The 131,331-nt window shown below is 42.6% G+C and overlaps 2 protein-coding genes across 3 annotated transcripts; one reads left to right on the top strand and one right to left on the bottom strand.

Annotated features, from left to right (window-relative positions):
- Positions 1–43,758: 43,758 nt before the first annotated feature.
- On the top strand, positions 43,759–114,561 carry USP7 (ubiquitin specific peptidase 7). 2 transcript variants are annotated; one of them, XM_053991780.1, is made up of 32 exons: positions 43,759–44,273; positions 74,306–74,410; positions 74,801–74,833; positions 80,091–80,289; positions 81,678–81,816; positions 82,513–82,601; positions 83,315–83,423; positions 89,132–89,262; positions 91,700–91,754; positions 92,319–92,399; positions 92,494–92,584; positions 93,368–93,450; positions 94,387–94,496; positions 95,343–95,499; positions 96,375–96,519; positions 97,101–97,231; positions 98,319–98,453; positions 98,655–98,756; positions 99,427–99,532; positions 99,874–99,966; positions 100,754–100,821; positions 101,742–101,842; positions 103,203–103,356; positions 104,688–104,755; positions 105,812–105,920; positions 106,013–106,090; positions 106,430–106,530; positions 107,068–107,167; positions 108,023–108,142; positions 109,368–109,439; positions 110,378–110,468; positions 113,178–114,561. In XM_053991780.1, the coding sequence occupies exons 1-32, from the start codon at positions 44,192–44,194 to the stop codon at positions 113,282–113,284; spliced, it is 3,345 nt and encodes a 1,114-aa protein (XP_053847755.1). In that variant the 5' UTR covers positions 43,759–44,191; the 3' UTR covers positions 113,285–114,561. The 2 variants fall into 2 exon arrangements, with proteins under 2 accessions (XP_053847755.1, XP_053847756.1); XM_053991781.1 differs by lacking the exon at positions 74,801–74,833.
- A 4,799-nt stretch (positions 114,562–119,360) lies between these two features.
- LITAFD (LITAF domain containing) lies at positions 119,361–130,223 on the bottom strand. The gene is made up of 5 exons (XM_053992361.1): positions 130,147–130,223; positions 123,914–124,029; positions 121,785–121,850; positions 120,503–120,662; positions 119,361–120,039 (listed from the first exon to the last, which is right to left on the bottom strand). The coding sequence occupies exons 2-5, from the start codon at positions 124,014–124,016 to the stop codon at positions 119,931–119,933; spliced, it is 438 nt and encodes a 145-aa protein (XP_053848336.1). The 5' UTR covers positions 124,017–124,029; positions 130,147–130,223; the 3' UTR covers positions 119,361–119,930.
- Positions 130,224–131,331: the final 1,108 nt, after the last annotated feature.

Genomic DNA, 131,331 nt, shown 5'->3' with positions numbered 1-131,331 from the left:
CCGCCCGGGAGGCACTTCCCTTCCCGGCCCCGGGGGAAGATGGCGGCCGCACAGGGCCCGAGGGCCGAGCCCTGTGACACGGCCGGGCCCGGGTCCAGCGTCCGGCGGAAACGGCTGAGGGGTTTGGCCCGAGAGTTCAGACCCGCCGCATCACTTTTCTGCCTGTTTTACACATTATTTACCGTTTCTTGATTCTGCGCTGTAGCAGGCAGAGTCCCAACAAGCAGACTGAAGCCACAGCTGCTTTGCTCACGTTTAAGAGCGCTCGTTTACCTCGCGATCTCGTCACCTCGCTGCTGTGGAAATGCACTTCCCAGCTGCTCCAGCCGCACTTCCAGTCACAGCGAATGTCCCCTGCTCGGAGCGAGGCCCGGCACACCTCCCTCCACACCTGGGTTTGCACCCGCGGTCCCCAGGCTGCGCTGCCAGCCGGCTCCAGCTGTGCCACCACATCGCTAAACCCAGTACACACGCTGGCAGGCTGCTGTGCCCATCCCACCCCGCGGGAGAAGCACTCACCGCTTCATGGGCTGTTCCCCCTCCGACAGGCTGTATGATCCAGTCCGTGCTTGTTCCCTTTTTCAACTTGGATGTTCTTACAACTTCGTAAAACATCCAGGAATTCAAGCCTAAATCATATATAGTGGGGAAAGAGGTGGTATGAGGATATAATTGGAACTGTTGGGTTGGGGTTTTTAATCTCTGAGGACAACTGAAAACTAAAGCTGCAGCTACTGCATTTCCCAAACCATTGAGACTAATTACTAAGGACCTCCTACTTGTGGCACTCCATGGGAGTAGAAGGGGTAAGAGCAGCCATAACTTTGTGCATGTCTCCTGAAACTGAAATTGTGGCACTGGCTTTTAATATAAGTATCTCAGATCTATGACACAAATGCACAAAGCATGGATATTCCCTTCCTTTCTAGGTAAGGCTCTGTCCAATTCTTGTTTAAGATTATGAACTTCAGCCAAATTGGTTTTGTAAATCATCCATTGATCAGAAGGGCAGTAAGTACATATTGTGGTGCAATGTGGATTTTTCTCCTGTGCAACTGGTTTAAAAAAAGCAAAGAACAGAAGAGGAGATCTTCTCTATTGAATAGGATTTCTTATAAAGTACCTATAACTTGGAAATACTCATTCCTTATACCCTTAAATTGTTGAAATATTGTAAAGCATCACACAAGAATGTGTGATGGGATTGTGTTCTAGTATTTTCCAATAAATCAAGTACTGAAATTCATCTCCCTCATCAGAAACACAGCAGAATTTCCTGTCACCTTTCATGGATTTTGCAGATGCTCTCTGAGATCAGAAGTTAGGGCAGGGAGCTTGATGGAAGAGGAGGAGACATGGCTTTTTTGTACTTTGTGTACCACACATCTGTTTTTCTGACTATTTCTAAAGAGCTGCATAATGTTGGCAACTGTGAAATAAACAGTTCATTCCTGCAATACAATGTAGTGTCAGTTGTGATTTATCAGGCAGACTGTCCTGAAATTTGGCTATGCCTGATGCCCATTCAGTGCAAATCAAACAGGGAGCAGTAATGCATCTCTGGGCAATCCTGGGTAAAAGCTTAGCACCCGAATTTCCTGCTTTAATTTAGACAAACCTGGCTACACACTGTTCTCAGGAGTAGCTATGGCTGATAGAAACTGCTGGGATTCTGAGGGTTGTTTTCCTTTTACACGTTACACCAGGTGGGGTGGATAATGTTGGAGTTGCTGTATGAATTGTTTTTATAGTTTTGTGAAGTGGCCATTGGTGATTTCTGGGATAGTAATGGAGAGAGGCTTAGCTGAGAACATAGGGATACTGTATTTTGAAATTAGAAAATGTTGTTTTTTGGTAGAATAAAGAAATTTAACTTGGTCTACAGACTTCTTTATGCCACCTGAAGATAAAAAGGGTGTTAGGGCCTTGGGAAAGGAGCCAAGCACTTTCTGGGACTAGAAGAATAATGTACTCAATGAGTCTTGCTGGTAGAGAAGGAGAATTAAATGGAGAAGGAAGACAATATTGACTGACTTTTTGAGGTTATTTGCGGAGGAGGCAGCAAAGGAGAGAAGAAAAAGGAACAAAAGCACTGTGCGAAAACCCCTTAACATACCCAAACACTCTTCTTTCTTCCCTACACCTCCTAAGCAGCTCTGAGCAACGCTGATTCACTAAAAAATCTTTTCTCCCTAGAAATAAAGAACAAGTTTTGTGCTTTTGACCTGCTGTCAGTGGCCTGGCACAAACACAGCTGTGCTGGTTTTGGTTGCTGGTTTTGGTTTGTTGGCCAGAGTCAGGTGCACAAAGACCATGAGGGCACTGATGTGCACATGGCAAATGTGGAATCTGAGTAATCTTAGTGTTTTGCCTCTTAATTTCCCCCATGGGAATGCTGTAGTGATGAGAGCAGTGTGGCATCCCAACTGAAGTATCAAGGGAGATAATTACTGGAGCATGATGAGAATATGCTAATTGTGGAAGGCTCTGAAGACTTGTTTTATTCCCTTATGCAGACTCTTACTGGGAGTTGAATTTAATGATAAATAAGGGAAAGTGTTTTTTTTTTTATATGAAAATATGGAATGGGGGAAGAGAAAGGTTTCTTGATAATACAATCTATCCAAAGTGAACACTAAAATTTTAAATTATATAAAGGTGTAGATGGCTGAATATAAACATGGGAATGTTTTCACAGTGCAGCAGCCAAACTTGGACACTTGTATAAGAGAACTTTCATGATATTTTAAGAGGAGGAACTGAAGGGAGTGGGTATTCATTTCACCAAAGGAAAAAAAACATCTGAGTGACAATATTTTCATTTCTCTTCACCATTTGTCCTTTGGGATCAGGCTCTCAGTATGCTGTCATCCAGAAAAGCAGGTCAGCAGGGAAGGCAGATACTCAACTGCAAATTGTAATGTTTCTCAGACAAAATTATTCATCCTCGGGAAGTCCAGCATAGTGTGGCTGAGCAGGCAAGCAGCAGGTATTTATGAGAAGTCTGGCTCACAGAGAACAGCCGTGCACTGGCTGGTGTATATCACATAATCAAGACAGTTTAAGCTGCTCCTGATGTGCTCAGATGAGTTTTTATGTCTGCTGGCTGTTACTGCTGTTCCCAACTGAAAAATGTGATGATAGAGCACCCTTAGTGCAAACACTCCATCAGTCTGAAACAGAAACCAATTGACAAAGGTTGAGACCATCAAAGTATGAGGGTTCCTTATGGTTGCAAGAGCCTCATATTCTCCTGGTTTTGAGTCTGGGAACTAGAAAAGTAAGGAAATTGGGTTAAAGGATTTCTTTTCTAATATGTGCTCCTAGGTAATGGTTTGCTCTGAAAAAATAAAACACTGCAAAAAGGTTACTTGTATGCTGTTTTGGATTTTAAAATGTTGATAACTTTAAATAAAAGATGTATCAACAGTGTCTGCATCATTCCTGCAATTTCCTGGGAGCACTTTAGTAACAGCACTTCTAAGACTATGATCAAAATGGTGTCACATAAAAGCAACTTGAGTAACACTTGGTCAATTTGGTTTTGCCTAAAATAGTGATCCAAAGACTTTGCCCAAAAGCTGTTCTCAGTTTGAGAAGGAAAGCAGTTTGACTCTGCAAGAACAAGAGTCTCCAAACCCCATGTCAGGACTCTGATATCAAAATCATTAAACAATCCAGACAAGGAGCAAAATTCTCCTTTTGTGGGAAAGACCACATGACTCCTATGAGATACAGATCATTTATGTGTGAATTCAAACTCTACCAAAAAGAGTAGGAGACACAGTTTTCAGTTTTGCTGGGTAGTACCTCATTACATATTTGGTTCCACTGAAATGAAAGGTATTTCTTGCATAACAGGGTAAAACATGAGGTGAATGTGCAGTTGTCCTCCTGCTCAGTACTTCAGAGCAGCCTAATCTTTCTTCATGCCTTAAGAACTGCTCTGAAAGGAGAACTTTACTTGTCTATAAAACTTTTCTAAACAGTTTGTTTGTTTTTCTCGAAATTCGAATCTCTAGTACATCATCAAAAATAGAAACAGTTTCTACATAGCACACCAATCAAGATTTGCCAACAAGGTCCTGTTGCTGAGGGTTGTATACAAATGAAGGAGATGGTCTTTGCTGTGAAGGACCAGCAAATAACATTTTGATGTTATACAATGAATGAGCAGATGACTTCTAATAACACCACCCTATTTGTCTGTGCACAAGCTGGCAGTCCTTAGTGTTGTCAGCACTAAGACAGGTCTCCAAGCTGAATTCAGTTTGGGAGCTTGTGCTATGGTTATGGTTAGCTGGCCCAATATGCAAATTTTTACCCAAAATTGAATCCCAAAGCCATGTCCAAGGCTGCAGGAGAAACAATATCCCATAATCTCCAACTGCTACAGGTCACATTATAACTGTAAAACTTTCTTAATTGCTCACTGCCAATACATGACTGTATTAAAAAAAAAGTCAGTCTTGGGAAAAAAACAATGTGGAGCTCATCTAAGTGTCTCCTTTGCTAGTAGAGTAGATTATTTGTGTAATATAGTATAGTACCTTTGTGAGACAGGAAACCAGGGGGTTTTAAAAAATCTTAATGAAAGCAGAATTTCTCCATGTGAGCTTGTGGTGGGATGTTGGGACATTTGTCACTGTGCAAATTACTGCAGCTGGCAGGTGTTTCAGCACTTTCTGTCATGTGTTAGTTGGAGGAGGAGCAGGATGCCAGAGGTCTCCAGCAGGTTGCCTGCATGCTCCCAAAGGCAGTTCTGAGTCACTGCAACATTTAGTTGCTCTCTTTTTATAGAGCATCACAGACTATGAAATAAAGCATCGTTTGCTGTATCACTCTTTGCAGAATGTTTTGGAATTGCAGATTGTAAGAGTGTCTCTAAAGCTAACCCTGTGCTGAGGTGGGTTTGTTTGTTTCTAGGCAGAAAATCTCCATCGAATGGCTTTCTCTCTGAGCTGTCAGCAAACCTCCACACAGCCAGTAATGTCACATAACCCACCACTTCTGAAACCAAGAAATGGGGTCATAGGCAGAGCACGAGTTTATTACTTGCTTTGGTTGGTGCAGTCATGCAAACACTCATTTTGTGCTGCTGGAGTTGGCTTTGGACAGCAGCATCTTCTCATAGCTGATATCGTTGCAAATGAGAAAAAACTCCCTTTCTGGTACCCACACCAGTGCTAGAGCAGAGCCTGCCTCAGCCTGCCCGACTAACTCACACTGGCCTGTCATAGTTGAGATGGTCATGGTTGAGACAGAGACAATACAAAGCAACACACCCCATTTTCAGAAGGCTTCAAAACCTGTTTTTATTCTAGCATGCATGCTTTTTATACATTCTTACAAAGCTCACAAGTTTACACTTTACTCATTGGTCAGAAGAGACAAAAAAGTGCTTACTGGAATAGACAGTTGCAGGTTTCTCTTATTTATCCTTCTCTTTTTCTTGGTTTCTCTTTCAATGACCTTGGTGGGAAATTCTTTCAGAGGTAAACATGGATCATCTTATCAAACCTCTCTCTAGGTCAGAGAAGTTGCTGTGAAACCTTTTCCACACTGGCCTGGACACACACCAGCAGGAGTGCTGCAGGCTGATTCACTTGTACCCCTGGAGCTCTGTAGGGAGTGATTTTAGCAGGATTAGATGGCTGAGTAAGCCGTGACAGCCAGCTCCCTGATCCAGCCTCTGAGACTCAGCAGAACCCCCACTGAAGCTACCAAACTTTTTGCTTGCTCAAGGACAAATGAATATGAAGGTTTTCTTTCAAAGAGCGAGTGAATATATTGTGCATAGTTGTGGGCAGACAATGAACAGAGGTTAGACATTGGATTTTGGATACCAACTTCAATGTCCTTTCAGTTCTTCACTAAATTATTTCTTTCAAAAAGTGCATCTCTCCCCACACTCTTCTAATCAATTGAATAGGAAAAATCCAAACCACATACTCCCGTGTTGTTATGTATGTAATGACTGACTGCTCAAGTTTAAAGAATTTCATGTGCTAAATATATTATTTGCAGTCCTGCAGCTCAGCTATTGGAGGATTCAAGAGCAGTTGGAATACCAGTAATATCTTGGGACCTTGGCCAGGGAAGACTTCATTTAGTTTGTATGGGAGTAGGATGCATAAAACTTCCCAAAATGGGTCCTCTTGCTTCTCTGCTCAATTCTCCACCTATATAGAGGACATAATACACTTCTATGCCATCAGAAGAATGGAATAATACCTGCACTTCAGGGATCCCCATAGTGTCAGTTCTTTAAAATCTTCTTAACAATTTGTCCTGAGCAAGCAGAACGTGAGCTGGGGAAGGTAGTGGAGTCATTCAGTCTCACTGGATAATGTATGTGATTTCTCTTCTGCAGTGACTGGTTTTCTAGCTGAGGGAAGTTATGTCCTTCTGACTCCAGAAGTGCTTAATGAAATACCTTGTCTCGCCAGGCAGACTGCATAAGAGTTTTGCCATGAGGTGTTAATAAAATGTTTCAAATGAAACAGAATGAAAATACTAAAGAACACAAAGTTTAACAGACAAATTCTGGTTTGTAGATGTAATGTGACATTATCACCTCTAGCTGCCTGGCTGGCGTTTGCCAGAAGCCTCAGCCAGGACAGCAGGGGTGGCAGGGCTGTGGCAGGGGTGGCAGGAGGTAGCAGGAACCCCAGCACCAGCTCCCCCAGAGCAGTCTAAAATCACTTCCCCCAGTGCTCAGGCTATGTTCTGCGCTCCCTTCTTCATAGTGAGGTAGTGGTAGGGTGGCAGAGGGCAATGCTGGGAGGAACCCAACCAAAACTTCAGCTCAGGTCATTAAACCTCTCCAATACTCTCTATAAAGAGTGAGTGCTGGGCCCCAAAAGGTTGCTGTGTATTGAAGAAATTGAAAATACTCTTTCCCAGGTTTGACCCCATTTTTCAATAGCTCTCTGCAGCATGAGAGAGCTGCCGCTCCTGTTCCCAGTGGCTGCTGTTGGATGGAGTGCAGGAGACTTTAAGTGCCACTGGAGCTGGGGCTCGGGCTTCAAGTGCTACTTCAAGTCCTGAATGCATCAGGCTCCTTTGAGAAGCAGGGGCAGGGAGAGATGGGTGTTGCAGAGTGCAAGCCTTCTGTGATGGGGCAGTTTTCTGGGTTGCCATGGTGAGAGCAACCACCATGCTGTGCTCTGTTGTAACAGCCTCCAAAATACAATGGCCAGAGTCTATTCCAGTGCAGATTTATGAGGATGCTGAAGCACTTACTCTAAAGCACATTTTTCTCCCCCCATTGCTATAGTCAGTTGTTGTCAACAAATGTTCTGTAACTCTTCCTGTATTTTACTCCTGGGAACAGACAGAAACAAACTCTAAAATCTAATATACATGGAAATGGGGTATGCTTTCTCTAAAAATCAGGGTTTTTTTTCCCTATATTCTCTTTGCCTTTTATTCCAGATCTGAAATTCTTGCTGTGGCCTTGCAGATCAAAGCATTTTGGGTCATCTCTGCCTACTTTTGCTGCTCCAGCTCACCCCATGTCATTGTGGGCAGCATCAGCCAAACAGGGACAAAGTACAGGCACTCACCAAAAGGTCCTCAGCCAGAAGTTTCCCTCCCTTTCTTTAATGTCAGCATTCCAAATTGTCCATCACATGCCAAAATAGATCAGATTGAAGGCATTTTTTTCATCTTACTGTGTTTGTAACAGTATTGCTTTTTAGTCAGATTAGTTCCTCAAGCTGGTCATTGGCTTTGTGCAGTGTGGAGGTGCTGGGATACATTACAGTGACAGAGCAGACATGAATCAATATAATGTCATCAAGCAGCAGCAGCTAAATACTGTGTTCTAAGTCATTCTTCTCTTCCGCAGGTAAAATATTAGCTGCCAAATTCCTTCACCTTTAGCTTGTCTTTTGGGAGGAAAGAAGAAAGAATAAGCTAAGGGAAGGAGAGTTTTTTAAACATTGGCCTTCCCTGAGGTAAAAATGTCTGCTGAAATGGTGAGGAAAAATCATAAATAACCCCAGTACAACTTGTAGAACAAATAAGGCATTCTAAAACTCAGCTGAAATTTGTTTCAAATTCCCTGTGCCCCCACTGGCACACACTGGCTTTAGCAGGCTGTGTCAGCTGGAGCCCTGCCAGCCCAGGGGTGCTCACTGCCATCCATCCAGTGGTTTATCTGGAATAAAGTACGCTCGTGCCAGCTAGACGGTGCTGTCTGTGGTTGGTGCTGGGTGCCAGGTGGACAAGAGCCTGTGGGATCTGCTCAGGCTGGGAATGCCTGGGCTGAATCATCATTTGGAGCACTGGGTTGGTTTCCTGTGCTGCCTCAAGTCTGCCACAGGTCTGAAGAGACTGAACTTGCCCATTCAGAGCAGAGCAGTTTTGGTACCTTTGCAATGAGTGCAGTGAGTTCTACCTGGCTGCAAGGTACCTATGATGTGTTTTCAGGGGCAGCAGATGGGTCTTGTTGGATATTTTATAAAGTGTTTTTAGGTCTGGGGTTTTCCTGTACCCAAAACCCAACAGTTGTCACAGAACACAGCAATGAGATCAGCTATTTGATACATTTCACTTCTTCCCAGGAATTCTTACTATTCTTCCTCTGAAGTCATGCTTTCCTGCTGCCACCTCTCTTGTTGTTTTGTTAGTTTTTTTTCAAAACTGAATTGTTCTAGTCCACATGGCACATCATGTTTTCTACATCATGTTTTCTCCATTTTGGAGGGAGCAACCATCATATATCATCATATATGCCTTTCATAAACTTCATTTGTATTTATTTCTGTCAACTTAAGGTCAGTGTGCCAGGTCCTTCCCTCTGAATCAGTGGAAACAGATTGTAAAAATACATATGGGATATGTATTAACATTTTCTTCTCTGGAGCAGACTCGGTGTCTTGGCTCATGCTGTGCCACAGCTGGCAGTTCAAGGGATATTGGGGATGAGGATGGAGAAGAAGGTGTGTGTCAGTGCACAGATGTTCAAATATTTGGGAGAAAAAGATAATTATTCTATTTTAAAAAGCAATATGTTTCTCTAAATAGCCTAGAAACCTCACATTGAGTTAGACTTGGGAAGGGATGCACTGCTGGTTTTCATTTGGGGAGCTTAATACTGCACATATGCTTTTTACAACTGCTTTATCTGAATTCATGACAGTTAGATTATCCCTTGGCTTTATATTAGTGTCTAATATATTTAATATTCATAGATCCATAATTCAGCATGTGTAATCAAATAATTACAGATGCCATTAGCTGAGTTATCACACTAATCTGGGTGTATTTCTATGGATAATAATTTAATGAAATTATCACTTAATTTCTGGAGCCCTCTGCACAGAAATGAAAATGAAATGAAAGTGCCGCTCTTTTTCCTTCATTAAGAAACTCCAGCCTTGATTAACAGGATCTGAACATCCAAACATTTAAAACTTGGTTTCCTGAATTTCTACTCCCAGTGGCATTCACAGGAGGACACCAGATTAAAAAAATAGAACAGAAACTCCCCATTTACACAAAGGCTGTGTGGGAGGGAGAAGGGAGCAGTGGTGCCTCCTCCTCCTGTGCTGCACTCCTGGAGCAGGGAGCACTCCAAGCCTTTGCATGGCAGGAGCAGGCATGGCAGGAGAAGCTACAAGGGGGAGGATCTCTGTGGTAGGTGGGTGCCTTCCACCCTAAAGCCTATCTGTGAAAGATGTTGCTCATCAGAAAGGCCAGGAAGGCAAGAGCGTTGGGAAAGGACACCTGAGGAGGAGAAGGGAATGGGTGGCAGAGAGGCTGTTCCTGCAGAGCCTCAGCACTGACAGAAGGCTCAGCCCTGGGTGGGATGGGGCCTCACCTCTGCTCTGTGCAGGGCTGTGTCCCTGCTTTACATGGTGCAAGTCACACAGTGACAATAAATGGCTCCTCACTGTCACTGACAGCAGGGGTTGTTTCTGCACTGCTTTTGAGCCAGCTTTGAACTCACATTCTCTTTCTCAAATAGATTTGAGAACTATGATATGAGCTCTGTGCTAGGCCAGCAGCTGCAGAGCAGTTGGATCTCCAGGCATTCCCTCCAGATGTTCTCTCTCACCTTACCTGATCCTCCCATCACCTCAGTGTCCATACCCTTTACCCCTACACACCCTACAAGGGCAGGGCTGGGATTCCCTGGCATGCACAGGGGACAGCAGCTGGGGCAGTGAGCCTGGCACCAGCAGGGCAGCAGCACCAGCTCCTGGATAACCCAGCCCGTGGGGCTGCCCTGCCCTGTGGAGCCACAGCTCCCCTTGGACTGGGAATGCTGCACTGGGAAAAGCTGCACCTACCCAGTCAGGGGAGATGGAAACTGCCAGGGGTCTCATCAGGAATACAAGAGAAACAAAATAAAGGGATTAAAGAAATTACTGGATTCATTATGAGCATCACAGTGGTCTGGGTGCTTCTGACTTAGGAGTTCCTCAAGTTCCCACTACAAAGCCTGCAAGAATCTGGCAACCATCTTCAGCAGTGAGGCAAGTACAGAGCAGCTCTTCCCTGGTGCACACCCCCACAGCAATGGTTTATGGACTTCCTGAGTCCATGGCTGTATCCATTTCCAATAATAATAATGCTGATCTTCCCCTTTATAAATAAAAACAAAGTTGTTGGGAAGTTATACGCTATGGGACCATTTTCAGCAAACCAGACTGTAAGCAGCCCTTTTTCCTTCTGTTTGACCTGGGAGTGAGTGCAATCTGATGATGCAGAAGGATCCTGTGGTACCAAGGTGTGAGTATGGGGACCCTGCCCTTCAGCACATGTGACACCCCCTGGTCTGAAACTTTGTGGCTGAGATCCTCTACTCTGTCATATGCAGAAAATCAGATTTTCATAACAGAGTTTCTGGTAAGCAGGGAAAATAAATTGGAATTCTAGATCAAGGTTTTTGTTGAAGCACTACCTTATTTCTGGGTTTAAATCCCTCCTCATTTTCAGCCCTACCCTTGGAAGTGGTTCTTCACTTTCTATGCTGGGTATTGCTGTGTGCTATTAAGGGAATGTTATGTTCCACTTGAGAGGTGGTAAAGTGAAAATCACATAAATACTCAGGAAGAGCTCTTTAAGATGCTTCAGGACTTAAAGAGCTATGAATTTGCAAGCTCTACTAGCATGATCTCCTTTTATGGCATATGTTTGTTTCAAAATATGGTATTTTTACACTCAGATTTGACACATGGATTCCTTCCAACAGGAATAGGAAGAAGGCCTCAGTCATCTGTATTTAAAACCAAATGGAGGATGTTGCATGTAAGAACTGGCACTGGGTAATGAGAGGGAAGTCACCAGTGACTTCTATTGATCCTCAAAGTGTGACCCTGAGCAAGTCCTTGAATCTTCTGTGCCTCAGCCTGTGATGCTCAGGCATGATTAGTGTGTGTACTTTATCAGCAAGGTTGTTGTGCAAGTTATTTAATGAGTGCTTGCAAAATGATTTGCGGCATTTGAATGGCAGAGGCTGCGTAATTGCACAGCACTGCTCTGGTGTATAATTGCAGAGGCTGCAGGGAGCCTATGGCGAGCCACTGGCTGCCTCCCTGCTGAATAACCCACGGGCAAATGAGCATCTTAGTGCTGGGAGGAAAATCCAGGTACCCTGGAGCATAAGTGTGGATCCTCTGCATTTCTGGGCAGTTCATGCTTCCTTGTGTAAAACTCGGGGGTAGAAGTCTGCTGATGAGCGCTAAGCAGATCTTCCTAGTGCTGTCTTCTGACTTGAAGATATTATTTAAGCAGAGAAAAATCTGTCCAAGTCAGCAACAATCTCAACAGCAGGGAGAAAATACCAAACTTTGAGTGTGTCTCCATCAGGATGAAGATCTTGCCACTCGAGGTATCTGTGTCCCAGAGAAGGAGTGCAGTCCTTGCATGTATTTTGTCAGGCCTCTCTCTAGCCCTGTGTTCCTCACATGTCCAGCTGGAAGGTCAGCCTGTGGATGACTCTTAGCTGTCAGATAATACTAAACCCTGCCAAACAAAGATGCCCAGCAGTGAGGAAATTAGGCACTGGATCTCACACAAGAGCCAGGATCCTGCTGTGCTTACCTCTCCCTCTGCCACCTCTGCCTTCAGGGCTGATGTCCTCCCTGATGTCCTGCCCCTGAGGACAGCAGACACGGCTCCAGCCAGGGCTTTGGCCTTCTGTCTGTGTAAATAGAACAGCTTTTTTCCAATGTTTGCACTAGAATTCCCGAGCTGCAGCAGTGCAGAGAGGGACTGATTCAGCTGTCACTTTTGCCACTCTTTTTTCTCCTGAGCAGGTGCCTTTACAGAGAGTTTTTCTAGTTTAAACTTCCCAGCTGTGTTAGGAGGCTTTGACATGCACCAAAAGACATAAAATATTTACTGTTAAAAAACACCTGTAGGACCGGCTCCAAGGACCAGCCTGTGCTGAGGAGATGAATTCCTACTGATTTAGCCTTTTGCCCCATACCATACCAGTTTTATTAAAACTTCCTCCTCACCTTTTGAATTGTGCTTTCCTCTGCAGAGCCAGGGCTGTGTGTGTGTCTCACCCCATGTATGCAAAGCCCTCAGGCTTTAACCCTTAACTCAGGGTTAAAAACTAGCATGTGGATCATTTTGTTCCGTGTAAAGGTACATGTCCATTAATTTGAATGTGAGTATAAAGTCCATGGATTCAATGTAATCTGCTTCATTCCTCAGTAGGGATTTCACTGGGATGGAAGGAATAAAGCTGCTGCCCACCCTTGGACACAAGCTGACTTTGGAGGGGATTTCCTAGTGTTTAAGCTTTAAGGTAGCACTAAGACAAGAAGTTTGGACTGTTGTAGCTATCTTACTTGGTTTTATTTTTAGTTCATTTCCTTCAGGAACTACTTGTGAGCATAATTTGAATAAGCAGCCTTTAGTGATAAGCCCAAATGTGCTTCTAATCATAGGTGATCTGTTTCTACAGTGGATGTTGAGTTACTCTTTGTGATTTGGGAAGAAAAAAACTCCTGAAAGGGATTTTTAAACAAATAAGCCCATTTCTTAGGCAGATGCCAATTTAGGTTATAATCTAGAAGTAATTATTCTTTCTACCACTGCAATTTAAAACAGCTATGGAATGACATTGTGAGCTGTGCTTTGGACAATGTTGTTGAAAACCATGCCCAAAGTCACTAAAGGCCAGAAGGCTTGTTAAATGGAAAAATCATGGGCAAAACTCTCAACATCTTCTAGAAGGAAAGAAATCTTTGAGAGCACTTCAGGTTTCTTCATTCTGAGCGCAGATCTAATTTTTTAGGCCAGCTGAACAAAATGTCTGTCTAGAGAGCTCCAGAAAGAGCAACAAAAGTAAACTATAAATATTCAGCTCTTGATTTCAGATTTTAATAAATTATGAGCTCTGGGAGAAGCAATTTTTCTTTCAAGTAACAACTGGCTTGATTCGTTTGATAATTTGGTTGTATAGTGCTTGTCACCTTCTATCTGGATACAATCCACAAATATCTGGCAACACTTTAAGATGACACATCCCAGAGGAAATTGGGTCCAAGGGTCTAACGAGGAACAGCCACCCCGGTGGAAGGCGCAGTCTGTCTCTGTTCCCGTGTCTCCAGCTATAAATGAAGTCTCCTGCACGGGCAGGTCTGATGTGACACGCTCGAAGATTACCCGACCTATACAACCATCAGGGAGTGCTCCGGTGCCAGCCCCGGGCTGGGGGCGGCCGAGGCTCCCCGGGCTGTGTCCCCGCAGCCCGGCCACGGGCAGGGCGCTGCTGCCAGCCCGGCCAGCGCTCCGTGTTCCGGGAGCACAGCTGGCACACCTGGGGCTGGGCACACCGGGCACCCTGCCCGCCTGTACCGCTGCCTTGGGCTGACAGTGTGGGCGCGGGGACTCTCTCAGCTCTCAGGGAGGTGAAGCCAAAGCAGACATGGGAATCGTTAAGTTGCCCCTTGTTGGTGTTCCCCAGGTCACAGCCGTGGCCGCGGCCAGCGTGGCACTCCCCGGGCCCCCCTGTCGCCGGGAGGCCGAGCAGCGGCGATGCTGCTGGCTCCCTCCGGGCCCCGCAGCGCTCCGGGGGAACCGGCAATAAATTATTATTGCGCCAGTTTAGAAATTGCCCACTGATTTTCAGTGCTCAGAGGCGGATTTCTGGGTGGGTAAAACCAGGCGCGAGCTGAGCTCTCCCGGCGCCCGGAGCACTCAGCGGGAGGAGGGAAGGAGAGGCTGGGAATGCCAAGTGCTGCACACGCAACCCACGGAAAGACATCTGGGAAGGTGAATGACAGGGCACTGGCTGCCCTCTGCTGTCCCCTGCTGCCCGCCGCTGTCCCCTGCTGTCCCCTGCCCGTCACTGCTGTCCCGGTTGTCCCCTGCAGCCCGCTGCTGTCCCCTGCTGTCCCCTGCCCATCACTGCTGTCCCCTACCGCCCCGTTGTCCCCTTCCGCTGCTGCCAGGTCCTGCTGTCGCTGCTGTCCCCTGCCGTCCCCTGCCCGCGGCCAGCCCCGTGTCCCAGCCCGGCTCACAGCCCTGCCCAGCGCTTCCCCAGCTCCCAGGGGTGTCTGCAGGGAGCTCGTGTCCCCGAAGCCACACGCTGCCTGTGAGAGGAGAGTTTCTCTGGTGACTTCGAAATTATTTCATGTAACTTCAGGCTAAGCAACATTTCCTCCTTTCTTTAGCTTAACGCCCGCCTCCAGGGCAGGAGAAGGGTGGCCACGCTTCCCCGCGGGCTTCCACCTACTGACCTTCCAGGGCGGGTTAATTATTTTAAGATCTACCCCAAATATATTTAGAAATTCCAACAAATAACTTCTCCTCCAAAATAAACACTTCCCAGCGCTGCGGGGTTTACCACAGCATCACCCTACACTTCAAAGTGAAAACATGAATAACTAACCATAAATGTGACTCTCGCGCTCCACTGAACGCATCGGCAAAATTTCACAGGGAACCTTTTCCTTTAATAGAAACCATCAGATTAAAGTCTCCCTGCTGCTTTAAGAGGGGGAATTCAATTTACCCTCAAAGATTATTAAACACTAACGCAGCTCTAACTTCGGGAACCTGTTTAAGAGTGTTTGTTTCCAGGAAAGAAAAGCCTTTTGGAGTTAAAATAACGAGTTGTGTAAGGAGTGACTTAGAGAAATACTACGGAGAGAAATCCCGGAGTATCAATCACTGCTCCAGGTTACTTGCAGGGCCATCCAGCCCCTCTTAGGTGTTAATGAGGGAAGGTCAGCGGCTTTTGTGTGGGGCACAGAACGGATGGGCTGCACGTTAGCACTTGCCTGGCGTCGTCAGTGCTCGTGGCGGGTGAGGCAGAGGCAGAGTCGCTCACGGTCCCGCAGGCATCAACAGCAATCCCTCGTTCCCTGGGATCTGCAGCTGGGAGCAGACCTTTAGCACAGGTTCTGGCCCACACTTGTTTTGCATCTTATTTCAAGCTGCTGCATCCACTTCTCTCGTTCCGGTCGGTGCTGCGGCACCTTTGGCTCGTCAGGCTGGAAGATGTGCTGGCAGCGCCTTTTCTATGGGATGGTGCCAAAAATGTTTTTCCTTCCTCTGGATGGAAGGAAGATTGCACTCCTACCACCACACTCACTCCGGACATGACAAAATAACCGGGCTGCTGCCCTTCCACGGGGGACACGTTTTGCTCGGGAGTGCCCAGGAGCCGCTGGCCGCCTGCACAGCCCGGGCTGGCTCCCCATCCTCGCCCGGCTCAGCCTCCCCATCCTCCATCCCACCCTCCTGCAGGGGAAGCAGCAGGTCTTTTTCCCTCTTGTCCCTGCCAGACGCCGTGCTCTGTCTGCCCACCTCATCCCCCAGATTCCCGGGTTTTAGGGAAGTTGCTCTTCGGGTTGATGGGGCTGATCCCGAGCTCAGGCCGTGATTAGGAGCACTTTTGTCGGGCACTGCCTCTAAAAGCACAAAGCTTCCCAAATTACCTTGTCTACCTCTGAAAGAGCAAGATACGGGTTGTGAAAGAATATTAACTAAAACCTGGGCTGAAATTCTCACGTTTACACAATACCAGTGTGTAAAGCTTAGGGGAAAAAAAAAAAAAGGCAATCAATTACACAAAATATTGTGAAATGCCTCATATAATAATTGAGAATTAGCAACGCCGCAGGAACCTGTGTACCTGAAAGGCCTTTTCTGTCCCCTGCCAGCCCACTTTAGGGACAAATAGGTGGTTGTTATTAAAATCGGGAGATTAGGGGGAGCTGCCAGAGGCCAGGAATGTGGTCTGTTAAGCAGACATCTCCCATCCATCCTGGCTGGGGGTTGGGCCAGCAGCTGCCCACACAAAATTCACCTTTTCAGCCCCAAAGCTCCTCTCGGATTTGCAGCTTTTACAGAGCTTTAGCTCTGCATTGTTTTTAGCTTCCACCGAGATGGATCATTGTTCACTCGCTCCTGAGATTGCGTCCATGTGCCTGCGCTGTGCCTTATCCTTCTGCTCGGGCTGGCAGCATCCACTCGCTTGATATAAAGGGACATGTTTTTTTTGGCTAAAAATCTCCTGCAGCAAGGGGGACTCGCATACAATACCTGGCAGGAGCTCCTTGCAGGCTGACTCTTAACTGTCAGAAATTCTTGTTAAGGCAAGGCTGCAAAGTTTTAAATACAATCTTCTGTCCTTCCCATTCCTGCTGAGCGCTCAGATGTGCTTAAATCCCTCTTGGTGACTCTTGAAGTATGCATGTGCTCAGATACAGAGTATTTGTCATTGTGCACACTCAATGTTTGTGTCAGTGCCATCGCCTGTGGGCAAAACAATGAAATTTCCTTTTCTCCAGAAGTGGGAGCAGAGATGCCCCTCTGTGAGCTCGTCTCTATCTAACATCAGAGAGCGATCCGCAGATTTAAGATGCATTCAGCAGGTCTGAGGAGGTCCCCTTCCTGCATCACTCTTCTCACCTTGGAAATATCTCTGCAGAATTGAAGTTTTTTGGGTGGGGCTCTCGGGAGGGCAGCCGTGGCAGCCACGGGGGCAGAGATAGGCCGTGCCTGGGCTTGGCAGTGAGCCCTGGCCCAGCGGCGGGGTCAGGAGGGAGCTGCTCCCGTCCCGCGCGCAGAGGAAGAGGAGAGCACTGGCACCGGGAGCAGCTCACTGTGACACGGCGGCTGATACCCACATTCATTGGGAGCACGTTGAAGGTAGCAGGGTTAATGTGGTGTTTCGATAAAAGCCAGTTCCTCATGGGCACAGCAGCCCAGAAAATCCCTTCAGCTGATGCCAGCGAGGTGTGTGCATGGCAGGCTGTGGCAGCCAGCAGGGAGCTGGGTCTGTGCCGGGAATGCTGCGCGGCTGCTGGAGTCCAGCGGCACCGCGGAGAGGCCGAGCACAGGCTGGTTTGAGCACTTTGTCTTTAGAGCACTTTGTCTTTAGAGAAGCGTGAAAGGTCTAAACAGGCACCTTCGCACCAGAAACACTCTCCTGTGTGTTTGCCTTTAGGCGCTGCATGATCTCTGTGTCTTTGGTGGCTCTGTCCCTGTGCAGTCTATCTAAAGCAACATTCCAAATTCAAATGGAGCACCTTATGGTCCTAATTGGGTTTGGTTTGTTTTTTTTTTTTTTTCATTGTGCAGCTTTACAGCTATGTCTTTCTAAAGAAACAAGAAAACCAAACCGGATCCTGAATGACCAATGTCATTGCAAATGCTTCAAGAGCAGACGCTCCCGGGATAACCAGTGGGTGTGTTGCTTCCTGGGAAGAAATAATTTTCAGGGACCTTCATGCTGATATTTAACATAAACCTCTGTCTAACACCTGTTAAGGGGAACAGAATCTCCGCTGAGGCGGGGAGGAGGTCAGGGTGCCGGGAGAGCGGAGGGGATGGATGAGCTGGCCCGGCTGCGCTCCTGCTCCTGGTCCTTGTCCAGCCTCCTGAGCACTGCCTGCCGCTCCAGGGGCGGCGGGGTTAGCTGGGAGCCAATGCAAACCGCAGCCTGCGGCTTGAGCGACGGGAGAAGATTGAAAAGGTGTGCACAATAGCCTGAGTGCTTCGGAAATCACGGCCATCAGCTCAAATTAGCATTAAATCGCCGCCCTGAGCAGCGCCCGGAGCTCAGAGCGGGGCGGGGAGGTATCTGCGCCCAGCTCCCTGCCCCCAGAGCCCAGCATCCAGCTCCAGTATCCAGCTCCCAACATCCAGCTCCCTGCCCCCAGAGCCCAGCATCCAGCTCCAGTATCCAGCTCCCAACATCCAGCTCCCTGCCCCCAGAGCCCAGCATCCAGCTCCCTGCTGCCTGTGCCCTGGGCTCCTCTTGGAGCCTTCAGCAGCCACAGAGGTCCTGGCTCTGTGCTTGGAACACTCACACCTGCCCTCAGCTTCCCATCCAGGTACTAAACTTTCACGAAATAAATAAATAAATGAATATTGGCCACCGGGAGCTGAGACATGAAACATCAAGTTACACAATTTGTAATGTCCATTTATCTTTTGGCATTTTTTAATAGTTACAGTCCCTAAAGGAGAGCAGTGATCTCAGAAATTCCCTAACCCACACGGTCAGTGCCGTGCTTAGCAAGGCAAGAAGAGTCTTCCAGAGGAGTTACATCACCCCCCTCTGTCATCCCGTCATCAGCCTCAACATGTGGCTAAACCAAAGCCAGCCCAAGCACGGTACTCGCCCCTCATCTCTCCCACGGACCTACACGGGGTCCTGCACTCTTAGCTTTCAGGTATTCCCAAAGCTTTATCAGGTGTGTGTAATTTATTGCAGAATCCTGCTGGATGGGCCCGGGGGCAGTGAGTGCACGTTGTGCCCTCCCCTCGGGTGGGTGCAGGGCACCCCAGGCTCCCCACGGAGCCACCCAAAAAGAGGGTGCTGCTGGGGGGTCAGCAGCTCTGCCTGCACCCAGGGAGGGGCTGTGAGCAGGACCAGGCTGGCCAGCCCTGCACTCAGGGCTCAGAACAGCCTGAGCTGCAGCTGACCCACGGCCCTCTCAGAGACGGATTAAGGTCACCTGGAGGGGACTCTGCTCTAATCTCAGCAATTGTCTGGTGCCCGAGCCCTGGCTTGGAGCAGCAGCACTCAGACCGTTCACTTCAAGCTTTTTAGAAGTCAGATCTCCAGAGTGGAGGAATGGCTACTCTCTACAGGGGGGAAACGGCAAAAGAGATTAATCTTCTCCAAGGCAAGTAAGCATTCAAATAAAATTCATCACTTAGTGAAATGGCTGCCATTAAAGCAATACCCTCTAAACCTCATGAGAGTGGTTTTGCTTTAAGCACAGCCTGAACTGACAATTAGGAGACCTGTGGCTGATGTAGCTGAGACCCCAAGGGGTAACACAGACCACAGGGAACTCAGTCAAACACAAGGACAGGAATTCCAGGACTGGAATCCCCATGAAACCAAGACAATCCTATTAGACTTCCCTACTTATTTCCCAGTAAATCCATGGCAGTCCTACCGCATCATTTTTGGAAGTGGGAATCACTCAGGAGCCTCAGTAAAAGTGCGTGAGATGTTTTCCTGTTGGACAAGGAGATAGCAGAAATCACCAGTGCTGCCCTGCTAATCCTTAGTGCCAAGACTGTGCTGACCTGCAGTGCTCACCACCAGGGCTCTGCTCTTCCCCCCTCTGCTGGGAGTTACACAGGAAAGGCAGTGAGGCCAAGGATGGAGTGCATCCCTCTGCTTCGTAGCACAACTCCATATGCTGGGACAGGTTGCAGAAAAACACTGAACTTTATCTTATAGCTATAGTTGGAACAAGGTTTAGGAAACACAAGTAGCTCCACTTCAGAAAATTGGAAAAGTGCCTCCTTGGGAATAGGGCTGCATTAGCAGGGCGTTTTGGCTGATTAAGTGAATTTGCATGCAGATTTTGCTGTTTCAACAAAGAAAAAAGAAAAGATTTTTCATCCTTCTTGGCTGTTAATTTTTCCAGAATTTGCCTGCCAGGGTAATTGTTCAGGATGGCGAGTGATTAAGATCTGTTTTGCAAACAGAAGTATAATGAGGTTTTAATATCTGGCATTTCCACAGCAATACCCTCAAATCCCCATAAGATAAAATACAGTCAGGAAGAACAGCAGACATCTCCTGGGTTGTCACCAAGAAGTTTCTGCCTTCGGTGCTTTTGTGTGGTTTTCTAAAAAAAAAAAGAAATGAGATGTAAGATTATAATTATCCACGATGGCAACACAATGCTCATAATGAGAAAACAATGCTCTTTGGACTTCCACCCAGGGCAGCACCCACCTCTTCCTCTCTGCATCCCTCTGAGTAGCTGAATTAAAACTAAAATATGAGCTGGAGGAGGAGGCACGGTGCCCATGGGCAGGGGGAGCAGCCCCAGCCCCGTGGCCCTGCTCGTGCTCGTGAGCGTTCTGGGCCCGTGCCAGCCCGGGCGGGAGGATATTGGATCATTTTTTGCTCTGACAACAGGAAGCCCGAGACAAGGCATTTCCCATTCTTGTTCCAGCATTAAATAAATGGCCTTTAAAAAAAGGAATGTCCCACAAAGGGGTGGTTTTAACAATGCCCCTGCTCTCTGTGCACTCAGCTGCAGGGCCGGCTGAGCGCTCCTCACAAGTCAGAGCAAAGCTGCCCGTCAGCGCTTCCTCGGGCCCTCCTCTTCATGGCACTGACCATGAGACCCCCTGCACTGTAAAAACGGCCCTTTATCTGGGGCTCTAGCCCTTACCTGGCACGTTTCCAACAGGATATTGGAGTTTAGATCCAGGTGCTGCCCAGACCAAGTGTTTAAGGCTCACTGCAGTTACAGAGGAGGGAGAGGAGGGAACATCCCAGCTGTGCTGGGGTCTCACTTCTGAGGTCCCACCACCTCCTAGGCATGGCTGAAGAGATTTCTGCTGTCCTGGATGCCCAGGGAGAGCCTCTACCAACTCTGACCCTGCTGTCTGACTCTTACTGTCTCCTTTCCCTTTTCTCCCACCTTATCCTCTCCTGCAAACCCCTTTTCTTTCCAAATCCCTCTCCCTACCTTAACCCTTCTGACACTGTGTCTCATGAATAAGGTCTCATGTTCAGTACCACAATTTACAGAACAGCTTAGACTTCTCCCAGTCCTGTGTCAACAGCTTGACCTATGAAAAGATAAACTGATGCTTTCACTACTGCCCATTCCCTCTTTCCCTGTAGACATGGATCCTGGCTGCCTCCAGACACACTGTCCATTAATCAATGCTTAGCTAAGTCATAAATAATCCCTTTAAACTCTTTTTGCAAGTCTTCCAGCCTTTGAACTGCTCTGTAAACTTTGCTCCAGTGCATCGTGGAAAGAACCTTTAAATGATTCAAATATTGCCTGAATTTTTCATGGGTCCTCTGCAGAGAGGTGACATTCATTTGAACAATCAGCTTTCATTCACACCACGTGGGAAATGGGACAAGGAAAAGTTAGATGTTCCCCTCAGGTTCATGCAACAGCCTAGACAGAGATGTAGTTCCTTGACCCTAGTCCCAGTCCTGCCCCCAAACCACGTGGCAAGTGGATATCTATCTCTTTAGGAGGATTGCCATGCTGATCTCATCACTGGCATCTCACCCGCCTGCTTTTTTATCTCTAATTATGTACTGACACAATTATCCTTCATTACAGAGAGTGCCCGCTGTGCACACACAGGCAGGGAAACAAGCTCTGCACTGCAGCTGGGCCATGCTTTATTCTGTCTGCAGCAAGATTTACCCACCAGCATCATTTTTTAACTGTTGAGTGTAACAGAAACCAGCGAGGGGGGTGGGTTTTTGTTCTCTGGATAGAACTGCCGTGGTGTTGTAGTTTACAGTTCATCCACAAAGATACAAATTGTCTTCATTTCTTTTCCCTTTTAGCATTTTTTGCAATATTAAGTTTATCATTACACATGATAAAACTGCTATCACTAAAGCTTTCTTCTTGGTTCAGGGCACTTTCCCATGTCATCTACCTGTATTTATTTCTCCTTTGCAAGGATATAAATAACAAAATGTATGACCTGAGGCAATCTGGGTATGGCAACCACTTTTGAAATCACCAGATGGAAATCAATCAGATTCTAACTGCATAGGCATGAATAAGGATCCCTGGCCTGATGACTGCCATGCACTGGGTCATCCATGAGTGAGATTTTGGAGGGAGAGGGGACTGCAAGTGAGGCTGAGGTGGAGCCCCACCCCTCCCACCCTCGGTGCTGTTCAGAACTCCAGCCTGGTTTCCCCCAGTGAGGTGTGGCTGGTGGGGATGGCACCAGTCCCTGGCTGACCCTACTGCCCCAGGCTCCTGCAGAGTCCTCACTGCACAGTGAGTGCCTGTGCCAGCCTGTCCTGCCAGGCTGCACTCACTCAGGGATATTCCCTGGCAGTGAGAACAGCTCCCTCCTGCCCACAGTGTCCCCCTGGCACCTGCAGGAGGGGCCAAGGGCTCTGGTTTACAGGTGCCCAGGGTCTCTTGGGTGGCTTCTTGTGCCTCTGGTTACAAACAGCTCCAGCCCAAAGCCAGTGGCCTTTCACTGGCACAAGGCACCTTCAAACAACAAGGACATTTGGTGACAGGAGTTTATTTGTCCAAATCAGTCACCGGTCAGTGCTTAAATAACTCTATTTGTATCTTGGTTCCTATTTTGTTTCATCTTCACTTTTGGAGTCAACCTGAGAAAGTTCCTGGTGTAGTATAAACCTGTTTTATCAGCTGAGGATGTGAGCTTTATGTCTCATACAGAAGGGAACTTCTCTGCTGTCAAGAGCTGGCTCTCCCATTTAATTCAGTCCTCTGTACTGCTGCCAAGGGAATGGGTTTCAAATTCCTCTGAATTTTCTTGGATGGATGGCTAGACCATGCTGGTTTGCAAACTTACTAAAAAAAGGAGGCAGGGCTGTGTTTTCATTTGCTTGTATTGTTTTAAGCAAGTTGATACATTCCACAAATAAAGATATTCTTTGTTTTATTCTTTGCATAACAGTAAAATAAGTTTGAAGCTCCAGATGAAGCTCCAGAAAATCCATCAGGAATTCCCCAGCCTGGTTTTTAATCTGTGTCACCTCACCATGAGTGAGGTGCTTCGTGACTGATTCATATTTTGATAGTGCTGCATTTTATGGGCCATTTATCAGGTTTTGGCACAATTAGGAAAGTTCCAGTGAAACATTTTTGTGGAGGACAGAATGGGAGGAGGACTGAATGGGAGGTGGACAGGGAGATGATTCTCCCGTGACTTGGTGGAAGAAATGAAAGCTATCTCCCATAAAAAAGAAGTGAATCTGTGAGTTCACAGGGATGTAATGCAGTCTGCCATGTGCTGTGCTCAGAAACCCTAAAAACCCTTTTTTTTTTTTTTTCTTTTCTTTTAGAATTGAGAGAAGCTGTATAATATTTACACCCTTCTTGAACAGAGCAGAGGAGTGAGTCATCACGCTTATCTCACCCAGTCCCTGACAGCAGGCTCTGAGGCACTGGGCAGCACCACTGATCCAAGCAGGGAGAGGCAGCACAGGGGCAGCCTCTGGAGGAGCAGTCCCACATCTGGCTGCTGGGCAGCAGTGACACACACAAGAAATCCTGCTACAGCAGAGCCTGTATCAGTCTGTACACTTTCTTAATTTGGGGCACACTATTAAAGGACACACTATTGAGGACTCTTCAAGCTGTTTTTGTTTTTAAAGGAGCTTTTGAGTGAAGCCCAAACAGCTTCGGCTTAGTGAGTCAATGTTTCTTTCAAGCTTTTCACCTCATTTGCCACTTGATTGGTAGCAAACTGTACTTAAAGGACTATTTTCATATGATCCTTGATGTTATTCCACCAGATCAGTGTAACATTAGTCACCACGCAGAGCAGAACCAGCTGGAAAACAGCACAGAAGCCATGTGTTGCTCTTGTTCAGAGTTCAGAGAAACACTTCAGCATCCAGCTCTGTCAATGCACCTCCAATCAATCTTTTGTTCCTAATCCTGCCTTCTCTGGAGATAAGGTCCAGTGAAATTGCTCTAACCTTATTTGTGTAGGTCTAATGCTGATCAAAGATCAGGATACTTTCACATACAGAACATTATGAGATAAAGACCAATCTAAGAACCAGAGAGGGTACAGAGCATGCCATGTCCTCTCATAATGAGCTGTGACAGGGAAATAAAATTACTTGCCTAATACTTCTGAATCTGGGAGTACTGAAGAGAGGTTCCAAAAAGGTCCCTATGTTATTTTGTTCAATGAAAATTACATTATTTTATCATGTTTTCATACTAAGAGATTGGTTTATATCCTTTTGCATACCAATAGCAACATTTCTAGTTCAGCATTCACAACCTTTTGTCTCCCCTGCCATTCCACTCCACATATCCATTTCCCCACTGAGAAGCTTCCTCCACTGAGCTGTGTTATCACTGTCAAGCAACCACCTCGATATTTGAGTGTTGTTTCACAGCTGCCTGTAACACAGACTGAGCTGCTCAGCACAGCCCTGCAACACACATTTAGAGAGTGATTTGCCTAAAACAAGGGAGAAGAGATGGGCTCTGGTCTCTGTTATTGAGCCTTCCCACAAACTCCTACCAGCCCTTCCACCCTCCTTCACTGCTGAGCTTTGCCTCTCATTTTTTCCCCTGGAGCACTGTGGATCCCAACAGTCTCCTTATAAAGCAGCACATTTTGTTCTTCCTCCTGCAAGATGTCTCACAGTTTGGGATTTAGGAGCCCAGGCAAGAGGTAAGCAGGCTGGTTTTGAATGGTCTTACAGTTTGCCACTATGCCAGAGCTAATGGAAGGTTAAACCAAAATGAGAAGCAAATAGCACTAAGCAAACTGGAGGTGATGATGGGAGGGGGAGATGAACACTTTGGGGGCTGCCAGATCTTTTTTGAGCCACTGTCAACCTACAAGCTTTGCTTTCCATTGATTTATCACCTTATTGCTCTTGGTATCAAGATGACAAAGACTCTCTCAAGCCTCTGATAATGAGGGAGAGTCTTCCATGGTCTCCTACGCACTGCACAGCTCACACTGGAGGCCCTGCAGGCTGTGACAATGTCCTCCTGCATGTCTCCAAGGAGAAATGACAACTGAATGTCGCACAGAAACTTTGGTGACATCTCTGAGCGTTGCTGAGAGGTTTGTGACATTTGGCATGCCAGGGGCTTGTCCCTGCGATACTCTGGGCTTTGATTCTGGGTCTGTCTGAGTTCCTTGTGCTTGGGCAGTGCATCTCAAAGTTTGCCTTTCTATCCCCCACCTGGCTGTGGCTTGGGCTGCAGTGCAGAATAGAAGCCTTTCTCTTAAGGAACAGGATAACCACGCACTGGAGACTGGTTCTCAGGTTCGGGCTGTACCTGGCATCCACATTTGCTCTGCTGTACCAGTTCTGAGTATGCCCCTCTCATGGGAAGGGTCACATGTAAAGAAACAAGCTTCCTCTAATTAGCCAAATTCAAACTGTAGAATTGAGTGGTTTTTCCACAATGCCTCATTTACATTTACCCAGGAGCAGAACCCAGGGTACTTGGAAGCTGCCAAAAAGGTTCTCACCTTCACTCTGGGAAGAGATCAAGTGGACAGTTAATATAAAATTTCCTTTTATCCTTTTATATTTGCTTATTGCCTCTCTCTTTTCAGCCCATTAGGAAATAAGGTCAGCATCACCTCAGAGAGTACCTGTCATGCTGTTTTGCTGTACCCTATTTCTTTTTGTTCACCAAAAGCCATCCTGATCTTGTCTGAGCTTTACCTCAGCCCTCACATCTGGCCGGTTCAAGTAGTGAAGAGCCAGGAAGACTGCATAAAGAAAAGGCACATTCACAAAACAGGAAAGGTTATTCCCCTTAAAATTCTTCCTGTTATTTTATTTTCAGTGAAGATTTGAAAATTCTCTTACAGAAAGACCCTGGCCACGAGGCAGTGAAGTATTTTCCCAAGTCTCTTCCCAAGCTCTTGTAGAATATTGCGTCCTTCTGCTGTAAGGGCTCCATTTTCCCTGATGCAATCAGTGGTCTTTCAGATAAGTTATCAGTTTGATGCTCCCAAATTCTCACTGCTCCCTAGGCTCTGCAAGCTTGGTAATAATGTCCAGTGAAAAGTTTTTCAACCTGCAGAGCTGCTCTCTGGTGTGAACTTATAGGTCCTGCTGCCTCTCTGGTACCGAGTCCAGGCTTGTCAGTAAGTGACTCTTCTTTCAGGAGTCCTACATGCTGGAAGCAGATTTAGTTTCATGATTGTTTCCCATGAAACCCGGATGACTCTTAGTCCTGGGAAGAAGTAGGTCGTATTAGCGAGGCTAACAGGATTAAGCACAGTTCAGTAGGACACTCAGATGGCCACGGATTTCTGCTCTGCTGACAAGCACCGTGCAGCACATCAGGAGTGCCAAACGTCCCTGACAAAGGAAAATCTTAAATACTCCTTCCTTTGGTACATACCTACTTCTACCTTGAATGAAGAACAAAACCAGGCGACCTCACGATGGGGTCCCGGGAGCCCTCGGACAAAGGATGTAAAACGACTCCCATTTTACCCTTGACTTGTCTCTTTCTGCATTACTGCTCGAAACACCCACCAGCAGAGCGGGAGCTGTGAGCGGGTGGGGGATGCGGGCCGGGCACATCCCACAGCCCCCACTCCCAGTCTCCATCAGCTCCCAGAACAGCAGCGATTACATCCTCGCCACTGCCCCTAGAGGGTAGAGCAATCATGAGTCTCCACAGGGGCAGGCAGGCTGAACAGTGCCATTTCAGGCTCCTAAAAGCTTTAAAATTTCCTTAGCAACCCTGCACAAAAACTGCCAGTCAGTGCAGCCAGCCGGCAGAGCCGAGACTGGTGATGCAGCAGTTTCGCAGCGCGCTGCCAGATCCATCCCGCTCCAAACATATTCATAGCAGTCTCATGGACGTCCCAGGACTGCTTTGGCAGCAATTGTGCGGGATAAATAAAGCTCCCATTGTTGCAGATGACTCTGCTTTCAATTGCAGGGGAATCCAGGCCAGCGGGGACTTCTGCCTGATAAAGGCTCGCCCATTTCGCACATTTGCGCTGCTCTGGTAATGCAGGGCTCAGCTGCAGCGCTGCGCTGCACCTTCCCGAGTTTATTTTGGGACAGCTGTTTCCTAGTCACTTGCAGCACTTTTCTAAGCAGCTACCCCTCCACTATAATGTTAAATTCCTGTGTCCCCAGCCTCACTGCACTGCCATTTGAACGGGCAGGAGTTGATATATTCTCGGCCATAGGTAGGTCTGGCTCTGCACAAAAAAACCAGAGGGAGTCTTTGCCTCAGAAGTCTTTACGGGGAAGAGGGGTTTATATCATGGGGTATAAGTCCATAATCAAGGGCATTTGTGATTTCTGAACTATTGAGTGGAAGGGTGTTCCATGCCTTAACAGAAAGTCTTTTTGTAGCAGAGTTTGAACTGTGCATGCTCACTTACAGCAGTCCCGATCATGACCTCTGAACAAACTCCTGAAAACTCCTTGGATTTCACTAGCTCTAAATATTCCTTTCATAGAATAAATTAAAAGGGCCTGATGCAGATGTTTGCATTCTACCTTAACTTTACAACGCATTTATTTGCCCCTCCAGCGATCTATAGAACAATTCCTGCTCCTGACTCCTGTACAGCCTGAAGAGCACAGAGATACAGCCTCCTCAGAGAGAAATACCAGTCCATCTTCATTTGCTTAACTACCTTCCTCCTAAAACACTTCAGAAACTGCATGCAACTTCCCTGGAACAGAAATTTCTCACTAGTAGGCACCTGAATAATTAGAAGTCTCATTGAAAATTTTATTCCTGCAATCTGCTCTGCCTATACAGCACGTGTGTTTGAAGCTAATCAGAGCTCAGAAGGCAGTTTATATAAATCAGCCTGGGGATGGTAATATGATAGCAGCCATGCTTGTTTATAACACAGCCTTCTACATGGTGCAAAGTCTGAGTTTGATTGTTTATAGCAGCAATGAAAAGCCATGCCTCTGCCTTGCCCTTTGATTGCTCGTCTCATCTGAAACACTGAAAGCTGCAAAAAATTCCAACAGCACTTTTTTGTGGATGTTTAATTCACTATGCTGCAGCCTGTAGAACAGGAAAAAATAAAAAGCAGTAAAGTTAAGGTAGGCAGTTTTTCAGGAGTCTAAGCTCTCTCACAGGGGCCAGAATGAGTGTCAAAGCACGTGTCTCTCACAGGAGCACTGGGACAAAGCTCCCCATGGCCCTGCAGGGCTGGCTGGCTGCAGCAGCTCATGGCCTGTGCACAGCCAGCACACAGAGCCCAGCTGGGCTCACAGGGAGCAGAATGGAAACTGTGAGAGAGTCGTTTGTTTTCCCACTTCTCTGGATGCCAGACGTCTCAATCTGCTTGCAATTTGGGGAGGGAGAGATCCCCAGGGGAGCAGGAGGGAAAGGAATGGAGGAGGCTGCTTCCTATGCTCTCAGCATGGCAACCCATTGAGAAACAAGGGAAGACAGACAAGAAACTTGATAAAATACAGTCAATTATGTCTAAAGACTCTACAAAAGGGAGAAATGTAGCTTATAAACAATGCTCTAGGAACAACAGAAATGATGAGACATGGTTTCTGCACATTGTCCCGTGCAGACCGGATTCTCTGATGCCTGATAGCACAGTAGTGCTCTCCTTGCAGCTTTTATCACTGGGGAGGCATGGTGGGTATCTCCCCTGGACAACACACTATTGGAGTGACACATGGAGCACTCTGGATGTATCCATTTGGGAGCTAATCTCCTTGCTGCTTTTGGAAAAAATGGCAGATGTGTAGGGCACAGCCCGACCCCTCACAGACACGCTGAGGACCAGCACAGAGGACACTTCCTCGCTGCTGGAAGGAGGGGGCACACCTGACCTTGGTCCCAGGCAATAACAAGTAACACCACGTGCCAAACATGGGGCTCACCTTTGCTTTTATAAGGCAAACAGGAAGCTTTTCCCTTACAGGTTTCCCATGGCCCTTCTCCAACCACGCAGAGCACACGTGGCTGGCCAGGGAAGCAGGGAGCCCTTCCCAGCACTCCTGGTTCATCCCACACTGAGAACACCCAGACCTCAGGTCACCAAAGGAGCACCCCAGCACTTACCCTTGTAAAGCTCCGAGTGAGCAGATCACTGCTGAGTGTATAAATGAATGCCCGATGGGCAGGGCTGGCCCTGCAGGGAAGGTGGCTGTGTCCCCACAGGGTCCCCACAGCAGGGTGGGTGACACAGGCCTGGTTTATGGCTGTTGTAAAGGCTACGTGAAAAGCCATCTGAGGCTGGTGGCTGAACATGACCATGGTTTATGGCATATTGTTTTCCCCTTTACTGTGATTCTCCAGGAATGTGGTGTCACCTGAGATTTGCAAGATGCACCCAGGGGTGTAACAGCCCCAGAGCCTCCAGCACACTGAATTCATGGATTGGCTGTGCTGAACTGCTCCTGTTACAGAACTTGAGGATGTCTCTTGCAAAGCCTTCAGCATGTTAGCTATGTGAGCTTTGCATTTATTTTGTTATCAGTCTCCTGTAGCTCCTGGGAGCAGGACTGTGCCCACCCATGGCTGTCCTGGGCTCTTCCTGCAGGATGAGCTGCTGCTGGAAGGTGAGCTGCTGTGTGATCCTCTGCTCTGCTGCTCCAGCCTGTGCCCTCTGTGAAAGACCAGCATATTCAGAGGACATGCTCTAGTAATTTTATTAGTTCCCTTTACCAGTTTTCAGCATCCATCTTGAACCTTAATTATATATTTATATTTCTGGTGACTGTAGCAAATGCCTTTCCTTCTCTCAGTATCACTGACAGTAATAGTGTAGATACACAGATGTATTTGCCTCCTTGGTGTACAACAATGAGTTTAAGTCCATAAAGAAAAATTAGACTTACAACTCCTATTTTGGTGTTGGCTTTTTTCATTAGAGTGATATACAAATCACAGAAGTCTTAGTTTTCTTTACACTGCTGTCCAGTCCCCTCTGTTCACGAATTAGCTGGCATTTCTCCTAGCTCACCATCAGTGTGCTGAGATGATGATAAACCTTACAGCAAATTAATTTGGGAGTGGGTGTAGGTAGTCTGAATTTGTGAATTTTTAATTCCAGATATATCTCAGAACCATTTTGCCTTTCTGTGACAATATTCCTCTGGGACAAACTGAGATTGCCTGCAGGTTACTGCTACCATTTTGTGCTTCTTTCACTTATTTAACCTATTTTTCTGCTTCCTGGTTTCAATCATTAAGTAGCCAGTCCTTCAAGGAATGATTCAAACTTCCTGACAGGGAAGTCATTGATATTCAAAGACCTGTATTTCTTAGGAGCAGCTGTTCTACAGGGTCTCTGCAGTACCTATATGTGTTTATTTATTTCCAGTGTAAGGGTTAAGGAAGTGTCCCAAGCAGCAGAGGCCACATTGGCTCTGCTGGCTGCAAGCCACCACACAAACACCTCCCATTTGTAACATCCCCATTCAAGTGTCTTTTGCACACTAAAAACATTTAGTAATGAACACAGGGCACAAGGAGTTTTTGTGAGTCACTGTCCGACAAAGTAAATGTCAAATGTGAGCATATGTTAAACTGCAGGGGGTTTAAAATGTCACCAAAAGTGTTTTTGGAGAAAGAATCTCCATGAGTGCTACAGTAAAGCAAGGTGATAGGTCTGTATGGGAGGATGTGGTCGACACTCTTCTTGCTCTAACAGACAGTCTTCCTCCTTTTCATTGACATGAGCCTGATTCATGTAATTTCCATGGTGAGTTTTCTGTATGCAAACACAAAATTACTACAATATGTCTGTAATTGGTTATTCTGTTAGTTAATCATGTGGCTAAATCATCTCTCCATAAATAAAGCAGGAAGAATCACACACCATCAATCTAGGAAAACAAATGAAAATAAGATTCTCTCCACAAAGTTTTGTAAAAAGACTTAATTCCTTCAGTCTCAAGAGGAGACTGAGAGCTCTGTCAGCCTTGCTGCTGCTGAGTCTGGTCATCTCCTGCTCCCCTCTGGTGCCAGCTGGTGCTCCCAAAGGGACCCTCCAGTCATGGCCATTGTCAGATGGGCTCTGGCAGTATTTGCTTGGTGTTAGGAAACCTGAGATTTGTTATTTTTTAATTGATCCACTTCACATGCTGTCTTTTGGAAATGGAAAGAAGTGGATTGAAAAATAATCGGGAAAAAAAGGAGGAAGCTCCTCTGGGCAGAAACAGTCAGAGAGCAGATGGAGCCAGAAGAACAGGAAGAACAATAGGCCTTTGTCCTTCTCACAGGTTATTGCTATTTTGTTTTCCTTGAAGTCCAATATCCCAAGAAATGACTCCCAAACCAGTCTTGGTTCCCTCCAGTTGCCTCATATGATGATTTCTGGTGGGAATTTCCAAAGTGCTCTGAAGAGTTAAGCTTTGAAAAGTTTCAGCTTCCCTGACAGTTACAAAATGTTGCATTTTTTTTTTTACCAAAAATGTGATTTTTAACCAAAATAACAGGGAAAGAAAAGTAATGAGCCTGAATTTTATGTAACAGAGAAAGAGGAGAAGGTGACTGTGGGAACATAGGCAGTGCACAAAGCACATGTGTTGGCACAGGTCCCCCTGTGGAGATGCAGCTCCCTGGCAGTGCCCAGACCCACCAGAGGCAGAGAGCCAAGGCTGGGCACACACTACCCAATGGCCAAAAGAGGGACATGCCAGATGCACAGATCCCTCCTGGAGCTGCACCCTGGCACAGCCCCTGGGCACTGCCCGGGCTGCCTGGCTCTCAGGAGCCCATCCACACCAGGACCTCAGCCTAACCTTGGAGATTCTCTTCCCCTCAGGCCTCGCTTCCACTCTGCTCTCCTTCCACCTCCACACCAAGATGTAGCTCCCCCTGCTCAGCCACCAATTCCCAAAATCACAGCTGTTCCTACAGGTCCTCAAGAGTCAGCTGGAGTCCTTCCAGCTGTGACTCCTCCACGTTTCCTTGCTGCCCTGCTGCTGTGTGTATCTACTTCACTCTTCTGACTCTCCAGTGGGGCAGAAGACTGAGGGTGTCCCATGGATTTCTAGTCCTCTAGCTTTTGCCTGGCAGGATTCAAAAATGGCTTATCACCATGTACAAGCTCTCCACAACCAGCCAAACAGACCAACAATCTACCTGGCCTCTAGTCCCTGCCACGTTGCTCAGAACCTCTCCATCACTGCCACTATCTGATGCTGAACCAGGCTCCAGCATGCTTGGGCCAGCAGATTAAATCAGCAGTCTGAGGTTACACCACCCTCAGCCTTGCTCCTCTCCAAGGTAGAGACATCTGATCCTCTGGGGAACCAGGTCCTAGATTGCCACTGTCAGCCCAATACACTGAAGGAAAATAACTCCAGCCTGGATTGGCCTTAATACAGAATTGCAGCAGCCCCTGTGCTGACTCACAAATAGTTGTCCTTGTTTTGAGGGCAGTGACACCTGCCAAGAGGATGGGAAAGGTGAGCACAGTGGTGACATCTTTAAACATACTGACCTTGGCAACGTAATATTTCTGGGATTGTGTGACACTGCTATAAATTATTATTCAGACACACAGGAAATGAGGACATTGGACTGGAAAAAGTGTCCTACTCCCTTGAAACCAGTGCCGAGCTATTGGACTGAGAGATGATCAGCAGCAAGTTGGAAGAATCTTTGAAAAACAACCTATTTAAACATCAAGTTGCTCTTACATTTAGACAGCACTCCCTCTACTATAAGTAATTTTCAGCTCTCAAATGATAGGCTATAGAGAGGAAGAAATCAATTGCAGTAGATTTGCAGGTCTGCAAATGGCCATGTGTGAAGTTATGCACAGGAATATCCCCTTTGGAAAGCTGTGTGAGCCTGAGGGCATCAGGGCTCATCCTCTTCCATCTGTACCTGTGCTGGCTGAGGCATTGTCTGCCTTCCTCAGGTCCTGAGTGTCTGTGTAGCTTGTGCAGGACTGCTTCCTACTATTTTAAACCCCTTTAGGCACGGGCTTCCCCGTGGAAAGGTATGTCCTGGAAAGGTATGTCCATGATTTAATGCCTAGCACTAATAAGGCATTTTTCATATACTCAGTCTAAAGTTTTTGAAAATATTCTTCCTCTTCTCTTACATTTATTCAAATTCCCAGAACAAATAATAACTCTTTTTTTATTTTGTACCTGTGTAAATCTGAAATATTCCATAGAATAACCCATTTTTGAATTAATGTATGCATGGTTTTTCCTAATTGTTGGTTTGTTCTTTAATTCTGGTTAAGTGTTAGTGCTGTGAATGCCTGGTGAGATCTTATAGTGCACTAGCAACACCCAAACAGTATTGACTGTGGAATATCAACTCCTTAAAACATGGTTACTGTTGGAGGAGAACATTCAGATCCTCATTTCAGTGAAGATTCTCAGTTCCATATCTTGACTTCTCAGAATGAGATAAACACAAGCCTTTACAACCCAGAGAGGTGGTGGCTGGGTACAAGTGCCAAGCACAAACAGGTGGCCTCCACAACTGGATCAGCTGCTCCATGCAGCTCCCAGTTTGAGCAGGAGTCAATGTTTTACCAGAGAAATAAATCACAGGGCAAAAAATAAAAGAGGATGAGAGTGGGAAGGAAGCCTGACAGAACAATACAGAAGTTACAAAATCAGTATCTTATCAGACTCTACTGTTGTTAAAGGACAGGAGTGAAGAGTCTCTTCAGGGAACTCAGCTCTAGTGAGTGGCTGCCCTTTCCAGAGGGCTCTCTGGACTCTTACCCTTTGAGTATCAGGAGGTGACAAAAAAGAAGCTACAACTATGAGAAAAACCATGTCAGGATGGAATTATTGGGAGAAAGGGATGGATACAGAAGCCAAGTCATATTTGAAACAAAAGGTTTAGCTCAGAGAGATTTCCATCATAGCACTGCATTCTCTGAAAGATGTATGCAAGGTTACAGCAAAAGCAACTCAGAGCTAAGGAATGTTATCCTGAAACAGACAAAGTTCCTACTAGCTTGAAAAGCTTGATTTCTATAATATCAGAAACAATTTCCACAGCACTGGATGACTAAAATAGGAATTCTTGCTGTAGACCAAATATAAAGCATAATGGTTTTGTAGAGGCATGGAGAAAGTCCACATAGCTCACCTTCAGTGGCCTTTACAACTTTACTTCTGGTTGTTAAAAATTTAGAAGAGGGCTTCACTATAAGATTCAGGGTAAAAATGGCAAAGTGTCTCAAGTCTCCTCTTTGCAGGGACTCTCAGATGAGTTCTCTGCAGCATTCTACCATTTAAAATCTAAAAGATGATAAAGAAGTGACTGATGCATGAAACTCACTTACTGTCAGCAAAAAACTCTTTGAGAGATCAGACATTGATTGGATCCAAGGAAGTCAGCAATAGAAGACCCTCATAAAGACCCTAGAATAGAACTTTTTGTAGCAGGTTTCAAAAATACCCATTGCCATATAAACTCACAACGAAGTCTTAAGATTCTACCTTGGAGTAATTCAGTTCAGGTAAAAGTTTTTGGCATTTTTACATCAAGGAGCCAGACTGCCTGGATGTGCTGCTTCCCACATGCATTGGGGAAGGTCAGTGCCTTAACTTTGTGCTATGATGGGCTAAATTACCTAGGAATCATCAAATGAAAGCACCAGTTCTTCTTCACTCGCAGCTGTAGTCTTCCCAAGTCTGAAACCCAGATGATCACCACTCAAAAATCTTCTTGTTCTGATTGTAGGGCAGAAGCAAAAGATTTGTCTTTGATAGAAAGCTCCTGACAAGAACTTCAAATACTCCAACCTCCTGGGTCTTGGGCTGTGCTGAAAGATGGTGTTTGCTCCTTCAGCTTCTGCTGTGGAGGATCCCTGAGACTGATTTCCTTGCAGTTACTCAGAAGCATAAAATCCTATTAATAAATAAGAACCCCTGTCCCTGATCATTCAGATGACTCTGTGAGTAAACCCCTTGGCAGAAACATCCAGTTTGATGGTGAGAGTTTATTGGGCCTATGGACCAAAACATGAAAAACTGTGCTACTGAGCCTTTAGAAGCACCAAATTAAGGCTTTTGTAGAAGATTCTGATTGTTAAGATATTAAAGAAAAGCTTTTTGAAGTATCAATGCACTCTGAGCATTGAGGCAAGAAGTATAATGAGCACCACCAGTCTGCCAAAACACTGGAATAGCCTCCAGAGCAGCCAGGGAAATCAAGTTCCAAGCAGGTTCCTACATGCATCACAACACTCCAGGCAGCAGCCTTCACCACTGGCAAAGCTGTGGTGATTCAGTGAGCCCTTCCTTGCCAGGCACAGTCAGGAAGAAATTATGAGGGACATGAAATTTTCATATACATGTACACATATGCTTGCTGAAAAGAGTACAGGAATCATAGGAATACTGCTTTTTGTTTAATGCAGCAACTGCAGGATCAAGCCAAAAAGTTATTGAAAAAGTATCTTGTCTTAAACATCCCAGAATACGAAGTGACTTATACTGAAAAAATCACAATTCGTTTTCTGTGCATAGCAAGTCTGAAAAATAAAAGTGACAATTCTCTTTCCTTCCCATGCCCTTCTACTACTGATCACACCATGCATCAGAAGTGTTTCAAATACGATATATCTAAAACTGCTCCAAATATCTTCCTCTGACCCTCCTCACAAGCTTTCTCAATAGAATAAAATGATTTTTTATTGTTAAAACCCAAGCTCAACCAAAATGTAGCCTGAATGAAAGGCCACTTCATTCCCTCCCCATAGGAGGGGTTGCCCAGAAAGCAGGGTGTGCTGAATCTGTGCAGCCAGCTGTAAGCCCCGATGTCAGCACCAGCTGAATGTCTCCTAGACAGATAACAAACCAGCTGGATTAAATACAATTCATATTCATGGCTAAATATCGAGCACAAATAAAGGTAGTCAGATGCCATACTTGGCTTTGACTTCACCACCGTGGAAATGTTAATTCATGCTTAATTCTTGCTTCCCACACTATTGTCAGTTCTCCTTCTTTGTTCTTGAAAGTCCAGCTTCCCAAACTCCTCTGAATGTAAACTGCCACTGACTATAGGAAGAAGTACAATTACGTGACTCCACCAGCAAACAACTCCAGTTTCAGTTCCATTTCAGAATCCCAGTTAAATGAATCCCTCCTATTTTCAAGTCTTCAAATGCAATTGCCTGAAGGAGCTCTCCAGATGTTTATCTCTGTGCTCCAAGCCCTGCTCTCTCTATTACTCTAATTGGTATCTTCCTCCTCTCTGCAACATGCTGCAAAACCCAGGCATTGCTGGGTTGAGAAACTCCTCCTCCTCCTCCTCCTCAAAAAACAGTCAGGAGCACTTTTCTAGGAATTAGTACTCAATTCCTGCTCAAATGTCTGCAGCATTTACCTCTGAAAATTACCTTAAGGAGGAGGTGGCAAAAAAAAAAAAAAATCTCATTTGTTTCTCAAGGCCTTTATGACAAAAGACTAAAGATACCATTTTTTATTCTGTCCTGGGTTTTTGGCTGGCTTGCACTTTGACCTTTCCAGCTTTGCTGGCTGGCAGATAGCATAGGAAAAACAGGAGGGTGACAATGTCAATAAGGCTGATATCTCAACAATAAGAGGGCAATCAAACAATCAAAGTACTTCTTTCTCCTACTGAACTCTTATTCTTAATAATAGGAGAACTTACTCTGGGCTAAATTAAGCAGTCACATCTTTATCAAAAGTAAAAAGGCTTTTACTTCATGAGTTTCATCTAGGAATTATGAAGCTTCATAACTCTGATTAAAAAAAAAAAAAAAAAAGAAAAGGGAAAATACTTTTGTTCATTTTACTGTGAATTTCTGACCTGAAATAAAAACTTGAGACTCTGAAGGACACTGCATTGATTCTTGGATCTTCCTGCCCAGAGCTCCCTGCAGGATCATGGCTCTCATTTGAAAGTGATAGAAAGAGAGTTCTGTCTTCTAGGACCTAGTTTTATTCACTTCAAAGCAAAAGGTGTGTCTTCCCAAGCTTATCTTTTAAAAGTTTCTCTCTGTAACTAGTTTCACTTCTTCTGTTTTATTCTCTCTAGGGTCTTTTCTCTGCCATTTAAAAATGGATCAATTCAGCCAATGCTGTGACACTCATGTGAAGTAAAAATGCCAACTACAGATGTCACTTGCCTTGTTTATTTAGTCATTCTGTGACTACAGATTTTGTGAGGTTTGCTTGTTAAACAATTTACAAGAATATTCTTCAATACTGGAATCCGATCCATCCGTGCAGACTCCACTGACTTCATTGGGTCTGCTGGGGCTGATCAAATTGCAGGATCAGTTCCTACATTTGTACTGAACTCTGCCAGATTGTAAATAACACATTGGAAAAGAAATCAAATCTACCTCTCATTATACAACAGATTATTCTAATATGACAGATACAGATTGGATGTAGCCATGGCATCCCCTGGTTATGCTGTCCTTGGCCTGCATTGGTTTGTTAAAGTGTGGACATGAAGTGAAGACCAGGGTGAAGAAGAACCAGCATCAGAAAGAAGGTCATCATTAATGTGGAGCCTTGAAAGTAGGAAGGGATTTGTGAAGGCAGGTTTTTCTTCTGAGGAAGGAGAAAAGGAAATTGCTGGAGTTAGATGGCAGGGTGAGTCTCAGGCTGATGCCTGGGCTGTCAGCTTCACAGTACACAAAAGCTAAACTCAGCATCCAGGTTGGGATGTCATGTGCAGTCAGGCAAAAGAAGCTGATTTCTGACCTGAAAAGGCTCAAAAGGAGAAAAGGCTCAAATTTTAAAAACTCAGATTTTTCATGTTTTATTTTATATTCATTTTTATTTTAACACAGTAGTTTCCTTTACAGTTTGTTTGCAGAGCAGCACTAACACCTGGCAGAAAAAAAAGCATTTTGTTTAGCAGAGACAGTACCTGCTTATGTCTGTGTCCATTTCCTGCAATCAAAGCAGAGAAATAGATTTGTGGACACACAATTAATGCCTCTAGATGGCAAGATCAACTTAAAGGTGTGCTGTGGTCTTCTGGGTCAGCCATTTGGTGCTTTGCAGAGCAGGTGTCACAGGTGTGACACAGGTGTGACACAGGTGTGACAAAGACAAGAGCTGAAGTACCATCTCTTAACTCTCAGTGTGGTACCTTAACTGGAAAGTTTTTGTTCTTGTTGTGTTCAAGAACTCTCTGGGAAAATGCACAGAAATTCTTTGGTATTCTCAGTTGAATAGAAAAGTGGGCAAATGCCATTACAGGTGATCCTTGCTTTTAATGTCAAAAATCCAGAAAATTAAAAATTAAAAAAAAATTTAGCAGCAGGTGATCAATTGCTATACTAAATGAAGAATTCACTTCATTTTGATCCCACTACTCTGTTGGAGTGTGCGATACAGGGATGGACAGAACACACAAACCATTATTTTTTCAAAAAAGCCACTAACTCACTTTAATATACCCACAGCTCACATTCTGGACTGGTAAAGTACCTTCCATTCCCCTTTTACTTTGGATGTCTATCGCTGTAATACTTGACTTTATACTTTACAGTGTCCAATAAAATATGATGAGAAAAAAGAATCATTGGACTTTTCAAAGATGGTAAACAGAGACTGATCACCATCTACCAGCTTAGGTGTAAACATTCAAGTTTTCAACAAAACAGTCCTGGTTTTATTGTGAGAATTAAAGTTTATCCATTCTTTTTTTTTTTTAATAGTTGTGACATTAGATGTCTCGATTGCCTGTGAAAGCCATATAAAAATTTTGGCTTTGAAAAACTACTATGAAATAGTCTTCAAATCATGTAAATATTTGAATGACAGTGTATTCAGTTGTAATGGGTTCACCACTAAGGAATTTTATTACTAAGGAATAAGGATTTATATATTCCCTTAAAATATGTTAGTGTGATCAAAGAGAAATCATCAAACCAAAGATCTCTGTATTGTGAACATCCCTGAAAATGTTGTAATTATGTATTTTACCCTAGTTTTCTGAGGAAACAAAGCTTAGATTATTGCATGGTCTGCCTGTCCATCAGTCTCAAAAAAACCACCAACCAGTAAAGGGATAAAAAAACTGAAGTGGCAAATACCTGCATACTTTGTGGAAATTGCTGGCACATTAAAGAACCATGGAATTATTGCAGCTTGGAGCAACTTTCAGAGGTCACTGAGTCCAGCCCTTGCTCAGAGAAAGACTGGGGTTATTCGGTGCCATTTGCCACTGGAAAGAAAAGCCATAAAAGACTGAGGTTATTGCAGGATATTGAGTTACAAAACGTAGAAAATATATTTACAGGGCATGAAACTTCATCCATCCCACCACTTGTGCAACAAGTTGCTATAGTTAAATCCATACACTGCAGTCAAACAAATAACCTAGTTTTCCCAGCTCATTTTGAACCTTTAACAGCATTTTATGGCTTTTGCCTGTTGGCTTCCTGTCTCTTGCTGTAGGAGGCTTGTGATTGTTTCTTTCCCCACACTCAGCTTGAAGGGGTTTGAGCCACTGATCACCTGCTTCAGCTGAAAGGTCTCTGGTTTGCAATTATGTTCAACTAGAGCACCTGGAACAATGGATATGATTCTTTGGGTCCCTAAATAAAGATTCCTTTCACTCTTTCCAGGTACAAAGCAACCTGGGTGGCACAGGCAATGGGGCAAAGCATTGGAAGGAACATGAACAATGGGATAGGGGGCTTCTGGCCACCATGAGATAATTCAAACAACTTTTATCACTGTGGCAGCAAGTGTCTGATTGTGCATATGTGAGATGGAGAAGAAAAACTATGAGAGACCAGAAGAGGCTGCCTGAGTGGGGCACACTCAGTGGCTTGAGTGTGTGTCAGTGCCTGCTGGCACAGAGGCACGTCTGCATTAATGGATATTCATCCACAAACATAGCAGAATAAGCTGCACAAGCAGCAACCCCAGTTCTGCTGGTTTAGTGCATCTGTATTAAGGGTGTGTGCTGGTGTAATTGCCCTTCTGTCATTAAATGGCTATACATCTTCTTAATTATAGACACGGCCACCTGCACACATTATGGAACACCATCCGTGGTGCTGGAAATGAGTTCTGGCCAGGAGAGGCCATCTCTAGGCTGAAGCCAGGGCAGCAAATGGAGCCAAGTGGGAAGCAAGATTTCCTGCAGCCGAGAGGAAACAAGCAGGCTGGCAGAAACACGCCTGGTCTGGCTGATTCTGCAACAGGGCACAGGATGGGCTGAGCACCCTCCTCCTTTCCTTCACTTTTCCACAGTTCCCTCCCACAGTTTTCCAAGCTGTGGCCATCAGGCCCTGCTGAAGATGGGGGTAGCCCAGACCAGGACAGGATGAACCTCTCTGGCTCTGCCACGGTCAGGATCTCTCTCCTGGAGGGCAGAAGCACAGGGAGACACGGGGCTCTCTCTGGGTCCTGGAGGCTCAGCCTGGTGCACAAACACGAGCTTGTGAGCGTTTTAAAAATAAACAGCCTGACTTGGATTTATTTTTACATTTCAGGGAGGCTGGGGAGCAGGTCAGCCTCACAAAACAAAGCCCATCTCTTCAATGGCATTTTAAAGGCCCTAGCACCTCTAACTCCGTCTCATTAGGATGACTAATGTGGAGGGAATGTGGCGAGGCTGCAGCCAGTCCCAGCCCTACTGACCCGGCACACACGGGAGCCCCTTTGCCTGCTGACCCACGGCCTGGACCTGGGAGATGAAATCCCGTGCTCAGGTGCAGCTTCACCAGTTGGCCCAGCGCTCTGCGGGGACCAGGGCCAAGAGGGACTGGGCTGGAGACAGGACAGAGGCCAAACTTTAGAGAAGATTCTCTTAGTGGGTGTAAGAAATGAAAGGAAGGAGTGAAAAATCAAGGACAAGAATGAAAGGAGTGGATACCTATACTCTATTCACAATGTTCCTGCTAATGGTATTTACTTTAGTTTCTTGTAAATATCAGTAACCTATGCCAGAGATTTGCCCAACTTTCCAGCACAAGGAATATGCCATCAGAACTACAGTGGACAGGAGTCACTGGAGGATGTGGTGTGCAGTGCACAAACAGATTTGTAAGAAAATAGGAGGCATTTATGGATCAGCTGGATGAGTAAGTGATTTGGAATCAGTGCTGGAATGGAGGCAGTGTGAAGTGCTGGCAGCAGCGACATGGTCAGGTGGTTATACAAAGGTGACCATCCTTTTCTTCAAAGGACAGAGCCCTCATGTCCTGTGCTGGAGAGCAGAAAATTTCAGGAGGGAGTGCTAAAGGGTCAGGAAAATTCAGCAGATGTATTATTCATGTATTTAGGATAAAGTGTTAGCATATGTTGAGATCTAGACTTCACCTTAGGCTCAACAGTTAATAAGATTTCTATTTCCTGCTTAGAAACAATCAAATCACACTGCTACAATCAGTGGCTGATGGTATAAAATGCCTGCTATTTAATGATTTCATAAATGCATTTAACATTATTATATACCCATACTTAAAATTTATTCCCTCTTCAATGTAAATACTTGAATAAATTCTTAATAGAGTTTTGCTATTTTTGCACAATATAAATGACACATTTTCATATGTCTTTTCAAAACATTTTAAGGTACTTTAGACCTTATTGTAGCTGGACTCTCAAAAAATAAAGTTGACTTAAATTAGGAATATACAGTCAAGTGCTGGATTTTGATATGTTGCCTTCACAAACTGATGATGCATTGCTCCCACACACAATTAATGACAGGAAAATTCCTGCCTCTCTTTCAATACTACGCTTTACACTCTTCCACAGTATAGGATTTGTACAGATGAATTTTGCACACTTTTTACTCACCTACAACACCAGGAATTTTGGAATATTATTTCAACAATTTTGGAAAATAATCTACTTTAAAATGAACTGAAGCTCAGAGAAGTTCTTGCATACAAAACAATGTTTTTAAGGCTTATGATAACACCAGCCTACAGTTAGTTCCAGGGACTTGTTCTTTGCAGTAGTGAAATTGTTTTCCTCAGTTGCTCCTTGCCCACAAGTGCAGTGTCCATGGCTGAAGAATCAGGCAATAACCTGTAGCCACCTTCCTGCTGTGACATACTGGTTCATCCTGTATTGGGGATCACTTGGAAGGGAGGATGGAGGGATGAGTTTAAACCTGTGTATGATTTAGGAGGTTGGAATGGAAGTCATTAGGAAAGAGTAATTGTTCTGGGAGGTAATTATAGGAAAAGATTGGCAGTGGGGAATTCAAAGTTTAGGACATGAGGAGACTAAAGATACGTGCATCAATCTCTGTCTGAACATCTGTCCTAATCTCCCTCTTTTGCTGAGACACTTAAACCCAGATTTGGCAGATTTGTCATGTTTTTTTGCCTGGGTCAATCCTAACAAATAATTTCCAGTTCTGTAATTTATTTTCCTTTAAAAAGCTTTTTGAAACTTCAGAGGACCAACAGGGAAAGTCAGAATATACTTTTGGAGAAGCAAATTATCAAATTAAGTGCTTGTAAAACCTGAACCTCCCACTACTATCCTCATCTTCGCTTATTTTTCTATTTTCTAGACCTGGAATTTACTTCTTAAGGCAGGGTTTCACATGCCACAGTTGGAAATTATTTTCCTCCCCTGCCCACCGTGTAGACTCCTGGGCTGCTGAGAAGCCAGACAACATTGAATTTTCCCCTCAAATTGATTTTGCTTTGCTCATTTTATAGATTAGAAAAATAATTTTAAAAAATTCATTTATCTACTTGCAGGCAGACCAGCACTGCCTGCTTAGGTACATTTTCAGTCCCTTCAGGAGGCCAAATTTTGCATGTTCTGAGTCCTTCCCTTTGGAGACTATCCCGCTGTTTCCCAGGATCCTGAAGTAAACACTGGACTGTTTAATGGAACTCTGCACGGCCTTCCAACTACTTTCATCCTTAAATGAAGTTGCTTCCTTCATTGCTCTAACGGCAGCCTGGACCAACCAGATATTATTTATTCACCCGCACCCCTGCCTTCTCCATCCATCCTGGGCAAACAGGTCCCTTCCCTGAGAGCGACTACATTCTCCAGACAAGGCCCATGAAAAAACAGCGGCATGCAGGCGAGGAACAGTCTTGTTTACGGCAGATTTTTTTCCCTTTTCACACATCACGCTAACACGTCCTTCACCCGCCTGCCCATGCCGCACAAGCAGCAGAGGGTGCCTGCCGCGGACGGGCCGAGCCCCGCGCAAGGCCCACCCCGGCCAAGAGCCCCCGGCGCGGCCAGCCCCGGCTCCGGCTGCAGCCCCGTGCGGGAGAGGGTCCGCCATGAGCCCCCGCACGGCCACACACCCGCGGGCCGAGCGCAAGAGGCAACCGAGCCCACCGGAGCCGGGCCGGAGCCCCGTGGGTCCCGCGCGAGGCGGCCGGTGTCGGTGCGCGGCCGTGCGGGGCTCCCTCCGCTCCCGGCCGGGCCCGCACGGCGAGCACGGGGCGCGGCCCCCACCAGCCAGAGCCGGGCCGAGCAGCGGGGTCTCCGCCGCAGCGGCCGCGAAGGGCCCGGCGGGCAGCGCAGAGCCGCGGCCGCGGCGCTCCCCGCGCAGGTGGCGGCGGCCCTGCAGGGAGGCCGCGGCGGCAGCGCCGGCCAGCCCCTGTCCCCGCCCCTCTCGGCCTCCTGGGGCGGCGGCGGCGGCCGCGGCGCTGTTCCCCTCCCTCCCTCGCTCGCTCGCTCGCTCCCTCCCTCCCCGGCTGCGGGGCTGTTCCCCCTCATGCGGATGTGACATTTCACGGCGTTACCGCAGCCGCCATTTTGAGGCACAGAGCGCTGGCGGCGGCGGAGCGGCAGCAGCGCGCCGGGGCTCGGGCGACGGGGGCGGCCCGCGGGCCGGGAGCGGCGAGCCGGGCGTCGGCCAGCGGCGGTGCCGGGACGCCGGGGGGGGCGGGAGGGCACGGCAGGGGCCCCGCGGCGCCTCCCCGACTTCGCAGCGCCGCGGACACCTCGCCGGGGGAAGGGGAAGCGCCGGGCGCCGCCGGGCCCTGACTCCGGGTCTCCCGTCCCCCCCTCCCGGTCCCCTCCCCTCCGGCCCCCGGGGAAGCCGCCGCCCCCGGCCGGACCCTCCTCCCAGCCCCTTTTCCCCGACCGGGTGCCGCCGCCGAGATTGGGCGAATAGCGAGTAAATACGTGCGCGTCTCGCTGCCTCCGCCGGCGCCTCGCTCCCTACTCGCCGGAGCCCCGCCGCAGCCCCCCGAGCCGGGCGCCCAGTCCCGGCCGCTGCCGAGGCCCCGCCGCTCCTCCGCCCCTTCTCCTCCCGACACAGGCCCGCAGCCCCCCGCGGGAAAGGCCCAGCCCGCCGCCGCCGAGCCCCAGCCCCAGCCCGACATGAACCACCATCAGCAGCAGCAGCAGCACCAGAAGCCCGGGGAGCAGCAGCTGAGCGAGCCCGAGGACATGGAGATGGAAGGTAAAGCCGGGCAGGGCCCGCGCCCTCAACTCCGCGGAGAGTTTCCCCCTCGCCCCTCTGCCCCGCTCCCGGGGCTTCCCCCACCGCCGCGTCCCCTCGGGGATCCTGGGCCGCTCTCCGCGGTAAACACGCTCTGCCCGGGCCGCTCCTGCTGGCCCCGGCACCTCCGGGGCGCGGGGAGCGCTGCTCGGCGGGGCTGCGGGGAAACGCCGGGGAAAGTTGCGGTGCGGGGCCGGGGGAGACGGCCCGGGGGGCTCCGCAGGAATTTGCACCGCGGGAGGGGGAGGGCGCGGGGGAAGCGCCGCTACAAAAGGAGCCCCGCGCCCCCGGACCCTCGGAGCTTCCCGCCGGGCGTGGGGCGAGCCAGGGAGGGGGTACGGGGGTCCGGTCAAAGTAGTTGCCGTGATTCTGGGGCAGGGTTTTGCCTGGGGCGGGCGAAGGGGACGCGGCTGTCGCGGGGCTCCCCGGCGGGGCGGGTGGGGGGCTGCAGCCCTGCCCTGCCCGGCCGCTCATTGTATGCAGGCAGCTACGCTGCTCGCCATTTTTAATTAACCCTCCTCCGAGGGTTATTTACAGAACCCGCTGCCGGCCGGGCCTGCGCGGGTCGGCGGGCAGCGCTGGCCATGTGTAGCGCCTGCACAGCCCGCGGCCCGCATCCTGCACCGTCATGCAGTTGCGCTGGCTCCATAAAGGAGGCACTACGTTTGCATGTTCCCTACCCCCGTCCGGTGTAGTCTCCGGTGGTGCCTTTTGCGGGGCCTTTTTTTTTTTTTTTTTTTTCCCTTTCTCTTTTTTTGCATTGTGGTGTTGTTTTTGCACGCCCTCCCCTCCTCTGGACAACACCTTCCATCTGAATTCAATGCTGTAAAATTATTTTGGGCAAATGTGCGGCGGGGTTTCATTCCCAAAGGAAGGACGGCCACAGTGAGCTAGCTACTCGTACCGATTGACTTGGAGGTCAAAACCACCAACTACCTAAATATCCTTTAGAACGCCTGGCTGTGAAGATGACAATTCTCATTCAGCCGTTTTAGTCAAGAATGACATAAATACTCGCTAGCACAAGATATTTTGCTTGAAAACGGGACAATCGACTTAGTACATGCATCTTTCTGCTAAATAATAGCCATTGAAATTGGGAGGAGTGAAGGTGTTTCAGTGGAAGTTTGTCACAGTGACTGTGAGATTACATTTCAGTATTAGAAGGTCATTACATAAAACCTGGCTTTTTAAAACATAGGTGTCTATTTCATACAATAATGGCTAGAACTTATTAGCTATCTAAGTTACTCTTCAGTTCTATTTTAGTAAAATCTCCAGAGTGATGTTTCTATACAATGGGACAAATAAGTAAAGAGTCAAAACATACCTCCTATTTGTATACATACAAGTATTACCATCTTTTGGGTTACAGTTTCCAGCAGATTGTTTGACAGTCATTAGTAATCTGCATTTTCTCAGTGTTTTCTCCTTTTTAAGTCCTTTAGAATATTGACTGCATTTACTGTGTTTATTTTGAATTTTGTGGGCTGGATGCTCTACTATGCTGGGCTCGCTGTGACATGCTGGACATTTTAATGCAGTTTAAGGGCGTCCTGAACTTCTCTGGATTGCACCCCCTCTGCCACTGGGAATACAGGAGTCCAGAATACTTGCAGAAATCACTGATGGTTGTGAAAATCATGCTGGTGGCCACCTCCTTTGGAGGAAAGAGTCTTTGCACATGTCAACATAGTGACACTGAGAATACATCATTGTCTCAGAAATCTATTTGAAATCTATTAGACCACACACAGCTGATTCCAACTGATATGACATATTTGGCAATTTTTGAGACTTTACAGAACTGTCCATTTATGTAAAAACAAAACCAGAAAAGTTTAGCCTGTGGAGATTTTTTCTCATACTTTATTTTTCTTAGAGAAACGTGTTAATTTCACTGGACTGCAGAGATCAGATTATTGCTAACTTTTATTAAAAGTTGACATCATGGGTAGATACTAATTTAATGTGTAAAACAATGTTTGTCATCTTAATATATGGGTGTTAGTGCTTTCTTTAGAGGTGTTTTCAAGCAGTGAGGAAAAGGCTTAATAACATGTAGTTAGCTTAATTTTAACATGCACAGAGCAATATTGGATGCCATTCTTCAGTGAGTGATCACGTTAGATTTAGGAGGCATGTGAAGAATGCACAGTGGAAAATTGCACATCTTGATTTGAAATTACTTGAAGGTTTGCTTAGTCTTTGTACTGCTACACCAGATGAACGATTTTTAAAGAGTGACATAGCAATTTCAGACGTAGTCAAAGTGGAATTAAACTCTTTGGGGTTGAATCAGATATGGTATTTTGAGTGTTTGCTCTCATGTCCCTATTTTTTCCCCTCCCCTTTCCCTTATGACTAATTTACTCTTCCTTGATGACCTTATGGGCACTCTGTAAATGAAAGTACTACTGGACAGGGCTTTAGGACTTCATAAGGGATGAAGACATTTGCTTTAGAGAGAAAAACTTAATCTCTGCATGACGGAGGAAAGCAGCAGTCCCAGCTGCGGTAAGGGCCAGGCACACGCTCAGCAGCACCAGGGTGGTGCAGCCTCACCTGCTTGCAGCACTCGCTGCAATGCTGTCACCCCCTGTGTATTTAGTCCTGTTACCCGTGGGTGTTAGTAATCAGCTTTAGCCTTACTTGGGCTTGGCAGTAGTGAAATGTGGACAGAGAAACTTTAAATTGCAGAGCACAGTAGGGGTTGTGTTTCTGTAGCTGCAGGCAGCTACTTCCAAAGCCAAGGGGACACTTGGACATCACAGTGTTTGCTGCTTCTGGTTGTCTCCTCATGTACCACACCAGTGGTTGGGCTACTGCACCTCCCTGCGACTATTACAAACAGAATGTGGGGGGTTAAGATGCAGTTCAGGTTGTTAATTGGGTTCACCTTGCAGTCCCATTTAACATGGTGTGAATGTGGTGAGGGCATTGGGGCGGGAAGGAGCAAGAAGAGCAGCTTGAGGTAGCACAGATGCCAACAGTTACCTGGCCAAATTCTGTCACTGCTCCTGGATTCTGTGTGCACCCCTCATTTATTCACTGCTGCAGAAGAGCATGTGATTCTGGCTGCCTTGGCTGCCTTTGGGCCGAAACAGAGTGGGAGTGTGCAGATGAGCCGTTGGTGCCTGGGTGTTAGATAAATTAACAGTTTGGGGTGGTGATTAGTAAATTATCCTGTGGAAATTTTGAGTTTATTTGTATGCTAAATAAATTTAGTGGAAGAAATAAATAATAGGTTTTTTGTACTGAAAGTAGGGTGTGTAGTTTGTTTTATCATACAAAGAATTAGGGCTGTAGCATTGCTAGTGAGTTGCTCTATAAAGTGTAATTGAATCCAAGTCTGATACTTTATATATGCTTCCTCTGTAACATCTTTTCACAAATGCGTGAGCTTCAAAGAACTCGGCTTAATACAAATCTACAGTTACATGTTGCATAGAGTTCTTTCATGAAAAGTCTCATTTGCAGCTTAATAACTGTAGGTTTCTCTTGTTTATAATTTGAATCTATTTTTTTTGTAGGTTCAGCTTCTGCCCGTAGTTCCATAGGTACGTGTGTTTCTCATTAGGGAAGTTTCTTTCCTGAAGTAGCCAGCACAGGCTTAGCAACACAGTGTCACAGGCAGGGAACATGCAGTGACTGGCAGTTCAGGTTGCACACTTGTGTTCTGTCTTTGTGTCAGTTCTGCAGCCTCTCAGGCAATGCCATCTTTTAAGTTTTCCCTTAGTTTGGGCAATTTAAAATAGAGACTTGAATTGCAGGTGAAATGATGCAACATATGTACAAAAAAAAAAAACCAGGAAAAACCTGACATGTCTGTGTGTATGTGAAAATTTTAAAATCACACTATTTTCCTGTTTCCATGCAGCTGAAAGTTTGTGCTCCTTGCTCATTCCTGTTTTGCTCATTACTGACAGAATTTGCTACATTTCAGACCCACTGTGGAATACTGATCTCAAATACTTAACTTATTTTTCTGACTTCTGAATGCTTGCTTCCCTCTCATATTTTGTCCTCATTAGCATTCTAAATTCCTGGCAATTTAATATCATTTGCATATATAAACCCGTGTTCACTTTTTCTGCTTGTTTCTATGCCTTCCTCCTGAAGGCCTGTATCCCACTTTTACCCTGCGCTCCTTTGCTGTCTTCAATGTTGCTTTTAGCCAGGTGGTGATAAAATGGGGCTGTGTGTTTGAGAGGAGGATATGCAGACTAATTTCATGATACAGCTGTGGGTATCTGCTTGTTTATGTGTTCTTCCTGCCCCTTCCCCTCTCCAGCATTTTCCATGAAATAGATGATGGTCAGGTGAGGGAATATAAAAATGCTGATGGAGTGGACAATGAGCAAAATTAAGTTAAATTTGGGGTTATACCTACAGCAAAGAACCAGGCCTGACCTCTTACTCACAATAATGATCATGCTTGGTAGCTCTGGAAACAGCTTGCTTAGCCTTGGGAGAAGATGTGCTTTGGATCATTCTCAAGTAGGCACTTCATGCCAACCACGAAAATGGCCTTGGTGGCTTCTGAGGAGTGCAAGCTATGTCTGGAGTTCCTTCTGTGCATTCTCCATAAACTGGGTTCTCAGTAAGTTGTCAGATTTAGTAAACTCTGCGAAGAAGTGGAATAGTGGAAAATGTGTGCAAGCTTCAGAGGGAAGTGCAGATCCCACACTCCTCAGGATGAGCTCTGTATCTCAGACTTCCTTAAAGCACTCCAGTTGTTCCATGCTGTTGGCTGAATTCGGAAGTGGTAAAAACTGCTCCCTGTTGTTCCTAGGGAGTTAAACAAAGTAATGTAGCAAGCTGTCAAGTTGTGTGAGGAGAAGCAATAAGAGCCCAAACTACTGTAAAAAAGCAGGTGGAGATAGTTGTTTAAAACTAACTGAATCAGTTTCATTGCTGCAAAGTAATTTATCACAAGAAAATCTAAACAGTGCATCCAGCCTGTAGCAGTTAAACCAGTTTAGCCAGTACATCTTGCATGACATCATCTGATATTTGGGGTAAGGGTGAAAATGAACTGGTTTACAGCTTGTGAAGCATCCAATTCTTCTTGAATGATAATAAATTTAAAATAGGACATTGTTTGTGTTAGTTTGTGCCTTTGAGGTTGCTTTAGTTTGACTTTGTATCTTGGGGCTGTAGGGCTTAGGGCTGTTGATTGTGAAGGAGTAAAATACTGAGTGGCTTGCAATACAAATTATTAGTAATCCATAGCAAGTATGCTTTTTCTCCTGAAATACATATGTGTATTAATATATTCAAAATCTGCTACATACTGATTTGACATTACCAGAAACAAGGTTAACAGTTATTAAAAAGCATTCTGATAAGTAGAAGGGGGGCTGGAGATGGGCTATCTTATTTGTCAAGTTATTAAATATATAGTGTTGTTTTCTGAAACATTTCCATTGGCCTCTCTAATGTATTTTGCTGCAGTGGTTATAGCATTTTAATTTCATATAATAGCAAAAAGAGTGAAAGTGCACCTAATAAGTGGCGATGGCTGTAGCATAATCTGTGTAACATTTTAATATTTCTGCTAATCCATTTATTTTTCATCTTGCCTTGCTGATTGTAGTAAAACTATTTCTGTAAGTTTAGAAACATTGAATAGGGTTTGAATGACTAGCCAGCAAAATGAAGAATGGTTAGCTTGGAAATAGTGTCTTATTCTGACTTTGATTTGCCTAGATTCCCTAGAAGGCTGAGATTTTGTCCACTAGAAATAATTAGGCTTCTAGAAATCAGTAGATGGATTTTGAAAATACTGTACTATTTCCAGGTTGGGGAAGACTGTGTTAATCTTACTGTAGTGTGTAAGAATCTTGGGGATTCTCTTCAGAATTTAAAAATACATTTGAAAACTGTTTTATATTGGATTTGATATGATCTAGAATATCACAATTTGTTTGTTCAGTGTAACAGCATGGGCATATTTGTTAGGCAAAATGTGTTAAAAATATGGAGATTAAGTAATAAATTTTGAGAAAATTTAAATTCCTTGCTGTAATCAATAGAGCATAGCTCAGTTAGTGTTTTTAATTGCTGTTTGGCAGCTGTTTGAAACATTACCAAAATAAGTCATTCCTGACCCATATAATAGTGAAGATTTAAACAAAACCATCATGCTCTGTAGCATCAAATGTCTTAGGAGAACAGGATGTTCACTGTCTGCAAACCTGAGTTCTCCCTGACTGCAGCTGTAAAGTGAGCTTCAGAGTGATGCCACTCAGAGAAGGTGTGCCAGGAGCACCCTGCTTAACTTGGGGAAGAAAAAACACTGTTCCCTCAGCCTGTTCTTGCATATGTGCTGGTCTATGGATCTAGACAGTCTTCCAGGAGTCCTGAACACCATCAGCTTTTCTGCAGCAGAACCAGCCCCTCGGCTGGCACTCCAAAGCATATTGCAAGCCAGAGGAAGATGATGTGGATAGTGAGCTGGGATGTCGTATGAGGAGAAAGTTCAAAATAGATTTTTTTTTTTTTTTAGCAGTACTGCAGTATTTTGAAACCTAGGAGAGGTGATGAGGTTTTTTTTTTTTTAATATAGTCACATCTCCTTGATATGAAACATAAAATTGCTGGGAAACAGAACTTGGAGCTTTATATGTTGTGTGTTAAGTGGTTTAATGCACTTCAGTAGAACTTGATTTAAATGCAGAAATCTGTGAAGATTATTAAGGTAATTTTTCATAATTCCCCTTTTCCTAGTGTAAATAGCAAAGGATGTGTAGGAGTGTCATTGGTGTTCACTGAACTCTTATCTTGATCATCTGATGATTTCACAAGGCGCAGCGTAAGGATGTTTTTTAAGAATATGGCATCTCCAGCTGTGCATGTGTGTTTTGGTAAAGGTTTAAGGACAGTTCTGGTTTAGTGTTCTAAATGTGATGTTACCCTACTACAACAATTGGATGAATTTCTGCCATGTTTGAAAAAATGAATGGTTGTGTATTCCCACAACAGAGATTTTCCTCCCCATGCATTTCAGTGAGTTTTCTGATATTCCTGATACTGCTCAGCAGAACTTTGGTGGAGATTTTGATGAAGTGTGAGAGTACCTATTAAAACTTGGTGATGGCTTTAAACTCCAAATACAACTTAGGAGGTTAATAGTCCTTCTGATAAATAGATCAATCATTAGTGGTGTGAATTGGTTTCATAAAATACGCAGACAGTGAATTAAAAAGGTACAGACATTACATCTATCTTTAGTAGATAAGGTAAAAAATAATGTTATTTATTTTAATACATGACATTTAAGAAGGGAGAAATTACATTTCTAAGAAGAGAAACAGACTTCCCAGTATACAACCAACACATTGTTGTGGGAGGAAGCCACCCTGTCCAGGCACTGGGGTGGCTGTGCCACCCCCTCTTGTTGCTCCCATGTGCAGCTGAGCCTGTATCCCTCAGCAGAGGAGGAGGATTTTTGGGTGGGTGCTTTGAATTTGCCAGTGTTCTGCAGTTCTCCCACTGTGCTGGACATGATTGTGGCAATGGCATAGGCTTGTATACCAGCATTCCAGCGTGCAGGTATTAGGGTCTAAAGGTTGGCCACCCTGTGCCTGGGATCTGTATTTCTGTGCATTGCTATTTTGCTCATCAGCTGTGATAAGGGACCATTATGGATCTGGTCCTACCAGGCTGCCTCAGCCCCCCTGTATGACTGTGCTCTTTAGCCCCCTGTATGGACAGTAACCTGTTGCATTTTTTAGTCTTGGCAGTTTCTGATTGTTGGAAAAGAATGAAGAGATTAAGAAATATTTGGGGAGTGAACATTTTCTTTTATTTTTATTATTTTTTCCTTCCCCTCCCATCTAAAAATGCATATTGTCTTAGAGTGGAATTCTGAATCCTAGTACAGGGCCAAGGTGATTTCTGCATCATCTTTGTTTTTTTCCAAGACCTGAAATCACTTCATTTGGAGGTGGGGCAGAACTTGGATCCTCCCTTCCTGCTCACAAATCCAGACAGTGCTCTTGATGCAGCTGCCTCTTTGCTGCTCAGTAGTAGTGCCTCAGTTACTTATAACCAGGTATTTCTGGTACCTGCAATCAGGTAACAATTTTTAGGCACAAGTTTTCTTTCAGAGCATATCTTACTTCTTCCAGTTAGATAAATGGTTACTTTGCTTCTGTTACAGATGGAGCTGACTGGACACTCACATGCTGCTGTGTGGGTATACAGGCTTCAGGTCCTAAGACAATGTGAGGTGTACTTGCTGTAAAAGGAAATTTGCTTAAGCAGAGTCTCTGTGAACCTTTTATTGTTCATTGAAACAAGCTAAGGATTAGTTAGGTTTCCTTCTCCCTTGGGAATAGCAAGGAACTGACCTCTTCTAAAGAATTCTTCACCTGGTTAAGTGTTAGTTGCTTAATAATATCAAGGCCTGAACCTAATTCTAGAGAACAGGAGAAACTATTAGAAGTTGAACACAGAGATAACTCAAATATGTCTGTATATTATATGGATTAAATAGTGGGTCACAAGGCACATGCAAAACTCTCCCTGCTAATAGCAATTAGAGTAGTGGTATTTCATGGTTTTCATCTGCTTTCCTCTCTTTCTCATTCTTCCTGTGTGGCTTTCACCTCCTCTATTTCAATCTGACTGCTTTAAATATTTCTTGCACTCTGCATCAAAAACCAGTCCCCTTAAAAAACGAATATAACACTTTGTAGTATTTTTGTTATGCCACAAAGGTAACCATAAGCTTAAGTGTTGGGTTTTTTCTCTTTTTTTTCTTCTTCTTCTTCTTCTTCCTAAAAGTGTCCTTATGGCTGAAGAACTAAAAATAACCAACAGTAAAATCAACCCCAGATCTGCCAGAACTAAAAACTGACTAATAATTTCTTTAAAAGTAGTTAGTTCTGAAAGCTTAACCACAGAATTTTATAATAATTGTTTTTTTTCCTTCAAATATACTGCTTCAGATCCATATTGATTTAAAATATTTCCTTATCCTCAGCAGATTTGTACTGTTTTTTCAACTTCTTTTGTTCATCAGGCTCATGCTTTGACCTAATACCTGTGCCCTGGAGTGTATTACCCAACGTAGGAGAGAGGGCTGGTGTGGGAAGGATGTGGTCCTTACTGGAAAGGATTCTTGTGGTTTCCCTCTGAAGGAGGGAAAGCTGTGCAGCTCCTTTGCTTATCAGCAGAGCTCTGCTGGGGAAACCCTCTTGATTTTGATAATAGCACAGATTAATGGGAAAGTAATTAGGAAGTTGCACAAGAATGGATCTCGTTGTGTCAGTTGCCTGTTGATAAGCCATGGCTGCTGTGTCCCCTGTGCTGGGCTGGAGATCAAGGGTCAGGCCCAGGGGCTCTTCAGTCCCTGCAGCTGAGCTGGCTCTGGGGCAGGTTGGGGTGTGGAGGTGGGACTGACCATGTTGGCATTGCCACTGAAGGAAAGGTGTGTGGAACCTCGGCATCTGTCTTCAGGCTTTTCTACTCGGGATAAAAACACTTCAGCTTTATTGGTCAGTGACCTCTCTTGCTGGATTAAGAAAACATCCCAACTAATTCTATAAGACCTTTTAGCATCCTGCAGTTACAATGAACTGAGTGCAGTGAGAGCCCATGCCTCAAGTGGTTCTCCTCAGTGTGTTTATCTGTTTCTTGTCTTTCAGATCATACATACCCCAGAAGTGTTTGTGTAAATCTGTATTTCAACTAATAATTAAGATTAATAAAAATTTAGGTACTTTATGCCACCTTTGAAGAACAAAACTGAGGTCAAATCCAAGAATATTGGTGATTGCTTGAAATAAAGCTTACTCAACATCTGAACATGAGCCATGGGAGCCTCACTTATGTGTAAACACTTGCTTTTGCTGGTGAAGTTGTACCAGTAGCACTGAATTCAGCACAGCCTGCATCTTGAAGGCCCATTTTGTTCAAGTTTATTATTATTGTCACCTCTCTTTTGTTTAAATTAGTCCAGCAGAAGCCCACTTAGCAGCTGTGTGTGCTTGACCTCTCTGGAGCTAGAGGCATCAAAGGTCTCCCACATCCAAGGAGTCTCTTGGCTGGTACAGTGTCAGGTGGCTATGCAGCAGTCCAGCTGAGAATAAGGCCTGCAAGAAAGAGGAACTTAACCCAAAATTGAGCACAAACTGCATGGAAGGTCCTTGATTCTGGTCTGGGCACCAGACTTCATGATATCAGATGACTTTTACATGCTGCTGAGAGCCAGGAGAAGAGTTGTGTCTAGTTCACTTCAATGTTGCTACAGAGAAGAGGTTGTCTTCTAGAGCAGGGTTTTTTGACCTCTGTGCTTCCCTTTTGCCTCCTTGCTCATAAGGAGATGAATGAAGAGATCTGAATTTAAAATAACTTCCTTATTTTGTGTTTATTTTTAACCTAGCTCAGTTCACTTGTTTGGCCCTACAGACAAGTGGGTCAACTGTACTGAGGAGGCAGGAGGATGAGAAAATTCTTAAGCCGTTAATGGCGTCTCTAACTTGTTTTTAAAACATACCCAAGACCCTTTATTGGGCACCTGGGCCTGTCTCCCCCAGGAAATGCCTTGCAGGCCTGTAACAAAGTTCCAAAGGTATAAAATCCAAGTTTACAGAGCTCTTGTGCAGACACATGGTTTTACCATTATAAAAATTGAATGTTGTTCAGATGCAAACCACTTCTGGGGATGAAGTTGTTCCTATTATATGTCTGCTTCTGCATGTCTTCATTTCTTTTACTTATTTTTTTCTTTTCTTCCCACAAGGGTATTCCTTGTAGCTTAATATAGCTTCTTGCATTTTCTAGCTTGGAGATGTATCTGAAGGGTTTCACCTGTACAAAGTGGGTTACTATTTTCTGTTTCAAGTACATATTAAAAAGTCAAACAGTTACCTAATTTAAATTAATAAATTTAAATAATAATATAAAATATAAAATTAAATAATAATTTAAATTAAATTATTATCTAAATTTATTTGTGGGTGTTTTAGTCTCCTGTCCAAGTTGTCTTTTTGTGTGGGATGAAAATTTCCAGCTTGCATTCAGACCTGGAGTTAGTATTTACTGCAGCTGTTTGATCAGCCATGGTTTCTGGCCAGTGTAATGGTACTAATTTATACAGGAGACACTGATTTCTGGAAGATGGTTGGATCATAAAGGTTTTTAGCAGTGTGTTAGAAGCAGAGAGTTTCAGAGTTAACCTGCTTCCTGATCTGGAAAGTTTGCAGAAGAAGATGCATGAAATTTGTCATTTTGAATTCACCTTAAAGTGTGCTTATTGCTATTAGCATCACATTCATAGGTTAGACCTAAGAAGGTAAAACTGGCTTAGAACTGATGAGCTTAATGCTAGACAGGGTCTAGTTAGCATAGCTGGAGCAAAATGTTGGCAGAGATTACCTGGGCTAATGCTAATTTTTGATCTCTCATTTTTAATATACCTTGAAATGCACATTAACCACCTCAGATGCATGCTTTATTAAATCAAAGGATGGGTGTACAATAGAAGTATTTAAAATGTTGGCAGCATACAGCTTTGTAAATAGATATTTGTGTTTTCTGCAGTAAGAAATTTTTAAAGTGGAGTTGTTGAGCAATTATGGTTGATTTCTACCCTAAATATGGACCGTTGCTTTCTGTGAGAAGCTAGTGTTGTAAACCCACTGGTGTTGTAAACCCACTGCTGGTAGTGTGCAATTTTGATTTCTACATCATGCTCAGAAATTTGGGGAGGGGTTATTCATTTGGTAACTTGCTTCTCCAGAGGGGATGTACTGCAGCCCGTAGCAGTCCTGTTCCTGACAGCACTTCCAGCTGGGTGACCTGTTGGGATGCCAGGACACTGCTCTGTGCTCCTGTGTTTCCCAGGTGAGGGTGCACCAAAGGTAGAGGAAGGGCTGCCTTGGGAGGAGAAGCTTTGAAAATATGTAGCTGCTTCCAAAAGAAAAACTGTGCCCTATCTCCTGGACCAGTTCAGAAGGGCACCTGGAGAAGTGGGCAGCTGGGAAGAATGCCTTGTTTTGGCTGCAGCCTTGTCTAGGGGCTCCTTGGGCCTGAGCAGAGGAGAGGCTGGAGGGATACCTGCTGCTTTTTCCTGCTGCCACCGAGAAAGAAGATGGTGTGTTAACTGCCTGCCAGGCAGGGAGTGGTGCCAGCACTCGGCTCACATGGAATTTTAAGTGGTATATGTTCACTTCAGAAGTTCAGCTTATATTCAAAAGATAGCTGTATACTTGGCTGTGTTGAGTGGCCTTGAATTTTCTGGGAGCTGGAATGCTTTCCTCACCATACTGTTTTTCTTTCCCATGTTGATTCACTCACCAAGATCTGTAACTAAGTTCTGTAGTGGTTGAATGCATGCAGCTGCCTCCTTGATCTGCAGAGAAATTTCGGCTGTCTCTGTAATCTTCAGCAGCAGCAGAAGCTATTTTAAGATGCTATTTTAATGATAGTCCAGCACCTGAATATACCTGAATAATTTGATTTATGGCCTACTCAGATTGCTTAAACGCTTTGTGTTGTAAGATTTGGAAGAAAATACAAATTGCTGTAGATATGCCACTTGCAGTGGTGAGAAATACAGTCTCCTTTCCACAGAGTTCTACCAGCTCTTTGAGATGTGTTCTTTCAAGCAACAATAAATACAAGGATTGGAGTTAAGTTGTTGGAGCTATATTGAAGTGCATGTTACCAGTTTAAAGAGTTAATAGAGCACCAGTGAGAGAGCAGGAGCCAGCAGTGGCAGGAACGGCTCTTGTGTGCACATCATGTACCTGCTGAGGTTTTCACTCATCCTCTCTGTATTTCTGAACAAAACTGAAAAATTGAAAACCCTTAATGCCCTAGAAGTCCTGCTTTTCTTTCTGTTTCCCCCGAAGATAAAGTATCATGAAGTTTATGGACCTGTGAGAGCACAGATTCTGATTGTTGGATGTTGAGAAACTGCATTGCTGGCACTTGGATTGCTGATCCTGTTCAAGATCTGGCCAGACCAAGTATATGAAATAAAATGTAGGGTCATTTCTTTGATATCAGATAAGGTATTTATGTAAATCAAGTATTACAATAATAGTGTCAGTAATACTAAAATATTCTAAATTCTATAAATGATACCAATACTACTGTTTCCGATTTAGTCCTCACAGAACAGAAAGTGTGGAAGCTGTATCTTGTTGACCAATCTGATTGCATAGTTGTTAAAACTGATAACAAAAATCTCATGGAAACTCTGCACGTCCAGCAGACTTTTTTTCCTAAAAAAAAGTCATAATTGTCCCTAGAACAGCAGTTGTAGCTTGCAGTTAATGCAGTGCAGGCAGTGCTGTTGTGTAGCAGGAGTTTGTCAGTCCATGCTGGTTCTTAACCTCAGCTGCAGAGGGATGCCAGGATTCTGCTGGAGTGCTTGGGACCAGTGTCTTGAGTTTGTCTGTATGTGTGCAAATGCATGGGGGTGCATTTATTGGTAGATGTGGAATAATCTTTCCTCTTCCCCAGTAGCTGGAGCTCAGCTTTCAAGTGAAAGTTCCCTGTACAGCTCATCAGGCTGAGTTCAGAACTGTGCCTGAGAAGGAAGCTTGCAGGGATTGGGAGTGTGCTCAGACTTCAGGATTGTATTAGGGCAAGGAATAAGCACTTTTGGCATGGAAATCTTTACATTTGTAGCCTTTCTGTTTGCTTGAGAAATTTGTGGAGTTGATTGCTAATAGGATTTGCAGAAAATAACGAAAATATCCTTCCCCCCAATTATAAACCCAAATTTGGCTGTGAACACTGTATGTGTTTAGGTATAATGGTAATAGCAAAAGCTAAAGCCAGATGCCTGTAAGTTAATTGAAAGGTGTTTCTCTTTGTTCTGGGGTCATTTATTCTGTGTCAGCTCTTTGAAGTAAATATTTTCATTTTCAAAGAGAGAGAGTGGCATTTGCAGTGTTTTGAGCACTGAAGGAGCACCTTTTTGTCTTGCATTGTGCAACCCAGCAGTGGTGGATGTGGTATTTTTCCTGTGTGTGCAGCCTGGTCCTTGGGGTGCATTGCCTCTCTCCTGCAATTCAGCTGCAAGTGGCTTAAATCCCAGGGCCCTGCCTTGAAAGAGCAGGATGGGGAGATCCTACAGCTTGATAGAAGTTTTCTGATAAAATCTCAGAGGTCTCTAGAATCCCACAGATTATCATCTAGATGTTTAGTGAAATATCTTGTTTACCCAGATTGTCCAAGTCAAAGTGAGACAAAGATGTACTCAGCCTGTCCCCTTGTCTGTGTTTCTCTCTTTTTGGTCTTGTGGGGTTTCTTTGATCTTAAAGCTTGCTGAAAATGCATCAATAATAACACATCCACAAGGGACATTAAAATACCTGAGCGTGGCCATATGAATTAACAGTGTATGTTTATTTTAACATTTTTATGGTCAAAGGATGTAATAGGGGAAAAAGGTACGTCTGCTAGGTAAAAATCTAGACAGTGTGTTGTGTCTGATGGGGTTTGTGAACAAGCTTAAACAGGTAAAGACTCTCCTGTTACATGTGCAGCGATAAATTTCCTGTTGTGTAGCTTAGCTGTTTGAAGTATGCCAGTGTTGTGTTACCACCCAGATAAACACAGCACTGCCACTTGTAGCCACCTGGCTTCCGTAGGTAAAATAAGTGAATATTCTTTGAAAGGGGCGCTTTGGTTCTTTTGCTGGTCTGAGAGCTGTGCCCCAGAGAGCAGCTTCTCCTCCCCGATAACCTCCAGCAAAATAACCACTAAAGTAACCATTCTCTTTTCAGTCCCTGTCTATTTTATCTTCTCCTTTTTTAAAATTGTCTTTTATATCTCTTCTTATCCTTTATTGCAAAGGCACAGTGTGTCTCTTCCTTTCTTTCAGAGAAAAAGTTTCCCGCTCCGGAAGGGATAACAGTTGCAGTTAAATTATCACTGTCTCTAGTAATTCTTAAATCCTGCTCTAATTCTGATTTTGACCAGTAACATCTGGAGCTTGTTTGAGGTTTGGGTCAGACCTGACTGTAATGGCATTTAAATTGGAACTCTCTGCTTCATTTCAGTTAGTTTAATGAATAAAAAAAAAAAAAAATAGTCACTTTTCAGTGGAAAAACCTGCAAATAATGCACATTAATTACAGATACTTTTTTTTTTTGCATTTACTTCTATTTCTTCAGCAAGATCTCTTAAATCAAGTCCTCTCTGCTTCTGAAAGAAGGAACATCCTTATGGCTTCTTAATTGATTTTTTTTTTATGAAAAAGGTCTGGAGCTAAGGAAGTGCCAGGAATTACATACTAGACAGTTTGTGGTGTACCTCTGTGTTTGGTTTATTTTTCTCTTCTCCCCTGTGATCCACTGCCATGCACTATCCCATGCTCACACCCTTTCAAAGAAAACTGTTATCAGTTCCAAAGTCATGGAAAAGTAGTCCAGGAAAAAGAGAGGCAATGAGGATCCAGAAGTGGGGAGGACTGACCAAAAAAATCTGCTCTTGTATGCTCCAAAGATATACTCCAAATAGTGAAAAGATATACTCCAAATAGTGAGAGCATTTGTGGGGTAAAAGTCGTAGCAGGAAATGTGAATGGACTAACTGGAGCAAAAGAAGTGGGAGTAGTGAGGGTTTCCGTCCCAGCTGTGTGTGAGGTTGTAGTGGCTGATGATGACACAGACCACAAAATGCTGCATTATTAAGAGAGAAAAATACAGGGTGTGGAGTAAACTTAAGGGACTTTGATTCTTCCTTTGTCTCAGGACAACACATTCATCATCAATAGAATAAGGAATTTGAGATACAGCTCAATTTGGTGATGGTGTTTATACCAGCTTCTAGCCAGAGGCAAAGCAGGAAGGCAGTAATTAATTTTGGAAGTCCTCAAAGTTTGCTTCAGATGAGTGGCACTAGCAGTGGAGTGAAAGTAGAAGCAGTTGGGAAGATTTGCCAGAAAGAACAGAGTATTGAGATTGGGAATGTGTTTCTGGAGTTAGGGTGTTCTGCAAAGCATAAGAAAGATGTAATTCACTGAGTGACACGCAGTAGCCAACTGTCCTACAATGTGTTTTCAAGTCTGTTTTGTTGCCTTTATGTTCTAAGAATAGTTGACCAGAAAGCTATTGAAATACTGTCCGAGGATTTGGCTCATGAAACAAAAAATAAATGTAATATGTAGTAAGAGAGTAAATATGCAACAAACATGTGAGCAGTGAAATACAATTTCCTCTTCAGAATTTCTGATGAAAAATGTGTTAATTATAATTGCTGCCACATGTGAAGTAACTTGGTTTTCCACAGAAAGAGAAGAATTTTGACCAACTTGTTTTGTCTCCCTTTACAAGGGAAAACTAATCTGGGTAATTATTTGGGATGGTGACACATCAGGACATTACTGAGAGCACTGAAATATCCAAGAGCCCCACCATATACAATAAACTCCATCAGAAGCATCATTATCCCTCCACTTCTGCCATTTGGTTGCTCTTTAAAATGAAATGAAAATAAAATTACATACGTGTGAGGTCTTCCTTCTTGAAGACATCTTTCAAATTTCTGTTTCTGAAATAGTTGTTTGCATAAACCATGTAGTTTTGAAGTTTGCAGCTGCAGATGTTCCTGTATGAGGTACAGGGGTCAAGAAGCTCTGTCTGTGATGAGGTTCTAAGATTGCTGGTTTAGAGGTGTTCCAGTGTGTATCAGTAGGTTCTTCTTTATTCTTGTTTGTATTGCAAGTTGCTCAGGTTTGCAGATCTGAATTTGGCTGTTCACAGCTAATGTGCCTGTGGAGTACACAGCAGTTTCTTTGCCTCTTGGATTTCAGTGTGTTTGTGTTAGGATTTGGAAAAGCAAGTTAGCCTCAAAATCTGTATATGGCTGGGTCTGTATGCTGTTTTCTCTAGAATACAGAGAATATAACTTCATTCCTGATTGTGATTGCTTAACTAATAGGCCTGGGGAAGCAGGGACTTGGTTCCTTGGTCCCATGGCAGCCTGTTTGGCACCAGAACAGCTGGTTGGCTATTTAACACTGAATAGTTAAACAGGAAAAGCTTTCTCAGTCACTTAAAAGTTTCCTTTTGTTTTCAGTAAGAAAAGAATGTGACTTAAAATTGCTGACAAAGAAAAAGTGATAAAATTGTCAGTGGAGTGCTTAACTGAGGATTACAAAGTTCCTGTTCTGCATTCTTTTAAGAATTCCCTGGTAAATAGTGGAGACTGACACCCGAGATTCCATACAAAACAGTCTTTCAGCTGCGTTATTTGTTTGAAGAAAGTTGTTCTCCGTGTAGGTAGTATTAAATAATTAACACTGTTTAGTGCTAATTTTGGTGTCTGCTAACGTTTGGATGTTTTCAGTACAGTAACTTTCATCTTCAAAGCAGTGAAGTGAAGCTGATCTTTTTACAACAATAATCAGCTCTTTCTTAGAGCCTAAGTAATAATTTTCTTCCACTAACACTTGGGGGTAGAAAGGTTGCTGTCAGAATGGAAAGGGAAAATAAAGGTTAAATCTTAGTTAAAACGAATGATAAAGAAAGTGTAAACTGCTTTGGGATTTAATGGTTCTGTTTTAGAGACTGAGGAAAACTCTTGAATCAATGCTCTGTTAAGGCTTCCAAAATTGTTTTAATGGTTGCTAGTGTTCATGCTACAAAGTAGAAGAAAACAGCCACCTGGCAGATGATTCAGTAGATTAAGGCTGGCCAGAAATTTAATGGTTGGGGTTTCTTGGGAGTGTCTAGACCCCAGAAATCTTCATGGAGACTCCAGTTTAAATGGGGACACGGATGGAGGGATTTCCAAATGGGAGCAGGATGGGGTAAATCACCCCACAGTCTCTGCTCCCTGGGGCACCAGCCCTGAGCCTTTTTCAAGGCAGGGACATCACCAAATCTCCCATCCCAGCTTGGCACGGTCATTCTGTGTTCGTCCTCTTTGGTCAGGGAAGCCTTTGTAGGACATGGCACAGCACTAACAGGCAAGGCTGGAAAATTGGGCTTATTAAGGAGCAACCTCAAAAGCTCTTGAGAACCATGTCTTTTAGGAATTTGGGAAACTAGTGGAGAATAGAACTCTGAAATCTATGTCTTCGAGAACAAGAAAGCAACTTCTTTTCCAGATCATCCCATTTGAAAAAGGAACATTTTTTTGTTTTGCGTATTTTGCAGTTGTTAGTTTTAGATGAGAGCGTAATTACTTCTTGTTAATTACATCAAAAACAAACGTTAAAATTACCCCATAGTGTAGATTTTTTTTTTGTAGTAGGAATCTCTTAAAATGGTTTGCTATTATACTTGAAATGTATCTGTTACTAAACACAGTGAAAACTGAATTTCAGTAGAAAAGAATGATTTTGTCAGCAGTGCTCCCTGTATGGCTGGCAGGAAGCAGTAAATGTTCCTGTGTTACCAGGCTGTGCACGTGTATCAGTTCACATAAAGGACTTAACAGAGCAACCTCAAACCTCAAGCCTTGAATGGTTTAATTGTTGTTGTCATTTCCCCCACGGTTAATCTACACTTGTAAAAGCGACCCTGATGTGAGGTTAGGATTTATCAGCACCGGGCACCCCACACTAATTGGTTCAGCTCTGCACTTCACAGGTGCTTCTTCAGAGCAGAGGCTGCTTGGAGCAGTTCCCTGCTCAAACCAGAAGGAAACACACCTGGGTGTGTGGGGCTGATCCTACTCCCAGCCCCACACTGCCTGGATGCTTCTCCACAACTGGGAATGGTTTTCCTGAAGTGAAAGAGAAGTATGACTTGGGCCTGCTCTTTATTTTGAATGAAGAGTGCCAAACACTTCAGCCATAGGCAGTTCTTCTCTACAGTAAAGTTTTATAGGTTCTGCAAAACTGTTCTCAGTCAAGCATTTTCAGTTTTTTTAAAATACTTTAGGCTAGTAACAGGTTTTTTGTATGAATGTTCAAAAGTTCCTTATGGAAACCCTGAATATTTGCATAAGATTAGCCAGCCTGGACTGAGCAAAAATTGTTTAACCTGGTGTGTTGAGGTCTGTGAGTGGCAAATGCTGATGTTAACCATGAGTGCAGGGGAGGGATGGCAAGTTCCCTTTGCTGCTGTGCACACCCCGAGGGTGTCTGAGCCTGGCCACGCTGCCTCTACCTTTTCACTGCTCCTCAGAATCTTCTTCCATTCACTGCATCGCCTTTGGAAGTGAACTGGGAATAATAAAAGCTTTGTGTAAGCTCACTGTGCTGCTGCATTTCGAGCACTGCGTGCACCCTAGTTAACAGCCTTGCTCCCCTCCTCCATCTTGAAGAGGTATAGGAGAAATAAAGTTACAACAAGGAAAATAAAGATGGTACAAGGTATCAAATGGCTGTTTAGAGGTATTGGTCTGAGTAGACTGGGGAGGGTCCTGGATAACTTAGGAAAGATGTGCTAAAAGTCTGGAGAGCAGATTTTGTTTCTTTAAACTTGCATTCTGGTAATTTAGTATGAAGTCCCTTGTATATTATAAGTAGTGGAAAATCCCGTATCCCCCTCTATTCATGAAGAATCCAAACCAGCACACACGACAGTCTTGATTTACAGTTTTTCTGTATAAACAATACCTTTCCGCTTCCATATTGCATTTCAGTTTGCTCTAGTACTCAGTGCACTGTGCTAATTAGAGCCTGTAGTGGTTCTTGGTTGCAGAAGCTACCACCTCAAGGAAAATGTAATCAGATACTGTGCTACTGAGATCTTCCAGTTATGCATCCCAACTGGGCAGTGTATGCATCCAGGGGCATGGCAGACATCACCACTCCTTGTGTCCTCAGGGACACAGTTTTTGCATTTTTCTAGATTTGCCATGAGACTAACAGATGAACTTCGGAGATGCTTTGGCCTGGGATTTCGGGCTGCTTTGCTGTAACAGCCACCTCTGAAACACATTCCAGAGTTATCCTCAAAGGAGTTCTTTCTTGTAAGCGTATTTGATGTTGACTCCTTTACTATGCAGCAAAGAAGTCTGGATTTAAGCTTGTTTGTGTTGTCAGGTGAGAAGGAAATACAATTAACTGTGCTTGCCTGCTTTTTCACAGTTTTATATAATTTTTAATGTTATTTTCCTGAATATTATTTATTTGCCTTTCCCTCTTCTCTCCTAGTCTAGAACTACCAGCTGCCTGCAACCACTGAGTCAGATTCTGTGAACCTGGAATACCTTATGTATCTATCCATTTCTCTGCACAGCTGGGAGCATGAGGAAGAAGAGGGAAAACAAGATCAGTGTTAGCAAATCTCCAATAATAAAGGAAGACCTTTAAAAGCATTACTGAAAATAACAGTACTGTTGTGTTAAGTATTTTAAGTGCTGGAGATGTTAGATCCCTCATTGTGAGGGTTTGGGCACATTGCACAGTTTCTGTGGCTTGGAGTGATCTTTTCTGTTAAAAGATAAATTAGAAGATGGGACTAAAGTAGGTGATTTATATTTTTTGCTCCTAGTGCCTATAAAATTAATTCCAGTGCAAATCCATATTGCATTTTCCAGTGTTATTCTCTACTAGGAAATTAATTTTGCTTTTAAACTCCAACATGGACAGATCAAGAGTGTTTCAACAGTTTAAAAATAACGTCACTATAAGGAAAATACATTCAAGCTACTTTTCTGTGCTACTGCTAATGTGAGCAAAACTCAACGTGCTTCAAGGCTGAGTACAGGCGTGAGCAGTGCAATTAGCATTTGCTGTAAGGATGAACCTGGTCTCAAAACAGAGTTACAGAATCTGAAATAGTGATGAATAATACTTTGACTCTGTAGCAAAGTTACTGCGCAGAAGCAGTGTACCTTCAGAGCTGGTTTGGGCAAGTGGTGTGTGTGATCATACCCATGTAAGGCAATGTTTTATGCTACTGGTAAATGTGCAAAACCTTTTTGCTGCTTAAGCATGTGGTGAGTGTTCAGTTATTGTATTTAGTTAAATAGATGTACCCCAAGACTCTCTGAGAATGTGTGTTGCACTCATCCAAAATTATAGAGAAGTGAGTTCTGAAAAATTTATGTATTTGAGTAATAAAAGCTGTGCTGGTCCAGGTGGTGGAGGTATGTGCTTTTCTGCACTTCCACTAGGAAAGAGGGAGGTGCTAAAGGGAGCAGAATCACTAATTACATAATGTGCTTATATTATTATCCAAATATACTCATTTTAATTGCTTTTTAATTGTCTGTCTTAAACACACCAAGAACATGACCACAGTGTTGTAGCATGCTGGGTATAGTGTCACACAAATGTAAATACTCTGTGGCCCTTGGACTGCTCTGGCTCCAGCTGAGGGTGCATCCTTTTCTTCTCTCTTTCAGAACTTCATTTTTTCTGTGAGTAATTTTGCAGCCTCTCCAGTGATGCCACAGATGGTAGCCTTTGTTGTTGCAGTAGAGAAGGTTATTACTTAGTAGAGCAGTAAAACATAAAGAGGGGTGTGATACTGGAAAAACATATTGTTCAGGGTGTGTTCTGTAGGTTGGGACCGAGTGCCCGACCTGCAGCAAGAGATGTAATCACACTGCCATCTCTGGAATGTGCAGAGACAGGACGTGACAAGTTGGGGTAGTTGCTTCTGTAGCCTTGCTGCTCTAGATACAGCAAGGAGAAGATAGTGCAAGTCCAGGAGCTGCTGCCATAATAGGTCATGACACTTCTGATGTTTTGGCCTTTCCTGATCATGGAAGAAAATAATTTATCTTGTCAACTGTTCTAGTTACTGTTTTTTGAGTATTACAGGGTAGCCAGAAGCAGTCTTCCTGCCTTTCTTCCTGATCTGATAGTGTTCTAGAAGCATAGCCTGAGCTAAAAAGCTCTTCAGACTAAGAAAAGGAACTACGGAAGATTTTTCAGCAGACCTTCTCTTATCCTGATGACTGCCAAGAGGTTGTGACACTGTACAATGCATAAAGCCAGGACAATGAGACAGGCAGGTTGGTATCTTCTGCTAAATAATTTGACTGTACTGAAGAAAAACTCATGCCAATGCTGCTGTCTACCCCAGTTATTAAACACCTGGGGCTTAAAAAGATTGTGAAAGATCCCTTGAAATGTGAACGCTGCCTATACACACTCTTCACCAAGAGCATAGAGTTGTAATTTTGCTCAGTAATTATGGGTGTGTTGTTAGTGTCCAAACTGAACACTGGTTCACACAGTCTTTCATCTGACACTGAATTATTCATAAAGCAAAGGGTTAAACTGCTGAAAGCAGGTAATTTAATCACTCTTGGTATCAGTAAATTTTTGGGGTGACTTCTTCAATGGCAGCCTGAAGTCCACTGAGTAGTTGTATTGATAATACCCTAAATGCTTTTTATGTGTCAGTAGGAAGTTAATAACATTTTTAAACATTTTAAGAGTTTCATTTTGTAAAGTGCCATCAGACTGCTCCTGTCTTTGAAGATCAGCAGATAAATGAGTTGCTATAGCAAACTTCTTAGTTATAGAGCAGGTTCTGGGTAGGCTATTTGTTCTCAGCTATTTTTCTGTCCACAAAGTTACATTGTACCTCCCATTTATTTTCCCATATAACTGTATCATTGGGATGACACTACTGATACTATTTACCTTACAGACTGGTATTGTTTTTGCATGTTGTTCAGGGGCTTCTCAGAGTCTAACTGCTTTATCTGAGAATAGAACAATCCTGTAATCTATTAATACAGTTTTGTTCCCATTCACTAGTTACATTGGCACAGTTAGAAACCAGTCTGGCCATCCTGGGCTTTGTCAAAATGTCCTCTTTGGCCAGGCAGACCCAGTGATGGGAATGCGAGGCAGCAGCAACATAATGATTGATCAGTGTAATAATGAGTGGTGGCTGCAGTGTTGTTACTGTCTGTCTAGTCATTGCTACATATTCTGTGGGCATGGCAGAGATGAGTCTGCTTCCAGGAAGTTGTCCCATCCCAGTTCTTCATTTGCTGTCTTGTGTAACATCATCTTCTGTGGGAGAATTGCAATTCCCAGTCAATAATGCAATAATTACTTGTTTCAGATGACAATTAGAGAGCAAGAGACTTCCATATAATATTGCTTCTTTTTTTTTTTTTTTTTTTTTAAGATTTAACATTGGCTAGCTCTTTAGAAAATAAATGTCTTTCTCCTTTCTTTCTAAATGTAAAAAATCAAATTTTGAAAGGACTGAAGATCTTTAAACCTTGTTTCCCTAGCTGGAAGTCCCCTCATTTCCTATGCCCCTAATACCTTTTTCCCTTAGTCTGTAAGCTTGGCTCTGCCTCCTGATACTTCTCTAGAAGCTTTTCCCCCTTAAGACTTAGTCATTGTCCTTCATCACTTTCTTGTTAAGGTACATGCATTTCTAGATACACCTTTTGGCACTGGATCAAGTAATGAACCATGAAAAAAGAAAAATAATAAATGAAACCAAAGCAAATTTTCCCCACTTTTGCTAATGGGAGAATTAACTTTTAACTAAGACAAATGACATAATATTTACAAGTAATGGAAACTTTCATGTCAGCAGTTATCTACATCTTGATCCATAGGATCATGGGGGTTTGTGTACTTCCCTTTTCCCTCCTTCCATTCTTCTGGCCAAACTAAGCTCAATCTCTGTTACTGTTTGATGCGTTTGAAATGTTTTAGGTGAATTGCTTTATTTTTGGATACCTTTTCAAAGGCAGTCACAGTACAGAAATTGCTTGATTCCTCTTCAGATTTTTCGTTGTAGCAACTTAGGACTGTCTTGTAAAAATGAAACTGTGTGGAATGCTTTTCATTTAATTCCCTTTCTCTTGAGTCCCTTTGTGCAGTAAGTGGTGTTTGTATTCTAACTGCAGGTAGGGATTAGGGGCCAAATAGTTTCTCTTACTTTGGGAAAGCTGAGTTCTTTCAGAGTAAGTGAGGGGAAATTTTAGCTCTGAACACTTCTAGTAGTTCAAAGATTGACTTCTGAAAATTAATTCCATTCAGATCATGGAGTTGGGAGCTTGTTTGGCTAATTTTGGCATTTGTGGTTGTTTTGGTTTTATTTTTTGGTCTGGCTATTTGGTATTTTGTTTGTTTGGATTTTGATTGTTCTTTTTAAACCCTGCCCTCCTGGGAGCCACTCTATTCATCTGGCTTTCAGAGCAATGGTTTCCAGACTTCGGGAGAAGCAAACTACTGGAGCCCAAAGTTTTCCTGTGAGCTGTTACAGCCATATAAAGAACAGTTCCATGGGAGTGCCTGCAGCCCCCTTACAGGCATGGTCCGGGCAGTCTGTGCTCCAGAGTTGTGAAGTAATCTGTTGGCATTGTTACTTCCAACTTAAGGCAGGCATTTGTTCATCATCTTCTTCACATTTTTCAAACTTTCTTGTTTGCTTTCAAAAAGCAATTTTCTTGCTTTCTATTTGAGTCTTTTGAGTGTCCTCTTTGGACCACCACAGTTCGGTAGCTGCTTTGGAAAGTGTGGCATTTACTGCGTGCTTTAGGAATGTCTCAATTATGTATTTTGATATGCTGCCCAATAGCAAGGATCAATTTGGTGGTTGAAGAGGTGGTATTTATTATAGCACTTGAAATCACAGAATGTTTATTTATTATGATTTCTAGTAGAGATGATTTCTTAATTTTTTTTTTTATTTGTGTGCTGTTATCCATGTTCGGCTGGTATTTTAAACTATGCACTGAAATAAACTTTTAGATGTTGATTTATTTAAAATATTGATATATTTTAAAATAATAATTTAAAAAATGTTTGAAGAGATTATGGTTTGTTCCACAATAGAAGTGATGTTCTGTAGTGAGTGCAGAGGACCATGGCTGTGCTGGGGTGCCCTGAGGGGGTGTGACATCTTTGAGTCGTGACACTGAGATGCAAAGCTAGACCTGGACTGTGTGTTAGGCATGCAGTGGGTATCCTTGATGCTGATGTAGGATGACTGCTATAGCATGGATTTTGCTCATTTGCATTCTCTGAGTTTATTCTTATCTCCTGCCACCTGATAATTTTGCTCAGTAAGTCCTTTTCCCAGTGTTTACTGCAGGTTCACTCATTCACTGGAATTCACACACACCCCTTTATCATATCTGTATATAGTGTGGTATTTATATTTTAAAAGAAAAATGCCCTTTAAAAACTTTATGAAGGCTTTAATTCTGGAATGTCCATTTAGTCCAGCAGAAGAGGAGAAAGTAGTGTTGTTTTCTGCTTTTCCCCACTAAAAGCAAGACCCTGGATGTGAAAGTTCATGGTATTCTTCAAGCTGCTGCTAGCAGTGAATGACGGACTCCCTTCAGGCTGCTGATGCTGCCCTTGGTACAACTGCCTGCACATTTTGGGATTGCTGTGGCACTGCTGCTTGGGGAGCTGTGCAAGCTGTGCACAGGGACTGTAAAAGCCCTCAGTCCCAGTGATTTCCAGCGTGAGGCGGATGTGTGTGATAACTGTAACCAAGTTTTTAGTATCACTATTACTCCACTGTGGTCTCCTTAACCTCAAAAGGAAACAAATGTTTCATAACCTGCTACTGAGACTGCTTCAGTTTCTCCTCTGTGGCTGCCAGCTCCAAAAGCTAATGACAAACATTATGGATAAGCTTTCAGACTTTGACTATGGCTGTGATGTGAGTCATGACTGAAAGCTTAGTTAAAGTTAGAGCTTGCTGTCATCATTGTTAAATAGAGGCAGTTTCTGCTGTAGTGGAATTGCTGCGCTTGTGGAGTCATTCTGTAGCTTTTGGCCACATGTGACTGCAAACACGTGTTTATACTGAGCAACGTGTCCTGCAGCTTAGGGACAGAGCACTCTGCACTGCTCCTGTCTTAGAACTGCATTTAAGTTATGCCAGAAGCCACATGAACTTGACAAAAGTTTTTCCACTTTCTCATCAGTAGGAAAAAAGTATGGCAAACTGAGATTCCTTCCTTGTAAATTTGAATTGCTGTGAACAGTAGAACAACAGAGCAATGTATCTTACTGTGATGTTTGAGTTCATATTATTAAAAAGGCTGAATCCATCAGAAAAGCTTCTTTTGTTTTTGAATACAGTTAAAAAAATCAGTGATGCTGTTTTAATTCTGATTGCTTAATAGTGTGAGTATTTCAATATGATAATACTGAGCTCATAGTCCATAACAAGCAGGGTTTTTTTCATATATATACTTTCTGTAGGGTCTGTCATTATATGACAATTTTATAGTTTCAGAGAACTTAGTTGGGTTTTTTTCCTTCTCTCTCCCTCTTTCCCCTGCAGCAATTGCCACAACCATTTTGCTTTCAGGCTTTCATCTCAGCACTTCAGTGACAGACTTAGTCAATGAGTGATGAGAAGTGTGCACCTGCAGAGTCACTTATATATGATCCAGTAATTTGTTTGTGTAAGATGACTGACACTTCTTACCAGCTTCCCAAACTGTGGAGTCACACTTCAGTTTTGTTCCAGTTGCATATCTCAGTGTTTAGACTTATTTCAGCATTCATGATCTTTCAGTAACTAAGTGAAAGCTCTTTTTTGTGCACAAACTCACTAATACCTGAAATGTCTCTTCTTGGAAGTTGTCTTAGCCTCCAAACTCAGAGACCCCCTGTAAACTCTTCAAGATATATTTTTCATTTGTAACACAGTTCCATGGGCAGAGAGAAAAAGGTCTGTGATGTTAAATGTTGCAGAAGAAATTGTCATCACTGTTTTTCGTGTTGCCTTGCATTCCTTTTTGTAACAAAAGATTATTTACAGAGGTTTATGTGTTGCATTTTGAGGAGGTGAAAAAGAATTGCATACCAAACAGTCTTTTACAATGTCTACAATTTTGCTGCTGAAAGCTGTATGCATTGAATATTGCAGTAATGTATTTAAAGAGTTAAAAACATTTCCTATTCTTAAAGCCACTTTGTTGTGATACTTCCTTAATTAATGTGGTTTATATTAACTTTCAGTTGATTCATAGACTGCATCTCAAATTTATTCCAGGGATATTAAAACTAGGTATTCTGATGTGGAATTGGACGGTGACATGACTGGAGTGATGTTGACACACTGTGGTTTAAGCTGCATTAAAGACAGCAGTGTATTAAGTAGTATGTTTGGTAGGAAGGTTTTCCTGGCCAGTGTGGACAGGTATTTTTTCTTTTTCCTAATCCTGTAATGTATAATTTGAATAAGTCTTTGGCATTGCTTCTGCTTGAGGCAAGGGAAAACATGTTTCTTAATTAAACCTTGGTATGATTTTACAATTCTTTCCTATGAGCTCTTAAGAGAGAAAAACACAAATTACTTGTTTTCAGTGCTCTACCAGAAAATGTATTTTGTTATGCTGCTTGGTAGTACATCTGTTGAAGAGGGATTGCATTTTGTTTGTGTAAAGGATTATTTGACTTTTATTAGCAGTTAAAAAGTTTCCTTTGTTCACAGCAGCAAAAAACATTGACTGGTGTTATCTCGTTTCCATATCTGAAAGCTGTATCACAAACTTTGTGTCCATCTATGTCAGAAGAAGCAGCAGGGACATTCATCATGGTTCATTTGTCTTATCACTAAACAGTATCTCTCAGAAGCTGTCTCTGTTTAAGTTGATTGCCGTTGCTATGATCTCTAACTCATACTTTTGGAGAATGTAGAGCAGTGTCTCATAAAAATCATTTTATTTTCTTAGTTAAGGACAGTTCTTTCCCTATGAAACATGGGGTCAATATTTTTATTCCCTGTTTAAAAGTAACATCGGATATGCTTTTAGTGAAGAATAGAACTATTCCTCAGGTGTTTGCTTCAGTTTCTTTCCAGATACTAAGTTGCACTGATGATAACTTTAGGAAGAAAAATATTTTTAAAATATTTTTAAAAATAGTACTATAATAGTACTATTTTAAAAATTAGTATTAATTTAGTGTAAACAATTGTTGCATTTTGAGAATGTGCTGTATGCTTCTTGAATGCAGTGGCCCAGAGGACAGCTTTCTGTTTAGACCAGCACGTGCTGTTAAAAGGTTAAAAAAGCTGGGGGGAAGGCAGGATGTTGAAATGAAATTTGAGATCTTTCCTTCTCACTCTTGATTTTTGTCATTTTTCCTGCTCTTAAGTTGCAGGAGTTCAAACCTGACCCCCATAATTTTGTTGTAGTAAATCTTTAACTTGCTGTTCTACTGCAGCATTGCCAGTGCCAATTGCTGCTGAGGGGGCCCCTGAGGCTCCACCACACCCAAGCCAATTTTCTGTAAACCTTTTTCTTACAAAGCCAACATTTCAAGTCATACTTGATTTTGCTTTTGTTCTAAAGCTGAGAATTTAGAAAAGTACATGTGTTAACTGCTGCAGTGTGTGTTTCACAGCACCCCTTTCACTGGTACCTCAGTGAGATCTGCTGCACCCTAACAAGTGTCCAAAAGCCGTGGGTGAGCATTAAGTTTGTGATCTAGCATAGCTCTAATCCAGGAGCAAATCTCTAACCTGAGCTGTTTCTGTCGTGCCGAGGGCAGAGCTTACTACTTGTGTGGATTTACTAGGAGAGTAAACAATCAGAATAGAAGTGCCGGGTGTGAAAGTATCTTCCTGTGTGCTGGGAATTGGAATGAGGCTGCAGAAGCATGGTGTGCTCTGAGGAGAGGGAGCGCTCCGAAGCTCCCGGTGACTGATGCTGCTGCACTTCTCCCGTGGCTTAGCCTGCCTTTGGTGGGAGCTCGCTGGCTTTTAAAAGACTTGGGAGACGATCACACAGAGATTCCTGTTGTCGCTTGTGTTTGTCTCTTTTGCCCTCTTTTGTGTTTGTCTCTTCTACTCGGTCTGGTAAGAAGGCAAGTGTCCAGGCTGGTTGGCAGTTGTTGCAAACAGCCTGGCACCCCGGTCCGTGGGCACCCCGTCCCTAGGCATCCCTGCGTGCCCGTGTGGAGCACGGAGCCGCCTGGGAGCTCGGCAGGGCCGGTGGCGAGGGCAGCTCTGTCCAGGGTGCTGACGGGCGAGGGCACGGCCAGGCTGCTGTGCTGGAGCTGGGATCGTGCTGTGTCCCTTGGGAACGGTTTCCATCCTGTGGCAGAGGTTACCTGCATCCCCAGCAGTGCTGGCGGTCAGTAACTTGTGTGTAGCTTTTGGGTATAAAACTGCTCCTGGTTACACAAATCAGTGACCTTGGGGCTTTTGAGGGGTAATAGATATGTAAGTTAATAGCATGACTTATACAGCAATGGGAAACTCATCAGACCTTTTAAATTAGAGTGTCTTTTAAGTGGTGCTTGTCCTTGAGATGGTTGCAAGGGCTTACAGGTTTTACAGTTTGATAATACAAGCCAGTTTCGTTTATCCAAGAATATATCCACTTTTCTGGAATCATGCTGAAACTGTCCACTGGCTTTTGGTGTGGAAGCAATGGAAGGATGTGTTGTTCAGTTGTTGGAGGAATCAGGAAGGTTCTTGTTCAGTCAAGGCAGTGCAACTTAGAAATAGTGGGATTTCAGTTTGTCAAGTTGTCTCATATCTCTTAGTTTAGTGGCATTTACATATATAATGGTCACTGGAGCAAAACTTAATGGCAGTGATGGCAAGAAACTGGAAAATGTTATATCTAAAATGTTCCTTAATCCTATAAGATTTCTTTTCCAATTTTCCCCAAGATTTAAATCTTACCATTACATTTGATTAGAGGTTCAGGTTTTTTCTTAAAAAAACAGTAACACTGAAGAAGTCTTAAAGTAACTTGTTAGTTTAGAAAGTCTGCTATTAGAAACTTGAACTTGTGTAAAAATTTATTGCATTCTAAGAATGCAAGAAAAATTAAAGAAAAAGTTCTTATATAATGCGATTTGATTATGAAATACAGATTTCAAGGCAATCTGTAAACTTAAAAGTCAGTTTATGTTCTTTGTATCTGTATTCCACATTAATGTGGACTTTTTTTTTGTCCATAAATATTCACCTATATGGGGAATTTTTGTTAGACACATACCAGTACAACTGTTGAGCAATAACTTAATTAAATACTGTTCTGTGCAAGTGTGCACTATTCATCTGTCTCATAAACACTACCTGAGACAAAAAAAGTAAATTTCTGATTATTAATTACATGTTTAATTTTTGTATATTTTTTTCTGTCTTAGCTGGAGATACAGATGATCCTCCAAGAATTACTCAAAATCCTGTCATTAATGGGAATGTAGCAATGGCTGACGGACATAACAACACTGAGGAAGACATGGAAGATGGTAAGTAAATATTTGATAAACACACGGTTGGTTTGGCTTCTTTAGTTTTATGATTTTGAGGAGAAAATAGTCCATCTCTTACCTATGTCCTGTGATCTGCAGCTCATTAAAAAAATGAATCCCTGTGTAGTTATGGCTGCTGGTTTTCTGTGTAGGAATCCTATTGACATAGCTGTACAATAGGATTAGACTTCTGAAGGCTTGCGATTTTTTTCTTGTGCTTTCTAGATACTCATTTAAAAATTGCTGAAAGTGCTACTGTCCATTGTTATGTTTTGTGATACAGCCCTTTAAAGGTGCTGCAGCTGGGCTTTGCTGAATAGTAATTTTATCAGTTATGCAATTCCTTCAGGGTGTTTAGAATCCTTATCTGTCCTGCTCTTTTGTCAGGTGGCAGCTGTGATCTGGTTTTGTCTTTGTGTGGTAAGTCAGTGGTAACTATTCTGTTGATGAACATCTTTTGTTGTCAGTTCTGACACCTAATTTTACTTGCAAAAGCAAAGGAAAAATTATGTACTAATGTCCTGTTAATAAAAGGGGACATGTGTTTTTGAAATCTTTTTCTTGGTCCATTAAATTAAAATAAAGGTGAACAGTTTGTTGCAGAAGATCAAATAATTATAACTCTGGGTATATTTAAAAAAAGGTAACAAGTTTCTAAATCTGTTATGTTTAGTGAGGAAAATGTGCAGTGATACTACTTTTCCTAGGAAAGGATATGGGCAGGGATTGCTCATTTTGAAGAATGGAGTAAAATTGAGTTGGGAGAAAGGAACATCATATGAGTGGGATTTGTTCCATATTCCATGATACCTTGTGAGAGTACATTTAGGACTAGGCTTAAACATTTAGTTAGATTTGTGCAAAAATTTTGAGTGACTTTTTTTTTCCCAGAAAAATGAGAGTTCGAGATTAAAGGTCAAAAAGTGCTTACTTTCATGTGTTCAAGGAACATAAAATATTGATAAAAAATAGTGAAGAAGAATAGGGTTTAAATTCATAACAAAAGCATCTTATGGTTGAATCACCTCTCTATCATTAGCAAAGATAAAGTTTTCTATGACCAGATTCTTGCAATGTAAGAAAAATGTAGTCTGCTTAGCCTATGAATTTTATTTGTGTGATTACCTAATCTCATTCAGAGGGTTTTGATTTATTGCTCAGAGTCTTTTTTTATGAAAAGCTGTTATAAAATATGTTAAATGTCTGTGAGGCCATGGTATTTAGAGGATGGCAAGAGAAGACCACAAGGGTTGACACCAACTGGCTAGAACAGATCTGTTTAAGCTCTGTTTTTGGTAGGGATATAGAAAGACAGATAGTGTTTGCTGTTGATACAACCAGTACATAACACATTGGTGAATTAGAAAAATAATTTGTCCCCTAGTTGGTCTGTATATACTTGCACAAATTAGCCAAAATAGGGACTTAAACTGCAGGAATAGCTGATGAAAGCCAGGCTATATCAGGGCTGGCAAGTAAACAGATATTCACCTCTTTGTTCAGAATAACATTGACCCTTTAGCCAAAAAATGCTGTGAACCTGTTTGTGTGAATTCCCAGCTGTTTGACTCCTCTCAGAACTGGGTATTGAAGGTGTTGCACTAGGGAGAAGTATCTGAAGGCATTTGACAGAAGGTTTATGAAAGCTTCTCATGCCTTTATAGACTTCCAGCATGGTCAGGAGCTTGGGCTCAGGGTGTAGTTGGACATCCTTCAGGGATCAAGTGTGATTATTAAGCAATACTCTTAATAGTTCCTCATTATCATATTTGAATAAGGAGTGTCTGGCTACATGTTGGTGCTGCTACAGCTGTGCATTGACACAGATAGAGAAGAGTGTTATTGCAAAATGTTAGAGTTGCAAAAACATTCCTGAAGACTTGCATCATGTAAGTGGATGATGCCTCGTTTCCAAGTCTTGTAAATCAGATTAATTGCTTGCTGTTGCATTATTTACACATCAGTGCAATTGTTCTCTTGCTGTTTGTCTCTTGCTAACCTGGTTTGCAGTATGATGTGCATGGGTAATGGACAGCTCAGAGATTCCAAAGAAAGGGAAAATGGGAGATATGGCCTTCTTTGATAAACATGCAGTTTTCTTTGCTGTTACCCATAGAAAGGGGCATCAATCTGAGCTGATACAGAATGCATGAGGAGAATTTAGATACCTCTTAAGCGAAATTAATGAGTTTAATGGTTCCTGTGAGAGAGGTGAACAGTAAGATGAAAGGTTGATGCTTCCAGCTGGGTCATAGAAATCGGCTTTCTGGTGTTTTTCTGAGTTCAAGAAACTTTTGAGCTGATTTTGTTCTTCCTGCTTACCACATAAAGAAATGACTGATAAGATTGGGGAAAAAAAAGTGCAGCTCTCATCCCCTTTGCTAGGCAACAGGCTGCAGGCATTGTGAGGCACAGGGAACGGGAGCAGCAGTGGACCACCAGCAGGACTTTCAGATAAGGCTGTGTTCTCTCAAGCGCTGTGACCAGTACCTGTTGCTGCTCTGTGTGAAGTCTTAGCAAGTAAAAAGAACCAGCTGAAGGGTTGTGCTGTACTTTGTATGGAGAAGGACTTAAATGAACCAGACTTAAAAAGCCGGAATAGCAGCCTTTGCAAATAAAATAAAAAGTAATAAAAACAAGGCTCTGATCAAAACTTGTTTGCAAGTGCATCAGTATTCAAAGCAACACATAGAGTAAATTCTCTTAGAAGTTAAAGTTCAAACAGAAGGTCCCTAGCTGAACATAAAATCATAGCTTTGCCATTACCTCCTGAAGTCTCATTTTTGTGAAGAATTGCAGAGGCAAGAAGGCTTTCAGAAGCATCGGTCTTAGCCATATGCTGGTATTGCATGCTGTATTTGGATCATTATTAAAATATTCATAGAATATTCAGCCAGTTTTTCCATTAATAATTCAAGTTCAGAATATTTTAATAACTCCAGTGCACTTTCAAGGTAGCAACACTTACTAAGAGAATAAAGAAAACTGCTTTTCCCAAAGGTAACAACATTTAAATATGTGTTTCAGCCTTAAAATGGATCCTATTCAGTATTTGGATCTCTGATTTGAAGGATCTTTCTTCTGTGAAGATGCTGAATGTGACATTCATCACATCAATGAAAAAATGTTTTCCACATAGCAAAGACAGTCCATTGCATGTAATTTCTCCAAGTATTGTCAGCTGGATCAGTCCTTTTAACCTTGTGTTCAATTTGTAGTTCTGGGATTTATAAAAGTCTCACTTGCCAGTCACTACTAAATTATCCTGCTGCCAGTTGCAGTCTTTAACTGGCATCTGGAGGACATGTTCATGATGGCAAAAAAAGGCTTTATTTATTGATGTACTCAAAATAATTTTCACGTTTGCTATGTAAACTTCTTTTTCTAATAAAATTCGTCCTTTAATCCATTATACTTCCTAAGAAAAAATAGGCTTACTGGAAGGAAAGGAAGATTGTTATTTTTAAAGAAACTTCTATTTTAGGTTTGACCTATGTTACAAGACTACATTTTTATGGAGCAGTTACTAGTGCTTGCTCAAATATTTTACAGAGAAGAGTTCCCATTCCCTGGTGAGCTCTCATGCACAGGCTTTCCTGAAAAGAAATCAAGAAATACAGGCAAACTTTCTCCAAAGCATCTGCAGATGCTGCGTGGGCTGCATTTTTTAGCTGACACTGTAGCAGCACTGCTGCATCCTTGTGCTGAAGTGCTTTGAAAGCTGCATCAAAGGAGGCAGAAAGCAAACTTGGCTCGTTTTTTGGAAGCTCAAACTGAGCCCAGAAGCACAGCTATCATGATTGTGAGTAGGGAGGTGGCCTCAAGTTGGTTTGAGATACACGTGTGATACAAGACTGATTTTAAATTGTTAAGTGTGTTACAGATTTGTTTTATCCTGGCTGCAAATGAAGTTAGAGCTCCTCTGTCTGCAGCCTGTCAGGTTCTTGGGTGTAGAAGATCAGCTCTTCACTCTGTCAACGGGCAGTGAGTAGTGAAACTGGGAAGAGAGCATTTTTAAAGTAGGTGACAGACTGCTAGTTAGCTGCACTTCCAGGCAAGGAAAAAGGAGAAAGTAATCCTTTGAACTCTTGTGTTACTGAGGAAGCTGACAGCACAGGGCAACACGAAGGTCTTTGCAGGAGTGGAGGGGACAGGAAGCAGATTTGGGCTGTAGTACCGTCATGAGATAATTGGAATGCTTAGGGCTGTCAGACCATATACAAAAAAATATTCTGTGTTGCCGTTCAGGAGTAGGACAACTGCTTGAAAACTGATTCACAAGGGAGAAGAATGAAATCTGTCATAGCTCTCTGGCAGTTGTGGCTAAAACTTGGTAATTTTCTGTATGAAATGTATAATTTTTACCCTGTTGCATGTTGTAATCAAGTGTTCCATTTTTTAAGTAAGGTAGCAATCAGGATTCACCTGTATTTTGGAAAAATGATTCAGTGCTGTGTCTGGTGCTCTGCCAAGCTGAGTAAATGACTGCTGTCTGTGTATGGCAGGAACACATTTGTTGTACCGTGTGCCTTGTCACAGTTCACACTCTGACTTCTGGCTCAGTGGTGTTGTCCTTCAGTGCTCTTTGATTTGGTGCACATGTGACACACCTTCAGTTGTGCATCCCCCGTGGGTGCAGTGAGAGCAGCAGGGTGACCATGGGTGCTGCCTGCTGCCCTGTGTGCTAGTCCAACCTCCTTAGAGCCAGGAGGATTCCACGTTACACCGGTGTCAGACTGGGACCATGGAGTGGGAGTGTCGTGTGCATTCCGGGGGAGTGTCTTGTGCATCCCTGCCGAGTTGTTGGGATAAGTTGCAGGCTTCCTCTCCCTGAGTGCAATATGAGGCGTGTCACAGTAAAGAGAGCCTGGCCTTGCGCCTTGCTGAAGCGGTCGCAGTCTCCAGCACCCTGTTAAAGCTGTGTACTGCAGAAGCAGAACAGATTGTGGTAGGTGAAGAACTGGGTATGTGGGAAGAAGGCAAAATTACTTCAATTGTGTGTGTCAAAATAAGCTCTTTGAAAAAAAATATTCTCATTTAATTGAGTCCTAGACCACTAAAAATCTCTGAAGTCTTTGCGCAGCACAAAACAGGATCCTACTCTTGAGCCGATTTTCAGCAAACTTAATACAATTTTATAAAAATCCAACAACCAACCTATGGCATTAATCTGTTTTAAAATATACTATTGCAAGCCAAAACCAACTAAGTGGTGACATGACATCAACAGGGCTTTTGAACAGATTGTGAAATTCCATTTTGCATATGGGTTCACGCAGGGAAGTGACTTAAACTGGGCTGTGGAGATGCTACACAACAAGAAGAGTTAGAGTGGGCTGTGATTTAGTTGTATAGCATTTGATGTGTCTGTCTTACTGCACCTGCTGCTTTAGAAGAAGCTGGAGCGGTAACAAATCCTAAAGAAGCATTTAAGGAAATGATGTACAAAAGGAATGTGTCTTGCAGTGCCTTGTTTGCCTGAATGGAGTTGTGGTGTTTTTCAAAATGAAAAAATTGAGACGTCAGTAATTAAGTAATTCACTGTCCCTCTGGGATGGGAATGTTTTTGTTGCTTCCAGTATTCCACTACATGAAATAATGCTCATGTTACATGATGTTGGTAATTTTGGAGTGAAGAATGTGAGGTGTTTCAAGCAGTGGTATGTGTGTGTTACAGATACAAGTTGGCGATCAGAAGCAACATTTCAGTTTACAGTGGAACGCTTCAACAGGTTGAGTGAGTCAGTGCTCAGCCCTCCCTGCTTCGTTCGGAATTTGCCATGGAAGATCATGGTAATGCCACGACTCTACCCGGACAGACCACACCAAAAAAGCGTAGGATTCTTCCTTCAGTGCAATGCTGAATCTGATTCCACGTAAGACCCTTTTAATTATTGTACAAGTCCTCACTTGTTACTGGTTAATCTGTTGCAAGAAGTACAAACATCTATAAAAAAATCCCTCACTTTCTGCAAGAAGAAAGAATTCTTGCAGGGTTTGAGTGCCCTTTACCCCCCCACCTTTCTAAATCTCAAAGCATAAGAATAATCCCCTCTTTAGGATGAGCTAAAATCAACTTGTGTGACTAGAAGTTTGTGGTAGAATTTAGATGTATGCTTGCTGCAGGAGAAGCCCTTAACTGACAGTTTTCTTGGCATGGAAAACGTTCTGGGTTTATTTCAAATGAAAATGGAGCTTCTCTAACCATGCCAAGCTATAAATGCTGCCCTGTGAAGCGTGTGAACAGGTAACTGCTACCAGTGCAGGCAGAGCAGGGCATGAGTCCTCTCCTTAAGTGGAGTTCATCACTCATCCAGAAGGATCTGAACACGTGTGTGTTCTTGGCATCCTGCATGCAAATCAACGTTGACTACCTTTGACCACTTTTGTAAGTAAAAGAAAAATTTTAAAATATAACTACAGATTTCTGGGGCATTCCTGTAGCTTATCTAGGAAGAGTGCAGACCTCTCAGGTGTCCTTTCCAATAGGGTAACTCCATTCTGGCACTGAATCTCACAAAACTTGTTGTTTACTCTGGATAATAAATTGCCCTTCTTCATCGTTTTTAGAATTTAGAGGCGAGTGCTCAGGGCAGAATGTAAAGGAAAGGTTGTAAGTGTATTAACAGGTCACAAGACATGTGATTCACCTCCAAGCATATACAGAAAAAGGGTGATCTTCAGAAGTACCAACCAAGGTGCAGCTGGTGGAGCTGAGCAAGCAGTGCCACTGCATGAGGCAGTGACAGGACCTTGTCCGAGCTGTGTCCGGACTGATTGCCTTGCACAAGTAGGGCGGTTTTGAACACCAGTGGTCGTGAAGAAGTGCTGCTGAGACAATTAGTGCTGGGGAGTTTATCTTGTGGAAGGGAGAGTAGAAGCTCCTCATCCTTTGCTTACCAAAGGCTGAGACCTCCTACCCTGTAGACACCAAGAGCGCTTGGAGCTGGCCTGTCCATGTGCAGTGAGGCAGATCACAGCTAACTCACCTGGGGGAGCCGTCAGCTTCTTAAACCAACCTGCAAGTCACCGACACACTTTCTTGTCAACACTGTGGCCATAAGAAAATCTCTGATCCAGGTTCATAATGTGGCTTCAGAAAGCCCCAGAGGTTCATGCCCTCAATAACAATTAACATCTAACAAGGAAAGAAAGTCGGATATGTGAAAGTAATGTACCAAAAATTCCTAACAAAAAAAATTATGTAACGACTATAAAAAGCTTGGTTTCGAAAGAGTTTCAAGTGTTTCTTCTGTATTTGTAGGTCATGGTCCTGTCATGCACAAGCAGTTCTCAAGATAATAAACTACAAGGATGATGAAAAATCATTCAGCCGTCGTATTAGTCACTTGTTCTTTCATAAGGAGAATGACTGGGGCTTTTCTAACTTCATGGCCTGGAGTGTAAGTAATTGGACATGTATTAATCTATTACTAGGTAGGAGCAGTTTTATACCTGCATACTGAGATGCTGATGGCAAAGGGGTTTTTTCCTCAAGCTGTTATTTTTTTCTATCTTTGTTGTAGATTTCTTTTCAATTTCTTACTCTATTAATTTGATTTTTGCAGAGTGCTTTTACTTATGTTGTAATTTAAATATTCCCTCATTATTATTTTCTGCCTGAGTGCTTGTGTTTTGTTATCAATAAGTGATAGTCACTGACATTCTGAAGCAACATAAATTTGCTTGCATTTCAGCATGTTCTTTGTGTATATGTACATGTATATTTAATGCCCTAATAATACTACTAAGGTTTCTCTTGAATTGTGGGAGCTTTTTAAGCATTTGCAAAGGTTTTGGAATATTGTCCAGAAGAAGCAGAACATTTGATTACCAACTCTTACATCACTGAAAACTGAAAAACTACTGTAAAATCTTATAAGGCAGGAACAAGTTTCCTGCATTGAGACACTAAAAAAGAATTAAAATCTAGTAAGCTGAAAAACAACTGCTTTGGTGTTCTTCAGTTTTTCTTCTTCAGTTTATTATTACTGATAGCTCAGGCTTGGAAATTAAATAGAGATGTCTAAGTGGATGCTTCACTGCAGTCATGTTGCATGTTCTACTTCTCATGTTCCTGTGTCATTCGTGTCTTACAGGAAGTTACTGATCCTGAAAAAGGCTTTATAGAAGAAGACAAAGTTACTTTTGAAGTCTATGTTCAAGCAGATGCTCCACACGGAGTAGCGTAAGTATCTGATTAAAAATAAAGCAATATTAAAAATTCTTAATTCTAGTATTATTATGTTGCTTGTGATCATTCAAGTATTCTGTGTTATTGCCATTTGTAGCTCACATCAGGCATTCTCACTCTGTCACCTACTAGTTGAAGAATTCTCACATGGCAATATTTCATAGTCACATAGAGATTTTGTATAGCTTAAATTTCTGTTTGCATCAGTCAGCTAAATGCTGTGGAGCCTCAGCTTCTGTGTGAGCTGGTTTGTGATTGAACACCTCTGCAGTTCTGGCCTGAGCATTTGTGGTGTGGGAGCTGATGGGGTTTCAGGTGCAGCCAAGTGGCTCTGCTGTCTGACTTGCCTTGGTTTACAGTTGTTGTCAAACTGCTTCGTCTCCATTGTTCTCCTTCATGGCACTTGTAAACAATGGGGTTGTACAGAGGTGCAGACTTGCCCTTAAAAGTACAGCTCTGAGCTCCAGGACACTCTAACAGGACATCATTTTTCTGCGATATAGAACATATTTTAAAGAAAGAAGTACTAAAATCACTAAGCATCTAATTGCAAAGACTGTTGTTACTGGCAGCAGTAGTGGAGTTTATTAGAACCTTCAGTAGCAGCGGAGAGTAGCTGATGCCTACCAGCAGCACTACCTTAGAACAAACACTCTTTATTATTGGAATACAGAACGTCCTTGTTTTAACCATGAACTATTTTCTAGGTGGGATTCAAAGAAGCACACAGGATATGTTGGCTTAAAGAACCAGGGAGCAACTTGTTACATGAACAGTTTGTTACAGACTTTATTTTTCACAAATCAGCTACGAAAGGTAAGTAATACATGAAAGAACATGAGATTATAACATTGGTTGTTTTAATTAGCATTTATAAATGCTTCAAAACAGACATGTGAGATCCTTTTGCCTCCTTTATCCTTTCAGAGGAGTTGTGACTTACATGGTGATGCATGTCTTACTGCAGGCAGAGTACAGGAAGGTCCCTTTTGTAGTTTGTGGGACACAAGCTTTTGTCTCTGTGGAAGCAGGCAGAGCACCTGAAGAAGACCTGAGCTTAGTGCGTGTTTCTTTGACTGTATTATATGTTAATATTTCTAGGAATTGCTGGGAGCAAGGAAAGCAGTTTAATCTTGCAGATAAAATATGGAAGCAATTTCCCTTTTCTTAAATCGTTAAAATAGGGAATTATGGCTTCTCAGCCCATAAACAATGCACAAAGATACACATTTGCTCCATCTTGAAATTGCTATTATGCAGCAGAATTTTTTTGTTACTATGGCTGCCATTCTGTAGTGATGGAAAGCATTGTATTTTCAGTATTTTCAACAATAGTTTTATATTTACTTTAGTAGTATTTTTTGTTTACTGTAGAGGTTAATTCTTTGCTGGAAAGAACTTCTTTAAATACCTTTCTAATAAATATCTCATCTAAAGCCAGGATAAAATACACTAGATAATGTATAATTTTAAAACGAAGCAGTACCCTTACTGGGATTAAAACCAGAAGGGATGACTAGATATTTGAGGTGGCTATTTAGAAGAGGGGATGTACTTGGGGAAAAAAACAACTTGGCAGTATTCAGTGTATTGGAGTTTCCTATTGATCCTAATTCATCCTTCTGTGCATTTCTACACTTACTGTCTGTCTCTTAGTGAAAATGAACTGTTCTAACGTGGACTTTCTCTTACATAGGCTAGTTGCAGTTCAGTTAAGCTTTTTTTTCTTTTTTTGATGTACCTGCTTTCCGCTGTTTCTAATTTCCTACCATCTTATTTTTTATATCCCTGTGGCCTGTAAGTGTCCCAGTTGGTATTTCTTTTTTTCTCTTTGCAATGCTGTTTACTCTGAAGCGCTGCAAAAAGAAAAAAATAACACCTCAAACTCCAATAGAATGTAACTGAGGTCTTCCCAATGCCATGGACAACAGATAAATACTGGATTTGATTTAAATGATGCACCTGTTCCTTTTTTGCAGGAGGTATAATTTACTCATTCAGTTTATCATTCATTATAATGCATCTTTTTTTTTTGGTCAGCACTCAATGTTTGTGCATTTTACTCTTTTGGACAACTCACTTTGCTCTTGAGAGGAAAAAAGTGGTTTTGTAATAGCTCCATCTAATGCAGTAGAGTAGTTTGTTCAAGACTGTCTTATAGTCGCTAAACCAGTATGTACCATGAAGTAGTGAAGAAAAAATTCTTTTTGTAATACAGATTGGTTTCAACTGAACTAATTTTACCAGGCATTCCCCTGCACTTCTTCCCCAGCCCCAAAATAAAAGCAACTTTTAGCATCTCTTAATATCTGGCTAGTCACCATGTGAGAAAACTTCATTTACTAGAGTTGGTAGCTGCAGCTTCCTTTATTCCTAAGTGTTCCAGGAAATCAGCTGGAATGTTCAATTCCTTGCTCATTCCTCAGGTTTTCAGAGTCCCTCCAAACAGAACAGATGACAGTGGCAGTTTTAAACAGCTTTAGCACTTATCTGCCATTGGTACAGATCAGGAAGAATCAGTTGTTGCTTTGTCTGAAAAAAGTATTCTTTACAATTTTGTTTTCACTTTGACGGAACTTGTTCCTCTTAAACCAAAGTAAAATAAAATGTGCAGTATCCTTGGTTTGCTTTTCACCATTTCCATAATTTCAGTGAATCCTCCTTCCTTGGAAGAAATAATGATTTCTGTTGCTGTTACTTTGAGCTTTGTTCACGGAGCAGCTGCTGTCAGGAGCAGAGCTGGGGAAGCAATGAACAATAGCAAAGGCAGGCACGTACCCTAGGCAAATCAGGCCCTGGGGAAGCGTGGGTGAGGATTGATGGAGAGGTCCTTTCTTCTCTGCTCTGCTTCCACATAGCACATGGGAGGCTCTGGGGTGTTTGAAATGAGACCTCCCTTTTAAGCAACAAGAGGTGGCTTCAGTGGTAGGGAATAAAGAAAGGAACTTTCACATTAGAGTATATTTGTTATTTGTTGTTTGGGACTGATAAATATGTGCTTAACCACTGTCCAGTGGGCAAGGGGCAGTGGTGACTTCCCAGAGGGGTCCAGGTCTGAGCCTGGGCTCTGTCACCTGAGTTGTCCCTTCAGTGCCTCCAGCCTGTCAGTGCTTGTGCTGCATTCAGTCCATTTTGGAAGTGTTTGCTGGTTCCCTTGTACAAGTCCCTACAACTCATGAGAACATTACAGAATGTTTATATAAATACATTAAAATAGTAAATGCTGGTCCATTTCTCCCTGATCTGGCTCTTCTCAAGTTATCCAGTATATTTTACCTAACCTTGGAATTCCATGCACAGTATTTATTTCCTTTCTTTAAGTAATTCCTGTTTTTAAGCAATGTGTTCAAAGTTACCTGTAGCATTCTATTATTATATAAATATCTAAAATTTTTCTCATCTCTCAATATGCCTTTACATGTCTCTATCCCTCTTTAGTGTTCATTTCCTGAGGGAATTTCTCAGGTGTTAAATAAGAGACCTTGCTTTTTTATGTGGATCAGAATGCCTCACTCCTTTATCATGAGGTCAAGCTTTCAGAATCTGGGAGGGTAAGGCAAAAAAATAAAGGTTTGAAGAGGGTAATATTTAAAAAGTGGTAGCGTGGAGAAACACTTAAACTTAGAGAAAGCTCCAATATTACCTAAATACAGAAACAGAATGAGGAGCCAAGAAAGGCTGTGTTAAATGTCTGCTTTGTCATAACACATGTAGAATTTCCAAAGAAATAAAACTGGTGTTTTTATTCAATGACAACTGGAATGTAGTAATTTTAAGTAAATTGTAAATTATTATTTGAGTATTACTTGAGAGTTATAGGAAGGAAATTAATTGTCCAGATGGTATATGAGAAAAACATTTTAAAAAATGAGAACTAAAGGTAAAGGATTTGATTTTGATTAATTATCAAGGTATTCTGAATTCTAGTTTATGCATTTTTGAAGGAAGAGTCAATCACAAGATTTTTAGCCTGCTGTAGGTTTAGCATTTTAGTATTTCTTTTTTTAATATATCAGCACTGACTATATTTGTGTTTTTTCATGACTTGATTTTCATGCCTTGTTTCTATTTACTTAAACATAGCAAGTATCTATATATTCGGTTTTTTAAAAAAGCCTTTATAAGATGTTAAAAAAAGTTAATAGAGGCTGATGATAGAGTTTTGGAACATCTGAGACCTGGTCATTCAACTACTTCTGTTTCTACCTTAAGCTAGTGACACCCACTCTTAAAAAGGTTCATGAACCAGGTACAGGAAGAGGTTTAAAGTTGACTCTTCAAGGTGCTGACTTGTTCAGCTGTTGATATTTTAAAGCAAGAAATAATTTTGCTTGTGAAATCAAAGGTCTAACTAATACCTAGTGATATTGGGGGTTTGCCCAGATCGATCTGGTTAACTGGGGTTCTGCATTTGGATGATAAAAATAAAGCAGATGGAAACTGTTTACTTTATTAGCTTATTTGAATTGTTCTGAAATTGAATGTCCTGATTTTAGGAAGGAAATTTTCATAATCAGGGTGGTACAGCTTTACATTAGGGTGTATGGAGAGGTGGTGGGGTTTCCATTCCTGGAGATGCTCAGAACTTAACTGGATCTGATCCTGAGCAACTGGCCCCAGTCTGAACTTGGCACCTGTAGGCAGAAACAGATCAGAACCTAGAGAGTTCTCTTCTAGACTGCATCACTAGAAACTCCTGAAGCAGTGCTTAACACATTAAAAAAGTTGAAAGTTTGAGTTTCAGCAGTTAAAACCTGTTGCCAGTGATAAAATTTAAGATGCAATTTTCTTCAGTTTATAAAATTTGTAAAAGCAGTTTAAGTAAATCTCAAAATGGAGCAAAAAGAAAACTTTTTTTTGTTGTTATTAGGGTGAGGTTGGGCTATTGTTCTTGAAATTACCCTAGCAAAGACTTCTGTTGACTGTCCTTCAGAAGGAAGTTGATGATAAATTTCAGTGAATTTTTATTAATGCTTCCTTTTAATATGTGTAAGTACTACTAACGGTTTAGTATGCAACTGAGGAGAAATAAAATTTGGAAGTTACTTGTGTTTATGATTCTGTTTTAGGTCATCTCTATTAACTGGTAACTTCTGAAAATTAAATTAAAAATCTTAAAGATACAGTCATGTGAATTATCATATTCATTTACAATTGCATAATTAGCCATTGCTTTTCTCTCAGAAGGGATTTGCTTTCTTAATGAAATTGTTTCTCTTATTTCATCTTACTGTAGCTGTTCTGATTATATTCTTTATTCTTTGAAGTATTTCTGTTGCTGTACTTCTGGAAAATGTAGTGGATCCTCAGAACTGGAATAGAAAACTGGCCTGTCAACATTTTAGGCACATTTTTTTTGTTGTTTTTCTTTCTTATTTTCTCTTTTGCCACATGCTTGTATTGTTTTTGTGCAGTGTTGCCTTAACCTGGTGCGTTGGCAGCCCTGTGTGCTGAGCTGTCCTGCAGTGCTGAGCTGAGCAGTGCCTGGCTTTGCCCAGAGTCCCCAGCTGCCTGCAGGCAGCGCTGCCCTGGCTGTGTGTGGGGAGCTGGAGTCCAGGGTGAGCCAGATGTGCTGCACACCTCAGGCGTTCTGGCTGATGCACAGACTGAGGGAGCGGCACTGAGGCCCAGTTCAGCACTTCACTCACAGAAGTGGATCGTTCCCTGTTGTTTCATAGGCAAAAATTCAGATGGCAATTTCTCTGGTTTTAGCAGGTTATTTTCTCATATGCTACTTAATACTGGAGTCTTTTTTACTTTCATTTGGTGCCTAATCTCCTTCCAGGGCTGTCTGTTCCTTTTTATATTTACGCTTCTCAAATTAGTATCTCCCTTTGTTTGCTCTTCCTTTCCCCTAGATGTATTGATGTACACTTTTTAAAAAGTAAATCTCATCTCGGTGACTATTGAACTCTCCTAATCCCTGTTTGGTCTATTTGTGTAATTTCTTTGTTCCCAATCCTTCCCAGATCAGTATAATCAGTGAATTGAATTGTTAAGCTGTTTATTTGCTGGACAGCGATGACATTAAGTAGGAATGAATGAATCGGAGACTCTCAGAGCTTCCTCTGACTTCTTTCTCCATGTGGACTGTTTCTGGTTTTGTTCACTTGTTGCTCTTTATGGTTTCATGTGGTTGCTTTTTCACAAAACCAGTTATTTTCAAGTCTGTAGTATTGACTGCTGTATCTGGTCTTACTGTGATGATTGCAGAGACATACCAGGCATGAGAAGGTATTTGAAGGTGTTAAATGCTTTAGTGCATTTACTATTCTAGGCTGGTATAAGGGAACTATTTAGATTAAAAAAAACATGAATGGAATCTGTTGTTCACATTTTTCTAACCACTGTGCTCTAAGGAGAATTGTTCCAGACAATTAATGTTTTTACACTACAGTGCAAGACTTTTTTGAAGTGTTGATTAAATTGAGTTCTATGAAGGAAGTCACTGAAGAGGAAAGAATGCATTAAACAGGATGAGCAATAAACTTTTCTGATACTAATTGAACTAAATGCTTTTTCAGGCTGTGTACATGATGCCCACAGAAGGAGATGATTCATCCAAAAGTGTTCCTTTAGCATTGCAAAGAGTGTTTTATGAGCTGCAGCATAGTGACAAGCCAGTTGGAACTAAAAAGTTAACAAAATCATTTGGGTAAGTTTAAGAAACTTGGACTGTTCATTGGACTAAGGCTTCATAAAGCTTTTCTTTAAAAAGATTCTATTTTAATAAGGTTACTTATAGAGAGGTGCAGAGAAGTGTTAATGTAACATGGTGTTAATTGTTAACTTTCTGTAGTCTATTGCATAGGTTTTTGTTTGTAGCCAGTACTAAAGACAGCTGATCCAAAAGTCAGATTTTTTGGGAAGAGGAATGGTACAGAAACAGAGCTGTTAAAAGCAGGGTTATCATTTACCTGAACATTGTGTGATGCATTTGACTTAAGTAAAATTCAGAACAAAATAGTCATTGAAACATTGCAGTTCATGTATTGTTAATGTCTTTAAAAAACAGAATCTGTTTTAGATTTAGTGCAACAACACTCATTGGCATGTCCATGTTGTTGACCATTGATGGCTGCTGTAACACTTCCCTACAACATACTGTAGACACAAATTATGACAGAAAGATTAACATTAGTATAACCTTTACAAGTCTTCTCTTTGCATATCTTGTAAGTGTGGAGTAGGATTTTCTGAAAATCCATTCTAAAATACTTTATTTTGTATTACTTTGTCTCACTGTATTTATAGGCTAGTCTTGTAGTAATACTGACAAGCTTTGTTTTATTTCAAAACACATTAGGAACACATCTTATTTCAAAACAAATTTTGTATCATGTTTTTCATATACTTGTCCTTGTGTTCATCCTGCATCTGCTGCTACACCCTACAATCGTGCTCTCTCCTAAAACCTTTGCAACCTTGTGTCTTTGCAACCTTGGCTCTTCCCCTTTAGGGGAATCTTAAAAGGAAATCAGTAGCCTCAGTGTTGTCTGTTTATCTGGCCATACTCTGTTCCTAGTAGCACACTGTATATTTGGTGTATCAGTGCTCCTGCTGTCCTGTTACAGGACAGGACTTGGTAATAGAGTAAATATTTCATCTTGAGTTAAGATCCCAATTGTGTCATATTCAGTAGCTTGAAGAGGTCTTTCCCAAGGGAATTCCCAAGGGAAAGCATTGCAGATGCTTAATTTTGTATCCAACAGCAGGGTTTTTAAAATGTGTTCATGCCTGCTTTTGTTCTTGGAAAAGAATTTTAGAATGTGTTTGAAGATCTAGATTTTCCCCTTCCTTGATCATTGAATCAGAGAGGGGTTTTTGGCCTTGTGAGCCTTAGGTGCTCGGGTATTACTAGGGTATTCCTTTTTGCTGAGTGTTGTGAATTTCTAGGTTTGACTTCTTTAAGTAGAAAATGATGCTATGTCTGAAGGAGCCCTTCTTTATCCTCATTTTAGTGTGTGACCTTTTTCTTTGGTTTGTCCTATGAGCTGGTTAGTGTTTAAAGCCTAGAGAGTCAGGGCATTATTTTCTATCTTAATTATCTGACAGGTCACTTGATTCAGCTTGTTTAAATGTGGACCCCACACAGGTGTTGGCACACTTTGGAGATTAGTTTGGTGCCGTGTGACAGTGGGGGTGAGTCACTGAGAAGAGAGTGGGAGGGAAGATAAAGTCAGCACTGCTCCTGATCCCCCTGCTGCTGGTTCCAGGGCCAGGGTGGAACATCACACTGAAGCTGGAGCCTATAGTCAACAGAGTCAACAATTGGGAGTGGTGACTGCTGCAAAAAAAGTTGTCAGAGACTTAGAACTTAAAAAGCTTTCTTGAGTTGAAGTTGCAGTTCTCACCAGTGTATTTAATGCTGGAACTAGAAACACTTAATGCTTCTTGCTTTATTGAAGGCAGGAGTGCTGAACACCCTTGTTGCAGTGTGCCATGCTGGCTATGAGGCATTTAGATCCTGCTGCCCTCACCCCTGCTTTCACACCGTGTGTTTGCACAGTTCAGAAAGCTGAATACCTCCTTGGAGTTGTTGCATGCCCAGGATTAACTGTTTAGATGAGCACAAAGGAGCCAGTCTTTCCTATAAATCCATTTGCTTCCTTTCCTGTGCTGAAATAATCCCTGAACACCACTTGACTACACCTGAAGGGCTCTCAGAAGAGAGGCAGCTGGAAACCTGCTGTGGAAACTGATGGCATTGAATTGCTCCCAAGCCTTTATTTAGGAGTTTTTTTGTCATGAACTAAGACTGGGTTGTAGGCTGGAAGAGCAACAGCCTGGCTGTGGCCTCCTCAGCTGGCTCTGGGTGCCTTTGCTGTCCTTGCCCCAGTCCCACACAGGAGAAGTGGGGTGGGCACAAAGAACAGATGCCAAAATCTCTCACAAGTTCACTGCCCCTTCTTCCTACACAGCTAGAGAACCTGTGCATCAGCCAGTCTTAAATCTCAGTCTGTACAGCTTGTTGTGTATTACATTCTTGATCTGCAAAGAAATCAAAAAATGTCTTCTGAGCTGGTTTTTTTGTTTTTTTTTTTTTTTTTTTTTTCTAATTAGTAATTTTTTTATTTCTTTGCCTTACAAAGGTGGGAAACTTTAGACAGCTTCATGCAACATGATGTCCAGGAATTATGTCGAGTGGTATGTTTATACTATTATACTATTTCTTGCTGGTCTGTGATGTATAAATTTCTCTTTATATTCTGTATATATATATATATATATATATATATATATATATATATATATAAAATATAGTTTAGGAACTATCAGAGTAATAGTGGCCGTGATTAATTTAAATTAAGTCTCAAAGGCAGAGTTTTTGCCTTGGTTTCTCTTTAAGAATTGGATTGCTTGTGGCCTTTTGTGGGTTAGGAATTTGTAAAGAATAGGGAAGCTTGAAAGTTGCTGGAACATGTGCTAGTGGTACTTTTATAGCCATGGAGAGAAATGCAGTTTTGAAGATGAAATGCATTGTTACATCTGTGGGAGTTTCCAGACTCAATGAAGTAGCTGGAGTAGCCCTCAGTTTAGGGGAAAGAGGAGGATTTAAAGGACTAGAAAGGAGCTGGCAGTACAAATAGACTAACATTTCATTTTTGTCCAAGTGACTTAGCATCTAACCAGTTAAGTAGTCATGTGTGTGTGATGAATAAATTTAAAAACTACAAGTTTATCTTGTGTAAAAACTGATTTTTCTTTCAGCTGCTTGATAATGTGGAAAATAAAATGAAAGGCACATGTGTAGAAGGCACTATCCCTAAGTTGTTCAGAGGGAAGATGGTGGTATGTATTTTATACTTTTCTCAAAAATAATTTAAATTAGCTCTCGTTACTTTTATAAAATTGAACTTCTGTGTTGTTTTGGCTTTGTTTCCAGTCTTATATCCAATGCAAGCACGTAGACTACCGATCTGAACGAATAGAAGATTATTATGACATCCAGCTAAGTATAAAGGGAAAGAAAAATAGTAAGTGCTACATTGTGATATGCACCCATCCTGTACTTCAGTATGTTGGACAACTTTAGTACCTGTTGTTTCCAAATGGGTTTGTTGGTGCAGAGTGATTGGAAATATGTGCTTTAGGACACCTTATTGAAAATATTTTCAATGTAGAGAATGTTTCTGCCTGCATTACTTTTTTTTTTTTTTTTCCTTATTCCGTTTCCTTTCCCTGCTCCTTCCTCCCTAATTCTCTCACTGGTATCTTTTCATAAAACTCTAAGAACTTTAGGAGTTTTCTGGTGTCATAAAACTGTGCCATGGTGATCACAGTGGTATTGGCACAGTAGTTATAATTTATATATAAAGATGAACTCAGGTGAAATAGATTCTTTTTTAGACCTAGCCATAGTAATAAGAAAAAAACAAAAGAATGAACTACTCAGAACAGCAGAACAGTGGTCCCTTGTCATCTCTTTATTGAGCACCTGGGGTATGAGGCACGGAAAGGATGTGTAGGAGTCCAGCAAACAGAGGCATCTGGCTTGATCTTTAACAGTTGTGAAATGAGGAGTTGTGGCAGACAGCTGTAACTGTGTGATTTTAAAATCTACTGGTATTCTTAGATATGCCTCTGCAATATGGTGTGTTTCTTGATAGTCTTAAACAATATAAAAATATGCTTAAAGTAAGGACAGAAATGTTCAAACACAAACTCCTCTGTCCTGATAGTTCATTTGATTAATTTATTGCAGGCTAGAGTAAACTTATATCTTCTTCTGTACAATTCCCCGATCTTTTTTCATTCAGTTTTTGAGTCCTTCATTGACTACGTTGCAGTGGAGCAGTTGGATGGTGATAACAAGTATGATGCAGGAGAACATGGCTTGCAGGTATTATTTTTTAACCTGGTTTTAAATCTTATTTATCTTTGATAAAATAACAATGTTCAAAAGCCATTTTGGATTTTTATCAAATGATTTTGATGATGTTTCTTCTTAGACAAACCTTTTATATAGCAACTCTTATTTGGTGTTAGTTTTCTTAAAACGGAGCTCAGATTTTACAGCAATTTAATGTGTAGTGAGTTTTATAGGTTCAAGTCTTCCAGTTGTTAGAATGGTTTGCTTTCACTGATCTCAAGACTGAGAAGTTGTTCCTCTATGAGTAGTCTGTTTTTCCATGTGCCAAGTAAAAAAGCAGCATAGCTCTAAAAGTAACTTTGGACAGCTTATGTTTGTACTCCCAGCAAGAACACCAAGTGAACCCATGGAAATCAAACATTTATGTGTGTGCACGTGTTTCTGAGCTCTTCAGTTGCACTTTGCTGCACCCGCTGGAGTAAGCTGAAGTCCTTTATAAATAATGTTTTACTAAAGCTTGTTTCTGCAGCTCTGACATACCGGGTTTTGTCAGTAATGTTCTAAATATTCTGTAGCTGTTCTTAGGAAGGTATAGCACAGTAGCCAAATCCATGCTGGCAGGATGCAATGAACATGAAATTCTTAATTGATCAAAAATGAGCTTTTGCCTCCATATTCTCCCAATTTTATTTATGCAGGGTACTTGCTTTTAATGCAGTGAGGTGTCCACATATCCTTGTATGAGTGGCCTAAATTTAATTTGAGTTTTTGTGTTACTGGTGTAGCTCATGAGAGGTTGGTGCAACATTAGGATACTCAAATTGCACCCAAATTTTGAACCATTCTGGTGCACATTGTGTTGTCAAATCTATAAAAGTCCATGTGAAGAGTGTCTACAACAAACAAGTAATATGAGTTGCTAAAAATCCTGCAATTTCAACCCTCTATTTCCTTTAAAATGTCTAGGAGGCAGAGAAAGGTGTGAAGTTCCTAACACTGCCACCAGTATTACACCTACAGCTCATGAGGTTTATGTATGACCCTCAGACTGACCAAAACATCAAGATAAATGATAGGTAAGTGGGTTGGTTTGATATGTGGGTTGGGTTTTTTTTTTGTAGAATTTAGACCTGTGAATGTATTTTAGCAAAAAACAGCTTCCCAAAATCTTGGTTTTGACTAAGCTCTGAGAGGCAGGTATGAGCAGTCACACACAGTGGAGGTCCCCTAAAGGTGCACTGGTTGAATGTTGAAATTCAGAATGATAAATTGAATGTTTGGTAATCCATAGTGATTGTTTTGACCATGAACAGGTGCCTGCATCTTTTAATGGCTTGTGTAGCATTCTTTGTGCAGTGTGTGGCTAGGCTGCCACCAGAGTACAGGATGAGTAAGGAGTTACCTGCTTGCCCTCCATCTGTTTCCATGGATGGAGGGAGAGCCATTTGCCCACTCACTGTAAGCAGAGGCTGATAATTTCTCGAGGAGATACGTGGTTGGTTGTAAACGAAATGTTTATTGCAATTATCTCATTCTCACCAAGGTGAGATATTTCAGAGTAATGTTCCAGTCCAGTGGTACCTGTCCTAGGGAAGCTGCATTTGTCTGCTAGAAAATAACAGATTTTAAACTTTTGCCTTGATTCAGTGAATCCAAACCAGCCCTAATGCAGTTGAAGTGCTCTTGCCCTTGTTACTGAGGGCATGCTTTCCTGAGCTGCTTGAAAAGTTTATTCCATATTTAAACAGTATAAAGTCTGCCACTGTGTGCAGCATGTCCTGGATAGAAGTGGCATTGTAACAGTAACATGTTCAATTTTTATCCTTTGCTTTAGGAGTACACATAATGTTCCATAATAGTGCCTAATAATGCGTGTTCGTCTTAACTACAAGTAAAATTGTCTTCATTCTTTTCAAAACTAGGTTTGAATTTCCTGAACAGTTGCCATTAGATGAATTTTTGCAAAAAACAGATCCTAAAGATCCTGCAAATTACATTCTCCATGCAGTTCTAGTACACAGTGGAGATAACCATGGTGGACATTATGTTGTTTACTTAAATCCAAAGGGCGATGGCAAAGTGAGTATTGAAAAGCATCTAAAAGTATTTGTGTGATGTAAATGCATACTTGCAGTTTTTATAATGGGCAAATCTTCAGAATTTTCTTCCCCTAAAAGAAGAGTGCATACACACTTGGCTTTTAACAAAAGACTTTTTAACTGAGGAAATCCCTTCACTTGTGTGTATATGTGTTGAAGTTCTGCAGTCAGATTTTATCCAGCATTTTTTTCAGGCTGACTTTGCTGAAGCAAATATGAGTATTTCCAATGTTTTTGTGACTCAGAAGTTCAGCATGTTTGTGTATGTCCCACTGTTCCAGGTTTAGGTGACTTGATTGGATTGGACATTTATAGGTCAGGTGCCTCTTCCCTTGAGTTGACTGGTTTTGTGTGTACATGATTGTTCACAGTAAGAGTAGAAGTCAGATTTTACTGTGAATTTGTTGCTGTTTGTAATTTATTCTTAATTGACTTTATTGGTTTAATTTAAAATGCGATGTATATTGCTCTGAATGTATAAAGAATTACTAGATGTCTTGTGCATCACTGCTTTTTATTTCATTTTACAACAGATAAAGTCAATTTTCTGTTTCCTACAGAAATACTAGATATTTGAAGTCTTAAGAGAAGCTTATTGGCGTAATTATTGTGCTTGTGGTAATCACTGTAAAATGTTCAGTGAAGGTTTGGTATTTATGGACTTCCTTATGCCGAGCACAAGTAGCAGGTAGCACAAATTATACTGAACTAGATTTCCTTTTAAAAGTCATGCCGCTTGAAGATAATTTTAGTTACTTCAAAGAGCTGAAAGACATGCCAGAAATAGGATTAATTTATCATTCAGGAACATGTTTTTACGTGTAAAATCACCTTTCTGTAAAACTCCCTCCCTAGTGGTGTAAGTTCGATGACGACGTTGTGTCGAGGTGCACGAAGGAGGAGGCGATCGAGCACAACTACGGGGGGCACGACGACGACCTGTCCGTGCGGCACTGCACCAACGCCTACATGCTGGTGTACATCAGGGAGTCCAAGCTCAGTACGTGTCCTCTCTGTGCTCAAAGGGCTCTGACAGGCAGGCACGCAGGGCTGCCTTACCTCTCAATTGTTGGCTGTGTTCCTGCACAACAGGACTGCCTTATTTACAGTCGGAACGTAGAGATCCCGTGGGATCTACCAGCTGTTCTCTCACTTTTGGAGAGTATGTGCTGCTCTGGGTCATCTTTTAGCTCAGTAAGGCACCTGCAAAGTGCTTCAACCTTGGCTGGTTTATAGGATGGAAAACTTAGTGAACTGACTTGGGTCCTGGAATTAAATTAAATTGATTGTAAATGTGTAGATATATATATGCTTTAAAAAAGGAGTGTTGGCAAATATTTTTTTTAATTCTGAACTGAATATTTAATTCAAAAGTCTATGATACATATTTCATGGGAGTAGTGCATTTGGCTTGTTGTAGAAGTGCTTCTTTTGCCAAAGCATGATGATATCAAACCATGTTTTTAAGTGAAAGATGAAGAAAGCTTTTTTTTACTTCAAATTAGAAGGAAGTCAAGCGTGTATGAAAAAGAACTTGTTTGATGTAGATCTTGAAATAACATCATAAAATCTGCTTTATAGGTGAAGTTTTGCAGCCTGTCACCGACCATGATATTCCTCAACAACTTGTAGAAAGGCTACAAGAAGAGAAAAGGATAGAAGCTCAGAAGAGGAAGGAGAGGCAGGAAGCTCACCTCTATATGCAAGTGCAGGTCAGCTTTTGAAACAGATCAAGTCACAACTACTTTACCATGAAAATTTAGAGTATTGAACCACCTTGGAGGCAAACTTTGATTTTCCTATTTTTTAAAATTTTTTCTTCTGAAGTAGCTTTTGAAGAGAAATTATAATTTTAGTGCTTTTAAGTGTATTTACATATGCAGTGAATCATAATAAAACACACAGTACTGTATGTTATAAGCATTTCTATTTTCTTTAGAATTTATTGTGCTTGTGAATAAAAATAGTAAGTTCAGGTGAAAGGGAAAAGGACCAGGTTATTTCAAATGGCTGCCCTGCCACTGTACTTTTAGCTCCTTCAGGAATTATTTTCTAAAATTAGAATGTATCTAGCCATAGGCTGCAGGTCTGGACTATTGCCAAACGGAGCTCATCAAGTAGAAGCAGAAGGAGAGAGTGCTTATATTTGCAATTATCTTTTTGGAAAAGCCAGATGGACTAGATTGTTATGAATTGCCTTAAGGAACCCTGTTTATGGCTCTTTCCAGAGCCCATCTGGCACAGGGAGATAGAACCCATTTTCCATGTTCCTCCATGTTTCCTTGCCTGTTCTCTCTGGTGTTGATAAGCAGAGATACTGGTGAAGTCCAGCTTGTTCTGCCCTGCGTTTGCAGAGTTTGCAGTGGGACGCTGGCAGCATTGCACTATTTGTGCTTCTGTTAACAAAGAGTGCAGGGGAGCTGTGGGAAATACAGGGAATGGGTTCAGTGGCCTCCTTGCATTGCACCAGTCACAGAATTATGTAGCCTTTTTATATTTTCAAGTCCCAGGATTCTCAGGGCACGTTCCAAGACTTGGGATCTAAGCACAACTGGTTTTTAATTGCTCGGGATTTGTAAGAATTAATGTATTTTAATTACTTGCACTGATAAGATTATCAATCACGATTTTTTAATTTCATTGTAATCTGTATTTTTGCAAATTTGCTTCCTGAATACATGAATAGTGTTAGCACTGTGCCAGAGGGCTAGTGAGGTTGCATAGTAAAGCATCCTGAGAAGGTATTATGTGGTACAATTGGGCTAATCTGAAAAGTAACCTTTAAATATCATTTTTCAGATAGTGGCAGAGGATCAGTTCTGTGGTCACCAAGGCAATGATATGTATGATGAAGAAAAAGTGAAATACACTGTTTTCAAAGTATTAAAAAACTCCACACTTACAGAATTTGTTCAAAACCTCTCTCAAACAATGGTGAGTTTTCTGTAGCTGAATACCTGCATGTATTTTGTTACATTATGGTTGTTTTATAGCCCTTACCTTCTCCACATCATGACAGCAATCATAACTTAGACCTTGTAACACAGAAGATCTGTTTGAGTTCAGTGAAAACATTTTAGCCTATTTTTCCCTTGTTTTGATTTAGTTTCCTGTCACAATTTTTATTTATTTTAGGGATTTCCCCAGGATCAAATCAGATTATGGCCAATGCAAGCTAGAAGTAATGGAACAAAAAGACCTGCAATGTTAGATAATGAAGCAGATGGCAATAAAACGGTAAGTAGTCACTGAGAGATGATATTACTTCTGTACATCTCCTGTGATTCTTAGTTCTCTTGAAGAATATCTAACTTTGAGACATAAGATTTTTCAGGCTTTTAATTGAAAATTAATTTCATTGTATCTGGGAAAGTTTGGTACTTGGGAAAACTTGGTGTTTAGTGGATTAATTTGGATAGGAAGCAGGAGTTGTGGTTGGTGCATGATTTTTCTGCTGTGGGAAAAAGATGTTATCATGATTTCTTATGTTAGATTAAAACAGAACTGTCCCTTTGACAAAAGGGGCAAACCCTCTGGATTTAAGGAATTGTGTTGTGTAAAATGTGTCTAAATACTGCAGAAAACAGAGATTGGTTTCACTATCCTTTTAAAATTAATTTATGTACTTGTCATTGTAAAGATAGCTGTAGGTAACCTTTTGAATGATAAAGTGGGTTCATTTTAAGTAAAACTGTTACTGCTTCATCAAAGCTTTTGGTAGTTTCATGTCTATATTTGTTCATCTTAATAAATTTCATAAACTTCCTTTAACACAACATTAAAAAAAAACCTCTCCCACTTATTGTACAATGTCATAAAGTTCTTGTATCTGATTAAAATGCAGATACCAGGTTATATTAGGGTCTTCAGAGACTTTTTTTTTCTTCTCTCACATCTTTCTATATAGATGATTGAGCTCAGTGACAATGAGAATCCATGGACAATATTTTTGGAAACAGTAGATCCAGAGATGGCTGCTACTGGAGCAACATTACCCAAATTTGATAAAGATCGTAAGCATATGGGCTAAACATTTCTAAAATACAAAATGCTTTCATTTTGGGTGTATCTCCAAAACCACTGTGCACTCCTTTTTTCAACCATGTCATTGATGTATCCATCAAACTCCTAGAGTGCTGAAATTAGTTTTTCTTATGCAGTTTTCCCTTCATTTCTCTTGAAGTGGAAGGCATACTTTGCATGTTTTTAGACTCACTGAATAAATTTCTCTCTATATTTTAAGGGCACTGAATTAATAAAGACACATATTTGTTACTGTGTAAATAAAAACAGGTGATCTCCTTCCCCCTCTCCAAGCCTTACTAAAAATTAAATCTTGTTTTTTACTTTGTAGATGATGTAATGTTATTTCTGAAGATGTATGATCCGAAAACTCGGAGTTTGAATTATTGTGGACATATCTACACCCCTATATCCTGTAAAATACGTGAGTTCTGAATTTCAATTTCATTGTAATCATTGAAGTTTTTAAAGTAGATTGTACATACTATTCCTTTAATAATAATTCCATCACTGAAACCAAAGGTACACCACAGAAGCAAATTCTTATTTCACCCAGCACCTGAGAGTTTTCTTCCCCATGTGGTGTCAGTGACATTTTCTGCAGGTCTGAGCCTCAAAACCCCACAGGTGGTGAGTTCATTGCTGCTGTACTCACCAGGTGTTACAGCTGTTTGAGACCTGTTGTGAAGCTTTGGGATTTGATACTTCCCTCCCAATAGCTTTTCATGTAACTCTTCTCTAACCTTTCACTATGGCAGCCTGAGCAGCTGCTCAGCCTGAATTACTTGTGAGCCTTGATTTTCAGGGTCCATTTAAGGAATTCAGCAAATACCCACTGACTAAAAATATTTTAGTTTTTCATTTTGAATGTCTCATTTTGTTAACTTTTACATATTTTTTAATTTTGTATTTTAGCTGTTTGTTTTTTTTAAAGATGCTAAACCTTTTTTCTGGGGAAGAAGCAGTGTTATTTAATCTCTTGGATTTTCAATGAACTTGCACATATTTTTGTTGTTCAAATGAAGTGGAAAGGAACCATAAATGTATGTCTGGTTGAATGTCAACAAGGGAAACTTAAGTGTGGAAGGCTCTTTCTTAGGCATTGTAGAACCATCTGCCCAGGGTGAAGAAAGGGATTCTCTCCTTTCTGTGGTTGGTCTCACTAGCAATTAGTGCTACACATTTCACATTCCTTCTTTCTTCTCCAACAGGTGACTTGCTTCCAGTTATGTGTGAGAGAGCAGGATTTCCACAAGAAACTAACCTTATCCTCTATGAGGTTTGGACTGATAGACTTTTTGTAACTTTTTTTGTCTTTTGCATGCTGTAAAGAAAAAAAAAAAGATTTATTCATTTAAAAAGTTGCTCATAACAATGGTAATTTATAAATTATCAGCACTGTAATCTGTAACTTTGAAGTCCACAGTGCTGCAAAAGAGTAGCAGCAGAGAGTTAACTTCAAAACAGATTTTATATTAAACAGATAAAAATATAAAGCTTTAAAATTAAAAAAAAAACTATCTCCATGAGGTCCTATGTGAGTAGCTTTGTTGTGCTAAACCTGTGTTGCTGAGTCAGAGAAGCTAATACTGCTGACATTACTGGCCATTGTGCTTCCAGTGCCCACCTTAGTGAAGTTGAGAAAATGTTGCATCTTCTCCTTCCTTCCCCAAGCCAAAGCCAGCAAACAAAATCCTTAGTCTGCTATGCTGTTTCTGCACAAAATACACAAGCAGTGAATCTTCATAACTGCTACATTTATTGAGTGCTGATGATGCAGATCTGGCTAAGGCAAAGTCCTTGCTAGAATAAGAGAAGGAATTGGGTTTTTGTTGCAATTTCTGGTAGCAGTCCTGCTGCTCTCTCTGGTGGTTCCGGGGCAGCACACACACACTGGCATCCTAAAAAGCAGAGCTGTACTCCTTGCTGGAGTAACTCCTGGGCAGGCCAGGGTTACAGTGCCATTCCAGTTTGTAACATAGGTGCTTTATCCCTGGGTCAGCCAGTATAAATATGTAATAAGATATAGATATTTAATAATACATACATTAGATTTGTATAGATACATATCTATCCATTTGTTTCAGTTGAAAGAATGTATGGGTTACCTTATCTGATTTCTTCACTATTGGTAACTTATTTGTGACCTTTATTTTTGTCTTTTATTCTGTGATCAATAATTTTTGTTCTTTATTGCAGGAAGTTAAACCCAATTTAACAGAAAGGATTCAAGACTATGATGTATCTCTTGATAAAGCTCTCGATGAACTCATGGATGGTGACATCATAGTGTTTCAAAAGTATGTATTTTAAGGGGGCATCTTATTGCAATTATATCACCTGGTTGACTTTGAGAGCTGAACTTCCTTTAAGCTTTCTTATCAAGAGCTAAGTATTACATTCCAATAGTAGATGTGTTCTCTGCAGTTCTCATTTGTTTATTCCAAGGGGAAATGAGTAAACATCAGTGGTATTTGAGTATCATGTGCCACATTACTTAAGGAAAAGGTGTCCTTCTAGTTTAGAAAATGAATAAAGTAAAATAACTCATAATATTGCCAGAGTGTGTTCAGCAATGCATCTGATTTGTGCAGCTTTGTGCTGGAGCCACTGTAATGCAGAGACCGAAGAGCCTTCCAGCATTTCAGATACCATGGCCACTGGACAAGGCTCTTGGAGCTCTTTCAGCCCAGAACTACACTGAACTGCTTTCCCTTTTTGCCTCTCCCTTGTGCTCACAGTCAGGTCCTTACTGGTCTGCAGTGATGAGATGCTCCTAGTTTGCCTGAGCACATGCTCAGGTGTACTGTGTACAGTAGGTGTACTGGTGCTTCAGCTGGAGATTTCTCCAAGGCAAAAGGGGAGCTCCTGCATCTTGTATCCAATAAAGGGATCTTTCATAAGCGTGGCAGGGCTATAAATCAGCATTTCTATGCTCTCACTCCTGATGGTCACACCCAACTGTGTTGCTCTGTTTCTCTCCATGGGCTGACAGTGGGTGGAAGCCAGCTAGTCTATCTTCAGCACTCTTACCCCAGATTATGTGAGATGAATGTATTTCTCATGTCATGCCTTGGAACTCGCATTCCCAGTTGACCCAGTTGGTGTTATGCACCCTTGGCTGGCTGCTGACTCCTGGGTAAGTGCACAGCTTGTACCCTGGTGCTGTTTCTCTGCAGAGAAGTTGGGGTACCAGTCAGGAGTGACCCAAACCAGCCCCTGTGCCCACTGTTCTGCCTCTCTCTGCCAAGGAATGCTGTCCATCTGTCCTCTGTGCAAAGCGATTGATACAGGGGTTCGTGGAAAGCTGTGCAGCATTAGTGCAGACACACAGGGATGTGCCAGGGTGGGAGGGAGGGACAGCTTCTGCTGCAGTGGTGCTGTGAACCCACAGGAGCCCAGCAGGGCCAGGCTGCCAGGGGAGCAGCAGAGCAGGCGAGGGCGCCGGGCCCTGCAGCACACAGACACGCCGGGCTCTGGGTCACTGCTGACTGCACCAGTCCTACTGTGTACCACTGGTGGCTCTTGCAAAAGGTTTCTAAACTTCATCTCTGTATCTCTCCACTGTTGCTGACTTACTGTAGAACATGTTTTTAAAGCCCCAACTGCCTGTGTAACAATGTGATGTGTAATGGTATCATCATTTGTTTGCTCTTGTAGGGATGACCCAGAAAATGATAACAGTGAGCTCCCAACAGCTAAGGAATACTTCCGAGACCTCTATCACCGTGTGGATGTCATTTTCTGTGATAAAACCATCCCCAATGACCCAGGCTTTGTTGTTACTTTATCCAATAGGATGAATTACTTTCAGGCATGTGTCCTGTTTCTCTTTTGTTTCCTTGTTTGGAAAGTAACTTTTGCACTAGTTCACAAATGCATTATACATACTTTTAGAAAATTCCTTAAACCATCCGTATACATTTTTTGCATTGTGTACATTTCATTTTAAATGAAAAATTTAAGGAAGCCACTAAGGCTTTTGAGAAAAAAATACTATAAACCCCACAGTTTTATGAATAATGAGTTATTTGATAATCAGGTTCTTTCTTGGTAGACTATTCTGCTCTGTCAGGGAAATTATATTCTCATGAAATTATGCATTTGCTTTCAAAGTGATATGTAAAACTTGCTCAACTTATTTGGCCATTAAAAGGAAAATACCTTGGGAATCTAGTGATTACCTATTTTGTGCCTGTAATATTAACAACAATATTTATTTTGTAGACCAAGCTGTATTGCTTTCTTCACACAGTGAAGTTTAACACATAGTGACACTAACAGATCAAACCTGTTGTGTTGATAATAGATGGGTTGGGGTGTTTAGATGAGGAAAACTGGACATGGAAACATAAAAAAACCTGAAGTAAAGTTGGTCTGATCTATTAAGAGACTGAGTAGATTTGACTCCTTGCAGTTCTCCTGCAGTTGCTTTTGTCAATGTCAAAAAAAAATTACTTAAAACCACCTAGTTTTATTTTCTGTCCCCAAAGGCAGAAACTTTGAGCATCTGCATACATGGGAAAAGTCAGGGATGAGTTTTGCTATACTGTTCTCATCATTTGTTTTTATGCCAATTGCTCCCACTTACTTTTTTTTCACTTGAAGTGTAAGGTCTGTATGGTTTGAGGTTTTTTGGTAAGGCAAAACCAGAATGCTCCTGCCTTTTGTGAGGCAATGATGTGAAGTGTACGCATGGGAATAATGTGGTGATATTACTCAGCAAGCTAACTAACTTGGAGTGAATTAAAGGAGTGGGAATCTTCAAAGTCTTACTTATTTCCCTTATACTATAATTTTAAAAAATTTTTAAAAAACCAACAAAACAGCAGCAAAAAGCAACCAAACAAAAACAAGCAAAATAAGAATGGATCAATTCTTGTGGCTTTAGTGGCCTTTTGACAACAGTAACATATTGTAATAAAACAGTTTCCTCATTTTTTTTTTCTTAGAATATCTTATTCTGTGTCAACTGTTCAGAAGCTAACAATACTAGTTTATTTAGCCTTGGGGAGGTAGGCATAGTGGGTTCTCTCAGAATTCCAGTAGCATAATGTTCCTGTCATGGAATGAATGACTGTATGATTGTAGAGCAATGTCATAACTGTGTGAAACAATTCAGAACTTACCAAAATTTATTTTCAGGTTGCAAAGACAGTTGCTCAGAGACTTAACACGGATCCAATGCTATTACAATTTTTCAAGTCCCAAGGGTAAGACAAATTCCTTAGTATTCTGTGTCTAAGCTGTTCCTCAAAAATTAGCCTTTTCCAGGTCATTAACTAATTCTCTACCAGTAAGATGTTACCTTTCTGGCAAGCACAGCAGGTTGCTTTGACAGTTGAAGTATTGCAATGTCTGTCTCTAGAGCCTCAAAGAATTGCATGTTTTAGAAGAGTTCTAGTAAATGTCATTTTAAAAGTCATTAATTACTTCAAAGCCTGATGCTGTGGGATAAATTGCTAAGCTAATGCAAATGCTGTTTCAGTGAATGCAGATTTCTAGAATGGAGGAGAGCACAATCAAGTGCACATAAAAGCAGTATTCTTGCTGATTTACAAGTTTAAATGCAGGAGTTACTTCACTGAATTCCCCCTTCCTCCCTCAAAGTCTGCAGATGAGGTTTTATGAAGATGACTACAATCTAACAAGTTCTCAGGTGCTCAAAGGGATGTTTCTGGTTAAAGTGGTGGTTTTACACATGTTTGTGTAAAACTAGGTTTGAATCTGTATAAAACTAGAGCAGAAAGTAGTGTATTATAGCTCTGTGTATGTGCTTCAGGAATAATGCACACACAAAACTTACAGCTCTCTGTATTCATGGAGTGTAGATGCTCTTTAGTTACCTGAGGCTATCTCCCTTCATCATCAGTGAGAATTTGAGTAGCTCTTTGTAGTTTCCAGTGCTGTGGTCACTGTGGAATTTGCTGTGTCATATGGCTCCACAAATTAACCTTTCACAATCTAAAGCATGTGCTGCTATGCCAGTAATTCCAGAGGAATGTAGGTCTGCCAGCCTGCAGCACTGACATCAGTGAGCTTGTAAACATCCAGGGGAGTTAACACACACCCTGAATGGTTTTCTGTTCCCACAGCCCAGCTGTGTTTAAAAGTCACTAAAGTTCCGTGTGCTGTGCTGCTTAGGCTGTGTTAGCAATTACGTGAAACTGGAAGCCAGTAATAAAAATGTTCTTGGTGCTTCAATTTACTGAGCAGTAATGGATTTTGAAGAGATGGATTTTAACAACATGTTTTCTTTCCTTCTGTAGTTATAGGGATGGCCCTGGTAATCCTCTTAGACATAATTATGAAGGTACTCTAAGAGATCTTCTGCAGTTCTTCAAGCCTAGGCAACCAAAAAAACTCTACTATCAACAGGTAAGAGTCTTTTCTTTTTATTGGGGTGAGTTATAAAAATAATTCTGCCCTATTCAAAGTATGCCTAAAGTGTTTTTCTTTTCTTTCTTAAGCTCAAAATGAAGATAACTGATTTTGAAAACAGAAGAAGTTTTAAATGCATATGGCTAAATAGCCAGTTTAGGGAAGAGGTGAGTGAAGCCATTACACACTTGCTGTCATTTCTGTGTCAGAGCTGGTATGGCTGTGGTTATGGATCTACCCCTGAGTTAACACAGAATTAGAACAAAGTTGTACGTGATGAAAAAAAGATCTAACAAAACAACAGCAAAAAAACCCCAAAGAGCACAAAAAATGTAAAAAAAAAAATCAGATCTCTTAACAAAAATTTTGAAGATGACATAGATGTTGACTTAAGTTATCTTTTCAAGATGAGTGGTTAAGGGGAACAATCTGGTGTGTTCTGTGCTTTAATGTGGTTGTTTACTTTTTCAGATTTTCTAATGATTTTTGTGTTTCAAATTCCACAGGAAATAACAGTATATCCAGATAAGCATGGGTGTGTGCGGGACCTGTTAGAAGAATGTAAAAAAGTTGTAGAACTCTCTGAAAAAGGTTCAGGGAAATTAAGGTAAAGCTGGAAATCAATGTTTTCTTCTATGTGATCATGTAGATTTTATGCAGCAAAGTATCTGTAGAATTTAAAATACTGTAGAAACCATTATTAACAGATGAAATGTGATATTATGTTAAAAGCTTCCAGCTTGCCACTGTTAAGGGTTCTTCTTAGCTATAAATATAATTTTTACACAGTTACTTATTTATTTTGTGTTTAATAAAGTTACATCAAGCATTTCATGCTATTCACTTCTCTGGAGTTACAGGGGTTAAAAGTGAGGTCATTTAAAGAGGATATATAAAATAATCTCCACTAGAAACCTATATTTGGTAATGGCACATCTTGCCTTTTTGCCATGAGCCAGAAATAATTTAACCTCTTATGGCTTTACTGCTTAATTTTTACTAAAGATTGAATTTAAAATTGTATAAATACAATAGCAGCATCAGTTTACATTCTACACTAATCTCTCTCAAGATTTGAGAAAGAAATGTTGCATTGAATTTTTTTATTCACTTCTTAAAAATGCTTTTCCTGTTTATCTTTAAGGCTGCTAGAAATTGTAAGTTACAAAATAATTGGTGTCCATCAGGAGGATGAGCTGTTAGAGTGTTTGTCACCTGCAACAAGTCGAACGTTTCGAATAGAGGTAAGTTGTGCTTGTCTTTGAGAAGCTTTGAAATCTGACTTGGAGAGAGAAAACTCTTTCAACTGGTAATTTTATTTTTCTGGCTGCTGATCTTCAAATGCTGTGATGTTTGTACTAAGATTACATGATGATATTACATGTATTTTTAAAGATAATGCTTTTAGAAAGATAGTCTTTTGTTCCATCTGCTTCCCCATAATGGTTTCATTATTTGATTTTTGCACATGTTTTTATAACAATGCGTGAAGACTTTGTAAGAGCCTGTCCAAAGGACATTTAATGTCTTGCCAGTAATTCCAAGGTTTGTTTGAGAGTTCAGGATAGAAATGTTTATGCTTAGAATGCGCTTTTGTACTCTAATATTCTAGAAGGTTTTGTTTCCTTTTCTGTTACACTTGAGGTTCTTGAAGCAAATTTGATACTTAACATGTGATTTTTTTTTTCTAAACATCTCATCATTTAGATCTGCTAACTTGCCTCAAAGATCAGAAATGAAAAAAAAAGTTTCCAGTGTAAACTGTAACGAGGAGCTGGCAAGAGGCCTGTGTCACTGTCAGCTAGTTCTGCACTGGTAGAAGATTCTTGTCAAAAAAAGCCTTTCAGGGAAGCCAGGAGAATATTTCCTGAGTAGGGGAAGCTGAAGTGCTGTCATGCCAGGGATGAGGGACTCTGGTAAAAGACTCTGTCAAACAACATGGCTCTTTTAATTGTTTTTGAATAGAATTGTTTGAAATCAGTAACAGTACATCAATAATGTTTTCAGTTTCTTAATAACTAGAAAAATAACTTCAAAACCTTAGTTTATTTTTGTGGAAGTTTAGCTGATTGGTGTCACAATTCTCTGTCTGGATCTAGGAAATTCCTCTGGACCAGGTAGATATAGATAAAGAAAATGAGATGCTAATCACAGTGGCACATTTCCACAAAGAGGTTTTCGGGACATTTGGAATTCCATTCTTGCTGAGGATACACCAGGTGCAGTATGCCTCCCTTTTTTTCCCTGTGGGATTATACTGATGATGTTTTCTTTAAGTACTTTTGAAGAAGTGTGTAGGAAAATATAGCTCTTGTATCAAAGGTTCTGCCCCATCTGTGCCTTTCTATGTTAAATCATTTCCCAGCTCAGTTCCTTTTGCCTATCCAGGTTGTTCAGTGTTTCAGTGAGCCTGTGCAACACTTACAAAGCTGTCACTTGGCAGCAGCTGTCATCCCCTGCCCCCTGCACAATCCCCCAACAAACCAGAACCCTATTTCCAGCAGCACTTGAGTAACTGCAGTGCAGAGCTGTTGGCCAAAGTGGCCCTGCCATGGCTGCTCTCACCGAGACAGGATTATGGAAAATGGGGCTGCTTTTCACCATCACTTTCTGAGATGACTTTGCATTTCATCCCTTCTGTAATTTGATGTGCTTTATCTTCTAGGGCTGAAAGTTGGTACAAGAACAAAAGCTAATTTTGAAAGCTTAATTTAAATTCTCAAGTTTTTCCTGTGGTGCTGTTCCAGCTGAATGTCACCCTGATTCTCTTAATATCAAAGTGTATTTCTGGGAGCAGTTAGCCATTTGCTTCTAAGCTTTTTCTGGTTCATGTATGTTACTTTGTATGAAAACTACCTACTTCAAAAATTTTGGAATGAGAAATATGTCCATATCTCTCTACCTCTAAAATGCTAAAATTATAATTTTACTGATTTCCATATTTTTGATGAAAGAGTAAACCTTGTTTGGTGATTTTTGGTGGAAACCATTTGTTCTGCATTTCCTTGTTGTGACAGTTAATATATATTATTCATCTTTAAGTTGACATTATCTGTCACTTTTTTGGGCACTTTACATAGTCAGGGCACAGAAACATACTACAAAAAGTAGCAACAAGCTTAGCAAGAATATGGGGTTTTTTTACAAATTCCTATTTTTTAATTTTGCTACTTAACTTTAACCTGTCTTGGACATATCAGTGGCAGTGCCTGGCCAATTTATGGGGCAGTTTGCATAATGATGAATCGGTAAGACTTAAAATTCCTGAATGTAGAGCAAATTGCCTTCTGTTGTTTCATATTGTAGAGAATGATGTTGACACTTGTGTAATTTTGTAAATAACAGACATTGAGGCAATCTATTTCAGCTTAAAGCAGGAAATACTAACAGCTTCCCTTTTTTTCCTAGATTTTTTTGACATTAACATTTTGTTGTAATTATTAGGGTGAACACTTCAGAGAGGTTATGAAGCGGATTCAGACAATGCTGGACATACAAGAAAAAGAATTTGAAAAGGTAATTTCAGATTGGGAGAGATTTTATTGCTGGCTGTAAACCCTAAATGAGTGAAGATTTTGTGTGATAGAACAGCTGCTTGACTGAAATAATGTTTTTTCTAGGACTAGTTAGTTAGGGTGGGTAGGATCAGTATTTCTGTACTGCATCGAGAGAGATAGTCTGCAAAACATTACAGTAACCCAGAAAAGTGTAGTTGGTGTGGGACCTTTAGAAGCCACCCCCACATCACATTCCTGTTCAGAGCACAACGTGACTCAGTCAGGTTGTGCAAGGCTTTTTAGTTGCAATTTGTAAACTCTCAAGGGTGGCAATTGTGCCCTGTTCTGGACACTGTGTTTTAGAGTATTTCCACTATCACTGGGAAGGCTTTGCTTTCCTTGCACATAATCAGAATGTTTCATTTTGCAACTTGTGGAGGTCACCTCTGTGCAGTTTTTTGAGAAGAGCCTGTTCCTGTGCATCATCCTTCAGGTGGTAGAAAACTATAGATACCCTGTCAGCCTTTTCTTCTCTGGGCTAAACAGACTCCATTTCCCAGAGGTTCCTGAATGCCAGGTTCCCCCCAGTCCTCTGGGGGAAGCCCAGGTCTCACTGGACTGTTGCTGCACTTGCTGCAGTTTGTTGCCCTGTCTTTTTCCCTGGAGGGTTTGAAACCTGGACACAGTATTCCAGGATGTGAGTTCATTATTTCCTGTGCATTTATTTTGTCCCATTATCCAGGTTGTTGATGAGGGTTTTAACCAGGATTGGCCTTTTCCAATTCCTGAAGTTGAAAGTTACACGTTTCAACTCCTGAATTTGAAAGTTATAAGTTGAAGTTACAAATTTTCTACTTATAATCAGCTGCAAGTTAGACAGTGAACTTAGGCTTGAAGACTTAAGTTTAATGTCATATCCTACCACTTGGTTTTTGAGGTTTTTTTTTCTTTGCATAGTTTAAATTTGCCATTGTAATGATGGGTCGACACCAGTATCTCAACGAAGATGAGTATGAAGTGAACTTGAAAGATTTTGAGTCCCAACCTGGTAAGTTGTTAGACAACCTCACTTTTCTTTTGGCCTGCTGAAGTTGCTCTGCCAGTTGTTATGATGTGTTCAGCCTTAACTCAAGATGCAGAAAGAGTTTGTTCTTTTTATGTGTCTACATTAGATGTAGTGTCCAAGCAAGTATTTATATACACCAGTGTGCACACTGAGCAGTGTTACATGAATGTGTTAGTCCAAGAATATGTATTTTATAGGCATTTAGATAAATAATCTATTTTCTTTTGAGTTAAAAGATTGCATCTGAATGACCAAATGGGTGCAGTGTCAGTATAACACACTTTACAACATCAGTTGCACCTTGTCTTTATTGTCCATCTACCCCCTTGCATGTTTGATTCTTGTAGAAAGATTCTTGTTTATTCTTGATATCCTCAATGAATCTGAAGATTCTAACAAGAACTTTACATATGTCAATTAGATGCTGTTTAGATTTTTTTCCCCTAAGAAATGATTCACCAAGGAGCAAATGCAGCTCCACTCTAAATCTGTCTCTGGATGGGCTGCCATCTTGTTTACTTGACTGACATTTAAACCTCTATTTTCTTAGACATTTACACATTGGAGAAACCAGGTTAATAATTCAGGAGTTCCACCCCAGGAGTGTTTTAATAGCCATAGAATGGGTTGGGCTGGGAGGTGCCTTAAAGACCATCCCATTCCACCCTGCTGCCATGGATGCCACACACCAGACCGGTCTCTCAGGGCCCCATCAGACCTGGCCTTGAACACTTCCAGGGGTGGGACAGCTACAGCTCCTCTGGGCAACCTGCACCAGTGCTTCTAAGTCCAGATCTCTCCTTTTCCTCTTTGGAGAGTTCTGTTTGGGAATGGCACCTGTGGATCCACAGTCAGGGATCCATTGAAACCCTTGAATTCATGGGGGTTTCTTCTCCCAGCTTAGCTGAGTGTTCCTCTCTGTGAGTTGCACTGACTTGCTGCAGTTCTGTTTTTCTGACTATTAGGAATCCTGGGTTTTATTGGTAGGTTTTGCTAGGGTCGAGCTTTCTCCAGTTTTTCCCAGCTGTGCTCTGGATTGATGTAACAGCTGTAAAGAAATCCTGTAAGTGTCGGTTTATTTCAAAACCTGCAGGGAGTTAGACCTGTGTTACTGCTGGGCACTTGCAGGAGCCTAGCAGACAGTCCTTTTGTGTGTGCAGCACAGGCAGGCTCGTGGCTTGCCAGAGCTGTGAGTGCCTGCAGCTGCACAAGTCACCCCAGAGCCCAGCAGTGTGTCACTCTCTGTGCACTACCTGTGAAGGGTCTCTGGATGGTCAGCTTGGATGTGGACATTTCTCTACAGACAGATAAACTCTATCCAGTGTGGTCAGAGCAAGCAGAGTCCTGATTTTATTCTGGGAGTCATCCCTCTTGGGTCAGGGAGGGAAAGGCAATGGGCTTGGTGAGCAAGGCAGAGCCAGTGGTGCCAAAACATCTTGGAAAACTAACCAGGTGACCAGGTCAAAGGCACAGAACATGTCAGAATGTGGAAGAGGGAGAACTTCAGCTGTTTGTAGGAATTGTAAGGAATGTGACAGCAAAAGGTTTTAATTTGATTGTTCAATGAATTCACCCGTGATAGAATATACTTTGATAGAATTAATTTCTACAAATGCCAAAATTTAACATACACTGCACTGATGGAACCAAAGCCAGGGCATTGTCCAGTTTGATTGGCATAGCTGATGTCAGTAGTGTCCCTCTGCTGTTGCCAAGGTACCCTAACTATAGCTGTGATTGTGCTGGCACCAACCATGTCTGTTCTATTTTCTTTCTTCGGAAACGTTCAAATTCTCCCACTAAGATTGGCAGCTCTCTTTTAATTTGATAGTGACCATTATGTCAAACAAGGAAAAAAAATCATTTTGATTGAAGAAAATATATCACAAAATGCAGATGCAGGCAACCAACAAGGTCATGTGTTTTATGCTTTAGTGGTTGCAGCTGATGGCTTTGAATGTAGAATGTACTTTCCTTGCTGGGGGCCTCTTTAGTTTCTTTATCATTTCACTTCAAAGAGCATTGGATGCTCTGCATTGAGAGCATCTTAAAAGAGAATTTCTTCCATTTGCAAGAAGTATGTGGACTGTTGTTTTTCATTAAATCTAACAGTAGAATAAATAATATTGGGCTGAACAAATGAAAAAAGTCTGTATATTTTCTTTGCAATCTAAGTGACTAGGGTTTTTTCTTAGAAAATAAAGAGGAGGGTCAGTTTCATGATTTCTTAATTAGCATTACTTGCTTTTTACATTTATCAAACAGATATTCCCACTTAAACCAGGTGATAGGAATAGCAGAGATTATGGCAAATACTGTTGGTTGTCATGTTTCAAAGGCAGAGCCTCCCTGTTTGAAACAGGCTCAGCACTTTGGTGAAAGTTGGTACTGTGATGTGCCTGTGGCCATAACAGTGGTTATCTTGCTTTAACACACCCTTCACTGCTGTAAAGTCCTGTAGGTGACTGAAGAAGAGAAAAAGCAGGTGCCTGCTGCAGAAGGAGATGGGGAATTTGCTGGAGGAAGGAAAACCTTGCCCCTCTGGCTGTGGGGCTGCTCTGTGCTCCTCTGCCCTCCCCGTGATTCCCAGCACTCTGTGGGCAGGACACACAGGACTAGTTTGTGTAATGGAAACATTTTTCCAATTTAATCTTAAAACTTCATTATTTTTTTTTCTCTTTTCTTTTCTAGGCAACATGTCTCATCCAAGGCCATGGCTAGGGCTTGACCATTTCAATAAAGCCCCAAAGAGAAGTCGCTACACTTACCTTGAAAAAGCTATTAAAATCCATAACTGACTTACTTAACCAGATTGTCAAGGCAAGGGACAAAAATAAGTGTGTGTGTGCACCTTTTTAACAACTGTAGAACTTTGGTACACGTGCACTATATCTGAAGTCTTCAGCAAGAGGATTTGCTGCTGATGTTAATTTTATTTTGTTGAGGCTGTTCAGTTTGGCTTCTCTGTATCTATTGACTGCCCTTTTTGAGCAAAATGAAGGTGTTTTTATAAAAGCTTGGATGCCAATGAGAGTTATTTTATGGTAAACGTAATGCAAGGCAATTGTCAGCATAATGAGGGAAGAGTTTAGTAGAACAGTTGACATTGGCAAAATTATTTGTCTGTAGTACGTTTATAGATGGCATAAGCTGACTGGCTGCCCTTCCCATGTGGTGTTCACCATCACTGCAGCTAGTAAGTCTTATGTTTAGACTCACATCAGATTTATTTCCTTCAGTTATACTTTAAATGACATTTTTGTGCATTTGTAAATGCAAAAGAAAAACTCACATCATCAATAAATAGCAATCTCTACTTTATTGTGTACATTGTTGGCACTTATTCGGGATTTTTGTCTCCTCGAGCTTCATAGAATCTTTTTTAATAAACTAGTTTTCATTTAATTTAGTCAATACTTTGCATCCTGTTTTACCAAGTGGATGCCCCGAGTCCTAAAAAGAGATATTTGGGTCTTTTTATGAAATTTCCAACCATTGAGAAATACCGTTGCGATTGATTATGCCATCTTCTGGCAAATAGAATGACACTCAAAAGTTGGCAAAAGCAAGTGAAAAGATTATAAATATCATTAATTTAGTTACCATGGGAAGAGATGGGGAAAACACAAGAACTAGCCTTTTAGCACAGAGGGCATGCTCACTAGTGTTTAGTAAGCTGTTGACTTTGTATAAAAAAGGAGGAAAAAAAACGAAAAAAGAAGAAAAAAAAACCGAAAAAAGCAATTGTATATTTAATGAATGAACATGTACAATTTAACACTTGGAGGTTAATTTTATTGGGTGAGTCTGCAAGTGAATTTCACTGATGTTGATATTCATTGTGTGTAGTTTTATTTCAGTCCCCAGACTGCTTCCTTTTCTTTGGAGCTAATGCCAGCCGCGTGTCTAGTTTTGAGTGCAGTAAAGATAGAATCAGCAATTCACACTTAATTTTACATTCTTTTCCAGTATTTTATTTTGTTTCTGTAGCCGCAGTGTACAACTCCTCTTCCTGTATATTGCCTTTTTTTGCTGGAAAATGTTGTATGTTGAATAAAATTTTCTATAAAATTTTTTTCGATGAGTGATGACATGGACATTGAAGAAGATTTCTCCTCTCCTTGGAAATAGAGTTTTGGGAAACTTTTTCATTAATGAGATTTTGCTAAAGGTGTGGTTTTCTTTTTCCTTAAGTGTTGACAATTGTATAACCCTCATCATTGTTTTGGGGAAACTTTGTGGGGGTTTCTGTTTAATAGTTTTGGGGTTTGGAGGTTTTTGTGGGGTTTGGTTTTTTTACGTCCTAACTAGTCAAATTTGAGCTTAACAAATAAAAGATTTTCCAGGAAAGGAGCCATGTACAAAAAAGAAAAATGGAAAGAATTATTTTACTAGTTTGTTTGTAAAGCTTGTAGTAGAGTCTTTGTGGTGGACTGGACTCTGCCTGCCTGTACAAAATTTTGTGGTCCAGATTCTCAAGTCTAATATTATAAATGGTGTAAAGTGAAATCTGGAGTCTCTAAAGGTAAGGTGTCTTCATAGAGTGATAGATTCCCTCCGTAATGTGTGCCCTGTATTCATAACCAAAACAGAATGTGCAAGTTCTAGGAATGTTTGAGTCTCTTTTTAGTTTGTATCTTGCGGTGCTTTTAACTGTCTCTTATTTCCAGTCAAGGCAAACTAGTTGTTTACTTTTGTTTTGCTGTCTGTGTGTGTAGGTTAGCATAGAGGGAAGTGCTTAACTGGCATGCCTTAAGTGGAGAAAGCTTTCCTTTGCTTTGCATTTCCATCAGGCTGGTGAGAATTGCACCATCCCAGGGATGTTTTTACTGGTACTTGGATTGTCTCTACAGGCTTTCAGTAAGTGTCAGGATTTGTTTCCAAACTGTTTCTGTCAATCAGAGGCTCTGGTCAGCAGTAGTAAGCCCTAATTATATTTAGTGTTGTTTAGACTAATATAAAATTGAGCTTGTATCTGAATGTCACTAAGTTTTCACATTCATTTATGGGATGGTGGCAGCTTTTAGGGACTATCTCAAGAAACACAATCCTTCCTATCTCAGAAGAAAATGCCGCTAACAGTAGATTTTGGGTGCCTTTTGGGTTTTAGATGACTGGATTTTATGTGCTTCAGTATTTGTGCTATTCCCACACTAGTTTGGTGATGTCCATACTTTGAGGCATTCCATAAGCAGTTTTCAATTACTGAAGGGTTTTCTTTAAAAAAAAAAGTTTTGGAGCACAAGTAACTTGTTACTGAAATGTGGAAACACCCATGAAGAGGAGGACAGGAGGGTTTCTCAGGTGCAGTATGTTTGTTTAGTTAATTTAAAAAAATTTACAAGAATACAGTCTTCAAAATTGCCATGCTTTCCATTTCTTTATTTAGATTTTGGAATTATCTGGATAATAGACAGTGAATGCATTAAATTAAGGCAATGGTAATATAAGTGTTAAGCAATAAGGATGTAATTTCATGGTACACAGCATCAGAGCAACATGTTAACAGCCCATCCGAATTCTCCCTATGAAAATAGAGCGTGGTTCCTGTAGATTTACATAGTGCCTTTTATCCTAAAGGAGTCCAAAGCATTCTGTGAAATCTGAGCAGATCACACCAGTGATAGTTGCTGACTAGAGAGTGACAGCCAGCCCCAGCCCCTCACCCGCCCAGCGGCGCAGCGACCCCGACCCGACGAGGCCGTGCTGCCGCAGGACGTGCCGGGGCCCGGCCGCGGCCTCCCCGCAGGACGAGCAGAGCGAGTGCCTCCCGCATCCCGGATCTACCTCAGCTGCTGCCCTCCGGAGCTCCGCCAGCGTCCCCGTGCCAGCGTCCCCGTGCCAGCGTCCCCGTGCCAGCCCCCGGAGCTCGGACCGCCCGGCCGCGGGCGCTGCGCTGGCTGCAGGCGGCAGCGCCCACATCGGAGCCACGCTGGGGGGTTGCTGTTTGATATCCTCTGTGAGAAATCGTTTTCTGTAGGAACTGTACATATTGTAAATAAAACAGCCCAGGGTAAACACTGCATTGGTGTCTCGGCTCTTCATTTTGGAGTGGAGTGGGAGTTACAGCTCTTGGGCCACTCGGAACTCAGGGGGATTTTGGTTAGATCAAGTAGATGAAGTTTATAAAATTCAGCCAAATTGTGTGTCAGGTATGGCATTAATAACGTAAGGTGTGCTGGCCAGAAGGTAAAATCTGACTTGTATGTCAGCTTCCACATTTTGAGCCCTTGTTTTTCCTAAAACACTGAGGTGGAGAGTGTCACTGTTTGACAGTGTGACACTGTGAGAGCAGCAAGTGTCATTTATTGTTGGCTGTTAAACCTGCTGGCTCTTCGGGGTCAGAAAAAGGGGGAAATGTTCACATGTGATATGTCCTAATCTGGCTCCTGTATTCTATTTAATTTCTGCCCCAGGTGATGTTGAAGTTAGCTGTATACCAAGCACAGCAGGAAATTAAATTTGTTATGGCTGGAAGCCTTTATTTTTTATTAAATAGTTGTGTAAAACTATTGTATCTATAAATAATGGTGTAAAAACGTCCTAAATACTTCTGTTAAATACCTCTTGCACATCTCAAGTAATATATTTATATATTTTCTTTACTATGTGTATACTTGTGAATTTGGTTTTTGCACCTTTCCTGATCAATGTCACTGACTTGGTGCATTATTTACCACTAATTAACAGTAATGCTTGTGGTTTCACAGCCAGATTTTAAAATAGAGAAAAATCTTAACATCCTAGAAAATGTGTGAATTGGTAAAACCTGTTGTGCTGCCATCTGTGTGGCTGCCTTTCATCCTTGTGGGTTTGTATTCCATTATGTCACGGTAGGTTGGGTGACTGGTGGGGACAGTCACTGACCTTGGTACAGAGGAGTGAAAGCTGGGGCAGCTGCTCTGGGAATGGCCTGGGTGTTGAGGAGGCTGCAGAATGTTGGCTCTGGGTGTCATGTAGGGCGGGGAGATGGTTGTTAAACAGTTTTTACATGTTTTGATTATGTTTTTTCACGTCTCACAGTCAGAAGACCGGGGTTTCTGTGGTCTAAAGGCTTCAGTGGTGTAGATGTTGAAGTAAAAATCAGTGGATATGCCCAGCCTAGCTTAACTGAACTGGGATCAGCTCAGTAGGGGCAGTTTGTGGTGCAGACTGACAGCTGGCTTAGGGTGACAGGGCTGGTGGGCAGTGCCATTCCTGAAGCTCTCTACGGCCACCTTCTACCCAGTGTCCATTTGCCCTCGCTGTGTCGCTGTGCCGCAGGAGCTGCTGGGGACTCTGACCTGGACTCTGCCCAGTGTCCCTGACCCTTTACCGGTGTCCCTGACCCTTTCCCGGTGTTCCTTTCCGGTGTCCCTGCCCGTGTCCCTCACCCTTTCCCGGTATCCCTGACCCTTCCCGGTGTCCTTGTCCCGGTGCCCCCCGCGGGCGGAGCGCGCAGTGCGCCCCGTGCCCGGCAGGGGGCGGTGGCGGGCGGTGCCCTGGGACGGCGGCTGCGGCCCCGGTCAGTGAGGGACCGAACGGGCAGGGACAGCGCTCACACCAGGGACAGGGACACTGCTCACACCAGGGACAGGGACAGAGCTCACACCAGGGACAGGGACAGTGCTCACACCAGGGACAGGGACAGTGCTCACACCAGGGACAGGGACAGTGCTCACACCAGGGACAGGGACACTGCTCACACCAGGGACAGGGACAGTGCTCACACCAGGGACAGGGACAGTGCTCACACCAGGGACAGGGACACTGCTCACACCAGGGACAGGGACAGTGCTCACACCAGGGACAGGGACAGCGCTCACACCAGGGACAGGGACACTGCTCACACCAGGGACAGCGCTCACACCAGGGACAGGGACTCTGCTCACACCAGGGACACTGCTCACACCAGGGACAGGGACACTGCTCACACCAGGGACAGGGACACTGCTCACACCAGGGACAGCGCTCACACCAGGGACAGTGCTCACACCAGGGACAGGGACACTGCTCACACCAGGGACAGTGCTCACACCAGGGACAGGGACAGTGCTCGCACCAGGGACAGGGACACTGCTCACACCAGGGACACTGCTCACACCAGGGATAGGGACACTGCACAGGGACACTGGTCACTGCCTAGGGACAGGGTTTGGATAAGGATCTCTTTAAGTTCTTTAAGTGCCCGGTAGTGCAGCCCCGGTGCTGAGCAGGGTTGGGGAGTGCCCCGCATCCCCCCTGCCCTCAGCAATCCATGTGCCAATGTGAAAGTATTCATGATGTTCTAACATGGAAATACACAAGTCTCTTCTCTTCTCTTCTCTTCTCTTCTCTTCTCTTCTCTTCTCTTCTCTTCTCTTCTCTTCTCTTCTCTTCTCTTCTCTTCTCTTCTCTTCTCTTCTCTTCTCTTCTCTCTTCTCTTCTCTTCTCTTCTCTTCTCTTCTCTTCTCTTCTCTTCTCTTCTCTTCTCTTCTCTTCTCTTCTCTTCTCTTCTCTTCTCTTCTCTTCTCTTCTCTTCTCTTCTCTTCTCTTCTCCAGCCAGCAATAAGCTGCAGCAGCTGCTGCTACTGTCAGTGTTGAGAGGGGTCTGGGCACCTCCTGGGCATTGTAATTGCAGATATTTGGTTGCCCAAGGTAAGTGACAGTAAAGTTCTGTGTGAAGGTAAAGTCTCCCTGCTTTGGGAGATGATGCACTGCTGTGAGAAGGCCAAGAGGTAAAATAAAGGCCATGTGTTGTGGTGACTTTTTTCAAGCTGTGTTTGCTGATTTTTCTTCTTTGTGTGTTTGCCTTCTGCATTGCAGCTTGTTAATGTAAAGGGGGTGTCCCAGTGACCTGCATCTCGGCTCTGGGTGCAACGGGGCATGGCAGCAATGCAGGCAGCAGATTTGCCGTATTGTGAACAATAACAAGTTTATTTTCTTACCTCATACATAACAGAGCAAAGACAGTCTCATAAGTTAGAGTTTTGTTAATAAATAATCAGCTACACTGTACCACCCAGAGCCCTGCAGGGGTAGATCCTGTAGGGAGAAGAGCAGAGAGAAATGAAATCCCAGCCAGTCAGTTCCAGTGCAGAGAAGGTAAGAGCTTCTCTGAAACATCCATGTCCAAACCTTGGTTAGTGGTGGGCTGAGAGGTCCAGAGGAGTCTGTGTCCCAGCTGGGTGGGAGATTTGAGAGGACCTGAAGAACTCACCAGCTGGAAACTTCACAGCACAGGCCAGCGAATCAAATAGAGCATAAATTAAATGATAGTGCAAATTGGTCTTGGAGTGTTTTTTGTTTTAAAGCCAGTCCAACCATGGTGGTAAACTGGAGCTTACCAGGTGGGTTCACCAGCAAAGGAGCTGCAGAACCTACTAAGCATGGTCCTGAGAGTTTCCTAGCAGTAGTTTTATGTGCAGAATCTTATGTCATTAGGAAATGGAAGCTTTACATCATCTGGTTGCATAAACTTTGTTTCTATAGTCTTTTGTATCTATAAATGTGAAATTGGCAGCATGGGCAGTAATGATCTGCATCCTTGAAGATCTTCACGAAGAGAGGGACGAAGCAGCATCCAAAGCAGCACCTAGAGCCAAGGGGGAGATGGACATGCACAGAATGATTACTGCTTCCCTTTTACAGCTGTGATATTCCCCTGCCTTGTTCTGTCTGCCTTTTCACTGCGTGAATCCACTTCTTTCCCAAGTCTATTAATGTCTGAATTATCTTCCAAAAAATTAATCTTCTTTGCTTCTGTCGTCTTATGCATGAGTCTGTTTCTGAGCCTGATTCCAAATTGCAGTTGGGAAGTAGACAACGTTGTACTAATTTCTGCTTGTCTTATGAAAAGTGAAGCATACTGGGATAAATTTAACAAGTTTGCATCCCCTGTAGCCATGATGAGTGTATCTAGAAAGGACAGGATGGCTTCTCATCAAGTGGAGAAGGGCAAACTGTCTGCATAGGCACTAACCAGAACTTTGATTTTTTAATTACTCATTTTTAGCCTTCTGCTGTGCTGAATCTGCACAGTGCCCATGAAAACTTACCCAACCATGCACAGGCTGGTGCACAGGAGGTAGGACAGCTTGCCCAGTCTGTAGGTGACCTGGGTGGTGATGTGCTGGCGGCAGGAAGGACAGATTGTGGATGTTGGTTTGCTGGAGAAGATCCCTGCCACGATGATGGGAGGCTGGGGCACCAAATAAACTGAGTTCAGGAGGAGAGGAGAAGCAGCCAAATTAGAAGCACAGGAAATATTTTGCAAGTTATAAAGTCTTAATTGGGAGAATGTGGGTTCTTAACGTGGCATCCATGTTATTATTGTTGATTTCAGGTGAATTTCTAAGAGCCACTGTGCTGGTTGTTCTGTGTATCCCAATACATTGCACCTAAAACCAGCCAGTGTTTACTTGAACAAGGACGTACACAGGGAATTGTCTGTGGGATAATCCCCAGGCAGGCAGTCCCCACACCCTCTGCTGGATGTACTCTGACACTGAGGATTTGTCTTCTGAAATTTAAAATGATATGAAAATGCTTGTTCTCCCTGAAGAAAAGATTTGAAGGAGGTTGGGGAACTTTTTGGATCAACTTTTCAGTAGTTACGAGAAATTCATCAAAGCAGTTACACCTAAATGCCCTCAAACAGCTGCTGGTGCTGTCCTCAGTTAGTCTCTAGCTCATGTTTTTTGCAGTCTAGACTTGACTATCATATTCCCTGAGGGGCACACCCCTTGTAGGTACATGAAGGATATTTTTTTCAGAAATGTTTTCAGTAAAAAAATACCATTTTAAGGATCTCGAAACATGTTTAGGGTACAACTTCACACTGTAGCCTGAGGCAAAACTTGAGGAGTGGGAAGGTATCTGTTAGATAGACAGGATAGAGCATGTCTGAGTTCAAGTGCCTTCTGGTTTTAGGGATATTTAAAAATGTATGTCTCCTTTCCTCCTGTATGAGGTGTTACTGACTGTTCTTCAAAGCCTTTCCTCAGCAAGTCCTTTGAGCTTCTCCACTTCATAAAGGTGACTAGAACAAGAACACTGGCCTTAAAATTATTTGTTCTGAAAGCCCTGGCTTTGGCATTTTTGGTTTGGTTTTGTTTCTTTTTAATGGGTACTTCTGTAGATTGGCTAATGCTGGAAAATCAAGTCTGAGTTCCTTGTATTAGTTTATCTTCTGACATTTCTGTGGAGATTTTCCAGCTTATGAGTTTGTGATTGGGTCAGAAAACTCCCACCCTCTCTGTTGACGTTAAAACCAAAGCCATTTCACTCTTGCTGGCACGCAGCCCCAGATGTTGTCAGGAGCACAGCCCCTGGGCTTACCGGGCTCCTCGATGACGGTGGTTTCTCGGTAGGAGTAAGGTGGGGGAGAAGGATACTCATAGCCCCCTGTGCAAAGAAAAACAGGGCAAAAACGTGTAAGTGCCAGCAGCTTCTGGCTCCCAAAAGCCCCGTGGGGAGAGACAAGAGGGGCCTCGCAGGGAGTGCCAAATCCAGCACAGGGACAAACAGCCACGGAACTGATTCGTGGGTTTTCAAAGCCAGGAGAGCTGCAGTGCCTGGCTGGCCTCACTTTTATAACAAAAGCTGAGAGACCAAATCATTTCTTAGGAAAGGCAGCAACTCCATCATTCCAGCATAACACTGTCATGATACTCAATCTTAATTTAAGGACTCCACTGATAAAGGACCCACATTACTTCTACCTTCAGTGGTAATTACCCTTACTATTTAGTATTAAGAGCCTTTTTACTAGTTTAAACTTTATCAGCTTTCAACAAAGATATTTCATCATACTCTGTTTAGAAAAAAAAAGTTAAAATATCTTTTTCCTTTTGCTTTGGGAGAAGGGAAGCTGGTGACTAAGACACCTCAAGCTTTTTCAGTTCTTTTGCTAATCTTTCAAATTAAGAATGCAATCAGCCTACCTGAGGTGAAATAAATGACTGCATTAAAGAAATACACTCAAGAATACATTCAAAATAAATCCATGTAAAAAGCATTACAGCCAGCTGGCGTGGATGTGGTACCAAACACAGGACTGCTCTGGGACAGGAGGACAGTCCCTAAGAGAAGTCTTGGTTGGTCAAGCCTGGGCAGCATTGGAGAAACCTTCACCCCCAGGCAGAGCCCTGAGCTGGGAGTCCAGCCTGTGCTCAAGCTTTTCACAAACCATGTGGTGCAACCAGGCCACAGGGATACAAATGGAATATAAACTCAGAATTTTCCAGAGTGATCTAAAATACAGTGGCAAAGGTGAAAAAAATGTCAGCAATATTGTCTTGAATGGCTTGCCAGAATTTCAATGGCATTTGGGTTTCGTGGCGGTGGGGTGGTGTTTAGTTTTTGGTTTTGAAGAGTTTCCTGTTTGGTTTTTTTGTTTGGTTTTTAGGGGATGTTATTTGTAGGGGGGAAAATTGTAAAAAACATTAAATCGTTTCCTTCTGATTTAGAAAAGGAATGTGTTTAGTACAAGTGAGCTCCCACTCGCTGTGTGTTGGTGGAGGATCTGCTGCCTGCACAAGGACAAGACCCTGCGGCTCAGCGCTGGCACTGCGGCTCACAAGTGAGACTCCTTCTCCACAGCCTCTGCTGAGAGCTCTGCTGAGCTTAGACAGAGGCCAGAGAGATCTTGGAAGACAAAAATATTTACAGAGAGAGCTGATGAGAGCGAAATGCTCTGAAAATGAGTCAGGTTTAGAGGCCCACGACTGACACATCGAGCCCTATTAGTTACCGCCTGATCTCCCATTAGGATTTTTCCTCCAGTCCTGTCCAGTAAATGGTGATTTCCTCAGCAGCAGGAAGGTAACGAAGGTGCAATCACTGAGGATGGGGAGTGCTCTGAGGTGCTTGTGTAGGTGTGAGAGCAGTGCCTGGGTTCAGAAGGAAAAGCCCACCCAGCAGAGCAGCAGCTCGTGGCACCTTCCTGCAGCCCCGGAGCTGAGCTGTCAGCGCTTCCCTGTGAGCAGGGATTGCTCATCCCTGTCGGAGCCTGGGGAGGGCAGCTTGGCCAGCAGGGATGGTAGGGAAAAGGCCAGTCCTCTGTAAAACTAGATGACAATTTAAGCAGCACATAGCCCATTCACGTACAGAGTTTGCTGGCTGAACATTTGCACGTGAAATTATTGCAGCGATACAACTGCAATAAAGCACGTGTTTTTTTTAAAAAAATATTAACTAAACAAAAAAAAAAAAAAAGTTATTGCCTTTAGCTGTAACCGTGGATGCTGAGAATTTTAAACTTTCTGTGCTGAAAGGCACAGAAACATTTTAATGATGTTCCTATTAGGAGATCCTATCCCAACCCTGGGGTTTAATGCTGGCTCAGACGCTTTCTAAACCCATCACGTCCTGGCAAGGCTGGGCCCCAAATGTGCTCGGTGCTGTGCTGGAAACCAACCCCCAGCGAGCCCGAGGACCCCTCGGGAGCCCTTCCCGGCCCCGCTTACCCTCCTGGCCGAGCGGCGGGGCCGAGGGCTCCGCCCGGTACCGCTCGTGGTGCGGCTCGTACATCACCATGGGCACCTCCGGGCGCTGCTTCTCTCCAGACATCTCTGCGGCTCACCTGCCGAAGGGAGGGCAAAATAAAACCTTCCCTGCGTGACTCTCCCTGCCCTGGATTTTCCAGCGCTTCAGTAGCTCCCGCTTCTCTCACTCGGGTGTTGCTTAGGGGGAAATTAGCAGTTCTCACACTCTGGTTTTTTTGTAGGCTGGAGAGCAGTCAGTTCCTGTCGCACTTCATGATGAGGAAAGTGAAGGGCAGAAAATACCATCTTAACTTACTTCTTTTTGCTGGAACGCTAAAAGTTTTCCCCCAGAAAACACTAGAGTGTGCAAACTCGGGACTGAAAGAGTTAACTGTGCAGAAAAGTTAACCTATTTTTTTCTATGGATTGTCAAAGTAATAAAAAAAAAAAAGGGAAGAGCACACTTGGAGCACCTGTGAAAAACCTTCACGTGTGATTAAGTCAGTGCAATCAGCGGCAATTCGGATCCGTCTATCTTCGGGTTGTTGTGCAAACTTATCATCATTGTTATCGCGACCAGTTTTATCCTGTGAAACTATTGTCTCATCGGTAGGTGACAGGCTTTTGTTGGGAAACATCCTTATTGTGGGTGACTACGCTGCCTGAGGCTCTGAGCAAGACGAGGCCACAAAATGTGTGTTTTGCAGGTGTTAGCAGGAGCTCATCTTCGCAATAAAGGCGGGTGGGAGGAAGAGGACAGGGATAGAGATGTGTGTTTGTATTCCTGTCAGCCGAAAGGCGATGATTATTCCTAGCTGCCCCTTGAACCCGTATTTACTGGTTCATTTCCTACCAACATTTACTGCAAGAGTCACTTGCAGAAGAAAGGCACAACCTTTTGCACAGGTCAGAGAGTGTTTTGAGGGAAAAAGGGAAATTTTGGGGGGAAAAGGAGCACAAATTAACAAACTGCCCGAATGTGTGAGGTCAAAGAAAAGCAGCAGAGGAATTGGTGGGCAAGGCAGGATGGCCTCAGCAGGTCTGTTTGCAAGGAGCGTTGGAGGGGGAGGACAGAAGAGGGAGTTAAAGTCAGCCCCTCAGGGAGAAAAAAAAGAGGAATTTGCAAATATCACCAGGGAAGATGTGCAGTAATTTTTACAAATCTGGATGAACGGCAGGTGATATGAAAAATGGTAGCAGAATGAATCATTAAGGGAATAGGTAGGACGGTGCAGAGAAAAAAAATCAGAAATACAGCATGGGCCATGTTAAGGCCAAAGATGCCTTAACAAGGAAATTGCAAATGCATGGATTGGAGAGGATGGCTGGAGAAAGGTGCGTCTCAGTGTAAATGTTATAAAGGAGCTAAACCAGGGGATTGGGAATGGCAGAGGTGTTAGTAGGGCATTGCTGAAGCTTCATGATCATCCCACTGAGAAGAAAAAAGATGGGTCAAGAGAACAGGAGAGTAGGATGAAGCTGTGAGAACCAAGGGAGAAGAAATAGTTTGTCAGTAGTGACTGAGGGCTCAGGAGTGCGGTGATAGATAATGTTACATTAGCCGGTGTTGGCCAAGAGCTGCTCCCCTGGGACAGGGATTAGTGGGGAAAATTACAGGGAGTCTCCAAGTTTTTGTCTTATTCCTATCTTGGTACACTAAATACTGGGTGGTGTCCATTTGGGTGACACTTCTGCAGAATTCATCTCGCTGTGAAACAGGAAAAAGAGGAAAGAGCTTTTGAATTCCATCCAGTGCTTGTAAGCCCAGGCAGGCGCCTGCAAGAGGCACAGGGTAGGAGGGAATAATAATGGCTAACACAGCGAGAACTTGTCAAGGTAACTGCTGAGTGCTAGCGCAAACTGACTAATCCTGGCTCCACCCAGCGAGGGATCAGGATAACATCGCCGGTAAATGTGTAAGACACGAGGTGCAAAGCGAATCAGCAGCAGAGCGGGAATGGTGTGGGATGCCAGGTTTGTGTCTGATCTGTTGGAGCTGCCGAGCACAGAAGCTGTGGGCTGAGGCTGTCGATAAAGCGCTGGATTCTTATCCTTCGGTGCCTTGTTCCGCGCTGCAGCAGCTGTGTGTGCTGGGAGGGAGGAGCTGCCCAGGGCTGGGGGGCTCAGCCTGCGCCGGACACAGCACTGGGGGCTCGGATACCCTCTGGGCCTGAGTGCTGCGCGTCCAGCGGTCCAGGAAAGGCATTTTCTAGGGTTGTTTCTGCAGCTCTGCCGACCCTTTAATTTGGCATAGAAGCGCTTGCTCTCAGTTCTCGGTCCCAGCCGTGTATAAGGTGCCTGTGAGCCCTTTAGGGCCACGACTCCCAAACCTGCCGGTGTTGTTGCCATAAATCAGAACAAGCGATTTCCCTCTTTTTCAGAGAGGAAGATACGGGAGAGAACAGTGTGAGTAGCCCCGGAGGAAGAAGTCGTAAGGAGAAATCTCAGGGAGCAGTTCCTGAAGAGCAGGAAAATGCCCTATAAACTTGCCTGCAGTGACACCCAGGAGGCTCGCAATGAATAGCTCAGGAGTGATGTGAGTTGCCCGCTCTGCAGTCACCCTGAGCAAACAGAGCAAGGGCACAGCCGCCCCTGGGGCTCCCCTGGGGTGGGCTTGGGATTGTCCCAAGCAGATTGACTCAAACCACTGCAAACTGCTTGATTTGCAGGCAGAACTGCCTAGTCCCAGGGGCGCCGAAACAGTCCTCTGTGTTCTCTCAAGTTTTAGTCTCGTCTACATATGCATATAAACCGGTTTGCACGGGAAAATAAAGCTGACTAAGTCCTGTGGAAATCAGTATTTTAAAAAAAGAAGTAGATCACACCCTGAGGCATATGCACAAAGAGCCAATTCAGTGAAAGCAAGGTGCAAATGACAAAGCCCTTCTGTTCCAGAAGGAGAGATCCCAGGGAAGGATGGGCAGGCAGTTTTCATCATCTTCCTCTGATTTGCTCCAGGATCTTGTGTTTGGATGTGGAGAGCAGCCTGGTGCAGGCAGGCAAAGCTGATGAGCTGTGAAATTCCAGGGCACAGCCCCGCTCTCCACTCCCACCAGCAGCTCTGCAGTCCCTCCTGAATGTCCCTGTTAACTAAATAACGCCACAGGTGGGATTAATTCGAAGTCTTCTCTGCTTGGAAAGGGATTTCATTTGAAAATCAATGTTGCTGCAGTACTAATACTTCTTCCAGGGTCATACCTGGCTCTCAAGGATGGCATCTCAGCAAGCAGTGACTTTTTATAAGTGTTTGATCTCCATTCCAGCTTCATCTGCTGTCAGTGTGGGATTTGCCATTCAGTGAGGGTGTGTTCAGAGACAGAAAAAAGGGAACACGGAATTTGGGAGGAAACTCTAAGATTCGGGTATTTGAAGAATATAGGGTACAACATTCAAAAGTTTGGTAGTTTGGAAGATTAGCATGAAAACGTTATAGTAAATGATCTCCACATTTCATGGACATGTGGGGGAATAGCAGTTTTCTCCAGTGGCCTGTTGGCTTCTAGGACACTGGCCCAAAGGCTTTAAGTTTGCTGCAATGTGTTCTCGTTCTCCTGTCATCACTAGTTTAATGTTTTCCTGGGCATTTAGCCCTTCCAGCTGTGTTTATGAGGCAATTTAAATTTCTGATATTTTGAAGAGTGGCCATAAAATGCCATTGCTGGCATGCAATTACATCTAGGGCTTGAACAATATCAAGAGCCTGTTTCACTTGATTGAAGCTGTTAATTCCAGGTTTTGGCTAGCAGTGAAACACTGAATTCCTCAGTGGAGAGATCTTTTCCCTTTAGTCCTGAGCTGGTCATTTTGTGTAACATTCACAATGTGCTGACGGTTTTCAGATGTTCAAGAAGGAATAGTTCCAGCTCTAATACAGACAAACATAACTGGGGAGCAGCACTCAGGTATTTTCCTATTCTCATTCTTAAATAGAAGCTAAAAGAGAGGACTGCTGGCAGCAAAGGAGAAGTTGGACTTCAGAAAGGGTTCATTGTATCTGGAGTAGACAACCTTTTCAAGGAGACGAAGAGCGCTCTGCCAATTCCCCATTCTTTACTCATGAAATTCATTTTTTATTATCACAGTTATTCTGGCTTTTAATTCTGGCTTTCTGAATCAGGCTACCAGCCTCTTCAAAAGGAGAGGATGTAGCTGAGGGGGACTGAATATGTACCATATTTCCTGCTGCAAACTCTTCACCTGGTTCCCTTTTCTTGTCTGTTGACTGCCTTGACTCACCCCCTGATATGTGCACTCACAAGGCTGCTGGAGAGACAGGCACTGCCTGGGTTTTCCAGTCCTGTCCCACATCAGATGTTTGTGTTAGGTTAGTCCTTCATGAAGGGAGCCCTGGTCTATAATTCAGCACATTTACTGCTCCACATTTATTGCTCTCACCTTAAAGCAATTCAAAACACTGTAAACTTTCACAAACCTTCTAGTCTGGAATTATTAATAGTAGTTTCTTGCTGGGTGTTATTGTGCCAGCATCATGCTTTTACAGAAAACCTTCTCCCCTTGAGCCAGCCCAGAGAATATTCCTGTCCCTTTGCAGCCTCCCCTTGACAGGACTAAGCAAGGTTTGAGTCCTTTTCATTTCTGTACAGTGAATTCATCCTTCTTATCCATGAATGGTTGGTGACCTCTGTCCTCAGCCTATGGAATGGTATGAATGTCATCTTGTGTTTAATGGAAAAGTTGTCTGCAGGATAATCCAGCAGCACTTATTTCCTTTTCCCAGCCACCTCACGCTGGTGGTTTGTATTTAAGTTGTCATTAACCAGCAGCAGGTCTTTCTCCTCCAATGTCATTCTGTACTAATGAACTCCCAGCTTGCAGCTGAAATTTTTGGTAGTTTTTTAAGTTTTTTAAGTGGGCTGCTTTGTTGCTTTATAATGCACACAAATACTGCCACAGCAGGTCTCTAACTTTTCTTATTCCGTGTAATAGATTTTCTGCTCCCATAATTTGTTTCTTAAGTCATACATTTTATTAGCCACTCCTATATTTCTGCCAAGGTTATTCATTATAATACTGAATAAGATCCATCACTGCTTTCTGTGCTAACCTTTGATGCAAACCAGGTTTATCTATTAAACCTTGTTCCCTAATTTACTGTTTGAAGTATAATCCCTTGTGCCCTTGAGATGACCAACTTTATTCACATTTGAAGGGCACTTGCTGTGAAGGGTGAGCACAGCTGAGCCCTGGGATTGCATTAGAACTGGTCCCTCCCTAATTACCATTCCAAAAATAGAGTAATAACCACCAAAGGGATGCATTGTCCAGTGGTTTGTGCATTAACCTGGGCTGAGGAAAAAAAAATGGGCTCAGTTCCTGTTCTGCCACAGTGACGTTTAACAGTTAATTAGTCTTGGTTTTCCTTAGCTCTGTTGTGGACAGAAATACTGTTTTGGGGAGATACTACATCAATTCTGCTGTGATATGGTCACATTTGGTTATGCCTTAAAACATGAGCAAACAGAAGAAGGGAAATGCTGAGTTTAGATTCAGCCTTTGTCCTCTGTGAACACAATTTTGTCTTTCACATTCCCTTTTAGCTTTCAAAATTGAGGGCAGCCTTACACAGTTGTTTCCAGCACTTAATCATTACTTTAAAAATTGATGTTTGCCAACTTTTCATTTAATTCCTTTATAGATGAACATTCCCTCACCAACAGCATTGACTCATGGGTATCCAGGATTTCATTTACACCCTTTTAAAAATAATATCCATAACTTGTCCTTCAAATGAAAGCTGATAGAGCAGCTCAAGGAATGTGTCCTACAGCATCTGGAGCTGGTTTAGCAACTCTTAAAAAGTTATTATGAATAAATCCACTTAAAGCAAGCAGGTATGTGCCCTGCTTTTAGGTGTGAGCTAAGACCTTTCCTATGGTGCATTAGTTTTAATTTCTATCCTTATTACTGCTCTCATTTCCACCTTCTCAGACAGCTCCTTTTCCTCTCTTCCATCTCTGATCTGTTCTAGGAGAAAGAGAAAATATCCTGAGAAAAAAATCTTTGTCTCCAGATTTTAGGAACAAGAGAGAGGCTTGCAAATTCTCAGAGCTTGCCACGAGAAGTTAACCCTGACAAGAGAGAGCCACAGCTGCCACACTCCCTGAGCTCACAGTCTGCTCCAGCCCTGTCACCTCCTTTCTCTGCCTCCCGAGAGCAAACACAGAGATGATCCCAGGCCATTTGAAAGCTCTTACCTTTCTGTAGCTCTGGCAAATCCGAGGAGGAGAAAAGCTTCAGAAGGTGGTCACTTCATCCATGTCTGTGCCCTGGCTGTGCGTGGGGACAGAGCCCACGGCTGGGCAGGGGCATGGCCCTGGCTCCTGCCCGCTGACATCCGTGGAGGCTGCGAGTCAGCCTGCACAGTGTATAATTACCCAGTTTGTCACAGCCCCAGCCTCTGCTCACACCTGCTCTGTCACACCAGGAATGCTGTGGGACTGGCTTGCACCAGAGGTTGTTTTTGTTGGTTTGTTTTATTCCCAATATCCCAGAAATTTTCCTTTGCGCTATGCTGAAAGCTAATGGAGGTGATGAGAACCAGCACAGAAATAACTTGAGGGCAATGGAGAGAAAAGTGTGTATCCTCACCCATTGTGCTTCTCAATGAGAAAAGAAGGAAGAAAAACCACAGGTACAGGTATATCTGGGGCTCTGATATTTTATTATTGAGGTCAATGATCACTTTAAATTTCTGACCACTTAAGTGTGCTTGGATCAGCAAGGATCTCAATGCAGGCTGGTAACTCTTGATGTTTTAGCTGGGATCTTGGTAAGCAGGTCTGTGGCTGAACTGGGTTTTTGTTAAATAGATGCTTTGTGGTGGGTTGCCAGATGGCCACGCTGATGCTCTTGTTCTCCTTTTCAACAGTGAAAATAAAATGGAAATGTTCTTCAGGTGAGATGAAGTCACATACCTATCATCATCCCAGGCAAACCAGACTAGACTTGGGGAAAATGAACTGAATATATTACCAATTAAAATATATTGGAAAGGTGAGAAACAGACAAAACCACCTCCCTCAGAAGCCACACATTAGGCACCTCCAAGTGTAACAATGGCTGTGTGACCCTCTCAGTAAGAATTGTTTTTATTCATCTGTACATCCTGCAAAACTGTTCTGCACAAGGATCTTCCTCCCCAGGAGGAGCCCAACCCCAGTGCTTCCTGCAAGGATGGAGCAGGATGCCCTGGGTTTGTCTGGCAGACTCACATCACCAGCACAGAACATGTTGCTGGCTTGGCTCCTGGGCAAAATCTTGTCTAAGAAAGGGCTGCAGCAGGGCAGGAAGCCCCTGAGCTTGGAAACTCAGGATTGTGCAATAATTAGCAAAATAGAATTTTTTATTTCCCAGTACAGCTGGGAAACTGCCACAGGAAA

The sequence above is a fragment of the Vidua macroura genome, chromosome 16 (assembly GCF_024509145.1).
Source record: "Vidua macroura isolate BioBank_ID:100142 chromosome 16, ASM2450914v1, whole genome shotgun sequence".
Classification (NCBI taxonomy): domain Eukaryota; kingdom Metazoa; phylum Chordata; class Aves; order Passeriformes; family Viduidae; genus Vidua; species Vidua macroura.
Note: the sequence above shows the minus strand (reverse complement) of the source record. Positions and strands in the feature narration are given on the sequence as shown.

Bases quoted from the DNA above. Each gene is read 5' to 3' on its own strand.
- USP7 (XM_053991780.1), top strand. From the start codon at position 44,192: ATGAACCACCATCAGCAGCAGCAGCAGCACCAGAAGCCCGGGGAGCAG. The intron at 104,756-105,811 runs GTAAGACAAATT...TTCCTTCTGTAG, and splicing joins CAATTTTTCAAGTCCCAAGG to TTATAGGGATGGCCCTGGTA. The intron at 107,168-108,022 runs GTAAGTTGTGCT...GTCTGGATCTAG, and splicing joins GTCGAACGTTTCGAATAGAG to GAAATTCCTCTGGACCAGGT.
- LITAFD (XM_053992361.1), bottom strand. From the start codon at position 124,016: ATGTCTGGAGAGAAGCAGCGCCCGGAGGTGCCCATGGTGATGTACGAG. The intron at 121,851-123,913 runs GTAAGCGGGGCC...TTCTTTGCACAG, and splicing joins CCCGCCGCTCGGCCAGGAGG to GGGGCTATGAGTATCCTTCT. The intron at 120,663-121,784 runs GTAAGCCCAGGG...TCCTGAACTCAG, and splicing joins CACCGTCATCGAGGAGCCCG to TTTATTTGGTGCCCCAGCCT.